Source organism: Hypanus sabinus, chromosome 6 (assembly GCF_030144855.1).
Source record: "Hypanus sabinus isolate sHypSab1 chromosome 6, sHypSab1.hap1, whole genome shotgun sequence".
NCBI lineage: Eukaryota > Metazoa > Chordata > Chondrichthyes > Myliobatiformes > Dasyatidae > Hypanus > Hypanus sabinus.
This window is the reverse complement of record NC_082711.1, coordinates 56,862,425-57,006,603: the sequence shown is the minus strand read 5'-3', so window position 1 is coordinate 57,006,603 and position 144,179 is coordinate 56,862,425. Positions and strand designations below refer to the sequence as shown.

Sequence of the window (144,179 nt, the reverse complement as noted above, 5' to 3'; positions counted from 1 at the left end):
AGTGAATACAGCCCAAGAGCTGCCAGACGTTCCTCATATGGTAACCCTTTCATTCCTGGAATCATTCTCGTGAATCTTCTCTGAACCCTCTCCAATGTTAGTATATCCTTTCTAAAATACGGAGCCCAAAACTGCACACAGTACTCCAGGTGTGGTCTCACAAGGCCCTTATAGAGCCTCAATATCACATCCCTGCTCTTATATTCTATACTTCTAGAAATGAATGCCAACATTGCAACTCAACTTCTGCACAACTGACTCAACCTGCAGGTTAACCTTTAGGGTAGCTTGCACAAGGATTCACAAGTCTCTTTGCATCTCTGCATTTTGAATTCTCTCCCCATCTAAATAATAGTCTGCCCATTTATTTCTTCCACCAAAGTGTATGACCATACACTTTCAAAATTGTATTTCTTTTGCCACTTCCTTGCCCATTCCCCTAAACAATCATTCAGTTGTGAGGAGACACTAAATAGCCTGGGTTTGTTTTCTTTGTAGCCCAGAGGGATGTGGGTACGTAATGGGGTGTACAGAATCTATGAGGGTCATAGATATTGGTAAACTTTTTCCCATTGCAGAGATACTTTTATCCAAAAGCACATATTTAAGAGTTTTAGAGGGAATATAAAGAACATTTCTCTCTCCCACAGAATGTTTGGAATTTGGAATGCATCGTTTGGTGGAGGCAGAGACTGACCATGATACCTTTACATATGTTTGCGTTGCTCCTTCATTTTCATCATAGATTTACATGTCACAGAGTCATTGCCTTCTTCAGACACACCATGCTTCCAAACTGATATTCCCATCTTCAAGCCTTCATCATCTAACTTCATGCTTTATACTAGCCACAACAGAATGATTTAATAGATATGCCTCAGAATCAGAATTAGGTTTAATATCGTTGAAATACTGTACATCATGAGATTTGTTGTTTTTCAGTAGCAGTACAGTACAATGCATAAAATGCTATAATATACAATAAGAAATATATATATAAATAAAATTAAACTAAGTAAGTAGTGTTATAAGAAGCTCTTGTTATAAGGAGAAGAAGCTGCTCCTGAAGCATTGAGAACACTGAGTGTGTGTGTATTTGAAATAACTTCTTCCACTACTCTGCTCCACTTCCACAATATACTTACAGTATATACTTACAATATACACTTCAATATATTATTAATGCAATGCTATCATTATGTATATTATTAACACCAATGCTCTAGAATGGAAAACCCTACATAGAATAGTGGATCTGACACAGTCCTTCATGGGGAAAGCCCTCCTCTCCATTGAGAACATCTACACAAAGTGGTGTTGCAGGAAAGCAGCATCCATCATCAGGGACCACACTATCCAGGTCTTGCTCTCTTCTCACTGTTGCTATCGGAAAGAATGTACAGGAGCCTCAGGATTCACACCAGCAGGTTTAGGAACAGTTATTACCTGTCAACCATCAGGCTCTTGAACTTCACTAAACTTCACTTGCCCTATCATTGAAATGTTTCTACAGCCTATGGATTCCCTTTCAAGGATGCTTCATCTCATATTTTGCATATTTATTTATTATTATTACTTATTTAGTTTTGTATTTGCACAGCTTGTTGTCCTTTGCATACTGGCTGAACACCCAAGTTGGTGCGATCTTTCATTGACTCTATTATGGTTATTATTTTATTATGGATTTATTGATTATGCCTGCAAGAAAATGAATCTCAGGGTTGTATATGGTGACATATATGTACTTTGATAATAAATTTACTTTGAACTCTGAACCTTCCTCCCCTCGCTTATAGTTTAGATTCTCTGTCCTATGTCTTTCCTCAGGACATCAGAGGCTTCATTCACCTTAAGGAGCAATATCATATGTCCCATGTGCCATATGTTCAGGTAAGCCTGTGCATATTGTCTGACATTCCTAACTGTCTGCCATGCTCAACAAATTAACACCATGTCTTCTCATGTCTTCTCATAAAAGCCATATGCTGAATAACAATCCATTGCATTTCCATTTACACCTTTGATCTTGATGCAAAACCTATTACAGTATGTGTTTATTGAGGGCAGCTTTTCTCAAACCCCTCAGCAGTGCCTGGTAAAACAATGAAACATTCATACCATAAGGTCCATTCAGTTTTTAATGATAAATTTACACTTATATAAATTATACTGTTTTCCCTTCCATTGTGCTCATTTGTCCTGGATTTAAATGTTGGGGCTTCAGCAAACATTTCAGATATTGGTCTGATGCTGCATTTAACACGATCAGTTCTGGAAACTCATTTCCACTTTTCAAGGCCATTTCCATAGATATAGTGAACCTGCATTCTCATTCAAACATTATTCTTACAAGTTTAATACCTTGGACTGGTTATGTTCATCTATTAGTCCATATATCAATCTATCATTGCATGTTGTACAACCTCTCCCTGATCTAATGTTCTCTAATCCAGGCAACATCCTGGTGAACCTCTTCTGCACTCTCCCCAAAAGTAATTGAATTTCATCTCATTGAGTGAAAAACCATGATCACATTGCAAATTCAGTGGATGAGAGATAGACAAAGAAATGAAGCATATGTAAGCCATTGTCCTTCCTTCTTCTGACTGTGCTGGAGATGCAAAGAAATTAAACTAGTTTTTTAAAGTTATTTTAGGAAAATAAATCATTGGCTGACAGCAGAGTAACAAAGTCATCTTTATTGTTTCATCTCTTAAGAGGCGTCTGATTCCTCACCTTACTTCCCCTAGCTCCTCACACACTCAGCCTCCCCACATATATCCTAAAATAGCACAAGAGCATCTTTTTAATACTTCAGTGATACATCCTATTGCCCAGCCTGCACACTTGCTCCACACTGTGTGCTACATGTACACTCAGTGGCCACTTCATTAAGTGCACCTGTACACCTGCTCATTAATGCAGACATCTTACAGCCAATCATGTAGCTGCAACTCAATGTATAAAATCATGCAGGCATGGCCAAAAGGTTCACTTGTTCAGACTAAGTATCAGAATGGGGAAGAAATATGACCAATTTGGTGCCAGACGGGGCGGATGGAGTATCCCAGAAACTGCTGATCTCCCGGGATTTTTCATGCTTAACAGTCTCTAGAGTTTACAGAGAATGGTGCCAAAAACAAAAAAAAAATCCAGCAAGCAGCAGTCATGGGTGAAAATGCCTTGTTAATGAAAGAGGTCTGAGGAGAATGGCCAGACTGGTTCAAGCTGACAGGAAAGCAACGGAACTCAAAGAACCGCATGAAAAGCATTTCTGAATGCAAAACACGCCAAACCTTGGAAAGAATGTGCTACAGCAGCAGAAGACCAGACTGGGCTCTACTCCAGCACCTAATAAAGTGGCCATGTGTGTACATACATAGATAATAGGACAGGAATTAGTTGTACGATTTATTTAAATTGACCTTACTTTATTGCATTCTATGTACATTGTACATAACATGCATGGAACTGAACTGTATTATTGATTCAATTTCCCTGTGGGTATTATAATGTAAGGGACAATGGATGTGGTCAATTTTATGCTTAATTAAGAATCATTAGTAGAGAGAATTGTGGTCCATCTCATTAGATTTCTTGGTCCTGTTTTGATTATTTAGAATTTTATTCCTCACAATATATCAAGATATTTTTGAAATGTAGTATTTCATATTAATTAATAGACTTTCTATCTTCTTATTTTAATTATGCTGTAACATAGAATGATCATCAGAAAAAATACATATCACACGAACAGAGAGACGTCTGGAATATTTTTTCACATCCTCAGGCCGTTGTTCATTGTTGTTGAAATATAACAGCAACATAAATGTCAACCTTTTCCGTGGAAACAGGATTAGCTTCAGTTAATAAAAATAGCCAGAAATTCAATATCCAACCCACGCAAGTTATGAAATTTGTCAACCGGCATTTTACAGATATAGTCTGATGCATAAGATGTGTTGACCCCCTGAATTGAGGGTAAGAACTGAGGTGGATTTTAATCTCTGCATTCCTAATATAATAATTTGAGCCAGTGCTGATCCTTTACAACTACAGAGCAGGGCTCTAATTAGTCTCTTGGGACATTATTACAAAGTGAGTTATAAATCAAGAAAGCACTGATGGTGCATAAGATTGATTGTAGACCACTGACAGGATCTATTTTGTATCAGGCTTATTATTTACTGCAGTGACCCAACCTTTGAATTCAGCTGTTCATGAAAATGATTGTAGAACTATGTATTTGATTTTTGTGCTTTTGGAAAAGTTTGCAACATTATAAGGAAATAGCTCTGAACCTTCTGGGGTATCACTTTCATGGGAGATTCCTGACCTCCAATTTCACTTTCAGCAAAAGACTGACGAAAAGACCAGTATGAACTTTTGTTTCTCTAGGGTACTGGCCAAACATAGAACTGGAGACAGAAAAAATGTCTCGGAAATTTCTCAAGTTTTAATTGACTTGGAAAAAAAAGAAATAAGTTGAATTCACACAATCCTTCCTCTTTCATAAAGGTTTTTTAATCATTTGCTGTAATACCTCCATACTTAGTTCAATATTAAAATGTATTTGATGACACTCCTGTGAAGAGCTTTGGGAAGTTTTACTGTGTTAGCATAATTATGTAAATTCACATTGTTGCTATTGTTATTGCTCACATCCCATCTCACCAAAATGGCCAACCAGGGAATAATTATATAAGGAAGCTGCAGCCATGATGAAAAGAAAATGACAGCCCGTTTCCATTCAGAGAGGTCCCAAGACAGTTAGAAACAGAACAATATTTATTAGGATGTTGGCTGAAGAACCTGTATTGCCTTGGATACCACAAAACTTCCCTGCTCTTTTTAAGGAATTGTTCTGGAATCTTTGACATTGAACTGAGAGAGCAAGTCTCTCAACTGAAAGGCAAGAACTCAGTACTCATTAAAATTTCAGTCTGCATCAAGTGATCTAGTCTCTGAAGTGAGCAATTGAAAAATAAATTGCTGGAGGCTGAAAGGTGTTTAGAGTAAGAAAGCTACAGTAAATAAGTCAATGGAGAACTATCGATACAATATTCAAAGAAAAGCTAACAATCAGCTTCCTGCGTGGCATCACGGTGCGGTACAATGTGCTACAGATTAGAAGCTCTAGGTTCAAGCTCTAAACTAAACTGCATGAGGTTAATTGTGCTGTGTGATACCAGAAGCACCCTGAGGGTCAGTGCAGAAAATTATAAACAGGCTCTTATGTTCTGGCTTTCACTCCTCATTGCCAGAAAGTGAAGGTATGGAGATTAATTGAATTATCCTACAATCAAATTGGTAGGCAACACTCAGTCCCAGTGCTGCTAAATAAAGAATGGTGAGGAACCTAGGGATAGTGGTTGAATTGACATCATGAGTTAGCAGCACATGAAGATGGATTTGTGGTTCCTTACAACAGAAGCACTTCCTCTCCCTGTATAGTTTGGCTTTTTGTCAATATCCTGACAAATGCATTAATAAATCGCAATATAAATCACAACAGTTTATAGAATGTTGAACAAGGTTACACATCATTCAATTTTCAAAGGAAGTACTGCAAGTATGAAAGGTTATGTCATACATTTAAGCTACCTAGTTAAATATCCATCAGGCTCAAGGATGGTTTCTATTCCACTGTTATCAGACTCTTTAATGGACCTCTTGTATGATAGGATGGACTCCTCGTCTCACAATATACCTCATTATGATCTCGCACTTTATCATTTACCTGCACTGCACTTTTTCAGTAGTTTTTATACTTTTTTCTGCATAGTTATTGTTTTACCTTATTTTAGCTCAATGCACTGAGTAATGATTTAAAATGTCTAAATAGTATGCAAGGCAAGCTTTTCAATGCATTTCCAACACAGTACCAATCCAGCCACTCTTATTTCATTATTCCAAGTTCATCTGTGAAAATGGAAAAGCAAAATACCATAGGTGCTGAAAATCCAAAGGAAAAATATAATTTTTCTGAAAGATCAATTATCTATATCAATTTTTGTTTCTTTCTTTACAGGTGTGGCTTATTCAGAATACAGTGTATTCTGTTTTTACATCTATAAGTGGTAATATCTGTTGCAAATCATTATCATCATCATCATTACGTGCCACGTCATATGACATGGGCGACCATGGTCTTCTTCATGAGGGTTCTTTGCAAATTTTCCCACCAAAGTGGTTTGCCTTTGTCTTCTTCTGGTGAGACCCCCAGTCATTATCAATACTCTTCAGAGATGGTCTGCCTGGCATCAGTGGTCACTAACCAGGTCTTGTGATTTGCACCAGCAGCTCGTACAGCATCCAACACCCGTTCCCATGGCTTCATAGGATCCTGATCAGGTGGCTAAGCAGGTGCTACACCCTTGCCCAAGGGTGACCTGCAAGGGAAGGAGTGCCTTACACATCCTTTGGTATTGTCACCCTGCCACCCATGCAAAGCAATATGTGACAAATTTGATGCCAAGTGCTGGCCCTAAATGAGCAAGAACTTTGCAAGTGGCTGCAGCTAATATTCTGCTGCAAAGAGAACTGATATCTCCTAGATGGCACCAATCTGTAACCTCCTTTGAGTCACAGCTGAGATTGAGTTGCTTTTTAATTGTTCTCTCAGGGTTTAAGGATGGGAAATTGGAGGTCAGACCAGAGTCCAAGTCTCGGCTCGTATTTGAAAGCCAGCGACGCAGGCATGGGACTTCCATGGTTGATGTCAGACGTTGGGCTGGCAGAAAGTAGATGGGAGCCCCAGCCCCCACCGGTCAGCGAGTTTTCAGTGGGTTCCAGACTCAGAGTCCCTGCAAGAGGAGTGAGTTCTGATTGCTGGTTTAAGATGGCACTAGTGAGACACTACAATGCCTTACTGGCAGCAAACAGAACTACTAATGACTCTATTAATCGCACTTTCTCCTGGACAACGATCACTGCCATCAATAGCCTGTAACCTTCCTTTTGGAGTTGAACTTTTGCACTACCTGTACAATCTTGGGTTTTTGCATCATGAACTAAAGTCTCAAAGGTATAGGATGGTTGTTGCGAGGACTGTATAGGCTGAATTGAGGCGGCAAAGCCTGGGCCCAAGAGTGAGGAAAGAGCCGGTGTCTGGCCATTGCTGGAGCAGACTTGGAGCCTATCTGAAGCAGTAGATTTGAGGTGAGGCAGAGTCAAAACAGCAGGGCCCTGGCGCGAGAGTGAGAAACAATCCAGTGTTTGACCAATTTAAGCACCAGATCAGATTGGAAAGGTCAGGGTGTTAGGGCTGGAGGCAAGGGACAGGCTGGTGTTCAGCTCACTGCTTGGCAAGGTTTACTCACATCTATGCTGAACTGAGCCTGAGCCGTCTGTTATTATGTGTGTACATAATATAGAACTTCAGTTCCCAGTGTGCAATGTGAGCAGTTTACCCAGAACTAGAAGTGACATTGGTGAACAGGTCAAACACACTCTTGGCGGGCTGGAGTGTCGGGTAGGGAGCGATCCCTGTGGAAAGCAGAAAGAGGTGGGGAGGGAAAGATGTGCTTGGTAGTGGGATCCCGTTGGAGGTGGCAGAAGTTACGGAGAATTATATGTTGGACCCGGAGGCCGGTGGGGTGGTAGGTGAGGGCAAGGGGAACCCTATCCTGAGTGGGGTGGCGGGCGGATGGGGTGAGAGCAGATGTGCGTGAAATGGGAGAGATGCGTTTGAGAGCAGAGTTGATGGTGGAGGAAAGGAAGCACCTTTGTTTAAAAAAGGAAGACATCTCCTTTTTCATCTCCTGGAATGAAAAGCCATCCTGAGCATTGAGTCCTGAGAAGGTGGCAGCTGCTCATCGAGATGACCCAGGCATCGGTACCATTTGGTCAGCAGTCGAAAAGGAAGACATGGTCCAAGCGGAGAAGATGAAACACACTGCGGTGCCTCAATTACTGAGAGAATGGCTCAGATTAGATTTGAAGAACCAGATCCTATACCAGGTCACCTCACCTCTGGACCAACCTCAGTGTTACCATCTGGTTTCACCTGGGAAGTATCAGAGGATTGTGCTGAGGTCACTTCATGATGCTTCTGGACATTTGGGGGTTGAAAAGGCCTATGAATTGCTCAGTGATTGGTTTTACCGGCCTTGAATGAAGCCAGAAGTCAAAGAATACTGTCCCACTTTCAGAGTATGGGGTCCCTTAACCTGGTGTGTATGGATTTCCTGTCAATAGAGCCAGATGCCAGCAACAAAGCAAATGCCATAGTCATCACAGATCACTACACCAGATACATGCAAGCTTTCCCTACCAAGCATCAAAGGGTGTCCACAGTGGCCAAAGTGTAATTGGAGAAGTATTTCATTTATTATGGCCTCCCCAGGTGGATACATAGCGATCAGGGTTGGGATATCGAAAGTAAGCTCATCCATGCGTTGCTGAGCATGCTTGGAGTTGAGAAGTCAAAGACCACTCCCTATCCTCCACAGGGTGATCCCCAGCCCGAGAGGTTTAATCAGACCTTGGGGATCAGCAAGAAGAGCAGGTGGAGTCAACATTTTGGACGTCTGGTCCACTGTTCCAACTGTACCCAAAATGAAGCTACTGGGTACTCGCCATATTATCTGATCTGGGAAGAGTTTCACTGCTAAAGTAACGGTTTCTCTGTAGCAGCAGTGTTTGGGTATGACGAGAAATAACGGGGGCTTTGGAATGTGCGCAGTCCAATGAAGGGAGTGTTTTTTCCTTGTTATGTGCCTGAGAGCGAGGTGTTCTAGGTCTTTTGCTTGGAGGAAGATGAAGTGAGAAGATGCCTGAAAGGAGTGGGGCAGGAAGTCGATGAAACCCTGGGGAAATGGAGGACCACCAGAAGGGAAACTGTGAGCTCCAAAGTGCACATTAGATTGTTTCATTAAAATGCGCCCTTTCCTTTCTGTTTTTCTTTACGAACCCTCTAGTCCAATTAAGAATTATAATGCTAAGTCATTTACTTGCATACGGTGTACTGTCTGTTATTTCATGGTACTGATTTGTAACAGGGTAACACAGCCCACAGCATCCACACAAACAATAGGTTTTACACTTCAGATTTCACACATCCTGCAGGTCCAGAGACTGTCTTCCCTAGACTAATGCAGCTGGGCGAACCTGAGGGTTACAATTATTATAAATGAAGTTAATGTACATAACTTTGTTGGAAAGCAGTATGGTCTCTTGCATGTTTATGAGAACATACTATTGTGTTTGTGTTTTTGAAGGGGAAAGATGTGTTATGTGTGTACACAATATAGAACTTCAGTTCCCAGTGTGCAGTGCGGACTGTTCACCTGGAAATGGAAGTGACGTTGGTGAACAGGTCACACACACTCTTGGTGGGCTGGAATGTCTGGTCGAGCTGAAGCCATTTACTTGAAGTAAATATGTGTTAATTTTTTTTATCCATGCAGGTTTGTCTTTTATCAAGTACAAACATAACATGGCCTGCAACTAATATGCTCCTGGATCACCTGTAGTGAGGACTGGCTTCATGGCTATGAACTCACTTTTGTGAACTTTAGTACTAAGTGTTCTTTGCTTATTCTCTATTATTTGCAAAAATTGTTCATTTTTATGCACGTTAGGTGTTTGACGCTCTTTTCTTTTAATGAGTTCTATTGGGTTTCTGTGTTTTGTGGTTGCCTGTAAGGAGATATATCTCAAGGTTGTATATAGCATACATACTTTCATAATTAAAGTACTTTGAACTTTGAAGACCCCCTGATTTCATGATTTGGTGAGTTCAGAGTTCGATGCCTAGTGTTTGGTGATCAGAGCATTCTGGGATAGATGCTGAGGATCCAGGCTGAAGAGTCCAATCAGAAGTCCAAAATCAAGGCACATTGAATGGAGCTGAGTCTGCAGATCTTTGAGAGCCTGCTGGGGAAGTCAAAATCCAACGTCTACTAGCTCCAGTTTGAGTCCAAGCCCACTGAAGGTGGAGTCTAAAGAGGATGGCTAGTAATGAGGTTAAAGGACTGTGTCTGTGCATGAGTTGGAGGGAAGAACGTGACTTGTTTTGCTGTTGTTGTTTTGTTGCTTGTTGTGTCCTGTATCATCCTGCCGATAATTGTGGGCATGCTATGTTAGCACCAGAATGTGGGACACCACATGCAGGCTCCCCCCAGCACACCCTCGGGTGCATTGGTTTTTAATACAAATGACACATTTCACTGTATGATTCGATGTACAGCTAATAAAATAATCTTGAATCTTAAATCTTATATGGTGCTTTTTGCATCTACAAGGTTTTCTGGAGCCTGTCACCTCCCATGAATTGCTATGATACTATAGGCAGAAACTGCAGCCAATTTTCACCCAACAGGGTCCTGCAAAGAGGAGTGAATGTTTGAGTGATGCAGGTGAGGACATCCTTGATGTTTAGTGATGTTACTTAAAAAATAAGTATTTAGCTAAGGACACTGGGAAAATTTTCTTGCTCCTTTTGTTGATAAAAATTACATCTATTTTGTGCATGGCAAGCACAAGCAAGTGCCTGCAATAGAATAGATGACACACTAAATCGATGGTGCTCATTAAAGGAAAGAAAAACCTGCCTAGGACACCAGCAGAATGCTCTGCCCTTTGTTGAACGGGCTGCGAATCCTCTTAACCACGCAGACGTAAGAGCTTCATACCACAAACACAATAGACTTGAAATTCATAAGAATGGGAAAATTAACGTTAAAAGACACAGCTTGGAAGTAGGATTCCAGCTTGTCAAAGTGCCAGCATTTTGTGATCACTGTGCATGCATCCCAAGCAAATCAGTTGAAGTACCAACCCAACGTTTTTCCATTCGGACAAAATGAGTCTGGAGTCCCAGGGACCAGCTAACACTAAGTAGACTAAATAGATACATGAAATGCTCCAGATGATGAAAACATAATGATCAGTTCAGAAACAATGAAAAAGATTTATACAAGACATTGAAACTAAATTCAATGCACCAAAGTGTCACCGACCCCAGTACCGAATTACCAACACAAAGGTAATGAAAATTTACAATCAAGAACAATCAAGAAGCAAGCTGGTTTAGGGAGGGAAAAGAACACACTCACACAATTGAAGAGATGCAGACACCTGAGGTTACAATGGACATGCTAAAGACCATTATAAAATGTACCCATAACTGGGAAACTACTGGCAATGATATTTGTTAATTATTAGCATTATGATAATATTATAATTATTAATGGTTGACAGCATCCTTTCCTACTCACAACAGCACTGAGATATTGAGCAGTGAAGGGATATCCTCCAGTGAAGTGCTGCTGTATTCAGATGGACGCTGTCTTCTCTGCAAGAGAAAAGATGGAGTGCTTTGAGGATGTGTTGTAAAATGTGTACTGGTGTGGTTGCCATGATTAAATGGCTGTAAGTGATTATAAGAGTGAGAATGATTGTGGAGAGTGCATACAACATTGCCCTGTGTTGCCAAATGGGATTTATCACTATTTTAGACCATAAGACAAAGGAGCAGAAGTCTGCCATTCGGCCCATCATCTACTCCACCATTTTATCAAGAGCTGATCCATTCTCCCATTTAGTTCCACTCTCCTGCTTTCTCACCATAACCTTTGATGCCATGGCTATTCAGATACCTATCAATCTCTGCCTTAAATACACTCAATAACTTGGCCTCCACTGCCACCCATGGCAACAAATTCAACAGATTCACCACCTTCTGGCTAAAAGAATTTCTTCGCATCTCTGTTCTGAATTGGTGTCCTTCAATCCTTAAGTCATGCCCTCTTGTACTAGACTCCCCCACCATGGATAACAACTTTGCCATATCCACTCTGTCCATGCCTTTCAACATTTGAAATGTTTCTATGAGGTCCCCCCTCATTCTTCTAAACTCCAAGGAGTACAGTCCAAGAGCGGTCAAACGTTCCTCATATGTTAACCCTCTCATTCCCAGAATCATTCTAGTGAATCTTCTCTGAACCCTCTCCAATGTCAGCACATCCTTTCCAAAATAAGGAACCCAAAACTGCACACAATACTTCAAATGAGGTCTTACCAGTGCCTTATAGAGCCTCAACCTCACATCCCTGCTCCTATACTCTATTCCTCTAGAAATGAATGCCAACATTGCATTCTTCACCACCGACTCAACGTGGAGGTTAACCTTATGGGTATCCTGCACAAGGACTCCCATCCTGTTGCATCTCAGAACTTTGAATTCTCTCCCCATTTAAATAATAGTCTGCCCATTTATTTCTTCTACCAAATTGCATGACCATACACTTTCCAACATTGTATTTCATTTACCACTTCTTTTCACTGACTTTGGCTCCCATGTGAGGTTTTAATCCTTTTGATAAATTGAGGCCAACTTCTAAGAGTGTACATTTACTGCTCTAACCACCCTTTTGGCCCTTGAGACCCTCCTGAATAGCCGACAGGAGGGCACCCTTTCCATCGAAATTCCAAGCTCTGCTTACATAATGTGAGATGCCCACTCCCATGCCCAAAGTGCCATAAGTACTCAAAATGGAACACCAGAGTGGAAAATCTAGTGGATCTACTGACTCACAGCTTCAGCAACAGGGTTTAATTCTGACCTTCATTCAACTGTCCATGTGACAGTGTGAATTTTTCCCTGGGTGCTCTATTTCCCTGTCGCATCACAAAGATATGTGGGTTGGCGGGCCAATTGGCAGGATACAAAACAATCGATGGATGAATATAATACATATAAGTATTTGGGATATTACCAAGTAAAGAAAATGGATCATTCTCTGATAAAGGGAAAACTTTTGACAGAATTTATTTCAAGGCTTAAGAAAATCTCTCAAACAGCTCAATAGTAAAAATATAACAAAGACAAAAAACGCTTTCACTATACCCATATTAATGTATTCTTTTGACATAACCTCTTGGTCTGAAACTGATCTGGAAATTTTACAAAGAAAAATAAGAACTGAAATAACCCCATAAAATTAGGCAATTTGGCCCATTGAGTCTGCTCCACTATTTCATCATGGCTGATCCAATTTTCCTCTCAGCCCCAATCTCCTGACTTCTGCCTGTGTGCCTACATGCCCTGACCAATCAAGAATCTAAATAACAAATTTCAGAAGCACTTAGATTAACATTATCCGGGATAGAAGGGGGAAGAAAAATAACATTCAAAGAAGTTACACAACTGTCAGATAAAACTTCTAAGGATGTATTTTCATCAACGAAAACAGGATTCAGCATTCAATGCATGCATATGCAATTCTGATAAAGTACACACTTCCAAACTTAAATGAAAGCACAACCCAGAAAAGTGAAGAGATTATTACTTTAGAAGAAGAAGATAACCAACAGAAGAGCATAACCCTCCATGGAAGACATCTCCACAATCTGACCTGACTAGATGTTGACAAAGAAACATTGAAAGCCTGGCTCTGATTAGAAGACCTCTTGCAGAAACAGAGGGGTTCCTTGTGACAATGCAGGGCCAAGTGCTTAACATAAAAAAATTATCAAAGCAGATAATAAAATGCCAACAAATTCAAGATGATAAATGCAGAAAATGCAAGAGAAACCAGAAACAATCCAACACATTACAAGATCCTGCAGCAGCTTAACTCAATCTGATTACTTATGCAGGCGCAATCAGGTGGCAAATGTCATTCACCAAAATCATGTTTTAAAATACAAACTCCTAAAAGACACTATACCTTTCTATAAGTACAAGCTTAATTCAGTTTTAGAGTCAGAGTCCAAAAATTATATTATGACTGATCTGATATTATAGACAGGGCAATCCATAATAACCATTTAGGTATTAATAATAAAGAATAAAGAAGCAAGAACAACTTACTTAATAGATATAGCCATCCCAAACACACATAACTTCCAGAAATCAATTAGTGAAAAACAAAAATATGCTGAATTAAAAGAGAAAATCGAAAGACTTTGGAACATGAACAGCAAATACAGTATATTGTCCCAATGACAATATTTACAACTGGTGTGATCCCAAAGGTACTACACAATAGCATTAACCAATTAGGGCCACACAGCAATATCTATGTAAATCTTCAGAAAGCCACAAAACTAAACAGCACTAGAATAGACTGAAAGAATAGCAATGGAGAAAAGAACATGCTTTACTATGCCTGCACCTCTATTTTACCACTTGAGCTGAGAAAAAACATTTTACATTTTTTTAAATTATCATAATAGTAACTTATTTACAAAGCATTTTTCATGCAGACAATAGAGTTCAAAATGGGATAACGTGCAAACATGAAAATAAGAGAGAAAAAGATATTAGTTAAAAGCATTGTTAAATAACTAAGTTTTGAGCTGGCTTTTAGAAGTGTCAACTGAGTCTGCATCCCTTATTGTCTGAGGTATTGCATTCCACGGTGTAAGTATGAAGTTCAAAAAAGCTGAACTGACAATTATTTTTTGAGGCAGATTGTTTAAATTTAAGAGACAAGTGGAAGAAGATCTGAGAGCTCAAGCAGGATTATAACACTAAAGTGATTCTGTGATGTACTCTGGTCATAGACCATTAAGGCCTTTAAAAACAAGTAAGAGAACTTTAAAATCAATTCTAAAAGATGCAGGAAGCCAAGGCAGAGTAGTTAGGAGAGGGTTATTTGCTCCCTCATCCTGGTTTTAGTTAAAAGTCTTGCAGTGGCATTCTGAATGAATTGAAGCTTGTTAATAGATTGCCTTGAAAGGCCAGTGAATGTCATTGTAGCAGTCTAGTCTATTCAATATAAAGGCGTGAATTAGCTTTTAGTTTCTCAGCATCATTACGTACCAGAAACAGACGTACCTTTGCAATATTTCTGAAGTGTAGAAATGTCGCTTTGGTCACTTTCATTATGTGGCATCTAAAAAATCAGCCGGAAACAAGGATAACACCCAGACTTGTTACTTCAGGTTTTACGAGGGGAGTCAGCTTCCCAAGTTGTAGCTCAGATGGAAACCACCACATTATGTGTACTGCTGCCAGTAGAGCTCACGTTTGCTTAAGCCAAACAAAATGCCGTCATGCAAAGGAATTATACTGTTGTGGTCCTCTAACACATTATATAACAGCAATTCTACAGGTCAAGTTCAAGTTCAAGTTTATTGTCATCTAACTATACATGCTGTATCTACAATCAAATGAAATAATGTTCCTCTAAACCATGGTGCACCCACACCCAGCACATGCAGCAAAATATTATGACAATGAGTTAATAAATATATTTCTAGTGCATGTTCAAAAGTTCAAAATATATTTATTATCGAAGTACATATGTACCATAGTACCATATCCAACCCTGCGATTCGTTTTCTTGTGGGCAGTAAATCCAGTAGCTATAATAGAATCAATGAAAGACCATGCCCAACAGAGTGGACAACCAGTGTGTGAAAGACATATGCAATGTGCAGCATAGGTAGACAGTAAACAGTTCACTGTCCTAATGATGAGATCTCAACAGTGGCAGAGTATTCACTAGTCTCACAGCCTGGGAGAAGAAGCTGTAACCTAATCTAATCCTAATACTCCTCTACCTCCTTCCTGACAATAGTAGGTCAAAAAGATGGTGGGATAGGTAGAAGGGGTCCTTAACAATGCTTCGAGCCCTTCGTGTACAATGTTCCTAGTAAATATCACATACAGGAAAAGGGAGAATGTGGTGGAGACCCTTTCATGCCTTAGTCTCCTCAGAAGGTGTAAACCACTGCTGTGCATTCTTGACTAATGAGGAGATTGTCTGTTATGTGCTCACCAATACATTTTACACTCTCTTCACTCTCTCCACGGTTGAGCCATTGATGTACAATGGAGAGTGATTGACCTACACCTTACTGAAGTCTAAAATCATCTATTTTGTCTTGTCCACATTGAGATGACAACCAGGCTGTCATTCTTACACCATCTGACAACCCCCTCTAGCTCCTTTCTGCATGCTGTATCATTGTTGCTGATGAGGCCAGCCACAGTAGTGACATCAGCAAACTTGATGATGCAGTTTGAACTGGATCTGGCAGTGTGGTCATGAGTCAGAAGCATGAATAGCAATGAGCTGAGCACTCAGCCTTTTGGGGGAGCCAGTGCACAGCATGATGGAGCTGGAGATGTTGCTGCCATCTCGATCTAGTTACAGAAAGGGGTGTTGAGTCCCAGAGAGGACAGTTTACCCACCAGCCTCTGAGAGATGATTGTGTTAAACATCAAGCTGAAGTCAATGAATGACATCCTGGTGTATCAGGAATCATTTTCTAGGTGGGACAGGGCAGGGTAGAGGGCTGAGTCCATGGCATCATCAGTGGACCAGTTTGGATAGTAGGTGATCTGGGAAAGGGCTGATGTAGTTGCAAAGTGGCATATTATGCAATCCATTACCAGCCACTCAAAGCATTTCATGACTGATGAGATCAGAGTCACAAGGCAGTAATCACTTAGGCCAGTTACCATTGCTCTCTTGGACACTGGAATGATAATGGCTGCCGTAAAGCCTGCAGGGACAGTGGACAGTTGCAAAGAGATATGGAAGATGTCTGTTAAGACCTCTGTTAGCTGAGCTGAACAATCCCTCTGCACCTGACCAGGTATGTTGGCCAGCCCCACTGCTTTGTGTGGGTTTACCTTGGCTAGGATCCTCCTCACCTTGTCTACTACTCGAACCAATCCCTCTCCCATGATCTTTCTACCACCTGACATCACTCTTTCCTTCATTCTCCCACAACATTCATGTCGTTTTCCTTGAATAGATGGCGGATTTTTAACCATTAATGGATCATTATAACCCAGGAAGAATCATTCAATATACAAACAATGGAATAGATAGATAGATACTTTATTGATCCCAAAGGAAATTACAGTGTCACAGTAGCATTACAAGAGCACAGATATGCAAATATTAGAAGAGAAATAAGAAAGAATAAAAAATCAGTTACTTAAAACATTCTAACATGAGGGGGTCATCACTTTTCCACCAATAGGTTATTCATTATAGAACCTAATGGCCAAGGGTAAGAATGACCTCATATTGTACTCTTTGGAGGAGTATAGTTGTCTTAGTCTGTTACAAAAAGTGCTCCTCTGTTTAGCCAAGTTTGCAATTAGAGGGTGAGTGACATTGTTCAGAATTTCCAGGATCTTCCAGAGGGTCATTTGTTCTACTACAACCTCCAGTGTGTCCAGTTTGACTCCTATAACAGAGCCAGCCTTTCTAATCAGTCTATTGAGTCTGTAGGCATCACCCATGTTGATGTCATTGTCCCTGCACACCACCGCATAGAAAAACGTACTGGTAACAACAGACACGTGAAGGAGAGGTCTGGATATTCTAAAGGACCTCAGGAAGTAGAGGTGACTCTGGCCCTTCTTGTACACAGCCTCTGTGTTGGTTCCCCACTCAAGTCTATCATTCACATGCCACCATAGATACTTGTAGGTCCTCACACCACCACGTTGTCACCATCAGTAGTAACAGAGAGCAGAGCAGGCTTTGTCTTCCTAAAGTCCATCACCATCTCCATTGTCTTACTGATGTTGAACTGCAGTTGATTCAGCTTGTATCATTTGACAAAGTCCTCCACCAGGGCCCTGTATTCATACTCCTGTCCTCCCCTCATACACCTAACTATTGCTGAGTCATCAGAGAATTTCTGCAGATGACGTGACTCAGTGTTGTATCTAAAGTCTGAGGTATACAGGGTAAACAGGAAGAGAACCAATACAATCCTCTGTTGGGCCCCAGTGCTGCTTATAGCCATATCTGACACACAACTCTGAAGCTACACAAACTGTGCTCCACCAGTCATGTAGTCCATTATCCACGATACAATGGAAGTGCCAACCTGCATTGAACAGAGATCTTCCCCTAGCAATGAGGGCTGTACGGTATTGAAGGCACTTGAGAAATCAGATACACATGATCCTCACAGTGTTCTCTGCTTATCCAGCTGGAAGGAGGTTCTGTTCAACAGGTAGATGACAACATCCTCAACTCCACTGTGCTCCTGGTAGGCAAACTGCAGGGGATCAAGGGCTGAGCTGACCGGGTTTCGAAGTGAAGCCAGGACTATCCTCCCTAGGTTCTTCATGATGTGTGCGGTCAGGGCCTTTGGATTGTAATCATTCAAGACTTTTGGTTGACCTTTCTGGATACTGGGACCACACATGATGCTGAAACTCAGATGGAAAATGTGCTGGAGAACTCCACACAGCTGCTCAGCACACTCCTTCTGGGCCCTGGGGTTCACTCCATCCAGTCCCGATGCTTTTCTGTGTCTGAGTTTCCTCAGAGCCCTTCTCACTTGCTCAGTAATGAAGACCATGATGACTGGGGAGTTGATGGAAGGTGGATGCTGCGGCGGGTGAAGGTCTGGATGACAGCAGTTGGTATGTGGAGGTGTGGATGGTAGGTGTAGGGCAAGGAGGACATGTTGTTCATCCATGTGTTGAACTGGAGGGGGGAGGAGGGAGGAGGGGAGACATTGGTGCTGAGGTGTAGATTGTGGGACCACTTTGTCGTGCACCTCCACTCCAAGTGCAAAAAGTAGGATTTTCCAGTGGCCAACCATTTTAATTCCTATTCTATTGGTAAGCTCCAGGCTGACATTTCATGACAAAATAAGAAAATAAGTAATGCACTATGGAGACTGACATTACGCAATTCATACTTCACATGTGAATGACTTTATATTGGTTACTAATGACAAAGTATAACACTAATTTAATTCAGATCATTCAAACAATTGATTTATATTTTAACAACATTAATAGGCCTTGTTTATTTGTTTTATATTTGATCAGGACCCATATTAGTGTATGTTTCCTCACCTGGAAGGACCGTTTGGGGCCCTAGATGGAGATGAGGGAGGAAATAAACTGAAAGGTGTAGAAGTTCTGTCACTTGCAAGGATAAGTGCCAGGAGGGAGATCAGTGGGGTGGGACGAATAGACAAGGAGATCGTGGTTTCTCCTATGGTCCACTCTTCTCTCCTATCATATTCCTTCTTCTCCAATACTTTACCTTTTCCGTCAATCACCTCCCAGTTACTTACTTCATCACCACTCCCCACACACCTGGCTTCACCTATCGCCTTCGGGTTTATCGTCCTTCCCCTCCCCACCCATGTTCTTATTCTGGCATCTTCCCGCTTCCTTTCCAATTCTGATGAATGATCTTGGTCCAAAACTTGGTCAACTGCCTATTCATTTCCACCGATGCCTCCTGACCTGTCGAGTTTCTCCAGTACTTTGTGTGTTTCTGCATCTTTTTGAAGTCTTGGATAACATTATACAACATATTCAAACTAAATGGAGTATAATTTTAAACCAACTGCAACATAAAATAGCTCAACACATCAAACTCTGCATCAAGTGATTTAGATGAAAACAGAAGCTAAGATGTGGGAAGGATTTTTCTATATACGAGTTCTTTTGGTGCTGGCTGCTGGCATTTAGTATATCAAATGTATGATCAGTTTGTTCCAATATATCAATAAATATTCACTTCAGAGCCTAAGCTGTCTAATCTGTCAAAGAATTGTGAGCAATTAACAGTATTCAGTGTCATTTTGAATGAAATTGAGCTGAAAATGGAAAAGAGCAAAATAAATGGCCAGGGTTCCCTATTATCACTTGCTCTACATCTCACAGACAGCTGAAGCCTTGCACTACATGGCTTCGGGAATCAGTGATTTATTAGGTAATTCAGTATTTGCCAGTATGTCTTGTGCTAATTAAATGCATCGCACTCCATTCAGAAATGTCACAATTGATTTGTCTTCTCTACACAGTGACTTTATTTCAATCTTCTGAAAAGATTTTATGAGTTAGAGATAAGTTATCTTGGCACATTCATCTCCTGGTCACAGCTGTTCTGTGTGAGGACAGCTTACAGTGAAACAATGGCTATCATTTCCCATTTCATGCATTGGACAGTCATGACTATTTGGATCAGGATGTATTTATGCAATTACACAGGCCTCCATTCTAATTCTGATTGTGAGTTAATTTACAAATCCATGTTTTGTACTTTCAGTGAAATTAAATCAAGGTTATCATTTGTCATCCCTTAACCTGTTTGATCCAAACAAACTGAATTTTTTTCACTGCAGGTTATTCTGAACTGGAATTGGGCTACTTAACTTCGCTTGTTTGCACTAGATATGGACAAGAGAATTGGCTTCCAGATCTACTCACATCTGCAGGTTTGGCTCTGGATGGATTTCTTTTGCGACAACTACTATTTATACATTTTATAAGATCATTGATGCAAAATGTTAATTCTTTCTCTCTCTCCACCATTTCAGCATTTTCTGTATTCCAGCAGTGCTGATGAGGAACAGTAAAGATACTGTAAAATAGAAACTAGATTTCAACTTTGTATGGTGCACTACACCATGTGTGGTGCTTACACCCACTGAGTCGTCCCATGAAATAGGACACAAAGACACTTGGTGCAGTGCTAAGAGTGGCTAGTGCCCAGAAATGTACAAACAACAGGACTCACTCTTCTTTGAAGGCAGCTATCATCAGGTTGGTGTCCACTTCTCTGAGAATGTCACCTGCTCTTAAAGGTATAGACCTTTAGTTAGAGACCAGTAGCGTACATTATGAGCTCTATGGCAAAGAGAGAAACTGCAGGGGAAAGACCTTCGACTTCATGAAAGAGACCTGACATCCTCAGTCAGATAAATGCTCTAAGGGTGGACTTGAGTGCCAAGTGTGGGGACAAGCTGTCTGTAAGAGCTACCAGAAGAAGAACCTGGCAGGAGATAGACAGACAGATAGATAGATAGGTAGGTAGGTAGGTAGGTAGGTAGGTAGATGGATAGATCTAAGTGCACAGATATACATATATACACTAATTTGAAGAGAAGTAAGAAAGAACAAAAAGTAAGTTATCTCAAACAGTCTAACAGGAAGGGGTCGTCACTTTCCCAACTACAGTTTGACTCATTAAAGAGCCTAATGGCCAAGGGTAAGAATAACCTCATATAGTGCTCTTTGGAGCAGCACAGTTGTTTTAGTCTATGACCAAAAGTGTTCCGTTGTTAAGCCAAGGTGGCATGCAGAGGGTGAGAAACATTGTCCAGTATTGCCAGGATTTTCCGTAGGGTTCTGTGTTCTACCACAGCCTCCAGTGTGTTCAGTCTATAACAGAACCAGCCTTTCTAATCAGTTTATTGAGCCTGTTGGCATCACCTGTGTGGATGCCATTGCCCCAGCTCACCATCCCATAAAAGATTGTACTGGTAACAACATACATTCTCCAAAGGACCTCAGTCTCCCCAGGAAGTAGAAGCGGCTCTAGCCCTTCTTGTACACAACCTCTGTGTTGGTGCTCCACTCAAGTCTGTCATCGAGGTGCACTCGCAGGTACTTGTGGGAATACCTGCTCATTTGAGTAATGCAGATGTTGGGATGCCCTGCCTACAAAGCCACTTCTCTCATTGTGTTGAGGATGTATGTACTGATGTGTTACAATCAGTACTGCTGCTTCCGACAAAGCAGGATGTGACTGATTATCGTGTGTCAAGGGGCTTTTTTCTGCTGATTACTAGTGAACTATGTTGGGCTTAAGGCTTGGAGTATGGAGAGGGTCACACAGAGGATTATGATTTAGCAGGGTCAATATGCAAAGCATATCTCTGTCAGGGTATCATTTATTGCCTATGCTGTCAATACTGGCCTCCTCCACTCAACGAGGAAATGAGGTCATGCTCTGCTGTGACCTCCCTTCTTGTCCTCTTTCTCCTGTTCCTCCCATTATTCATTAGCCTCCCTCTCATGTCCCTCAAGCGCAATCACATTTGCAGCAATTCCTCCAGAGCTGGCGGTGTCTTCAGATTACCAGGTTGTGTAGTATAAAGTTCATAATGGTAAACACAAGATGCTAGAAATCTAGAGTAATACACGCAAACTGCTAGAGGAACTGAAGTCAATCTTGGTCTCAGCCAGAAAAGTGAGCTCTTTATTCCTCTCCATAGATGCTGCCTGTCCGGCTGAGTTCCTCCAGCATTTTGTGTGAAGCTCATTCTCCTTTGCTGTATGTACTGAACTGGGAAATGAAGACAGATGCATGCTCTGGAGTCTGATTTTCAGTGACCATTTTCGCAATGTTTTTCTGGAGCTTGCATGGCTCTTGCTGGTGGTGTGTCTGGTTCTGCTTGGTGTGGTGATTCATCAACAGGAAAACATTCTAGGGGCCTGCAACCACCTGATCTTTTAGGGAGCAAAAATGTTTAAGTCATTGAAGGGAGACCTCATAGGCACAAGAGTACGGGCAATGGCTACCTGACTGAGCAGCCAACTCTCCTCACTAAAAGTGAAGCAGATGAAATCATACTTGCATGTAAGTATTGTCTGGGTAACCCAACCATTACTATAATCAGCCCCAGAGGAGGAAGGTCTGCATCTGCTTGCGAAGATCTTGTGGCAAGAAAGCTGAGAGTCAATGTAAAAATCACTACTGTGTCCTTGTAGAAAGCTACGTATCTCAGGGACGACAACCATGGAAACCCTGAGCTTGTGAATATGTTGTTCATCAGAGAGGACCAGATGGGATGTGGTATCCGTGGAAACACCATGGAAGAAGGTATTTTTACACATATTGTAGAGGTCAGCATTCAGATCGTTTCCTTTTGCTATCAATGCAAGTTAGTTAGACATTACACACAAATCAGCAATTTCATTACGGGTGTGTCATTATCTGAGGCTCGGTAGTACGGTGGCACAGCAGGTTTAGTCCTGATCTCTGTGCCTTGTGTGTGTAGTTTGCAGATTCTTCTCATTACCTGGGTTTTCACTGGGTGTTCTGGTTTCTCCCCACATTTCAAAGGTTAATTGGCTGCTGTAAATTATTTCCCAGTTAATAAGGGGTAAAAAGAATAAAAGGGATATGACGAATATGTGAGAGAGATTTCAGAGCTAAAGAAAAATAAGGATGGGGAATGTGATTGATGAGATTCTTCTATCAGGAGCTGTCATGGACTCAATGGGCAAAGGGCCTCCTTCTGTGTTCAGGTTTAAAAGCTATCTCAAAACCACATGATTAGACATTCTCATCATCAGGAATGGAATCATTTTCCTTAAAAAGGAAAATATATTTTTGAGGTATAATTCATATAGAATTGTTTAACATCTCATACATAACATGTATCATACCGATCTCAGGCAATGAGTTTATTTACATGCGTGCATGCTACAGGCTTGTTCGCTATGTAAAAATGTTTTTTTTCCATAATATCAGATTACATCAGAAAAATAAGAGGAATTATGCAAAATAGCTACAATGATTATTCAAATTATTGCAGTTCTGGTTAATTGAGTTCGATTTAGGCATGAGGTTTTATTTTCTTTGTCAGTCACTTAAACTAGCTGTGTGCCAGTTAGGAATAATGCAGACATGCTGGTAATGCCTAATTAACTTTCATTGATGCTTATAGGAAAAGACCTGAATGCTGAACTCAACAATTAAATGCTATTTCTAATAATGGACACATATGTTAGTCAAGCTGATTATCAGGAAATATATTTTTGACCAATGTATATCATGCATTCTCGGCTAGCTTACGACACCATTTATACCTGTGTATTAAGTTTATTTTTCAAAGTAGAATTAACTTTAGACAGATATGCCATTGCTCATTGGATGCATAATACTATTAGAGGTAGAAGAGAAAAGAATAAGTGATATACAGAAAGAAAGTGAACTGACTCAACATTATCTTTGGTATGAGCGTATTGTAACAACTAGAACATAGAACAGTACAACATAGGACAGGCTCTTCGGCTCATTATTTACGCTGGGTTAATAAAACCAACCATTCTAATTGATCTAATCCTCTTCAAACACATAAGCTATGCACCCCCCCCCCTTATTGTGCTACTGAAGGAGGAATCTCTGAACAGGTATAGACTAGCCTTACATTTTGTGGCCGTGCAGGAGAAGGAAGATATTGATGATTTATACCTTCAAGGGTACGGTTGTCACAGGACAAAGAGAGCAAAATAGCTTCATTGCTTTAGAAATGACAAGTGCAACTGTATGCCAGCTTATCTCAAAATTTAGGAGTCCTCCTGCCTGGGCTAATAATCCTCTTAACGGAAGACAGGCAAGAATCTTACCTGTTGAGGTGATTCTGCGCTAACCTTTTCATTTGCTGTTGATCTTTGGTTGACAATCAATGGTACAACTGTAAGTTAAATGTAGCTTGAGAAGTGCCAATTAATAACAAATGGTTTCAATGTTTCTGCCTGTTCACCGATGGCTGCAAAATTGATAGCAACCATAAATTTTCTTGCTGTTATATTATTTGAGGCACTGAAGGACCTTTGTCAAAGAATCATGACCACTCTCTCTCAATCTGTGACTGTTACTTTGTCTGGAATGCCGACAGGTTCATCAATTTTTCTGGGATCTTGGGAGAAAGCTAACTGGACACCAAAGAAAAATACAATGTTTCTGGATTTGAAGAAACCAGAATAAACTAAAATAGTTGACATGGAGTTATAGATGTTATTAGCTAATCAGCAGAATTTGTCAACTGCTAAGGGTCCAATTCCCACAATATATAGTTGATTTTAATTGTTACACAAATTATATTCATAGAAATATCAGCTTCGTAGGGTCAACAAAGAACTCAGCTACTTTCAAGTTATCTGAGCAAACTGATAAATTTGAGGTCAGAAACAGCATAGCTACATTACTCTGACAATATTTTTTCAAGACACGGGATTACGTAATTACGTTTGCTCTTTAAATTCACTACTGCGAAGCCTCTGCTTTTCCAGCATCTGCAGATTTCCTTGTGGTTCCGTAATTCAAGTTACTTTGTTATTGTGGCATTAAATTGACCTTCCTTAAGCTTGACAAGAGATCAGTAGAAATTTTGTTCTGCTTGGCTAGATTCTGCAAAAACAATATTAATGAATTCCTTCAGAAGGAATGAATTAGTCAGAAGGCCATTGCTACTGTCAAGATACTTGGGATACAGCACCATACTTTGCATGACAGGTCATTCTTCGGCAGGTGGCAGAGACTATCTCCTCACCTAGGCTGGATGCTTTCCTTGCATTCATTGTCTTGCACATCACCTTCAGTTACTGAGACCAAAGGATCATTGGGAGACATGAGGGTGCATGATGGTTCTTCCTTGTTCTGGTGGTCAAAGCGAGCTTTAGAAGGCATTGAGCTCAGCTGGAAGTGAAGCACTGCTGCCATCTATGTCACAAGATTGAACTTTGTAGAAGGTTATGGATTCAAACCCTGTCACAGCTATCAAGCATCGCTCATTGATTCCAGTCAAGTCCAGAATCTCTACTTCACCTGAGAGATCATACCTGCACCTCTTGTAGCATTCCTGATCTTCAGAGTTGAATGCTTCTGATCTGTCTCTCAGTGGGTTCCAGATTTGATTGTTCATCCAGGGCTTCTGATTGGGGAAAACTCTGAAACATTCCGTGGGAACACACTTAACTACAGCAATTTTAATAAAGCCTGTTATGACCCTGATGCAGTCGTCATGTCCTCAGATGAGTTCTTGAACGCAGCTCAATCGATGGACTCAAGGAAATCCTGTAACTGTTCCTCAGCCTCCCACCATCACCTCTTAGTTGCTTGATCTCTGGAGCCTTACGCTTTCAGTTCTGTCTGTATACAGGTAGCAGGAGTACAGCCAAATGATCCAACTTGTCAGCACATGCTCTCCGGAAGGAATGATAGGCATTCCCTATCATAGTGTAGCAGTAGTCTAGTGTGTTGGGACCTCTGGTGCAACAGCTTATGTGAAGGTGATAAAGCCCTGGTTAAAGTCACTGACTATAATTTGAAGAGCGTCGAGATGGGCTGTTTCTTGTTTAAAGACAACATCATGCAGTTTCTTCAGTGCTTGCTTGTAATCGGCCACTGGTAGTATGTAAACTGCGGTCAGGATCACAGATGAGAACTTCGAAGCAAGTAGAATGGTTTATATTTAGTCATTAATTCTAAGTCAGGAACAAGAGGTTGACATAACCTCAATATCTGTGCACTAATGAGAATTGACTAAAAAACATACACCACTACCTTTTTCCTTGCCAGAATTCAAGGTTAAATTCATCCTGAGAATTGTAAAACCTTCTGGTCGGATAGCTGCGTTTGGCATTTTTGCCGTTAACCAATCTCAATGCAACAAACAATTGAGATCTGCCTCTTATACAGCAGCCTTGCTCTGAGATCACCAATCTTATTTTCAAGTGACTGTACATTTGCTAACAAGATGGTAGAGAGAGGCTACCTCATCCCTCTGCACTTCAGCCTGGTTTGAATCCCATCTTTCCTTCTGCGTTTTCGACTTTGACCTTGACCCTTAAAGGTGCCGTGCTTAACTGCTCCAATGTGAGATCTGAAGATCGCTGATGTACTTTTGTAATCCATTGGTTAAGAGAAAATTTACATGCTGCAAGTTGCAGCCATTGTAGTTCAAAAGGAGTATACTTAAGTGGAAAATAGGTACAATTTCCTGCAACCCACAGAGAGTCGCTGATATACACTAGTGCCATCTCCCCTCCATGGAGAAGAATAAGCAGTCAATGACCCTTCATTATGATTCTTCATCAGATCTCAGCCTGAAACATCAACTGTTTATTCCTTTAATTGAATGGTGCCTGACCTTCTTCCAGCATTTTGTATATGTTACTATGGATTTCCAGCATCTGCAGAATCTTTAGTGTTTATGAAAACCAAAGGAATAATCCAGCCAATAAATAATATTTGGGGGGGGAGAAAGCACAGAAGATATCAGATCAGAATTAGGCTACTTGGCTCATTGAGTCTGCTTGGCAATTCAATCATGGTTGATTTATTAACCTTCTTAACCCCTTTCTCTTACCTTCTCCCTGAAACATCTTATGCCCTGAAAAACCAAGAACCTATCAAGCCCTGCTTCAATATACACATTCAGTTGGCCTCCGCATTCAAATGTGGCACTAAATTCCACAGATTCACCATCCACAGGCTAAAGAAATTCCTTTTTATCTATGTACCAAATGGACCTCCTTCTTTTATAAGGTGGTCTATCCTGGACCTGTTCACCTACTGCGGTAAACATCTTCGCATCCACTCTCTCCTTGCCAGTGCACATCGTTCTATGATTGTTGTTGTTGAGTATATCAAGTAGCTGTCGACTCATGGCTACTCAACGGATAGTGTAGTTGTCCACAGGATTTTTGTGGCAAGTTACAGAAGCAGATTGCCGGGTCTTTCTTCTACACAGATACTGCTGCTGCCCAGGTTGGGACCTGGTCGGATGCAAACCCAGGATCTTATGCCTTGAAGTCCAGTGCTGATGTCACTACACCACTGGCCAAAAACTGCTCAGAATACTCCAAGTGTGGTCTGACCAATGCCTTAAAAAGCCTTGGTGTCCCATCCTCACTCTTATATTCCAGTCCTTTTGAAGTAAATGTTAACATTGCATTTGCTTTCCTTATCACCAAATCAACCCACAAGTTAACCTTTAGGGAATCCTGTACAAGGTCTCCCAACTCCCTTTGCACATCTGATTTTTGAACTTACTCATTTAGAAAATAGTCTACGGCAGGGGCTCCTGAGTTAAGGTCTAAAGACCCTTTCTTAATGGTAGGGGTACATTGTATAAAAATGTTTGGGAGCCCCTCTTATACACCTTTATCCTTTCTACCAAAGAGCATGACCATACACTTCCCCATACTATATTCCATCTGCCACTTCTTTGCACATTCTACCAATCTGTCCAAGTCATTCTTCAGACTTTCTTTTTCCTCAACACTGCCAGCCTCTCCACCTACATTTGTAATATCAATAAATGTGGCTGCGAAGGCAACAATTCTGTCTTCCAAATATTTGACATATAATGTGAAAATAAGTTGTACCAATACTGACCTCTGCAGAACACCACTAGTCACTGGCAGCCAATCAGAATAGGTCCCCTTTATTCCAACACCTCATGCCAATCAACAGATCTTCTATCCATGCGATTATCTTTCCTATAATACCATGGGATCTTACCTTATTAAGCAGCCTCATGTGCAGCACCTCATCAAAGCCCTTATGAAAATCCAAAAAACAAACATCCACTTAGTCTCCATTCTACCCTGCCTGTTATTTCCTCAAAGAGTTCCAAACAGATTTATCAGACAAGACTTCCCCTTAAGGAAACCATGCTGACTTTGGCCTATTTTATCATGGGCCTCCAAGTACCAACTGTCATCCTTAATAATAGACCCCAACATTCTCTCAACCACTGAAGTTAGGCTAAATGGCTTACAATTTAGTTTTTTTTGCTTCCCTCTCTTTGTAAAGAGTGGAAGATCAATTGCAGTTTTCCATACTAATGTCTCCACAATTTCTTCAACTACTTCTTTCAGAACTCTGGGATGTAGTTCATTTGGTCCAGGTGACTTAACTATCTTCAGATCTTTCAGCTTCACAGGTATCTTCTCCTTAGTAATAGCAACTACTTTCACATCTGCCCCTGGCACTCTTGAATTTCTGGCATACTGCTAGTGTCTTCCACAGTGAAGACTGACACAAAATTGTGAAGTTCTTCTGCCATTTCTTTGTCGCCATTACTATCACTTCAACATCACTTCTCAGTGGTCCAATATACACACCTGCCTCTCTTTTACACTGTCTGTATCTGAAAAATAAATTTTGGTACAATCTTTGATATTTGATATTCTCTGTCCTTTTGTTCTTTTCAGTTGCATTCCGTTTGTTTTTAAAAGCTTCACTGTCTCCCCTAGCTTTAATGAGATTATACGCAGTCTTTTATGCTTTTATACTGTCCTTGATTTCTCTTGTCACACACAGTTAGCTCATCCTCCTTTTTGAATAGTTCTTCATCTTTGGGATGTCTTTATCTTGCACTTTCTGAATTGTCCCCTGAAACTCCAGCCATTGTTGTTCTGCTCTCATCCCTGCTAGTGTCCCCTTCCAATCAACTTTAGAGAGCTTCTTTCTCTTGCCTCTGTAATTCCCTTTACCCCACTGTAATACAGATACATCAGACTTGATCACCTCCCTCTCAAACTGCAGGGTGAATGCTATCATATTATAATCATAGCCTCTCAGGGTTCATTCTTCCTAATCAAATCTGATTCATTACACCATACCCAATCTAGAATTGCCTTTCAACTAGTTGTAGTGTATTTAATTTTTCAGTAACATTTGAGTAATATTGTAAATATATTGTTTGATTAAGCATTCTTAGGTTGCTTACATGAATCATTTTGAGTTATATGCAAAAAGTACTGTACATGAATGGCAAACATCATAATGCCACCAAGTCATATGCGAGCACTTCAATAAAGAGAAATTAAGTACACAAGTATCATCAGGCTCCTGTGCTTTTCTTTTAATTAGTTTTTTGGAGTCTCAAAACTTAACAGTGGCACAGGGGCATTTTTAAAATGATCTTGAAACGACTCTTACCTGTTGAAGTTCAACTTGTTTTTCTTTGAATATTCAAGTTAAAAAAAGCATATGTTTCTTTGGAAGGGAAGAGAGAAATTTAAATTTTAAAAAAAGCACAAAATGGATGAAATTCATGGCTGATAAACAATGAAAATTGGGTGATAATAATAATAAATTTTGTAAAGCAGAAATGGCTGACTACATCGGAAAGATGGAGCATATTTGATTGCACAACAGATAACTGAATAATATATACTGAAGGAATTGAGCAGTTATTTTGATGCAAGTGAAATAGCTAATGAAAAACAAATGCCAGTGTTGTAGAGTGCAATAGGTGGGAAAACATACTGTTTGCTTAAAAGTTTAACTACACAAGTCAAACTAGCCAAAATGAGCTTTACTGATATCGTGGTCATAATGCAAGAACATTTGGAACTGAAATCGTTGTTGATTACAGAACATTTGGAACTGAAATCGTTGTTGATTACAGAACATTTTAGGTTTCATAAGCAGAATCAAAAGGAAGGTGAGTCCATTTCAGCTTATGCAGATTAATTCAAGAAGTTGTCTGAGCTTTGACAGTTCAGTGTTAGGCATAGTGATACATTGAGAGACTGTTTGGCTTCTAGAATCTTACAAGAAGGTATGCAAAAACAGATTCTAACTGAAGCAGAACTCACATTTAAAAGAGCAGTTGAAATCGTTATATCAATGGAAACAGCAGCCAGAGACACAATTAAGTTGCAGTCAAGAATGTGAGTGTGAACAAAATTGCAATATCTAAACAGATACCTGTTTGACAAAATAAATTGTGTTACCATTGCTCACATATACCAGACCAATATGTTTAAAAGCAAAACATGCAGAAAATATAAAATAATAGGACGCATATAAGGAGAATGTCAGGCAGATGAAAATAAATGGACTGCACAGGGAAGAGAAAAAAGATAAAACTTCAAGTTGAAGTTTTAAAAGGAGCACTAGTGTGCATCCTGTAAATGACAAATCTGATAATGATGAGAATGACACAGGACTGGGTAGATTTGACACTTACTATGTGAAAACTAACAAGAGAAAAACAACACACACAAAATACTGGAGGAGGATCTATGGAAAAGAGTAAACAGTAAAATCACACATGACTGTGAGTTCCACGATGTAGATGAACTGTAATGAATTGGACCAGAGAACAACTGTCTGGCCTAAATTTCGTGGTAGCAATTTCTGGTGGAAAGGTGAGTTGGTTATTGACATCCAACAGCATTTTTCAGTCACAGGCCATGTTCATCTGTACTGTGTCTGGCTTAGATTAGTTGGCCTTTTCCTACCCTTTTGGATGAATGCTGCGGGTGTCAGTGTGTTCGTTGTTCTAGGGGGCAAGGAGTTGGTTGCTATTTTCTTGGTCTTGATTGTTGCTGCCAGACTTTTTAAGATCTTGTGAAATCAATTGTATCCACCTTGTGTGAGGCTGGCTTTACAGCTTCCCAGGATATGCTTGAGGGTTGCCAGAATCAGATTACAGGGCGCAATGTAGGTTCTCACTGAACCGCTGGTGGAGGTTTTTGTGAGGGAAGCACATCATATGTAGTTTTGATGAGAAAGCTAACTCTGTTTGCTTCCATCTCCCATATGTCTTCCAGCTGATTTTCCGCCTCTCCATGCTTTCCTACCGCTCCCATTGTCCCTGTTTAGTTAGGGAGACAGCCTTTTTTCTGACCGTTCTTGTTGCTGCACTTCATCAGCAACCATTTTCTTTCACTCTGGAATTGTGGCCTCCTGCCAGGTGGTTCCTCCTGCTGCCAGACCAAAGCCACCCCTGCCCTGTCGGACTTGCCCCACAATGGCTCTATGCCTAAGGGCTGTTGTTGCTTTCTGCGCCACATCAGCCCAGTTAATAAGGTCTATGCTGTGTTACTGATGATCTTGTCACGAGAGTCTTTGAGTGTCATCTGTAGACGCACCTTAGAACACTTGAATTCCTCTGTAAGGCCAGTGAAAGGTATTTCATGGAATCCTTTACCATACGAACTGATGTTACTGATACACCTTGCAACTCTGAGCTACTTCTTTACGTGATGGTTCACTCAAGCATCTTCACTGTTGTTAGTGGGATCTCATTGACAGTGAGCTGGGTAGGAATCCAAGCTGTAAGCACCAGAGCTTCAGGCACATGGTCTCGTTGATGCTATCCAGGCTGTTGGTGATGTGTTGCTTTAGTTACTGCACCTGCTCTTTGTTCGTGAGGCTGGCATTGTACCATCTACCCAGGCTTTTGACGGGTTGTTCAGACACTGTTGGAATTAGATCATCACTGATGAAGAAATTTAAGTCTTTCAGCATTCCCTTGACTATGGAGATGCTTCATGTTTTAGAGGGCTTGACTTTCATTCTGGCCCACTTGATGCTTTCCAAGTAGTTACTTGGTGCATGCTGCAGTCGTGGTTAGTGTTCGTATAGGAGGGAAGGAAAAGGAGTGGGAGAGCTATAGTGATAGGGGATTCGATTGTAAGGGGAATAGATAGGTGTTTCTGCGGCAGCAAACGAGACTCCAGGATGGTATGTTGCCTCCCTGGTGCAAGGGTCAAGGATGTCTCTGAGCGGCTGCAGGACTTTCTGGAATGGGAGGTTGAACAGCCAGTGGTCGTGGTGCACATAGGTACCAACAATATAGGTAAAAAATGGGATGGGGTCCTACAAGGTGAATTTAAGGAGTTAGGAGATAAACTAAAAAGTAGGACCACAAACATAATAATCTCTGGATTACTACCAGTGCCACAGGCTAGTCAGAGTAGAAATAGGAGGATATTTCAGATGAATACGTGGCTTGAAAAATGGTGCAAGGGGGAGGGATTCAAATTTCTGGGGCATTGGAACCAGTTCTGGGGGAGGTGGGACCAGTATAAACAGGATGGTCTGCACCTGGGCTGGACTGGAACCAATGTCCTAGGGGGAGCATTTGCTACTGCTGTTCAGGAGGACTTAAATTAATGTGGCAGGGGGATGGGAACAAGTGCAGAGAGACAGAGGGCTGTAAAATGAGGGTAGAAGCAAAAAGTAGTAAGGTGAAAAGTAAAAGTGGCAGGCAGGCAAATCCAGAGCAAAAAGCAAAAAAGGGCACCTTTCAACATAATTGTATGGCTAAGAGTGTTGTAAAAACAAGCCTGAAGGCATTGTGTGTCAATGCGAGGAGCATTCATAACAAGGTGGATGAATTGAATGTACAGATAGTTATTAATGAATATGATATAGTTGGGATCACAGAGACATGGCTCCAGGGTGACAAAGGATGGGACCTCAACATCCAGGGATATTCAATATTTAGGAGGGATAGACAGGAAAGAAAAGGAGGTGGGGTAGCATTGCTGGTTAGAGAGGAGATTAACACAATAGAAAGGAAGGACATTAGCCTGGAGGATGTGGAATCGATATGGGTAGAGCTGCATAACACTAAGGGGCAGAAAATGCTGGTGGAAGTTGTGTACAGGCTAGTAGTAATGAGGTTGGGGATGGCAATAAACAGGAAATTAGAAATGCGTGCAATAAAGGAACAGTACTTATGATGGGTGACTTCAATCTACATATAGATTGGGTGAACGAAATTGGTAAGAGTGCTGAGGAAGAGGATTTCTTGGAATGTATGCGGGATGGTTTTCTGAACCAACATGTTGAGGAACCAACTAGAGAGCAGGCCATCCTAGATTGGGTATTGAGCAATGAGGAAGGGTTAGTTAGCAATCTTGTTGTGCGAGGCTCCTTGGGTAAAAGTGACCATAATATGGTGGAATTCTTCATTAAAATGGAGAGTGACATAGTTAATTCAGAAACAAAGGTTCTGAACTTAAAGAAGGGTAACTTTGAAGGTATGAGACGTGAGTTAACTAAGATAGACTGGCAAATGATACTTAAAGGGTTGACAGTGGATATGCAATGGCAAGCATTTAAAAATCACATGGATGAACTACAACAACTGTTCATCCCAGTTTGGCAAAAGAATAAACCAGGGAAGGTAATGCACCCATGGCTGACAAGGGAAATTAGGGACAGTATCAAGTCCAAAGAAGAAACATATAAATTAGCCAGAAAAAGCAGCACACCTGAGGAATGGGAGAAATTCAGAGTCCAGCAGAGGAGGACAAAGGGCTTAATTAGGAAAGGGAAAAAAGATTATGAGAGAGAAAGCTGGCAGGGAACATAAAAACTGACTGTAAAAGCTTTTATAGGTATGTGAAAAGAAAAAGATTGGTCAAGGCAAATGTAGGTCCCTTACAGTCAGAAACAGGTGAATTGATCATAGGGAACAAGGACATGGCAGACCAATTGAATAACTACTTTGGCTCCTTCTTCACTAAGGAGGACGTAAATAATCTTCTAGAAATAGTAGGGGACCGAGGGTCTAGTGAGATGGAGGAACTGAGTGAAATACATGTTAGTAGGTAAGTGGTGTTAGGTAAATTGAAGGGATTAAAGGCAGATAATTCCCCAGGGCCAGATGGTCAGCATCCCAGAGGGCTTAAGGAAGTAGCCCAAGAAATAGTGGATGCATTAGTGATAATTTTTCAAAACTCCTTAGATTCTGGATTAGTTCCTAAGGATTGGAGGGTGGCTAATGTAACCCCACTTTTTAAAAAAGGAGGGAGAGAAAAACTGGGGAATTATAAACCAGTTAGTCTGACATTGGTGGTGGGGAAAATGCTAGAGTCAGTTATCAAAGATGTGATAACATTTGGAAAGTGGTGAAATCATCGGACAAAGTCAGCATGGATTTGTGAAAGGAAAATCATGTCTGACGACTCTTATAGAATTTTTTGAAGATGTAACTAGTAGAGTGGATGGGGAGAGCCAGTAGATGTGGTATATTTAGATTTTCAAAAGGCTTTTGACAAGGTCCCACACAGGAGATTAGTGTGCAAACTTAAAGCACACGGTATTGGGGGACCCCAGTTGTTTACAATATTGTTATGAGTGATGAACAGACCTGATGGACAATGGGGTGCAGAGTTAACCATTTCCCCCCTCCTGAGAACTACGAACTATTGCTGTTGCTATGCTGCTCATGAGATAAAGCCCAGGCAAGAACATCTGCTACAGATAAGAGGGGGAGAGAGACTGTTGACTTACTGTATTAAAACTCTTCTACAAGGATTATTTACTTTCTACTACAAGGACTGTACTTTACTCGTTAACATTCCTCAGGAGATAGCAGGAGTGGCCTGAGTTGATGGACACAGTCATTCAGAGTTGATGGATAGCTGAGACCCCGTGAGTGGGGATAAAAAGACAGGTCTGGAGAGACACCCTTCAGACACACCAGTGGACACTGATTGAGTGTTGGGAACCCACAGAAAGGTGGGGGCTTCGAGGACCGAACCAGGAGATCGGTCAGTAAAGCTCACAGTATTACACCAGGGCGGGTGGGGACTTGAGTGTGTGTCCACTGATGCCAGAGTGACCAGTCCACCACAGAAAAATGGTCTAGCTGAAGAACAGAGGGGTCATAACTGAATGACCACAACGATACGACGGATTAAGAAAGCAAAGGAAGGTTTGGCTGCTGTAGCTGTTACCTCTCGCTCGCTCTCTCTCTCTCTCTTTCCAACGATTTCAACACAATAACCATAACTACTTCAGCATTTATGAACTGAACTTTATACTTTTCTATGACAATTCATTTACCCCTAGACATCAGTAGAGCTTGTTTATTATTGATTATTATTATTCATACACTTTTAGATTTATTACTGCTAACTTGTTTTATATGTATATTTGCATTTTTGATATTGTATTGTGTAGTTTACTAATAAACACCTTTAGTTTGGTACCACCAGACTCCAATGGATTCTTCTTTCTCTGCTGGTCAGACACCCAGTTACGGGGTACGTAACAGTATATATTAATGATTTAGACGAGGGAATGAAATGCAGCATCTCCAAGTTTGTGGATGACACAAAGCTGGGCGGCGGTGTTAGTTGTGAGGAGGATGCTAAGAGGATGCAGGGTAACTTGGATAGGTTAGGTGATTGGGCAAATTCGTGGCAGATGCAATTTAATGTTGATAAATGTGAGGTTATCCACTTTGGTTGCAAGAACAGGAAAACAGATTATTATCTGAATGATGGCCGATTAGGAAAAGGGGAGGTGCACGAGACCTGGGTGTCATTGTACACCAGTCATTGAAGGTGGGCATGCAGTTACAGCAGGCGGTGAAAAAGGCAAATAGTATGTTGGCATTCATAGCAAAAGGATTTGAGTACAGGAGCAGGGAGGTTCTACTGCAGTTGTACAGGGCCTCGGTGAGACCACACTGAGAGTATTGTCTGCAGTTTTGGTCCCTTAATCTGAGGAAAGACATTCTTGCCATAGAGGGAGTGCAAAGAAGGTTCACCAGATTGATTCCTGGGATGGCAGGACTTTCATATGAAGAAAGGCTGGGTTGACTAGGCTTATACTCACTGGAATTTAGAAGATCGAGGGGGGATCTTATTGAAATGTATAAAATTCTAAAGGGATTGGACAGGCTAGATTCAGGAAGATTATTTCCAATGTTGGGGAAGTCCAGAATGAGGGGTCACAGTTTAAGGATAAAGGGGAAGCCTTTTAGGACCGAGATGAGGAAAAACTTCTTCATACAGAGAGTGGTGAATCTGTGGAACTCTCTGCCACAGGGAACAGTTGAGGCCGGTTCATTGGCTATATTTAAGAGGAAGTTAGATATGGCCCTTGTGGCTAAAGGGATCGGGGGTATGGAGAGAAAGCAGGTACAGGGTTCTGAGTTGGATGATCAGCCATGATCATACTGAATGGCGGTGCAGGCTCGAAGGGCCGAATGGCCTACTCCTGCACCTGCTTTCTATGTTTCTATATTTCTATCATTTGTGTATGCCACAATAGGGGGAAGACAAAGTCCAGTATTTGTTCTTTCACTGCCTACTCTCACCTTGAAGCCCTGATAATGACCTCCATGGCGATTGTGAAGGCTAGGCGTGATATAGTGCAACCAGCCATGATGCCTGCTTCCCATCTCTGCCATGTTGTAGTAAAAACCGCTTTTGTGAAGCACAACTGCAGATTTTAAAGTGCAACTTCAATAATGTTGCGATGGGCTCTGGTCTCTGGATGAAGTCAGATGCTTCCCAGAGGAGTGCATGGAGAATTGCACCAAATACGTTGGTGAGGTCCAGGTAGATCACATGGAGATTTCTTTTGGCCTTCCTAGCTACTTGGATCTGGTGCCATATCATGTTTGTATGGTCCAACTCCTGGAGAACCCCAGTGTTCCTGCTATCTGTACAGAAATATCAATGTACTTGTTTCTCTCCAAGTAACTGGACAACCTCTATGCAATTCCAGTGAAGAAGACATTTTCTCTTGACATTCAGAAGGCAGATTGGTCGAAACAGACTGATGTTCTCTGCAGCCTTTTCTTTTGTAATCAGGACACCACCAGTCCTTCCCCACACTTTGAGTATTATTTGCCTCTGCCACACTACCCTCATGAGCCTACAGAGAAACCTCAAGATCTCCTTAGCATTCTTATAGAGCCTACGTGATACTCCATTGGGCCTGGGAGAAACAAACGAAAAGCCATGTTAAGTTTGCATGTGGTAAAAGCAGGGGGGCTATCATGGATAGCCTGAGACAGCTACAATTTGTTTGGACATCCATTCACAATTAGCAAGGTATGTCCATGGCAATAGTGTAAACTGAAAGTGAATTAAGAAAGGTACTGGATGAAGTCATAGCAGTGTTCAAGGATGGCATTGGAAAACTCAAAAACATCAAGGGTAAAATATTGTTAAATGAAAATGCCAAACCAAAGTTTTACAAAGCCCGTCCAGTTCCTTATATCATCACATAAAGGCTGAAGAATTTTTTTTCCAAGATTGAGTGGAACTCATGGCAAATGCCAATGTCCCAGTAGATATGAAGCATGAGCCTGGGTGGATCCGTGGTGATTTTAAGGTCACCATCAACCCAATACTGAAAGTAGATCAATACCTTCTGCCCAGGATAAAGGATATCTTTGCAAGCTTTTCTGAAGGGAAAAACCTCAACAAAGTAGACTTACATACATTACATAACATTGACAAACCTACATACATTGACATGAAAGAAGAGTCCTAAGTGTTTCTCACCATAATCACTCACAAAAGGCTTAATCACACTATTAGGTTTATTTCTGAATGGTATCTGCACTTGCACCTGCACTCTGGCAGAAATCTATGGACCAGGTGCTGCAAGGCTGCCCAGCCATTCAGTGTTACCTGGATGACATCATAATTACCTGTGAAAATGATAAGGAACATCTCAACAATCTGAAGACAGTGTTAAAAAGATTAGAAGATTCTGGGTTCAAAGCACAAAGCAGTAAGTGTGATTTCTTTAAACCAAGCATCACTTACCGTGGTCACACCATTGATGCGCAAGCTTTCACAAGTGTGTTGACAAAATTCAAGCAGTGTTGGATGCCTCAAGGATGTATCATAGTTGTGATCTTTTTTAGGATTTGTCAATTACTATAACAGATTCCTGCCAAACCAGGCTACTAGCTCAACCTCTTGAACTCATTGCTATAGATTGGGAAGAAATAGCAATGGACAAAGCAGTGTGATGTGTCCTTCCAAAAAAATAAAGGAAGTGGTGCTGTCAGGCACTGAACACACATTATAATCCACAATATCCAGAGAAGCTTGCCTGTATTGGTGCAGTCATGTAACAAGTGATGAGTGATGGAAATGAAGACCCCTTAGCCTTTGCCTCAGGTTCCTTAACTGCTGCAGAGAAAAATTATACACAGATTGACAGAGAGGCCTTGGATCTGGTATAGAATGTAAAACTTTTCAGCCTGTACTTATATGAGACAGATCATACACACTAGTGTCTACTTTCGATCCATAGAAGGGTGTTCCACTAACAGCAGATCAAATGCAGAGTTGTGCTCTGTGTATTGGAGGACACAATTATAAGATCAAGCTCAAGAGGACAACTAATCATGGAAGGAGGAGATATGGAAGCCTGAAGACACACACTCAGCGATTCAGGAACAGCTTCTTCCCGCCTGCCTTCTGATGTCTAAATGAACTTTCAACCCATGAACACTAACTTGCTTATTTTTATATTATTTCTGTTTTTGCAGTATTTTTATTTAACTATGTAATATACATATATATATATATATATATATATATATCCTTTTTCCAAAACAGGAAAAGCAGAAAAGATCCCACAGTGTCTCGGGTCTACATGGCAGCCCAAAATGGCTCAAATGTGCAGCAGATATCCCAGTACCCCGATTTTTACCAGTACCGGGATGAACTTTCCCCTTGATGGGGGTTACCTTGTGTGGAGAATGAGGGTGTTTGTACCATCCAAGCTGTGAGCTAATGTGTTGGAGAAGCTACATACTGCTCATCTAGGCATAGTCAAAATGAAAGTGTTGTCTTGAAGCTTTGCCTGGTGGCCTGGGATAGCTATTGAGTCTCCTATCACTACGGCTCTGCCTGTCCTCCCCCTTCCCTGCTGAGCCTCAGAGCCAGCCACAATGCCACTGGCCTGTTTTCTGTTGCTGTACTTTGACAGCTCAGCCCCTCCCCACTGCAGAAATAATGCCTCACTTCTTGGAAATCAAGCAAATTCTTGATGGTTGGCAATCCCAAGAACGTTGATGGAACTGATGCACCATCAATAACTCTGAGACGTGGGTTAAGGTAGGCTTTTATTGGCTGGAAGAAAGCACAAGCAGCAAGTGACCACCACACAACATCCTGGAGACTGAGGAAGGGGCTGTGCCTCCAATTGCCTTTATACCGGGGTCAGTGGGAGGAGCCACAGGAGCAGTCAGCAGTGGGGGCGTGTCCAGACAGGTATATGTAGTTCACCACAGGAACAGTAGTGAAGTGTCAACGTCACAAATTGTGCTATTCAGTCACCCTCCTGGATTTCATAGCTGCATTTTCTGTTGAAATTGCTGTATGCTACAAATTGGTTTAAGTGACATGTTCATCTTTTACTCTTACCAGTGTCTTTGTGTTAAAACTGGAATAATTTCTGGGTTTAAAGCTGATTCAGGGTTTGTATAGAAGTTTTTAATGTCTATTAGCAGTCCAAATGATACCAGGCTACCAATAACAGTAATGCAAAATATTGTATTTACTCTACAATACAGTGCATATGTGACACAGATATAAATATTACATGCCTTAGTGGTATTGAACTGTACAAATGTATATAATTTCTCTTTTTCTCCTGTCCAGTATGTCGTCTCATTATAAATATATTTTTGCTCCATCTTAGCAGTATTAGTTTACCATGCAGATATTGCACTTACTTCTCTTCAAAGCCTTGCCCCTTTATCTCTTGGTTGTTTTACAACAATAATCATGACATATAGTATTTTTCTTTTCCTCTTTTTTCTTATAATAGGCCGCAACTCTTCAAATTACTCATTGATTTTTCCATATGAGCTTCCAATGTGCAAAGTCATGAATAGATTGGAATTCGACATAATCTGGTTCTGATTGATTCATGACAAAATATCCAACCTGATCACCAAGGTCTTATATATCTTCCCTCTGATTATAAACCAAGCATTTGTTGCTCCTGGGAATCCATGACCAAAATTTAATGTTTTATTCTTATCGTTTGTGTCCTATGATTGTTGCTTGTGAATTGTCAATCTAGCTGCCTTGTGTTATGTGAAAAGGATAGGAGCAATACTTTGTGACAGAAATAGGATGAAATTCATGTACAGAGGTGCTGCTCCTTGTCACTCATGGAATTTATCCACAGCTTATTGCAAGTATATTTTTGGACTGGTGTTCAAGCCCTAGAGAAAGGCTAATTTATGTAAGGTCCTTTTCTCACAGGAATTGTTAACATTAAATAACCTGTTTTATGGGTGATATGGGTGATTTTATTCAGAATTGCATTTTGATTTAATGTTGTTTATAATAGCAATAATGAAAGTAGAAAATAATGACTAACAACTGCTTAAAGTAATTATATAAACAATTTGAAATAGTTTCAAATTAATTTATTAATTTTATATCTGGATAGCTTTCTTTAAAATGTAAAGAGCAATTTCATAAACTACATTATATTGCTTGCTGCTTGCTAACTGGAGACAGATTTTACCTGTCAGTGAACTTTAGATTGTTTAGTTTTTAACTAACGACATGTCTGTGTTTAGCAAAGAGAGAATTCAAGCCAACCAAGATATCTACAAAAGTAATCATATTAATTTGGTGCTATTAAAGCACTGTACTATGACTTGTGGTGCTGGAGGTGTATGCTAGGCATATAGTCTGGAATTATGTACTGATTCTCTCATCCTACCACTGTGACTTCAGCAGAATGTCAATAAAGCCTACAACGAATCAGCTCTGGGGAAATTCACTCTCAGAGCTTTGAATTACATGGACATATTGGCTTCACAGTAAATGTGATATGTTCATAAGTTACACGATAATGTGCGTGTTTTATTGAAAATTCATCTATTTGCAGTCATCAAACATAAGCAACCTTTCAGTCCCATGATGATTCACTGAAATGTCCACTGGTGTTACCAGTCAGCTAAATAGAAGACACGAGCTTCCCCTGACACCCAAAACAGAATTCTGATCACAGACAAAAATTTTCCCTGGGCATCTCTAGTCATGAATTTATGTCAAACCATTCAAAAGCTCTTCCATTCCATCCAAATTCAAAATATTCAAAAGTAAATTTATTATCAAAGCAGATATATATGAGGGATAATAACTGTTCCTGAACATGTTATGCAGGTCCTGAAGCTAGTGTACCTCTTTTCTGAAGGCAGTAGTGAGGAGAGAGAGTGTGTGAGCACTCCATATAAATGTGCTCAATGGTACTCAGTGATGGGAATGGATTGGGCCGTGTCCATTACATTTATTAGGCTTTGCCATTCAAAGATATTGGTGTGATGCAACCAGTCAAAATACTTCTCCACATCTATAAAATTTTGTCAAGGTTTTTGCTAACATGCTGAACCTTCACAAACTTCTGAGAAGGTTCATGCCATTTTTTCTTTGTAATGACATGTGCTGGACCCAGAACAGATCTGAAATAATAACACTGAGGAATTTAAAACTGCTGACTCTCTCCACCTCCAATTCCTCAATGAGGATTGGCTTATGGACCTCCCGTTGCCTCCTCCTATAGTAAATAATCAACTCCTTGGTCTTGTAGTATTGATTGAGGTGATGTTGTTGTGTTACCATTTTGTGATGATGGTGATCGTGGAGGAGATGCTGTTGTCAATCCAAACTAACTTAGGGAAAAGTACCATTGACTGTGCTTAGTTTAAAATAATTTTATTACAGAATTATGCTAATTATAGACTGTAAACACTGTCAATAGTATGTTCTTTCTCTGCATGAAGTTAGGCACAATAAATTAAGACAAACAGCTATAAGGCAGGTAAATTATCTTCCACCCAACTGTAACAATTATTACTGACTTACTTATCCTTGCTGAGTGTGGATTTTAACACACAGCTGATGAATTGCAGGAAATTGCACGTAAAGTCAAATATATTGGATATATTAGCAATTTCTTCAATAATTCAGTTGTATGAAATTACATGTTCTGCTATTTTAATGACAGTGTTGAGCTTTGGGAATACTGGATTAATTCTCACATTGAATTTAGCATATGTTGATGCTTTTGACATTACCAGCGGAAGGGTGCAGGAACAGAAAACTGATCAGACAGCCATAAATGAACTGGAGAGCAAGGCTTTTAAAGCTGGGGCTCACTGGTAAATGTTTTGGTTGAATTATCTAACACTAATGCCCACCCAAATACCATTAAACCACCATCTTAAGCGTACCATTTAACTGCCACGACACTCAGTTATTATATTCTCCAGATGGTTGCCTTTGAGTTCTAGCCACCTGTGAATTATGCAGATTAAAACTCCAGGATGGAGCCATAGAGCCATAGAAAAGTGCAGCCCAGAAAGAGGCCCTTCGGCTCATCTATTCCATGCCAAGTCATTTAAACTGCCTACTCCCATCGACCTGCCCCAGGATCATAGTCCTCCCTGCCCTTACCATCCATTAACCTATGCAAACTTCTTTTAAACTTTGAAATCAAGCTTGTATGCACTCTGTGAGTCAAGAAATTTCCCCTCATGTTCCTCTTAAACTTTTCACCCTTCACCCTTAACCCATGGCCTCTAGTTGTAGTCCCACCCAGTATCTAATTGCTTGAAGATTCTAATAGCTTGGTTTCTGGTTTGTCATTAAGTCTCTAGGTCCTTGTTATTTATGGATCCATGTACTTAAAAGGGAGTGTACATCAGGCTTGCTGATAGGGCTGGGATTCAGATTGTGGACATGATACATACCTTCTGAAACTCAATCTGTTCTGTTTCTCTTCTCTCTTCAGAGTCACTGTGGCTCAGTCTCCTGCTCCCTTTAAGCTTAGCAGTTTCACTTGTTAATACCACTGTGTTATGTGCAACAAAAGAGAAGTAAAAGAGTGCTGGGGTAATGTGAGTAACATCTGGTAGTCTAGAAACTTGTTTGTCCAGTATCATCAAAGTCCCATGGTGACAGATGACCTGAGTCTCACTATAACTGTGACCAAAAGAAGCATCAATATGCTATGTAGAACACAAAACCATTTTAAAATGACTCATTTAAAAATAATAAATGAACAAAGCAAATCTAAAGGCAAATGTCTGCAATCTACCATAATCTGATGTACGGATGAAGTGTGTATCTTGCCAGCAGTAGTGTGGGAGGTGGAAAAGTGCTGATTTGACCTGTTAAAGAACCCCATCCTGAAAGGTCCCTATATGACTGTCGATAAACTTGGGCAATCTGACCCCAGACGGAGAAACTAGCCACTGGAACCTTCCTCTCTAATGGCCTTCTCACTTTCATGCAGCCACACTGATTCTGCTGCTCTGCCCAAGAACAGTGTGTACGAGAGATACTGAATTTTAGATTGTCCTACTTGCGTGCTCTGAAGCCGTGAATATGGGGTCTGCTTAGCAACTAGATTTCCAAACTGGGTATGGCTGTATTGCTAAGGAGTGGGGGGGGGGTGAAATAAATCTTTAAAAAGGTGGGCATAGAACTTCATTTTTATTCATTGCTTTTCATTTGGAGAGTGATAGTGCACCACACTGTTTAGATGCATGCAGTCTTCCCTTCCAAGTACCATGGATCATTAGACATGACGAGCTAAAAGCTGAAAGGTACACACACAGTCTCAGCACCCAACAGTTAATCGTGCATACACATTCCCATCTGGTTCATATAGTAAGGGTCTCCTGCAGTCCTGTTGGATTGGAAGTTCCAGACTTTGAACAGTGACCATTATAAAAAGTGATGCTTTCCTTTGGCAGGTTGTCATGTGATTTGGAAACATGACATGATGATATCATCATGTACCTGGTGCCTATAACCTTATAAGTGATGCAAGTTGTGGACTTGAGAGGTGCTTCCAAACATGATGCACATAGACACTATAGACCCAATACACTGGTGACATAAAGAACAGAGATTAGGCAAATTAAGTAGGTTACCTTGTTTTCATTTTGGCTTGTTTTATTTTTGTAGATTCTGCATCTGGGCAAATAGAGAGTATTCAGTCTCAGTGACATATCTTGGCGGGACACCAGGAAGGTTGAAGGCAAGCCACTCATCAAGAAATAACTGGTCTCTGACCAGCTTTAATGGCCACAGTGATTTTGTGGTTTGTTTTGGAAATTCACAAGTATTAATAGTAGTGCATTTTATGACAATAATGTCACAGAATGTTAAAATAGGCTTATTAGAGTTTCTCTCTAATTAATGCCTAGCACATGTGGGTAAGAATCTTTCACATCATTAAGTAGTTATCGCAGGGATCTTGCTGTGTCAATTGCTTTATTATTTGAAGACCTGAGCATAATCAGCACTAAGCAGTCCCACCTGGCATGATGACAGATGGAATTTCACTGCTAATATTAGTTGAATCTAGAACACTGCTTGAGGAATTCTGGAAGCGCATATAACTCAATTGCATCAACCACAACAGTTTTCTTTGGATCAAGAAATATTCCAGTTGCTGGTGAATTTCCTCACTCATAGTTACTGATTTTAATTTCAACAGGACTAGAGAATGATGTAACATTCTTTTTATGCCACACAGTATCCTGTAGTGTTCAGAGCTTATGTGCTTCCTAGTCAAGAATGTATCATGGTTCTTTAGTTGGCCCATAGCTGGAAGACTATCAGTGACTGAGGGGAGACTATACATCTGCCAGCCAGCAGTTCAAGATCTGGAGATGAGACTTTTCTTCCCAAACATATTTAGAATTCTTGAAATGCTGTGTCCTTGAGGAGTTCACATTTCTATATATAAAATGAAGAAGACACCAGGGGTCTTTAAACTGATGACTTGAAGTGGCTGGAACAAATGCTTCCATGTGTGAGTGCTTTGATTGAGCAATTTGCTCAGTAAAATACTGCCAATTAGTATCACTAAGGTCTTTAAATTTCCAATGGCCTCTACTCTGCAGGGTTATATCTTGCTTTATTAGAATGTTTTGTTTCAAAACAGTATGCTACAAGGTAACCATTGTAAGAGAAGTGAGTTTGACAGTGGGATTTTCAGTTGCTACCTGCAATAGATGCATATGTTCCTCTCTAATCCAACATAATAAACCAGAATACAATTCCTATTACACTGAGAAATGAATTGTGATTTCAGCAAAATTGAAACAGACACAAACTATTCAAAGCCTATAGCAAACTTTCCTTGAGTTAATGGGGAATTACCCTTATAGAGTTATAGGTTGGTTGTTTGGGTACATAATGTAGCATTGTTTCTGTTAGTCATTGCTTATGTTTCTGCTGGAATATATCTGAAAGGACGATTTTACCAGCCATAAAAATTAGCCTAGCCTTTCCATGTTACATAAGTATTGTTCAGTTTGGAATAAATCTCTTTCCATAAGTAATAATGTTGCCCAAGTTGGTGATTATTTTCTGTCTATGTACTGGGTTGAATTATTATTACCACAACAGCATTGCTCAACTAATACATTTACTTCCAATTGCTTAGTCCATCATTTTAATAGGTGTTAATATGCATAACTCATACTTCAATTTTACTCATTCACCTGTTTACATACTGTTACAATAAGATAAGTTTGAATTAAAATTTATTGTGTAATAAAGCTATTTGTATGGGGTTTAGAGTAATGGAGAATGTACTGTATAGCCTACAGTATAATAAGGGACTACTTTATGTTTTAGTTACACATTGTTGAATGTGCTATTAGGCGCATATTGAGCATGAGCTATTAGGCATGTGTTGATCTGTACGTGAGTGTTAAGAGTTTGGTTTTCTGCCAGTAAAGAACCATGAAACTTAGCTCCTGTCTCCAGCATTTTTATTAATAGTATTGTTGTGTAGCCAACAAATTGGCGACGATGTTAATGAACCTACATTGTGTCAGAACTCCGTGTTTTAATTGATAATGACACTCAGAGGAAGAGTGCAAGGAATGAGCCAAGGAGCAGGAGAAGGAGGCAGAGCAAGGACATGAATCTGAAAGGAAGTGGGAGCACAGCTGGGGTCGGGAATGTCGGGAGACCAAGAGACACAGTCAGAGCCACAGCACGTCCAGCCGAGATCACAGCCGGCACTGATGCCCAGGGGCTGAGGGTCTGCCTTCCCCAGAAGAGAGATAAAAAAGAGTGACACACACACATCTAGCTCATGGCGCTAGCAAAAAAGGACATGTGAATCAAAAAGAAAACAGGGGGAAAATGGGGTTAAATTAGCATAACAAAGATGACGATGATTGGAACCATTAAGCATTCGATAGTGGCATTGAAGATTGCTCAATTCACTTTGAGAGAGTGGAGTTATATTGTGAGGCTAACGGTGTTTATGATGACAAGAAAGCCAGTGTCTTACTCAATATTATGGGAGCAAAAACATTTGGGCTGCTACGGAGCTTGTTAACCCCTGAAAAGCCAGCTGACAAAATGTTCAAGCAAACAGTAGACACTCTCCAACAGCACTTAAATCCCAAACCACTGGTCATTGCTGAAAGATTTAAATTTTGCAATCGGAATCAGAGCAAAAATGAAAGCATTTCTGAATATTGTGCTGAATTGCACAAATTATCAGAACACTGTCGATTTGGAGCTGGTCTATTGGACACATTAAGGGAGGTCAGTGTGCGGCATGCACTGTGAAACCACACAGAAGAATCTCCTGGGTGAAAAAGACCTTACATTAGAGAAGGCGCTAAACATTGCAATATCAATGGAAACATCAGCATGGAGTGCTTCAGAGATACAACAAAAATCTCTGGAATATGCTACGAATAAGATGTCACTGAACAGAAATCAAGGAAAGAAATGTTACCGTTGTGGGAACATGTCACGTGGCCCTGATAACTGTTGGTTTAAAGACAAAGACTGCAGAAACTGTGGTAAACAGGGCCACACTTCAGAGTATGCAAGGCTAGTAAACAGCAGAAAAAGGACAAAATACAGAGAAACAAGAAACCCCAGAAAAGAAAACATAACATTGTACACAAAATGGAAGAAAGCAGTTCTGAAGAAAATGACTCAGATTAAAGTGAATTGTCTTGTCTGCAGCTTCACATGTGAAAGACACAGATGATCGAAGAGTAATATGGATCACTCCACATGTGGCAGGTGTGAGACTGAAAATGGAGTTGAACACAGTTCTCAGCTTTAACAGTGATCTCTGTACACTGTTATGAACCCCATAACTGGGTTACTTACCAGCAAAGATAGAGAAGTCCGTTGAAGTCTGATGATACTATTTTTAACAGTATTTATTAGTAAAAATACACAAAAGTAATATCAATGCAAATATACAGATAAGATACATTGTCAATACTAAACCTAAAAGTGCAGGTATAATAATAATCAATAAGAAACAAGCTCTATCGTTATCTAGGTGATAATGAACTGTCCGATGGAAATATACAGTTCGTTTCAGTTCACACAGACTGCCATCATTTGTTTGTCGCTGTGTTGCAATTGTTGGAGAGAGAGAAAGATAGAAGAATGGGAACAGTTACCGCTAAGTGTTTTGCCAACCTTCCTTTATGATTTCGATCCATCGGTGTCTCATTGCTGTGGCCGTTCAAGTATGACCTCTCCTTTAGCTAAACCGTTCTTCCGTGATGAGCCTGCCACCCAGGCAAGGGAGGACACACATGAGCTCTCACCGGCTTTTGCTATAAAGTGCTGTCACGGGATTTCTAGTGTTTCTCCTGGTGTGTCTAAGGGGTGTTCCCCAGACCCGTCTTTTATCCTCACTCACGGGGTCTCAGATGTCAATCAGGTTGGGATGATGCAATCCCTCAACCAGACCACTCTGGTTGTCCCCTGAGGGGTTTCAATGAACAGTACAGTACTCAATACACAATTTCTTCTCCAAGAGACAATAGCAGTAATCAGTGGTTCCGTTTCACTTATGTCTGGAGACATTCTACCTGGTTGTGTATTCCACGTCTCTCTCTCTCTCTCTCTCTCTCTCTCTCTCTCTCTCTCTCTCTCTCTCACATTTCCTGACATGCTGTGTACCTCTCTTATTTCCTGGCATGCTGTGTATCTCTCTCATCTCCTGGGTCTCATACCCGAAATACTAGCGATCTTGTGATTCTCAAAAAGGAGGGGGCGACTCAGAGTTGCTCCACATTCATAACAACACAACCACAAACAATTGTTTTCTCACATACCTCTGAAATGAACTAAACTACCGCTGATGACTTACAGAGGACAGAAGGTGCATCCCAAAGGTAAAATTAAAGTGACAGTGACCTGTGGAGACAAAACACAGCAGCTGAACCTCTATGTACTGAAAAATGGAGGACAACCGTTGCTGGGACGTGAATGGCTCAGAAATCCAGTTGGATTGGCACACCATCAACGCACTAGACTTGTCAACAAAGGAGGACAGCTCAGCAGGGAAAATGTCCATAGCTCTCCTCTCAACCATATTCGACTATTACAATGATGAGGAGGAGCTAGACAGCGATGATGATGAGGACAAATGCAATATCCGTGGCTGTGATTCAGATGAAGATACAGAGGATACAAGGGAGACAGCTATTGCCAATAAGCAGGATGATGAATACTACCTGAAAGTAAAAGAGCAGCTGTACTAGGAGAAATTGATATCTCTCAAAAGACAGCTACAACAGTTACAGGAAGGCACTTTGCAAGAGTATCAGAAGAGGATGAAGAAACTAGATCGGCGATACAAGGAAAGAATACGAAATGCAGAGCTTTTTCTGCAACTGGAGACAGAACAAGTGGAAAGGAATTATATTAAAGAGAAGAAAGCAGCAGTGAAGGAAATTGAAGATAAAAATATTGAGTTAGCAAGAAAGAAAAATGGTGATTGAGAATGAGAGGCTAAAAATGGAACTCACAGGAGATTCTATGGAGGTAAAGCCAATAATGACTAGGAAACTAAGGAGGAGACCTAATGACCCTGTTCCAATTACCAACAAAAGACGAAAACCTACACCTGCACAACTAAATTACTTGTTAACAAATGAACAGATAATGGAAGATCTGTGAACTCTCAATAAGCTTAAATCTCCGAAAAGACTAGCATCTCGGTCTTTCCCAGCACTCCTGCTGAATCACCAGCACAAAGATATGAAGCACGAATAGAAGATGGAAAGTTTTATTAGGATTAGAGATGGTGTCATAAAAGTTGGGCTATTTATTTGGAATCTAAGGAGAATACGAAGATTGGCTGTGTAATTAGCTCAGTTGGAACAAATGAGAAGAATTGGAATTGGAAGACAAGTGATAGCACAAAGATGCATATCTAGGACAGCTGCACAGAGGAGTCTTCATTATACAGAGGCGATGGGCTGCCTAGAACTCTTAGCAAGTTAGAAGAGCACATCTTTTTAACTCTCTATGCTCAGAGGTCAATTTTTCATGGCTTCTATATGGAAATCTATATTAAAACAAACAAGATGTTGACAGATGTTACCCAGAGAGGCAGAGAAGACCTCCCCAGAGACATGAGTTACAAATGGGTCTTAGACCAAAAGTAAAAGAAAAGGCTTGTTAAAATTTGATATTATCAAGTTACTAAGTAAACAAATGGTAGGTGTTTGTATGTTAAGGGTAAGCATATTGGATTAGCATAGTGCCCCAGTATAAAAAATAGTTGACACACTATTAAAATAAAAGGAGAGGAGTGTACCGTATAGCCTACAGTATAATAAGGGACTACTTTATGTTTTAGTTACATGTCGTTGAATGCACTATCAGGCGTGTATTGATCTGTACGTGTGTGTTAAGAGTTTGGTTTTCTGCCAGTAAAGAACCATGAAACTTAGCTCCTGTCTCCAGCATTTTTATTAATTGTATTGTTGTGTATCCAGGCCACATACAACAGAGAATAAAACTTCAATTTCATCAGCTTTAAGTTCATGATACACACTGAGAGTGGGCTTTCACATTTTCATAATCATGATTGTGACAGTGCAGTGAGAATTAAACTCTGCAAGTGGAACAGTGATTCATTTAACATTAATCCAAAAATACAACTTGTTAGCTTTAGATTTCAGTCTGCATACAGTGAGAAAATTTATCTATCTATCACAGCATAGGCCCTTTCAGCCCTTCGAGCCATGCCGCGTCAACAACCACCCCCACCCCCGACAAACCCGTTTAACCCTACCTAGTCACAGAACAACTTACAATGACCAATTAACCTAACCAGTACATCTTTGGACCATGGGAGGAAACTGGAGGACCCCATAAAAACCCACACATCCCACAAGCAGCATATAGGGAGACTCCTTACAAGACAGCACTGGAACTGAACTCCAAATTTCAGAACGTCCCGAGGTGTAATAGTGTACCACTAACTGCTACCCTACCATGGTGTGGCATGGGTAAATTCTTCAATTTGCTGTCTTTCATTTAAAATAAATCTTAGTTCATTAGTTTTCACTGTTTTTTGCATAATGTGATGCTAATGTTATAAAGAAACAGTTCTTTAATGGAACCCAGAATTCACCAATCAGCATTGTACAAAACTGTCATAAGAAACATGAATTAGAAATAGAGTATTTTGTTGATTCTACAATTAAAGTAGATTATCAAAATGTTGTGATAGTGATTATTTAAAAATATGATAATATTTATGAAATGGACATCCACAGCTTTCCCTAATGCTTGCAATTGTCCAGTATCATCAGAAGCCAGAAAATAAGTCACATTAGTTTATTTAGAAAATTCTAACCTATTAATTATCCAGCTTTCAACAGATCTACATTTATATATCTATGAGGAAGCTTCGTCAATGTTAACCATTATCTACAATGGATAAACTAACTTATCCAAGTAATAAAGTTTCTTTTGGCCTTCAAAGATCCTGACATGCCAGAACTGGCTATAGAGCCAATAAAAATGGATTGTGAAAAATTGCCAGCTGGTGACTAGCATAGAAAAGTAATCTTATCGTCCTGTGTGGAATACTCATACTAAACCGCATCTTTCTCCTTTCATTACTTTAACCAAAAAATGACTATAATACATTGTAACAACACTAGAAACTCTAACATATAATTGATGAGTTTTTATTACCACACTTAAATATTACTCACACTTCAAAAAAGAGAATGAAAGCACCACAATATTGAAGGAAAATAAAAGATGCCTTGGGCCTATCAAGGTCCCAAATGATGAGGTTTTATCACATTCTACAGCTGCAGTCAAATTGAAAAATGATCATTTTACTTCAGGTACCTCCGCAGTAATGAAAGAATGATTCTTCCAGTGATACTTCCTGCTTGAGAGCATGAACTTGTAATCGTCAATGGTGTTAGGGATTGTTAGGCATGGGTCTTCTTTCAGGAATTATGGCACGCAAGTAGCAATAAGTTAATACAAATGAGAACGAGCCTTCAGTCTAAGACAGGGTGAGCTGCATGAGTACACAGTATGATCTGAAGAGAGCGATTTAGGTTGGCTTGATTTCCCAGAAAGGCGAATATTCAGAAAAGTTTCTTTCAGTTGAGTTGTGCTCCCATTTTAAGTACGTAATTCTGCAGAGCAATACTTAGCATACTTCTATTCCAAGGATGTAATGTTGAAACTTCATGAAGCTCTGGTGACAAGGATGTAACGCTGAGACTTTATAAAGCACTGGTGAGGCCTCACTTGGAGTATTGTCAGCAGGTTTGGGCCCTTTATCTTATAAAGGGTGTGCTGGAACTGGAGAGGGTTTAAAGGAGCCTCACAAAAATGATTCCAGGCTTGAATGGCTCATCATATGAAGAGTATTTGATGGCTCTGGGCCTGAATTCACTAGAATTCAGAAGAATGAGGGGTAACCTCACTGAAAGCAATCAAATGGTGAAAGGCGTTCATAGTTTGGATATGGGGAGGATGTTTCCTGTGGTGGGAGAGTCTAAGACCTGAGGACACAGCCTCAGAATAGAGGGGCATCCTTTTTAAATGGAGATGAGGAGGAATTTCTTTAGCAAGAGAGTGGTGAATCTGTGGAATTCTTTGCCACAGGCAGCTGTGGAGGCCAAGTCTTTATGTATTTTAAAGCAGAGATTGATAGATTCTTGATTGGTCAGGATATAAAGGGATACAGGAGACTGGGGCTGAGAGGAAAACTGGGAAAAAGGGCCTAATTCTGCTCCTATATCTTATGATCTATGTTATAGTCTTTAAGAGAGTGACTCTGAAAGAATGCTATGCTGAATAATGACCTTTTTATAGCAAAAGCTCAAATTTTTGTATAATTCATTCACAGTCACAGCCAGTGGCTATATCCCGATGCAACAGGAGGAGGTGGTAAGGTATATGCCTCACCAGGTACTGCTACATCCTAATTGACTGTATGGGCAGTGGAGGACAAAAGCAAAAGAAAGGTTTTGATCAGCAAAGGTTGGGGAACTTAGTGTGCTCTGTGACCCACAGGGATTCAATGAGACAATTGATTAGGCAATATCAATGGTCAAGAATATCACCTACCTACACGCTCAATCTTCTTCTTAAAATGGCTCATCAGGAAATCGGAAGCAACATCTCAGGAAATGACCAATTGGTATATTTGCCTGTTGCACATCAGCCAGCCCTTTTCATGCACAGAGACATATAAAACTGAGATAATTTTGTGCAAGTGCTTTTTTGGTTTGTGCTGTGCATCTCTAAACTTTGCAAACTGAGGTCTGCCCAAAGTCGAGTCTGGTTCAAAATGATTCTGGTTTCTGGTGTGATTAGCTGAGATCTCCAGCCAGGCATGTTACTTTAAGTCGTGAAGTCCTGTATCTAGGCATTCCGCTACAAAATGGACTTGAGGAAGAATCTCCTTCTCTATAGGAGATCAAAGGATGTGAATTAGAAAGTGGAAAATACAATTTAACTCGGGTCGGATAAGCTTTCAAAAAATTAGCTGCTCTGAAGCACAGATTTTAGAATTTGTAAGTGTGCAACAATATCCCACTTTTACTGTGTATCTGAAAAATTAGGATAAAATTTAAGAGGGATCAGGCAAAATGCTTTAGATAATCCAGAATAGAGTTAATCTTCAGTGGCTCAAAAGAATTTTGAGAAGATAAAGGAATAAGTGAGAAGTGGAATTCACGTTCATCTGAAGTGAAATGTAAATGAGGAGATTGGAAATTCAGGAAGTTACACATTTTTCATTAAAAAATGTATCTTAAATGGAAATAGGCTTTGGACGAGCAAAGGAATTGTGGTTCAAGGTTAGAGATTATTAAAATATATCAAAACAATATCTCAGATTGATAAGGTACTTTTTAATTGAATTTAAGTTTGTATTGGGCATATGAATATTAAAAATCAATGCTCTGATAAAAACACAATGATTCCTATTAGTGTGCTATGTGCAGTATTATACCCTAAACAATAAGGGTTATATTGAAGCATTGGAAAGAGTACAATGTAAATTTATTAGAATCCTGCTTGACAAGAAGAAGCACAAATAAAAAAAAATTGACATAAGTTTTTTTAAGTAAAACTGAAATGTTTAAAATTATGAAAAGATAACATAATAGGATCAGATAAAGATAAAGAACAGCACCAGAAATTGATTATTTTTTACAGCTGGGAGATGACAGATTATGAAGGGAAGAACTTAAGCCCTGGTTACTTACAACACAACTTATTTGCATATTGAACCCTGTCTCCAAGATTGAAGTCCACTGAAAAAAATTCTGCTTTGAGTTTAAAGTCAACACCAAGAAATAAGAATTTATATCAAAAGGTGTGACATTCATTTTTAAATATAGCACTTGAAGCAGAAGTTAGTCAATATTTAAGAACATAAAAATTGGAGCAGTTGTGGTCACATGGGAATGCCCTGTTATTCATTTTGAATATGTCTGATCTGAACTCAGCTTTATTTTCCTACAAGTGCCTTATAACCCCTGCCCCTCTACAGACTATAATTCTATCTTCCTTTCTCAACATATTCAGTGTCTCAGCCACCACAACTTTCTGGGATAGAGAATTCTGTCAGGAAATGTAGAGGAGGCTTGAGCCAAAAACAGAACACTGCAGACGATTCAGCAGTGACCAATAACTTTAATAACAGACCACAAGATAAGAAGCCATGAGGGGGACACTAAACCAGAACAGAACAGAACAGAACCTAAGTACAACGGGCAATGAGGTAACCTTCAGGTAGGGAGAGTGAAAGCTAGAAGCAACTGGTTCAATGAGTGAACAAGGACTGTGGATGAGTAATGATGTTAATAGGGTGCAGGCAATGGGTCTGGAATGGGGTCAGGTGACTCCTGTTAGCTGGGTGGAGAAAGGGAGGTGTCTGTATGTGCAGGCTGGGAAGTGTCATTGGGTGCAGGCCTGACAGGACCCACCCCACCCCAAAGGCTAATCCCTTACAGCCCAGGATGATCCAGATGAGTCCAGTGGAACTCATCAATGAGTGAAGGATCCAAGGTGTAACTGGATGACACCCAAAGCCTCTCTTTCAGACCATACCCTTCCCGCTGACCAGGTACGGCACATATCATTCAGAGTGACGTGAATCCATCAACCAGCAAACCACGTACTCTGGACCACCTTCCACCATCCCGGTTTCCAGAGTTGCAGGCTCAGGAAAGGTGAGTAGTCCATAGACGAAGGGCTTGAGACAGGGCATGTGGAAGAGAGGAGTGAGCCTGAGGAATAGTGGCAACTGGAGATGGCAAGTAACTGGATTGATGTGAATGGGTATCCTGAAGGAAGCAACTAACTGGTGAGTAGAGGCAGATCCTGGATGGACAGCCAGACACATTCCCCAAGCCATAGTAGTCTTGCTGGTCACTATCAGCGGTTGTCCTGGTGACTGTAGATGCAGTTGGTAGCTCTGTGTCTTTCTCCAAGCATTCTGGTGGTGGAAAACCAGAGCTCTGGTGGACAGGACCTCCTTGGGGAACAAAGAGGGTTGGTAGCCATGAAACACTTCAAACAGTGACAGACCCATGGCAGAGGAGGTGTGTAGATTGTGGGCCCACTCGGTCCAGAGCAAATACTTCTTCCATGTGGTAGAGTTAGGGGTGGTGAAGCATCATAGATATTTAACCACTTGCTTATTGCATCTTTCTGACCTTCAGATGATAGGCAGAAGATAAACTCACTGAGGTGCAGAGATGGGAGCAGAAAGTTTGCCAAAAGAGGAAGACATATTGTGAGCCCCAATCCAACATAATGTCCTGAGGGAAGCCGTGGAGGCAAACTACATGCTGGAGAATCAGATGTGTCTTCACAGCAGCTGATGGAAGCTCGGTGGGGGGTGGGGGTGGGTGGAGCACCCTCGGGGAATTAGTCCTCCACTGTCAGGATCACTATGGCCCAATTGCAAGGTGGCAAACCTATGATAAAATCCATGGTGATGTGGGGCCACAGTCATCGAGGAAATGGTCAGGGATTTACGAGCCCAGAGGGCCACTATTTAGTGGAAATGGTCCAGGCACACTGAGATCAGTGCTTCTGTGATATGTTGGGCCATCAGAACCAGTGTTGCAGAAAACCCAGAGTCTGTCGTGTGCTCGGATGGCAAAAGAGGGGTGAGCAGTGGGTCCAGTGGAGAGAGTGCATAGCCACTGGCACATACATGCCATTGTCAGGGGTGTTGGCCAGAGCAATCTTGTGCTATAGGGCCTGTCAGATCTGGTTTTCAAGATCACGGATGAGGATCTGAAGGGATGGAATGATGTGTTAAGGGTTGGTCTCTGTTTTACCTGGGTCGAACTGTCGTGACAAGACATCCGCCTTTGCATTTTTAGAACTGGGTTGGTAGGAGATGGAGAAGTTGAATTGCTCAAAGAAGAGGGTCCAGTGAGCCTAATGTCAGTTGAGTTGCTGTGTCTGTTGTATAGTGTTGTCTGTCATCGGTCCAGATCAGGAAGGGTTTGATGTTTCCCATCAGCCAGTATCTCCATTCCTCCAAGACCCATTTGATAGCAGGTAGTTCTCTTTCCTCTGATCCATAATGCCACTGGGTAGGATAGAACTTGTGTGAAAAGGCGGCACAGGGGTATGCCTTCCCATCCAACCTCGCTGAGAGAGGATGGCCCTGTTGCCTACAACAAATGCATCCACCTCAACCACAAGAGGTCCGGTGCAGTTCGGATGATGGAGAATGGGAGCGGTGGTGATGTGTCTCTTGGGATCCTCGAAAGTGTGGTCCACTGCATTGGACCAGGCTGTGCCTGAGGTAGGTGACTTAGTGAGGGAGGTGAAAGGAGCAGCAATTTGGCTATAGTTTCTGATGAAAAGGTGGTAGAAGTTGGTGGAGCCCAAGAAGATTTGTAATTGTATGAGGAGGCATGGTCGGGGACACTCAATGATGGTACATATTATCTCTTGGTTCTTGGTTATGCCTTGGGGAGAAAGGATGTAACCCAAGAAGGAAATGACTGTGGTGTGGAACTTGAACTTTTCTAACTTGAAGTATTGCTGGCTTTTAAGGAGATGTCGAAGGACTGAATGGATTTGACAGCCATCTTCCACTTATTCCCTTGCTGGATTCAGATCAGTGTGTCACTGCTCCATAGATCCAGTTTGGTGAAATCTGGGCCTTGTGGCGTGTTTCAAGTGCACCGTCTATCAAGGGTTGAGGGCATCAGTTCTTTGTGGTTATTCTGTTGAGTCCGTCGAACTCAATGCAGGAATGAAGACCTCCATTTTTCTTTTTGACAAAGAAAAATCCTGCACTAGCTGGGGACTGGACAGGTCAATGAAGCTGTGCTGTAGTGCTTCAGCAATGTAGTCTTTCATGGCTTGGACCTGAGGAGGAGAGAGGGAGAACAGACTTTTGGAGGGGGGGGGTGCCGAGGAGAAGGTCAATCACATGATCACGTGGTCTGGCAAGTGGTAGACTGCTGGCTTCCCTTTTACTGAAGTTGATGACTAATGCTGCGACTAACTCCTGTAGGAGTTTGATGAGGTTGAGGGTTTCCTCAGTCTCCACAGATTCACAGCATGAAGTTAACTGAGGTTGCAAGTGGGCAGTCTGACAGGTCGGTCCCAACTCAGCAGTGTACTTAATGACCAGGCAAAATGGAAGTTGTGAGTGGAGAACCAGGGGTAACCCATGATGAGAGGAGTTATGATGTGAAGGAATTGAATGGACTTGCGGTGCTCTCCACTGCTCATGTGCATCGGCCACGTGCATGTTCCAACTAAGGGACCCCATGGGACATCTGTAAATAACCATGATGCTGTAAGGGTGAGAGATGGATTCAGCAGGGAGTCCAAGCTCCATACATAGAACCCAATCCAGAAAGTTGTCAGAATCCCCTACAGCGTCCTGTGAAGCCCAGCGAAGTCTAGAGGAGGACAGAGAGAGTGAGGCAACCTATGGTGCTGGAACTAGGGGCTGGGAGAGTTTACCAGATAGAAGGCCCTCGTTTCTTCCTGGAGGTGTCATTTTCCAGGATGATGTGGGCATTTGATGCGTTGCTGGTTGGCTGTTCCACAATAGGCACACGAGTTGTTTCTTCACTAATGCCTGCGTTCCTGGGGGATGAAGGGAGCTGTCCCTAATGGCATTGGTTATGGGGGTTTTGCAACCTGATCTGGTTCTGGGAGCAGAACTAGGGATCCAGATGATGACTGGGAGGTTTGTTTCATAAGCCACTTGTCAATATGGAGAGCCAGACTGATGTGACATTCAAGGCTGACATATGTCTCCTGGATGGACAACTCATCCTTCCAGTACTCCGAGAGGCCATGATGGTAATGAACCAACAGCTGCTCCTGCATTCTGGCTGCACTCAGCCACAGGGTCCTGAATTCCACAGTGTAATTAACACAGAGCATGAATCATAGAAATCAACAATACATTACAGGCCTTTCGGCCCACAATGTTGTGCCGACCTTGTAACCTACTCTAGAAACTGCCTAGAATTACCCTACTGCATAGCCCTCTATGAAACAGGTGAAGTATCAGATCTGCTGCCTCCCCTTCACTTCTCAAATGATCAAAAACCTGGTGCATCTCAGCAGTGGAATCCCCATATCTATTGCAAACTGTGGATTTGCTGTCCTGTTTAGCGACAGCCCAAATCAAGGCTTCCCCAGTCAAAAGAGATAAGGAAGGTAATCTTGGCCCGGTCCATAGAAGACAGAGATGACTGGAGCTCAAAGTGTAAGAAGCACTGGGACAGGAAGTCATGGCATTGAGTTGGAGATCCACTGGAGCCTTGGGCACAGGAATCTGGGTCTCAGAGACAGGAAGTGAACTGGTGATGAGGTGCTGTGCTGAAGCTGAAGGTTGAGACTGGCAAGCCGATGGTCGATTGTTTCCTCCTGCTTCTGAATAGTGAGTTCACGTCAGCAGCTGATTTCCTTAAGATGAGCATACCCTGCTGGGTCAATCAGTGTGTCACTCATCCTGTCAGGAAATGTTGAAAAGCAGGGCAGCAGAGATGATGCAGCAGTGAGCGACAACTTTAAGGAGAGACTGCTAAATAACAACCCATGTAGGGACACTAAAAGAGAGAAGAACCTAAACACAACTGACAATGAGGTCAACTTTAGGGAGGGAGAGTGAAAGCTAGGAGCAAGTGATTGAAACCAGCTGGTTCCATGAGTGAACATGAACTGTGGATGAGAAATGGCTTTCAACAGGCTGCAGGTGATGAGTCTGGAATGAGTGCCAAGTGAATCCTATTAGCTTGGTGGAGTCTGGGAGGTGTCAGTGGGCACAGACCTGACAAATTTCAAAGATTCATGATTTTCTGAGGAAGAAATTTCTCATACTATGTTAAACGTATGATTCCTTGTCTCCTTGGATTGAGATGACACCTTGAGGGAAACTGACGATATCCTTCCAAGTCAGTGTGTTGCTTCAAGGGAAACTTCCATGCTCTGTCTTTCCAGCTAGTAGAGGTCAAGGGTTTCTATGATTGTATACATTTTAACCGCTCAATGGGGTCACTATGGAAGGGGTTGTTGAGGGAGGGACCTGATAATGCAATGTTTAAATCGAAACATCAACAATTCCAATATCTTCTCAAATGCTGCTCAATATGCTGAGTTGGACCATGAGACATAGGAGCAGAATTAGACCATTCAGCCCATCGAGCTAGCTCCACAAATGAGTTCTTCAGCAGATTGTTTGCTGCTCCAGCAGCTGCAGTCTCTTATGAAACCAGGGTGAATGAGCTACATCTCTAATTCCATGGGGAAATTGTCAAGACAAAGCAAGTGGTTAATTCAAGGTAAATTTTATTATCAGGGTACATGTATGTCATCACCTAGAACCCTAAAGCACATTATCCTGCAGGCTAACTCAGAGAATGATTCTAACAGATGCTGTCTGAACTGTTGAGTATTTTCCAGTGAGTGGCCATCACAAATCTATTAACCAAGGAGATCTGTGACCACTTAAATTATTAGCCATCCTTCAGGGATACTCCCTTTGCCCTATTTCTGCAAGTACAACTATCCCACTTTCCCAATTCTACTGAGGTGTCTTTGACCTGGACATTGTTTCTCTTTCCTCTGCTATTTTTTGAGAATTTTCTGCCTTCGTTTCCAGCATACGCAAAGCTTCCATTTGTAGGAAAATTACTTTGTTTGAACGGTAATTCGCAAAATACAAAGCTGAAGGTCAGAGAAGGAAAATCCCAAAGGCGGAATACCCCAGGTGCTGCAAATCTCAAATACAGATAACAAAGTAAGGGTATACACGGGACTTCAAGCAGCATCTGCGAAGCGGGAAACAGAATAACGTTTGAAATGAAAGACTTTCCATCACAACTCCGCCATTGGCGGTCAGTTCCGGGCATTGCGGGAGGATTCCGTCGCGTGCAGGGGAAAACTCGCGAGAGCAGACGTGGCGCCGATCGGCGAAGTGCGGAGAAGGCGCTGTTTGACAGGCGGTCTGCGCCGCGATACCCGGAACTGGAGATTGACAGGCAAGCTCGGCGGTGCCCCGGGGCATCGAGCTGCCGAGTGGCAGGTAAATCCGGATCTGAACAGTGCAACCGTCTTTCGTTACTTAGCGGTTTAAAGTGCAAGTTAAATAAGAGTGAACGTGTTCTGCCGGACTAAAAGAAATAAATTGCTGATTTTTGCCCTCCCTCTCTAGAAAGTTGATGCTTATATGGAACAGCTACAAACAGTTATAATAAGTTTTATGACGTATCTTTAGTCGGTTGCGTTCAAAGAGTGCGAAACTAGCTACACTGGTTCGACATTGCATTCCATTCTAGCCTTACAATGCTTTCAGACTATCCTTTGACGGTGCGAACTCATTTTAACTACTCCCTTTTTAAAATTCAACTCTAGTTAAATCACAGAGGAATAGCTCACGGGGTGGCAAACAAACAACGCCTAATCGATTGTTGTTGCTAGTTTTCAGGTACATTACAAGAAGATGACAGGGTTAAGTGGGAAAGTTCAGACCGTGCTGGGTCTGATCGATCCTAGCCAGTTGGGTCGCACCCTGACTCATGAGCACTTGGCCTTGTCTTTTGCGGTTTGCTACTTTCCACCACCCCCTGGTCAAGAAGACTACTCGGAAATGCCGATATCCATGAACAACTTGTATTGGCTCAAACAGAACCCGTACAGTCACAAAAGTAATCTGATGCTGAACGAGGAGACTGAAGTGGTGAAAGAGGAGCTGCTGCATTTTAAGAGGGTGGGTGGTGGAACCATTGTGGAAAACACAACGACGGGGATTTGCAGAGATGTGAAAACTCTCCGGCGCCTTTCTCAGGAAACTGGTGTCCATGTCATTTCGGGGGCAGGATTCTACGTGGGTGAAACTCATTCTCCTGAAACGCGGAGCATGACCGTGGAAAAAGTAAGTGAACAGAACTGGTGTACAGTCGGGTCTTTAAACAGAAATGACAATATTGAGGTGGATAGCTTTGCTCTTTCAATTAATGTGATTGTTGTAGCCCTGTCAAGGGGAAGCTTGGGAGATATTCGGAAGACTACCATAACAATTCCAAATAAAGTGATCTCATGGCGTTGGGGCACAGAAAAGGAAAACGGCCCTTCGCTCTCCAAGTAACTAAAATCCAAAGTTCAAAGTAAATTTGTTATCAGAGTACATGTCACCCTATACTGCCGATATTCGATTTATTGCAGACGTTCACGGTAGATACAAATAAGCACAATAGAATCAATTAAAAACTACACAAGACACTGTCAAATAAAAAAAAAATGGGCAAAAGAAGACAAACCATGCAAGCATAAAAAGCTAAAAATATTGAGAACACGAGTTGTAGAGTCCCTAGCAGTTCAGTGCTGAGGTGAGCGGACTTCTCCATGCTGGTTCTGGGGTCTGATGGCTGAAGGGTAATACCTGCTCCAGAACCGATGGTGTGGGACCCAAGGCTCCTGTACCACCTTCCTGGTGGCAGCAAGGCCTGGATAGCAGGTGTCCGCGATGATGGATGCTGACCTATTTGCCTCTATTCTCGTCCCGTTTGATCAGCGGTGTGTTGTACTCAACTGATTTGTTTGCTAACAATTAAGTTTTGCTTCAAATCTACAATAGATATTTAGAAATAGAATCTTAGTGTTCCTGGGAAATGGGGTTATGTATACCAGTTCCATCCTCCTGTATCCTTCACCCAGTCATGCAGAGTTTACCTTGTGCAATATATGGGTCAGTAACAGTGAGATGCTGATCTTGCAGGCCTACCCAAACCAACTGTGAAAAGCATTCTAACCTAAACTAAATGGATGACACATTTCCCAGAAATAGATGACATATTCTCAGACAAGTAAACCTGTGCCAATTTTCGCTTATCCTTAACACGAGCCAGCAATTTCTGCAGTACAGACTAAAAATGTTTTGATTGCAGAAATCTACAACCAGTTAGCATTTAACAAATGAAAACTAATTTAACAAAACTCCAAGCATTGGAAACAACATGAGATCAAATGCAAAATGGTGGAGACACCCAAAACATCCTGCAGCGTCTGTGGCAGGTGAAACAAGTTAATAGTAGTTCAGCCCTTCCTTTCCATTTGTGCTCTCTGATCTGAGCCTTTCCAACATTTTCTATATATTGGTTTAGTATTTAGTAAAACACCAAATAATAAGTTAGGAAATAGAAGTGATTGAGATTAAGGGAATGATCATAATTTGCAGTTCAGGTATAGATATCAGTTGTGTTTTCCAACGGAAGAGAAAGGATCCTCCAGTGATTTAAAGTTGAAGCCATTTCTTTTCTGGATATATAAAAACACACTGGGCTTGGGTATTGGAATATGTGTGTGGGAGTGGAAAGGACAAACAGATGGCAGATGTAATTAATTGTAGATAACCAAAAAATCAGGGACAAACAAGATTAAAAAAGCAGCATAATGTTATTACTCTGATAGAACTGCTAGAGTGAAATAGTTTCACTGTATTTGAAAGCTTCGAAACAAGTTGATAGCACAGTTAAGAAAATGTATGGGAAACTTTGCTTGAATACAAAATCAAGAAAGCCATGTTAAATGGAACATTACAGGTCGAGTTTCAGTTGAAGTTTTGTTACAGTTTTGGGATTCCTTTTCCCAAAACAATATCAACCCCAGGGATGATATTCTCCAGCTATGCCAAGAGACTGAAGAAGGATTTTACAGAAATTTGGTGAGAAATCCAAATGGACAATTCTTTTGAAGCACCACCACATTTAAGATGGGCGAAAATTGCTTCATTCTCTGCTGTAAGGTTCTATAACTTAATTTCCATTGGTTCGGGGTAGAATAACAGAAGTAGTGATATTAAGTGACAAATCATAGCACTAAAATAATGAAGTTCTCTTTCTGTGGTATAACGCCCTTGTCCCTTTTAAAAAAAAATTCGTATTATCCCAATTTCCTTTCAGATAGAAGGCAGCCTTACAGCCCACTCAGTTAATGCCAGAATACAGAGGAATCACATTTCCCCCATTAATTTTCCCTATAAACTATTTTCCATGCAGTTTTAGCAGTACTACCACCCGCCTACACTAGGAAGATTTGTTGGATTTGGAAGGAAAGCCACACAGTCATTGGGAAAGTATGCAAATTCTACACCAAGGGTGTCGGGATTGAAACTGAGTTGCTGCGGTTGGCCACTGGCTGTCACCATGTGGCTCCTCCACTTTCCTGGCTGCACTGGGGCAATAGCTGCTACACCTTGCCATGAGCAATATTGCCCTGTGTGTGTGTGTTTATATATAATCGGATTTATGCATTTCATCACACTTATATTTCCTTGCCACTTTCTGAAAAGAAGCAAAGGAATCCAACAACATCAAAATGAATTTAATTTCTCTGAGATAAACAGTCTCAAATGACAAGTAAACTCTCTCAGACATCAAGCACGGTATAGGTGTCGACCATCATCAGGAAACATCAGTTATAATTGATACCTGTACCCTGCTTGAAGCCCAATAGGAGTTTATTTGTCATATATGCCGGAAAAGCACTACATCCTTTTTTAGCCTCAAATGAATTTACCAACATGAAACTATGGCATAGTAGCATAGTGGTTAGCATAACATTGTTACAGCAGCAGGGACCTGGGTTCAATTCTGCCACTGCCTGTAAGGAGTCGGTACATTCTGACTGTGACCAAGTGGGTTTTCTCTGGGTGCTCTGGTTTCCTTCCACAATCCATAGACACGTGTGTCAGTAGGTTAATTGGTCACAAGTATAAAGGGGCTGGAAGGGCCTCTTACCATGCTGTATCTCTAAATATATATATTTTTAAAAGCAGTACAAGTGTAGGGGAGCACTTGACACATAAGCTAGAATACCTGTAACTGCTTATTGAAATTACTTGTTAAAAAATGTAAATAAAGACAGAAGTATGGCATCTATTCTCAAGGGAAAATAAACTGTGGCAGCTTATAGTGCTTACTTAAAACTGAGTTTTTTGCCTTCAAGAGATTGACAGCAGCTTACATCATTGTGGAGTTCATGGAGTTATGCAACATCTAGCTTTCCATGTTCATCTGTGTAAGATCACTTGGCTAGTATTATTTGACCAGTACACATCAAGGTTGCACAAAAATTTCTCTCATGCAGTGTTTTTTGTTTATTTAAATGTGAGTTTGAATGCAGAAAATTTAAGTCATGTTGATAGAAAATATGACAGAAGCTAGAATATTTGATTTTATGTCACAAAATGAACTCGGAAGTTTGATTTCCAACTTTAAAACAGTCAAGTTCTAACTCTATTCATTTCATAAATGTCACAAAGTATTGAAAGCACCGTTTCTGTGAAGCTTTGAGATATTCTGAGGAGGTGAGGTACAATACAAAGTTATTTTGTCCATTTCCTCCCATTGGTTCCAGACCTCCCATTTCTAAAGCATCTTTCAGTTATATAACCCTCCAAAGCATCAGTGCCCTTCTTGGTGATCTCAGAATGTACTTCATTAGCTGTCACACATGAGAAGGCACAAACCTTTCTACTTTTCCTCTTGTAAAATGCTGTTTAAAACCCAACACTGTGACCAATATTGTAGCCACTTCCCCGAGGATCTTTAAGCGCTCTGGTGTTTTATGACCACTTATGGTATTTAGTTATATTTAACTGTGCAAAGAGGTGATTTGTTCAGAAGTGTATACCAGGCCAGTTGTTACACAATTGCAGTTGCACTGTAGACTTTCCACAGGTGATGTTATGGGAGAGCTGCTTGTAAATGTAAATATTTAACTCTCAATTTGTATCTAGTTGCTTGTTGTTTGCATAGGTGGGTATTTTATAGGCAGTTCAACCATGAAGCAACGAAATTAAGGTTGAAAATTGACAGGAAGAGGTACAAGTAACTATCTTGCACAAAGTCCTCTGTATGTATCATGATCTTTTCTATTCATCCTGGGGGGAAATGTTACTGAGTTTTGTTACTCTAGACTGGCTTTTCAGTTTCATGCATGCATCACTGTGTGTCGGCACAAATCACTTTTAATGACAGTATTGAACTTTCAGAATCAGGTTTAATATCACTGGCATATGTTGTGAAATTTGTTAACTTAGCGGCAGCTGTACAATGCAGTCCATGATAAATATAGAAAAAGAACTGAATTACAGTAAGTATATAAGTGTATTAAGTAATTTAAATTAAAATAATTAGTCCAAAAACAGAAATTTAAAAAAAGTAGAGGTCATGTTCATGGATTCAGTGCCCATTTAAAAATTGGATGCAGAGGGGAAGAAGCTGTTCCTGAATCACTGAGTGTGTGCCTTCAGGCTTCTGCACCTCCTTCCTGATGGTAACAACTAGAAAAGGCCATGTCCTGGGTGGTGGTGTCCATGCATTTATAGTCAAATGTAGTTGTCCCGAACATAAATGGCACCGGTTGGCACCAAGTGTTTCAATAGCAGCCTCCATAGCATGAGGTACAGCAGTGGAGTGACACCCTGTTGAGACCCCTCTAAGGAGTTATTTTTCAGATCATTAACCAGGTTAGATCTGCAATCCAATTGATTCCTCCTTCTTCCTCTATCTCTTAGGCAGTTCCTCCAGGTTAGAGCTGACTTGACTCCATTCTAGTTTTTGTGCTCTGTGGTGGCTGATGAGCCTCATGTGGGACATTTAGACTCTTCCACAACTGGGTTAGGAGGGGGTGTATTGGCCAGGCAGGCGTGTACTTTGTGACGTGGTGCTCTAATTCCACCACCGATGCAGGGCCTCCGTGCTCCTGGTTCAAGGACTTAATGCTCTCAATATCGTCTTGAACCCTCCTTTTCCACTTTGAACAGACTGAGAAAATGTTCCCAGTGTCTGTAGAGTGCAATGTTGTTCAAGGACATTTTGAGCAGATCCTTGAATCTTTGAGTTGTGGTAAACTCTTCCCAGAAACACAGGCAGCATATCTCCAAAGAGTCTAGTATTGGACATGTAAAGAACTTGGCCTTTCCAATATAGCTGCCTTGGTGTAACCAGGGCCCTAATGTTGGGAATACTGTCGTGGGAGAAGACATTGATAATTGTTCATTTATTCTTCCAGGGAACTTGGAAGATTTTCCAGGTACACGATTGTTAATAGTTTTTCAGTGTTTTGAGATTTGCTGTCCAATCCACAGATCATTTAGGGATGGCAGGGATCACTGCTGCCAATAGACCATAAATTTTGTACCAGACCTGAGACCTTCATGCTCAAATGCTCTTTCCCTTGATAGACCATTGGCTATGTCACCATGCTGAAGCGGTGCTGAATTTCATCATTAGTGTCTGCCTTTGCTGCCCTATTCTAAGAAATGAGATGTGTTTCATGATTTGCAGAGTCTTGCTTGAACATGCATAGTCAGGGGCAGTTTGGTAGAATGGAATTGGACAATCCACACCAGGTGTGTGTGAGAAGAGCTACTTTTTAATCAGCGCAGTGATTGAGATTTCAAAAGCAGTTTCATGGCAGTTTTTCTTATTTGAGGAACAACCAGTCAGCGAGAGGGATTCATTAGAAATGGTCAAAAGAATAACTCCAGTTCCTGAGTGGCCACTCTTCAGAGTGTGTCAGAATAACTTTGGCTCATCGGGTTTGGATGAGGCAAATTGACCTGTAAGTTACTTTCTCTGTATTCTTACTTGTTGTTCATTCCTTTTGTATTAGTGCATAGTATGATGAGAATGGTCACGTACAAACACGCTGGAGGAACTCAGCAGGCTGGGCAGCATCCATGGAAATGAGCAGTCAACGTCTCAGCCCGAAGTGTTGACTGCTCTTTTTCTATGGATGCTGCCCGACCTGCTGAGTTCCTCCTGTGTGTTTGTACGTGTTGATTTAACCACAGCATCTGCAGTGTACTTTGTGTTTATTATAGTGAGAATGGTTCCAGGGCGTTAATTTATGCATGTGGGAAGACCAAGAGTTTTCCTATCTCCCAGGTGAACACATCTGCACCAAGTGTACTGAGCTACAGGTCCTGAGAGAACGTATTAAGAAGCTGGAGCTGCAGCTCAATGACCTTCAGGTGATACGGGAGAATGAGGAGATGATAAACAGGAGCTATAGGCGGGTAGTCACCCCTAGGGGATGGAAGATGAGTAACTAGGTGACTGTCAGGAGAAGGAGGGGAAATGCATAGCAAGTGCAGAGTACACGTGTGGCCGTTCCCCTCAATAATAAGTATATTACTTTAGATACTATTGAGGGGGATGACCTACCTGTGGGTGGGGAGCCACAGTGACCGGCTCCCTGGCACTGAGTCTGGTGCTGTGGCTCAGAAGAGCAGAGAGGTAAAGAGGACTGGAGTAGTGATAGTTTCTTTAGTCAGAGTAACAGAGACAAAGTTCTATGGGCACGATAGAGATGCCTGGATGCTGCCTCCCTGGAACCAGGTTCAGGGATACCTTGTATGTCTTTGAAATTCTCAAGTGCGAGGGTGAACAATCAGAAGTCTGGGTATATATTGGCACCAATAACATAGGTAGGCAAGGTGAGGAGGTCCTGAACAGGGATTCTAGGGAACTATGTAGAAAGCTAAAAAAACAGGACCTCTGGGATAATAATCTCTGGATTCCTGCCTGTGCCATGTGCCAGTGAAGGTAAGAATAGGATGATTTGGCAGGTGAATGTGTGGCTGAGGAATTGGTGCAGGGGTCAGGGGTTCAGATTTATGGATCATTGGGATCTATTTTGGGGAAGGTATGACCTGTACAAATGGGACGGGATTCACCTGAAGCAGAGGAGAACCAATATCCTTTAGGCCAGGTTTGCTAGAGCTGTTCAGATGGGTTTAAACTAATTTGATGGGGTGATAGGAACCAGAGTGATAGTGTTGAAGATAAGGTAGTTGGGTTACGAACAGATGCAATGGGTAGTGAGACTCTAGCAAGGAGAGGCTGATGTTAGGCCAAAATTACAGTCAAAAGGATGAGTTGCAATGTTAAATGTGGACAAAATCAAAAAGGGTAAATACAGGACTATAGGTGTTATATCTGAATGTGCACAGTATCTGGTTGATGAACTTGTAGCATATTTACAGATTGGCAAGAATGATGTTGGAGGCATCACTGAATCATGGCTGAAAGAAGATTGTAGCTGAGAGCTTAATGTTCAAGGATACACCTTGTATCAAAAGGACAGGTAGGAAGGCAAAGGGGTGGTGTGGTTCTGTTGGTAAAAAATAATGAAATCATTAGAAAGAGGTGACATAGAGTTGGAAGGTGTTGAATCATTGTGAATAGAACAAAGGAACCACCAGGGTAACAAGAACCCGATAGGAATTGTAGACAAACTCTGAAGCAGTAGCAAGAATGTGGTCTACAAGTTACAATGGGAGATATAAAATGCATACCTAAAGGATACTGTTACAACAGTCATGGGGATTTCAATATGCAGATAGATTGGCAATATCAGGTTGATGTGGGATTCCAAGGGGAGAATTTCTAGAATGCCTATGAAATGGCTTTTTAGAGCAGCTCATGGTTGAGCCCACTAGGGGATCAGCTATTTTGGATTGGCTGCTGTCTAAGGAACCAGACTTGATTAGAGAGCTTAAGGTAAAAGAACCCTTAGGGGAGGGATCGGAATACGATCAAATTCACCCAGAAACTGGAGGAAGAGAAGCTGAAGTCAGATGGATGAGTATTACAGTGGAGTCAGATGGAATTACAGAGGTATGAGAGGGGAGTTGGCCAGAATTGATTGGAAAGGAACACTGGCAGAAATGATGGCAGAAGACCAATGGCTGGAATTTCTGGAAGCAATTCAAAAAGCACTTGATATGTGCATCCCAAAGAGGAAGAAGTATTTTAAAGGCAAGATGACATAGCCATGGCTAACAAGAGAAGTCAAAGCCAACATAAAAGCTAGAGAGAAGGCATATGACAGAGCAAAGATTAATGGGAAGTTAGAGGATTGGGAAGCCTTTAAGAACCAACAGATGGCAACTAAAAAAAATTATTAAGAAGGTAAAGATGAAATATCAAAGTAAGTTAGAAAATCATAAAGAGGACACCAAAAATTTCTTAAGATACGTGAACTGTAAAAGAGAGGCAAGAGTGGATATCAGATCACTGGAAAACAAAGCTGGAGAGGTAGTAATGGGGGACAAATTGAGTAAGTTTTTTACATCAGGACTCACTGTGGAAAACACTAGTAGTATGGAGAAAGTTTCAGGTGTTAAGCGTCATAAAGCATGTGAAGTTACTAGCGAGAAGGTTCTTGGGAAAGTGAAAGGTCTGAAAGTAGATAAGTTACCTGAACCAGATGGTGTAAACCCCAGAGTTCTGAAAGAGGTGGCTGAAGAGATCATGGAGATATTAATAATGATCGTTCAAGAATTACTTGATTCTGGAATGGTTCTGAAAGACTCGCAAATTGCAAATGTCATTCCACTCATTAAGAAGGGAGAGAGGCAGAAGAAAATAAATGATAGGTTGGTTAGTCTGACTTCAGATGTTGGGAAGATGTTGGAGTCGATTGTTTTGGGGTACTTGGAGGCACATGATAAAATGGGCCGTTGTCAGCACGGTTTCCTCAAGAGAAGATCTTGCCCGACAGATCTGTTTGAAACTGCAAGCAGGATAGACAAAGGAGATATAGTTGATATTTTGTACTTGGATTTTCAGAAGGCCTTTAACAAGGTGCCACAAATGAAGCTGCTTAGCAAGCTACTAGCCCATGGTATTACAGGAATAGAGTCTAGCATGGATAAAGCAATGGCTGATTGGATGGAGGGAAAGTGGGAATAAAGGGAGCCTTTTCAGATTGACTGCCTGTGACTAGTTGCATTCCACAGGCATCTGTGTGGGACCAATTCTTTTTACGTTATATGTCATTGACTTGGATGATGGAATTGATGGTTTTGTGGTGAAGCTTGCAGATGATAAGAAGATAGGTGGAGGGACAGGTGGTTTTGAGAAAATAGAGAGGCACAGAGGACTTAGACAGATTAGGAGAATGGACAAAGAAGTGGCAGATAGAATACCATGTTGAGAAGTGTATGGTCATGCACTTTGGTAGAAGAAGTGAAAGGATTGACTGTTTTCTAAATGGAGAGAAAATACAAAAATGTGAGGCGCAAAGGGATTTGGGAGTTCTTGTGCAGGATTCCCTAAAGGTTAATCTGCAAGTTGAGTCTGTGGTGAGGAAGGCAAATGCAATGCTGAAACCAGAGAAGGTTCAAATGAGGTTCATGATAAAGATTCCAGGATTAAATGGCTTGTCATGTGAAGACCGTTTGATGGCTCTGGGCCTATATTCACCGGAATTCAGAAGAATGAGGGGTGACCTCATAGAAACCTATCGAATGGTGAATTTCCTATGATGGGAGTGTCTAAGACCAGAGGACGCAGCCTCAGTATAGAGGAGTGAGCTTTTAGAACGGAGATGAGGAGGAATTTTTTTAGCCAAAGTGTAGTGAATCTGTGGAAATTCATTGCTATAGGCAGCTGTGGGGGCCAAGTCTTTACTTATACTTGAGGCAGAGGTTGATAGATTCTTGATTGGTCAGGGCATGAAGGGATACAGAGGAGGAAGGCAAGAGAAGACAGATTGATCAGCCGTGATGAAATGGCAGAGCAGACCCAATGAGCCATAAGGTCTACTTTGGCTCCTATATCATGTTTTTATGGTCTTACAGAATACATTTGTCTTGTGGATGTTGAACATCAAGCCCAGATCTGTATGTGAACAAATTGACCATGGCTTGGAACAAGACTTAAAAAAAATACATAACCTTCAGCATCATCTCTATACTGTAGCCAACTACTAGTAAAGGTGAATATGGTTCAGCAGTGCACTCATGGGAGGCAGAAGAGATTACCATTAGAAAGATTGACACCATTTTTGTCAGATGCATGTTGGAGGTGAGTGAGGTATAACATTGTAACAGGAAAGATTGAGAAAAAATGTTAGTGCAACAATGCAGACTTGTTTGATTGGTTCTGTTACAGATCCATTGGCTACTGTCAGGACTGTCATTCCACAATGAGGCAAACATAACATGGAGACAAAACTTTGATGGCAGCTAAATTTGAGAAAGATTTTGCACAGTTCCTCCTAAAGGATAGGCAAAAGTGTTTTTGGTAAGTGTGAGGACTTCTAAAGTGAAATTCTGTGTATTCAAAGCTTGTATATCCCTGTCAGAAGAAATTGCAAGGTTAACTAGTTTAGGGAACCTTAGTTTTTGAGAGATATTGAGGCCTGGTTAAGAAAGAAATTGCGTAGCAGGTATAGGCAAGTCGGAACAAATGCGGTACTTGAGGAGTATAAGAAATGCAAGGTACTGGAAATGTGAGTATTTGGATAGACAGGGACTGATTCAGAATATGCGGCAAGGCTTTGCTCATAGTAGGTTGTGTCCAACCAAACCTATAGAGTTTTTGAGGAATTTACCAGAAAAGTTAATGAAGGCAAGCCAGCGAATGTTGTCAACATGAACTTCAGCAAGGCACTTGACAAGGTCCCGCATGGGAAGTTGGTCAAGAAGGTTCAGTTGCTCAGCATTCAAGATGAGGCAGTACATTGAGTTAGACATTGGCTTAGTGGGAGAAGCCAGAGAGTGGTAGTAGAGGGTTACCTGTCTCACTGGAGGCCTGTGACTAGTGGAGTGCCACAAGGATCGGTACTAGGTCCATTGTGGTCCAATGATCTGGATGACAGTGTGGTTAAGTGGATCAGCAAATTTGCAGATGACATCTAGATTGGAGATGAAGTGGACAGCAGGGTAGGCTATCAGGGCTTGCATGTTCACGAAAGGAGAGAGAGAAAGCACGAGTCGGGTAACCGACCATCATTAATTGAAAAACTATGGCGATCATTATCAAAAGAAATTATATCAGGACATTTTGAAATCGTAACGCAATTAAGCACAACCAATGTGATTTAATTATTGGGAACTGTGCTGGCCAAATTTATTTATTCTGTAAGAATAGCGGAATTCAGTGTGTATTTAAGAGGCAGTATAGATTTCCAAAAGGCATTCAGTATGGTAGGTCACTGCACAGGATAGGCTTCACAGAGTTGGATGTAACCTACCTTCATGATAAAAGGGCCCTGGTGTATTGTATCCAGATAAATGAGAGTTGGTCTTAATGGAGCACCTGTGATTCTGAAGGAGATTGGTGGGGTATTTCCTCATATGCAGATCTAAAGCGAGAGGTAAGCTGCCTGGAACTAGTGGAAGAAAGTACTTAATTAGGCATTCACATTGGTAATCAAGGAAGGAGAACAGCGAGATCAGGCAGGGATAAGCTGATACTTTAGGCTAGTGGTCACCAACTTTTGTAAGTCCAAGATCCCCTACCTTGGCCTTACTGAAAGGCAAGATCTACCTACTAAATCATTTAGAGAAAAAGCAGCTCAGATTGTACTTCCAATTTGATGCCTTTTATTTGGGCTAATTGTATTTTAATTACATAAAATGCTTTTGTCAGACTTTCAAATTAATTCAGCCAAGAAAACACTGTAACTAGCATGTCAAACAGGCCATAGTGGCATCGAGCTCCTCCTATAACACCTTGAATAAGTGCTGAAGCGCTTTTGCTCGAATCAAGTTTATCAGTTTGACTACCAGTGTCATTACATGAGAAAAGTCCACAACCTTCCCAGCTAAGGGCTGCTGATGAATCACACAGTGATAATCCAGGAAGTTGGGGAAAATCAGGGTCATTATGGCACACACCACGCATTGCTGGGGCCCCATGAGTAGAAATTGCCACCAGTTTATGAATGGGGATGTCATTTTCACGGACATTTTTTTAAAAACTCCTCACCCCTCGTTCTCTCCTTTAAGTGCAAAAGAGTGAGGAAGTCCTTCTTTGTTGTAAAATCCTGGAAGGCCATTCTGACAAATACAACAAACTGAGCTGTTTGCATTACATCCAGGGAGTCATTGAACTGTCGTGAAAAATATTCACAGAGTGACAAGTCCTTTAACACTTGTTGATCCACGTCCTCTGAGCCTTCAACCCCAATTTCAGCTCCTCAACTTTCCTGGTATTGGTAAACTGTTACTGAGACACTAGTATAAGTTTCAGGGGTACCCAAGCTAATGACACCACTGTTTTTGTTTCCCATTTCTTTACATTTGGGGAATGTTGGAATTTAAAGGGGGAGAAGTGTTGTAATGTGAGTATTATAAAGATAAGTTAATACCAATTAGGATCATGGTAAAGCTGCTTGGAAAGAGAGATTGTTTCTGGGGTTGTGGGGTTTTCCTTCCGGTCTTTTCTGCATTAGTGAAAACCTCTGTATGCAAATATCGTTTACCGTCCTAGATAAAGTTGTCCCTTTTGGGCATGAAGTTGTCGAGTGGTCCTTTTTCAAAGTAGAAGTTACTACATATTTGCATCAAAAGGTTTATCAGGCATAATGTATTTGTGTATTTATTTCTAATTTTTTTTTGGGGTGTACTGGGAAAGTCTCAAAGATCGATCGGTCAATCGTGATCGACTGGTTGGCGACCACTACTCTCGGGTGTGTGGACATCAAGTGGAGGAGGTGTTGGGGTCTTGAAAGAAAAATGGCCAATGAATCCCGAAAGCCTGATGGGATCTACCCTGGGTTACTGAGAGAGGCAAAAGAAGAAATTTGTGGAACTTTGACAGATCTTTTTAGGTTCTTTTATCACAGGCGGTGTCCCAGGCCAGTACTGTTTTCTTATTTAATGAAGACACTAAGGGCAAACCAGAAAATTGTAGGCCTTTAAGCTTTACAACAGTGATAGGGAAATTATTGGAGAATATTTGAGGGATAAGATCCACGAATATTTTGAAAAAGTTGACTTATTTGGGCAGTCAGCATGGTTTTGCATGGGGGAAGTCATATCTTACAAACTTGATTGAGTATTTTGAGGAGGTAATAAAGGAAATTGTTGAAGGCAGGACAATAGTGAAGTTTTTTTGTGAAGGTCTCTCATGGTTGGTTGATCCAGAATATTAAGGTACATAGGATCCTGGAAGACTTGGTAGGTTGGATTCAAAATAGCAGGGTTTGCAGGACATTATTTCTTACACAGCAAAATTTGTTGGCATGAATGGCAGCAATACTTCATGCCAGATGAACTCAATGCATTTTATGCCCGCTTTGAATGGGAGAATATAACTACAGCTGTGAAGATCCTTGTTGCGCCTGGTGACCTGCAATCTCTGTCTCGGAGTCTGATGCCAGGCTGTTTTACGAGGGCACACCCTTGCAAGTTGGTAGGCCTAGATGGCGTACCTGGTAAAGCTCTGAAAACTTGTGCTAACCAATTGGTGGGTGTATTCAAGTATATTTTCAGCTTCTCATTGCTATTGTCGGATATTCCCACCTGCTTCAAAAGGGCATCAAGTATACCAGTGCCCAAGAAGAGTAGTGTGAGCTGCCTTAATGACTATCGTCCAGTAGCACTCTTATCTACAGTGATGAAATGCTTTGAGAATTTTTTATGGCCAGAATCAACTCCTACCTCAGCAAGGACCTGGACTCGCTGCAATTTACCAATTACCACAATAGGTCCACAGCAGACGCAATCTCAGTGGCTCTTCACATGGCTTTATATCACTTGGACAATACAAACACCTATGGCAGGATGCTGTTCATTGACTATATCTCAGTTTAACACCACCATTCCTACAGTCCTGATCGATAAGCTACCAAACCTGGGTCTCTGTACCTCTCTCTGCAACTGGATCCTAGACTTCCTAACCAGAAGACCACAATCTGTACGGATTGGAAATAACATATCCACCTCACTGACAATTGACACTGGTGCTCCACAGGGATGTGTGCTTAGCCCACTACCCTACTTTCTCCGCACCCATGACTGTGTGACTAGGCATAGCTCAAACTTCATCTATAAATTTGCTGATAATACATCCATTGTTGGCAGAATTTCAGATGGTGATGCAAGGGCACACAGGAATGAAGTATACCAGTTAGTTGAGTTGGTGTCATAGCAAAAACCGTGGCACTCAACGTCTGCAAGGCCAAAGAGGTAATTGCGGGCTTCAGAAGGGATAAGAGGAGGGATTACGAACCAATCTTCATACAGGAATCCGAAGTGGAGAGGGTGAGCAATTTCAATTTCCTGGGTATCAAGAGGATCTAACCTGGTCCTCACATTTTGAGGTAGCTAGAAAAAAGGCAAGACAGCAACTATATTTGGAGTTTGAGGAGATTTAGTTTGTCACCTAAGACACTCAAAAACTTCTACAGGTGTACTTTGGAGAGTATTCTAAAAGGCTGCATCACTGTCTGGTATGGGGCGGGGGGGGGTGGGGGGCTATTGCTAGAAGCTGCAGAAAGTTGTAAAATTATTCAGCTCCATCTTGGGTACTAGCCTCTGTAATCCAAGACATCTTCAAGGAGTGGTGTCTCAGAAAGAAAGTGTCCATCATTAAGGACCCCCTTCACCCAGGGCATGCACTCTTCTCATTGTTACCATCAGGAAGGAGGTACAGAAGCCTGAAGGCACACACATAGTGATTCACAACCAGCTTCTCCTCTACCATCCGATTCCTAGATGAACATTGAACCCATGAATACTGCCTCACTTCCATTATTTTTGTTTTTGCACTATTTTTAATTTAATTATTTACTGTATGTACTTACTGTAATTTATTTATTCCTATATTATCAATTATTGCATTGTACTGCTGTCACTGACAAATATCACGGCATATGCCGAGATATTAAACCTGATTCTGATTGAGTTTCTTGAGAAGGTATTGAAGGTAATTGTTGAAGGCAGGACATTCATAAAGTGTTTTGTCCAAGTCTCTCATGGTTGGTTGATCCAGATTAAGGCACATAGGATCCTGGGAGACTTGATGGGTTCAAAATGGGCTTGGTCATAGAAGACAGGATAATGGTGGAGGACTGGTGTTCTGACCAGAGGTCTGGACCAGTGGTGTTCCACAGAGATCAGTGTTTGGACCTCTGTTGTTTGTGATATACTGTATAGTATATTAATAAATTTGAATGAAAATATAGGTGTGCTAATTAGTAAATTTGCAGATAACATGATAATTGATGGAATTGTGGATATTGAGGAAGGTTGTTAGCAGGAATGTAGACTGGTTGGAAAATGAAGCAGAAAAATGGAAAATGAAATTCAATCCAAATAATTGTTTAGTTTTGCAGTTTTGAAGATCAAACATAAGAGGAAAGTATAGAGTAAGTAGCAGGATTTTTAGAGGCATTAATGTACAGAGGGATCTTAGTCCAGCACACTGAATGATAAAGTCAGGAAGTTTTGTTGCAGTTGTATATACTTTAATGAGCAGCATATTTTGTGCAGTTCAGGGTGCTGCTGCATTACAAGAAGGATGTGGAGGTTTTGGAGAGTGCGCAGAAACTACTTACCAGTGTATTGCCTGGATTAGAGAGTACTAGCTATAAAGAGAGTATGCACAAAGGAGTTTGTACGTTCCCCCTGTGACCACGTGGGTTACCTTTGGGTGCTCTGGTTTCCTCTCACTGTCCAGAGATGTATTGGTTGGTCAAATAATTAGTCACTGTAAATTGTCCCATGATTAGGCTACGGTTAAATTATTATCATTGAAATAGTTAAAAAGGCATAGAAAAGACAAACTTCCATACAACTGAGTAACAAATTATGTATTTAAATGGATTAGAATGCTACCAAACTACTACAGTAGAATAAAGCTGTATTAGCTCTTAATAGTTCTTACTGTTGTGTACATTGTCATATACTTGGGATTGACTGCAAATGAACAAGATCAGCACAAACACCCAGTGCAGATAATGGACTGCCTTCATACAATGCCTTTGATGATTGCATCCTCCAAATCTTCATTTTCATGACAGCGTTCAAGATGATTGTCAATACCTTCAAATTCTTCATAGTTCCTAACTTGTTGAAGTAGTGAAATCATTTCATTTTTACTCTCAACTGTTTCTGGCATCTCCAAGCTCAAATGCTTGAAACCGCAGTGAGCAAATCAGTTCCAAGTTGTCTTACTGCTTATTAGTCCCTAACTGTCAGTGACAAAAATCACTGCTTTTGAACACAAACAAGTGACATTATTTAAAAACTGTTCGCTGTAAGCACAGTGTGATGTCTAATGGCCACACAATATAACACGCAGCTGACGTTAGTTAGAAACTGGTCGGCATCAGTCACCGGTCCCAATTAAGCAGTGTACCCAGATAAATGAAGGGAATCCCGGCTGTTTTCTTGATTTGTTTTTGTTCTTTAAGAGTTGACCCAACTTGGCATCTGCCCCAATTAACCAGAGTTCACTTTATACAAAATTATAAAAAACATAGGTTAAAGAACCAGAGTTTTTTTCCCCCACCTGGGTGGAAATGTCAAATACTAGCTTTAAGATGAGAGGGAGCAAGTTTGAAAGAGATTTATGAAACAAGTGTTTTACACAGCCAGTGGTAGGTATCCAATGGCACTGTCAGGAGAAGGAGCTGAAGCAGATATGATACCAACTTTTAAAAGGGTTTACACAAACACATGCACAGGCAAAGAATAGAGGGATATAGACCACATACAGCTAGATGGGATTGGCCTGAATTTACATCTTGGTCAGCACAGGCGTCATGAGCCAAAGGGCATAATCCTGTGGTACCCTGTTCTTTTATCTATGAATCGTTGAATATATTCAGTGCTGAAATGGATTAATTTTAGGGAAGTATCTACTTACATATATTTCTCAGTCCTTAAGTCCTTAATTCACTTTAAATAAAAATGAAATCAGTGAAAATTTGTTAGCATCATGTGAAAGGGTTGTTGCTTGAATCTTTGAAAGCTTTTTTTTGTTTCAATATAAAACTAGAAATTATTTAATAGGATATAAATATTTAAACTATTCTAAGTGTTTCTATTAAGATTATTCTGTGTTTTCTGCTTTTGAAGATTTTTGGTCTGTCTTCTTACAGTATTTTCAATGCAGTCATTTAGGTGCCCGAGTGATAACTGATTGCCCTATCACTGGCTAAGGATTTATTGGTTAATGCATCATTCAGCTGTTACTTTCACAAATAAGTTAGAAGAGAATTATTTATACCTTGAACTGTCATACAGCTGATGGTAATATTCACTTCCAGCAGGAGAGCAAAGTTAGCATCAGTGAGATAGCCACCTTTACACAGCTAACCAGGTCTTTATTTCTTCTGTGGCCTCATTTCATTTTTGGTGAGGGCTGCAATTGAGCATGAACCTGAATGGGAAAGTGGTTGAATGGTTTCCCACTCCTCGTGAAATGAAAATATATATGCATGTAATACTTATAACATATGTATCGATCAGTTTAAGTCCAAATTTTATCAGTTCCACTGATCTAGTTAAGAGAATTTTGCAATTATTGTTGAACACTTTTGAAGGGTACTCATTAACATTGTGACTTCCAGAATATGACATTGATTGCATAAACAAAATGGTTTTAAATAGTTGTGAAAATACATTTTAACATTGATTAGAATAAATAATTCATCGCATTACAACTAGACAAAGTAGCTGCTGTCATAAAGGGAAATTTTCAGGATATATGCATCTGAAATTAAACTAAAACATGGAAATGCAGAAAAAAAAGAACAAAAGTACACTGTTCATTAGGAAATTAATTCATTTTCTTTGCCTTTCTAACTTAAGAGACTTAAGTGGATGCGTTCCTCCGATTAACTAAGCCAAGCTCAAAGAAAAAGAGCATTTAAATATCAGTGACAGAATGTGTCTGTAGTGGAGTAATGGCATTACGTGGCTGCAGAAGTTCCTATTGTAGAAGATCTAATGGTCTTAATGACCTTGTGACTACAAAATTCATCAAGGTGATATCTTTAGGCTGGATTTGCATATTGTATTTTGTTCTCAGTTAGCCTGTTATGAATTGTAATGAAAATTTTTGGTATTTATTCTTAAAGAAGTTCTAATAGGGCACTTGGAAAATAATCATAGGATTGGGCAGAGTTGACATGGATTCATGAATATAAAATTATGTTTAAAAAATGTTATTGGAGTTATTTTGAGGTTGATGTTAGCAATATAGTTGAGGGATAAATAATGGGTATGATATACTTGGACTTTTGGAGGGGCTTTGAGCATTTGTTGCTACTGAGCATTTGTTAATAAATGAAAGACAGAGTAGGTATAATCAGACCAATCATGGATTGCTGTGGTAAGCAGGGACCACTGACATTAGTGCTGGTGCCCTAAATATACTTAGCTCTATCAATGATTCGACTAAGGAAACCAGGTGTAATATAATAAGGCCTGGTGACTGCACTAATCTACATGGCATTTTTGCCTATGAAGAAGATGCAGAGTGGCTTCAGGGATTATAGACAGGTCAAGGAAATGGGCAAGGATATAGCAGATGGAATAAAATCAGGAAAAATATGAGACCTATTTTTGCCAGAAAAAAAAGTTAAGTGTTGAGGGATCTAAATATACTTGTGCGTGAATCACTTGAACTTAAAGTGTATACTCAGCTGGCAATTAGAAGGAAAATAATGCATTTGTATTTATACAAGAGGATTTCAACACGAGTTCAAATACCTTGTTCCAGTCATATTTGGAGTTTTATGCATAGGTCAGGTTTCTTTCTACGAATCTTAACAGCAGGAATAAAGTGAGGGGTCCAGATGGTGCTTTGCTATCTGAGAAGGTATTAAGCAAACTAGGCAGGTACTCTATGGATTTTTGGAAAATGGAAGTTTATCTCGTGAGATCACATTCCTGGGTTTGATAGGAATGGTGCAGGGTTGACATTTCCCCTATACAGCAAAGGGACAAAAATCTCATATTAAGGGGCAGGACATTTAAGATATAGACGAGAGGACATTTTTTCAGAGAGAAGGGTATTTAAAAACCCTCTACCAAAGAGACTGTGGCGGCCTAGTTTTCCAGCATATTCACAGTGAAGATTGATAGCTTTTGGATATGAAGGAAATTAAGAGTAATGGTGTTACTACACAAAGTGGAGATGAGGTAAAACATTTGCCTTGTTCTTATTAAAAGGACAAGGCATGAGCAGCAGAATAGCCTAGTCCTGTTTCTCTTGTTGCCACATTCTTTCCAATCTGCTTACATTACTTCCAGAAAATCATTCACCTCACAGAGTAATGCATGCACAGTTCCAATTGATAAACTGGTAATTTGATTTATTATTGTCTCATGTATGGAGGTACTGTGAAGAACTTTATTTGCAAGCCAGCCATACAGATCATTTCATCACACCACTGTAGGACAAGGAAGAATTGTTATGTTTGTAAGGCCGGTAATAAGTCAAAAGAAAAACATTGGAACCCATGAAAGCATGTCAATTTTGTTTTACTTTTAGTGAGATGCTTACTTATCATGTGGTGACATAATTACATATGCCATTCACATACTTCTTACATATAATCATAATTAATTAAGTAAACTACAAAAATGCTTAATCAAACAATATGTTTAAAATATTACTCACATATTACTGAAATATTAAATACACCTGCCTGCTTAGCTATAAAGTCCAATTCAATATAAAATGCATCCCCACTCAAATATGTAACAAAATGCTCTCTGGTTGTAAGGCCATTTAGCCCATCGAGCCTGCTTCATCATTTCATAATGGCTGATCCATTTTTCCTCTCAGCCCCAATCTCCTGCCTTCTCCTTGTATCCCTTCATATCCTATAATAAAAAATCTGTCAATCTCTGCCTTAAATATACCCAATGACTTGGACTCTGCACCCTGCCATAGCAACGAATTCCAGATTCACCACTCTCTGGCTAAAGATTCCTCCTCGTCTCTGTTCTAAATGGATGTCCCTCCACTCTGAGGCTGTGTCCTCTGGTCTCAGACTCACCCATCATAGGAAATATCCTCTCCACATCCACTATCAAGGCCTTTCAACATTCAATAGGTTTGAATGAAGTTTGAATTGGTTTCTTCTGTGAGCAGAGGCCTGGAGCCATCAAATGACAAGCTTTTTAATCCTGGAATCATTTTTGTGAAAGCCCTTTGAACTCTCTCCAATGTCAGGAAATCCTTTTTTAGATAAGGGGCCAAATCTGCTCACAATACTCCGTGAGGCCTCGCCAGTGCTTTATAAAGTCTCATATTAATTCCTTGTTTTTATATTCTAGTCTTCTTGAAATGAAAACTAATATTATATTTGCCTTCTTCACCTCTGATTCAATCTGCAAAATAGCCTTTAGTGAATCTGCATGAGGACTCCCAATTCCCTTTGCACCTCATTTTTTTTTAAATTTTCTCTTCATTTACAAAATAGGCTACTCTTTTGTTTCATCCACCAAAGCACATGACTGTACACTTGCTGACATTATATTCCATTTGCCAGTTCTTTGCCCATTTTCCTAATCTGTCTAACCTCTGTAGCCTTTCTGCTTCCTCAAAACTACTTCATGGTGTTTGCAAACTTGGCCACAAACCCATCAATTCCATCATCCAGATCATTGACATAAAACGTAAAAAGCAGTCCCAGCAGAGACCCCTGTGGAACACTGCTAATCGCCAGCACCCAAATAGACAAGGCTTCATTTGTTTCCACTTTATATCCCCTGCCATTCAACAAATCCTCCATCCATGCTAGAATCTTACCTGTAATATCATGTGCTCTTGCAGCCTCACGTGCAGTACCTTGTCAAAGGCCTTCTAAAAATCCAACTACACAACATGCATCAATTTTCCTTTGACTGTCCTGCTTGTTATTTCTTCAAAGAATTCCAACAAATTTATCAGGCAAGATTTTCCCTTGGGGGAAACCATGTTGTCTTTGGCTTACTTTATCATGGGCCTCCGAGTACCCTGAAACCACATCCTTAACAATCAACTCCAACATCTTCCCAGCTACTAAGGTCAGATTAATAGACCTATAGTTTCCTTTCCTCTGCCTCCCTCTTCTTAAAAAGTGGAGTACATTTGCATTTTTTTCAGTCCTCCGGAACCATGCCAGAAGTAATTGATCCTTGAAAGATCCTTACTATGCCACCACAATGTCTTCAGCCACCTTTCAGAACGCTGGAGTGTAGACCATCTGGTCCACGTAACTTACCGACTTTCAGACCTTTCAGTTTCCCAAAAGCCTTCTCACACTTCTACCCCTTGATACTCTCAAACTTCTGGCATGCTACTAGTGTCTTCCAGTATGAAGGCTGATGCAAAATATTTATCTGGTTCATCCATCATTTCGTTGTGCCTGTTGCTACCTCTTCAGTATCAATTTCCGGCAGACCGATATCTACTCTCACCTCTCTTTTACACTATATAACTGAAGAAACTTTTTGGTATCCTGTTCAATATTATTCATTAGCTTTCCTTCATATTCCTAGGTGGATGAGCTTAGGGCATGGATTGATACCTGGTAATATGATGTTGTAGCTATTGGTGAAACATGGTTGCAGGAGGGGTGTGATTGGCAACTAAATATTCCTGGATTTCGTTGCTTCAGGTGTGATAGAATCAGAGGGGCAAGAGGAGGAGGTGTTGCATTGCTTAACTGAGAAAATATTACAGCGGTGCTTTGGCAGGATAGATTTGAGGGCTCATCTAGGGAGGCTATTTGGGTGGAATTGAGGAATGGGAAAGGTGTAGTAACACTTATAGGGGTGTATTATAGACCACCTGATGGGGAGCGAGAATTGGAGGAGCAAATTTTTAAGGAGATAGCAGATATTTGTCGTAAGCACAAGGTTGTGATTGTGGGAGATTTTAATTTTACACACATGGACTGGGAAGCTCATTCTGTAAAAGGGCTGGATGGTTTGGAGTTTGTAAAATGTGTTCAGGATAGTTTTTTGCAGCAATACATAAAGGTACCAACTAGAGAAGGGGCAGTGTTGAATCTCCTGTTAGGGAATGAGATAGGTCAGGTGACAGAGGTATGTGTTGGGGAGCACTTCGGGTCCAGTGATCACAATACCATTAGTTTCAATATAATTATGGAGAAGGATAGGACTGGACTCAGGGTTGAGATTTTTGATTGGAGAAAGGCTAACTTTGAGGAGATGCGAAAGGATTTAGAAGGAGTGGACTGGGAAAATTTGTTTTATGGGAAGGATGTAATAGAGAAATGGAGGTCATTTAAAGGTGAAATTTTGAGGGTACAGAACCTTTATGTTCCTGTTAGGTTGAAAGGAAAGGTTAAAAGTTTGAGACAGCCATGGTTTTCAAGGGATATTGGAAACTTGGTTCAGAAAAAGAGGGAGATCTATAATAAATATAGGCAGCATGGAGTAAATGAGGTGCTCGAGGAATATAAAGAATGTAAAAAGAATCTTAAGAAAGAAATTATAAAATCTAAAAGAAGATACAAGGTTGCTTTGGCAAGTAAGGTGAAAATAAATCCAAAGGGTTTCTATAGTTACAATAGCAAAATAGCAATAGCAAAAGGATAGTGAGGGATAAAATTGGTCCCTTAGAGAATCAGAGTGGACAGCTATGTGTGGAGCCGAAAGAGATGGGGGAGATTTTGAACAATTTCTTTTCTTCGGTATTCACTAAGGAGAAGGATATTGGATTGTGTAAGGTAAGGGAAACAAGTAGGGAAGTTATGGAAACTATGACAATTAAAGACGAGGAAGTACTAGCACTTTTAAGGAATATAAAAATGGGTAAATCTCCAGGTCCTGACAGGATATTCCCTAGGACCTTGAGGGAAGTTGGTGTAGGAATACAGGGGCTCTGACAGAAATATTTCAAATGTCATTAGAAACAGGGATGGTGCCGGAAGATTGGCATGTTGCTCATGTGGTTCTCATTGTTTAAAAAAGGTTCTAAGAGTAAACCTAGCAATTATCGGCCTGTAAGTTTGACGTCAGTGGTGGGTAAATTAATGGAAAGTATTCTTAGAAATGGTATATATATTTATCTGGATAGACAGGATTTGATTAGGAATAGTCAACATGGATTTCTGCGTGGAAGGTCATGTTTGACAAATCTTATTGAATTTTTTGAAGAGGTTACTAGGAAAGTTGACGAGGATAAAGCAGTGGATGTAGTCTATACGAACTTCAGTAAGCCTTTGACAAGGTTCCGCACGGAAGGTTAGTTAGGAAGGTTCAATCGTTAGGTATTAATATTCAAGTAGTAAAATGGATTCAACAGTGGCTAGATGGGAGATGCCAGAGAGTAGTGCTGGATAACTGTTTGTCAGGTTGGAGGCCGGTGACTAGTGGTGTGCCTCAGGGATCTGTACTGGGTCCAATGTTGTTTGTCATATACATTAATGATCTGGATGATGGGTTGGTAAATTGGATTAGTAAGTATGCAGATGATACTAAGGTAGGTGGTGTTGTGGATAATGAAGTAGGTTTTCAAAGCTTGCAGAGAGATTTAGGCCAGTTTGAAGAGTAGGCTGAACGATGGCAGATGGAGTTTAATGCTGATAAGTGTGAGGTGCTATATTTTTGTAGGAATAATCCAAATAGGACATACATGGTAAATGGTAGGGCACTGAAGAATGCAGTAGAACAGAGTAATCTAGGAATAATGGTGCATAGTTCCCTGAAGGTGGAATCTCATGTAGATAGGGTGGTGAAGAAAGCTTTTGGTATGCTGGCCTTTATAAATCAGAGCATTGAGTATAGCAGTTGGGATGTAATGATAAAATTGTACAAGGCATTGGTAAGGCCGAATTTAGAGTATTGTGTACAGTTTTGGTCACCGAGTTATAGGAAAGATATCAACAAAATAGAGAGAGTACAGGAAAAATTTACTAGAACGTAACCTGGGTTTCAGCACCTAAGTTACAGGGAAAGGTTGAACAAGTTGGGTCTTTATTCTTTGGAGTGTAGAAGTTTGAGGGGGGACTTGATAGAGGTATTTAAAATTATGAGGGGGATAGATCGAGTTGACGTGGATAGGCTTTTTCCATTGAGAGTAGGGGAGATTCAAACAAGAGGACATGATCTGAGAGTTAGGGGGCAAAAGTTTAAGGGTAACACGAGGCGGAATTTCTTTACTCAGAGTGGTAGCTGTGTGGAATGAGCTTCCAGTAGAAGTGGTAGAGGCAGGTTTGGTATTGTCATTTAAAGTAAAATTGGATAGGTATATGGACAGGAAAGGAATGGAGGGTTATGGGCTGAGTGTGGGCCAGTGGGACTAGGTGAGTGTAAGTGTCGGCACAGACTAGAAGGGCCGAGATGGCCTGTTTCCGTGCTGTAATTGTTATATGGTTATATTCCATCTTTTCCTTCTTCATGACCTTTTTAGTTGTCTACTTTTGGTTTGTCAAAGCTTTCCAATCCCCTAACTCTAGTTTTTGCTCTATTATATGTCCTCACTTTAGCTTTTACATTGGCTATGATTTCTCTTGTCAACCAAGGCTGTGTCATCCTGCCTGAAGAATACTACTTCTTCTTTGGGAGGTATATATCTTGCACCTTTCAATTTGCTCCTAGAACTTCCAGCCATTGCTGCTCTGGCGTCATACCTGCTGGTGTGGCCTTCCGGTCAGCTTTGGCCAGCTCCCCTCTCATGCCTCTGTCATTTCCTTTACTCCACTGTAATACTGATAAGTTTGACTTTAGCTTCTCCTTCTCAAATTGCAGGGTGAATTTTATCATATTATGATCACCTTTCCCTTAAGGGTTCTTTTACCTTAAGCTCTCTAATCAATTCCTGTTCATTACACAGCACCCAATCCAAAATAGCTGAACAGAATAGTGGGTTCAACCACGAGCTGCTCTGAAAGGCACTCAGGAAATTTCCCTCCTGGAATCCAGCATCAACCTGATTTTCCTAATCTACCAGCATATTGAAATCCCCCATGACTATTGTAACATTGCCCTTTTGACATGCGTTTTCTATCTCGCATTATAATTTGTAGACTGCATCTTTACTATTATTTACATACACATATACACACAGTGTACTATATAATACAACTAGTGTATAAACAGCATAGTAAATTTTAAATTGTCCCATTTAGGCCTAAAGATTTAATTGCTGCAGTGATTTCTTCCTCTTGTAGGCTCTGCGACTGCAGTAAATGGTTCTGACAGTTCTAAATATCTTTTTTCTCTAACAATTGGCTCTGCTCCCCTCAAATGTTAGGCACAACTTTGTGGGCTGAAGGGCCTGTATTGTGCTTTACGTTTTCTGTGTTTCTCAATCAATGTGTCCGGATGACATCAGACGCATCCTCGACTGTGTAGGAGAGTGGTCCAGTTCTGTCCTTAATCCTTCCAGGTAGCCACTGTAGTCCCTCACCAAGACTGCTTGTCCAGGAGTGAAACATTGAACCTTGAGGAGCCCTTAATTTGTCGCAGCTGCTTGTCCAGCATACTCCTTCTGAGGTTAGGTTTGAGAGATCAAAGCATTTTCTGATTTTTTTTTTAATTTGACCATATCTGTCCCCTTCCAAAGAAACACTTGCTGTGTTTTTTTTTAGCTTGAATGTCTCCCCCTTCCTAAGAGAAAAAAAACATGCTGCACTTTTTTTCAAACTCGAACAGCTTATTTCAACAGGTAGATAATTACCTCGGGTTCGTTTTAAAACTTCCTCATCACCACTATTATGTTTGTAACTCCAGAAATTATTCAAAATAAAACCATGGGAGACTGAGGAAAAAGTGTCTGCTTCGTTTAGTTTTAGTGAGGTGCTAATAAATGAGGTGGTGGCATAATGACACATGCCATTCACCTACTTCATACATATAAGCATAATGAATTATATAAACAACAAAGAATGCTCAATCAAACAATATGTTTACAATATTACTCAATTGTTACTGAAATATTAAATGCACTACAAAAACCAATAGCGGAATGCGTAATAAAGAGTTACAGCTACAGGGAAAGTGCAGGCAGACAGTAAGATAGAGATTGTGAGATCAAGAGTTAATCTAGGACACCATTCCATAGCCTTATAAAGGAAGAATAGAAGCTGCTCTTAAGCCTGGCGTTATGTGTCTTCAGACTTTTGCCTCTTCTGCCCTTTGGTGTTGAGGTGGAGAAGAGAGAATTACTATGTGAGTGGGGTCTTTGATTATGTTTTTTAAACTTTTTAAAACAATTGGCTTTAATTGTCACACGTATGTAAAAATGTGTGTCATATCAAATCCGTGAGAAGAGAGTTGGCTGGCAAATGTCGCCATGCTTCTGGCACCAACATCTCGTGCCCACAATTCTCTGACCTTAACTATGCATCTTTGGAATGTGGGAGGAAACCGGAGCACTCGGAGGAAACCCACCTAGTCACGGGGAGAACATACAAATTCTTACAGGTAGTGCCGGGAGTTGAACCCCAGTCGGTGAAAGCTGTAATCCGAGTCCATGCAGGGGAGGCCACGATGAGCAGAGCTGCGTCCATAACTCTGTAGTTTCTTGTGGTCGTCAGCGGAGCACCGAGCTGTGATGCATGCAGGTTAGATGCTTTCTATTGATAAGGGTTAAATTTTAGTCACCATCTGTAAAAAAAAAAAAATTCTGTTTACTGCAGAATAGTAAACGTGGATATTTACAAATCATTCCCAAGTGATATGTGTTAATGGTGACCTTTCGTTGTTTTAAATAAGATAGCTGTGATGAGAACACAGGCAACACAAGAACAAAAGTTGAAGATGATGTAGATGCTGGAATCTGGAATGGAAAAGCACAAACTGCTGAAGGAACTCATTGTGTCAAGCAAAGCAATTGTTGACCATTTTTAAAAAAATGTTACCTTGCATCAGGACACAAAACAGAATAATTGAGCAAGGTGAAGGGAAAATTGTTGTAACATTTCACATGTTTATGAATGATTAAGAAGAAAAAAGGCATGATCATCCTACTCCGGGGTTATCTTTTGTCTTCCAAACGATGAGAAAGGAGAATCTAATTTTTTATTTTATCTTGAGATACAGCACGGAATAGGCCCCTCCAGTCCTTCAAGGGGTGCTGCATGCAACCCTGATTTAACCCTAGCCAAATCACAGGACAATTTGCCGACCAATTAAATTATTAACCAGTACATCTTTGGACAGTGGAAGGAAACAGGAGCACCCAGAGAAAACCCAGGCATACCTCAAGGAGGACGTACAAACTCCTTACAGAGGATGCCAGGTTTGAACTCCTCTGAGCTGTGATAGCACTGCGCTAACTGCTGCAACACTGCGGTTCCCCTCATACAATATATTACAGTAAGTCTTACAGAATGGTGATAGAGGGATTTCAGTTACAGAAATATCAAATGGATTATTCCTAAATTGAGGGGGATTATGATCAGGCATTTCTTAAAACTGTTCAGGGAAATTTCCTTGATTGTTATGTTGTTAACCTAACTAGTATTGAGTCACAGCTGAACCTGGTTCTGGGGAATGAGTTGAGGCAAATAAAACAGATGCAGGTGAGAAGACATTCAAGTAAGTCTGCTCAACATTTAAAGGGTGTAGATCAGTAATGGAGGAGATCCATGAATTATCTAAACTGAAATTTGCTCACTTAGCAATATGAGAAGGGGGCTAGGTAACATAAAATTGAATAAAAGATCGATGGAAAACTGAACAAGGATGGGATGTTTAATTGAATGCAATAGACAATTCCACAAGATGGAAGGGTGGGGAAGCCAAAATCAGAGCTGTAGAATTCAGAAAGTTCCCAACACAGCTGGTGGAAGTTATACAAGATGATGTACTAGATGCAGAGGCTAGTAGGTGAAGGGTGAAGTCTGGCATATCTATATCTCTGTTCTTCTCTATGAAAGAGGTAAGTGCAGAAGACTTGGAAACCACAGACATTGGAATTTGGTGCAAAAATAAATATCTGGAGAAACTCAGCTGATCAATACATTTGAGACCTCGGATATTGCTACCTAAAGCAAATGCAAATAGCTAGTGGAACTCAACAGGCAGGGATACAAGGAACTGCAAAAGTGAAACAAATAGTTGCAGGAACCAGATTTCCTCGAGATATTTGCTCTTCACTCCAGATTCCAGCATCCACAGCCTCTTGTGTTTCTTGGCAATGAAAAAGATGTGATAATGGAATGGCACTTAATATTGGCACTTAACTGTGCTCACAATTCTTTTTACTTGCATTTAAATAGTAAACATGTAATTAGAGGTGGGGTGGAACCTCTTGGAGACATTAAAGAAAAAGGTATTTATCAGATTAAAGACCCTAGTTTAAGGTTGAATAAAATAGTTTTCAGTTTTTATATACAACTCGGTTGCAATGTAATAACAGTTCAATAAAGGCCTCTTTAACTGCCTGAAATTCACCCATTCTCATTAGACAATGTAATATCTAAAATAGCCTAATTGGTTCCCTTATTGGTTATACCTTGTTGGTTCCCCAACATTTGACCTGGAAAACCATTCTCTCTGAATTCATCCTCAAACAAAGTGCTATTACTTTGTTTGCCCATCCTTTATGAAAAATCCTGCATTATTGCTGCATTTCTTCAGTACACTTAAATTTTCTTATCAATATGTAAGTATTGCTGTGTGGAAAGATGGAACCATTCTCCAACAGTTTTCTTCTCTCTCTCTGATTTTACTACTTTATCCCATTGTTTACAATGAGGGCTCTCTGATCCCACAGATTTTTATTTAGAGTTACAGTGCAGAATAGGTATTTCTGGCCATTTGATCTGCACTGCTCAGCAACATCCAGCATCCAATTATTTATCTATCTCTTTGAAAAGTTGAAACCTCTGGAATAGTTCACTCCCATTTTGAATACTTTTCAATCATTTTGCTCCATTGACTACTGGATTTTGGCTATTTATTTCTACCTGTACTATGAATTCACCTATCCTCTTACCATTCTGTACACATTCAGATAGAGTTTGTTTTGCTTGTTCTGATTCTAATGGGAGTGCCCCTTTTCTACAGAATCTGGTTATTATTACCCATTTAAACCTGATTCTCATCCTGATCACTTACTTCTACTTATCTATCTAAATTTCCTCTCACCAAAATTCTCCCTCCAGCTATTTAGTCTAAAGGCTCATCCACAGCTTCAGGTATGTGATTTATTAGGACCTGATACCAGCCAAGTTCAAGTGAAGCCCAGTCCAACTGACCTCCTTCCACAGTGCTTGTGCTAGGGCCCTATGGGTTGTCCCCATACCGACCTCTGAACCACATATCCAACAAAACTCTGATTTACTGCCTGCTAATTTGCTCTTGGTACGGTCATGCAGAGATGATTACCTTTGTGGTTCTACTTTCAATTTAGACCCTAAATTCTTGAATCCTTTCAGCCAAACCTCTGTTTTTATTCATGTCTTTGTTTCCCACGAAATGTACAAAACCTGAGTTTTCTTGACATGAATCTTGGCTTATGTTGGAGAAGTTGTAACTGCTTCAGAAAAGGCTAAGAGCACTTTTGAGAGAGGTGTTCAATATTACGAAAGATTTAGATAAGATAGTTAAAGAAGACTTTTAGCCCACGAGTTTAAGGTTTTGGAAAGGAACCAGATAAGGATGTGAGGGAGAATTACTTTTACGCAACATATAGTAATGAGCCAGAAGAAGCTGCTTATGAGTATAGGAGAAATGGAGGTGATTGATAATTTCAAAGGGAAATCGAATGAGGACATAAGGGAAATAAATTTACAGCATAATGGGGAAAGAACAGAATGTATTTGAATAAAGTTCTGAATAGAGTGATAACATAGTTACAGAGCCAAATGATCTTCAGTGACAATTTGTTTCTACGACCCTTTGCTTTATATACCATTCTCACACTCAATTCATTCCAAAGCACTTCACAGCTAATTGTGCTCACGTTTAATGTAAGAAAGATGGCAGCCAACTCAAATGTGGCAAGTTCCCACAAACAGATGGTAAACTCCACAAACAAAACTTGATAATGACCATATAATCTGTTTTTAGGTATTAAAGAATAAATATTGGCCAAGGCACCGGAATAACTCCCCCGCTATTTCTTCAAAATAGTGCTGTGAGATCTTTTACATATACATCTGAGAGACCAGATGGGGCCTCAGTTTAATGCTTTGTTTTAGAAAAAAGGCACTTCTAATATCACAGCACTCCTTCAACACTTTTGGTACACTTTGCAGTAAGCTCTGGAGCTAGATTTAATTGCACAACTATCTACATTAAAGCTGAGGGGGTCAACAAATGAAACACGACAAAATTTCAGCTATACAAGCATGAAGGAATATAGAGGGATTGGAATTAAAGGGAATGTGCTGAGCAGAAAGGTTTTAAGAAAAATGCATATTATAGAAGTGTTAAGAGGAAAAACATTTTCTGAGGAATTAGAATCAGATTTAATATCACTGGCATGTCATGAAAAATGTTAACTTTGCAGCAGCAGTACATGATAAATATGGAAAAAAAGAATTACAGTAAATATGTGTGTATGTATATGTGTGTGTGTGCAATTAAGTTAAAATAGGTGGTGCAAATACAAATAAAAAAGGTAGTGAGGTAACGTCTGTTTAGAAATCAGATGACAGAGGAGCTGTTCCTGAATCACTGTGCCTTCAGGCTTCTTTACCACCTTCCTGATGGTAACAATGAAAAGAGGGCATGTCCTAGTTGATAGGGATCCTTAATGATGGACGCTGCCTTTTTGAATTGAATTGACTTTATTTCTTACACCCTTCACACATGAGGAGTAAAAATCTTTACGTTACGTCTCTGTCTGAAAATGCAATAAGTAAAGATGAGCGGGAAACCGGAGGACTGGGAAGCTTTTAAAGAGCAACAGAAGATAACAAAAAAGGCAATATGCCAAGAAAAAATGAGGTAGGAAGGTAAACTAGTCAAGAATATAAAGGAGGATAGTAAAAGCTTCTTTAGGTATGTGAATAGCAAAAAAATAGTTAAGACCAAAATTGGGCCATTGAAGACAGAAACGGGTGAATTGATTATGGGGAACAAGGAAATGGCAGATGAGTTGAACAGGTAGTTTGGATCTGTCTTCACTAGGGAAAACTCAAACAATCTCCCAGATGTAATTGCGGCCAAAGGAACTAGGGTAAAGGATGAACTGAAGGAAATTTATATTAGGCAAGAAACAGTGTTGGATAGACTGTTGAGTCTGAAGGCTGATAAGTCCCTGGGACCTGATGGTCTGCATCCCAAGGTACTTAAAGAGGTGGCTCTAGAAATCGTGGATGCATTGGTAATTATTTTCCAATGTTCTACAGACTCAGGAACAGTTCCTGCTGATTGGAGTGTGGCTAATGTTGTCCTACTTTTCAAGAAAGGAGGGAGAGAGAAAACAGGGAATTATAGACCGGTTAGCCTGACGTCAGTGGTGGGAAAGGTGCTGAAATCAATTATAAAAGAGGAAATTATGACACATTTGGATAGCAGTAGAAGGATCAGTCTGAGTCAGCTTGGATTTATGAAGGGAAAATCATGCTTGACTAATCTTCTGGAGTTTTTTGAGGATGTAACTATGAAAATGGACAAGGGAGAGCCAGTGGATGTAGTGTACCTGGACTTCCAGAAAACTTTTGATAAAGTCCCACATAGGAGATTAGTGGGCAAAATTAGGGCACATGGTATTGGGGGCAGAGTACTGACATGGATTGAAAATCGGCTGGCTGACAGGGAACAAAGAGTAGTGATTAAGGGTCCCTTTCGGAATGGCAGGCTGTGACCAGTGGGGTACCACAAGGTTTGGTGCTGGGACCGCAGCTGTTTACAATATACATTAATGATTTAGATGAAGGGATTAAAAGTAACATTAGCAAATTTGCTAATGACACAAAGCTGGGTGGCAGTGTGAAATGTGAGGAGGATGTTATGAGAATGCAGGGTGACTTGGACAGGTTGGGTGAGTGGGCAAATGTATAGCAGATGCAGTTTAATGTGGATAAATGTGAGGTTATCCACTTTGGTGGCAAGAACAGGAAGGCAGATTACTATCTAAATAGAATCAAGTTAGGAAAAGGGAAGTACAACGAGATCTAGGTGTTCTTGTACATCAGTCAATGAAAGCAAGCATGCAGGTACAGCAGGCAGTGAAGAAAGCTAATGGCATGCTGGCTTTTATAACGAGAGGAATTGAGTATAGGAGTAAAGAGGTCCTTCTGCAGTTGTACAGGGCCCAGGTGAGACCCCACCTGGAGTATTGTGTGCAGTTTTGGTCTCCAGATTTGAGGAAGGACATTCTTGCTATTGAGGGAGTGCAGCGTAGGTTCACAAGGTTAATTCCCGGAATGGCGGGACTGTCATATGTTGAAAGATTGGAGCAACTGGGCTTGTATACACTGGAATTTAGAAGGATGAGAGGGGATCTGATTGAAACATAAGATTATTAAGGGATCGGACACGCTGGAGGCAGGAAGCATGTTCCCGCTGATGGGTGAGTCCAGAACTAGAGGCCACAGTTTAAGAATAAGGGGTAGGCTATTTAGAACAGATGTGCGGAAAAACTTTTTCACCCAGAGAGAGGTGGATATGTGGAATGCTCTGCCCCAGAAGGCAGTGGAGGCCAAGTCTCTAGATGCATTCAAGAGAGAGTTAGATAGAGCTCCTATAGATAGCAGGGTCAAGGGATATGGGGAGAGGGCAGGAACGGGGTACTGATTGTGTATGATCAGCCATGATCACAGTGAATGGTGGTGCTGGCTAGAAGGGCCGTATGGCCTACTCCTGCACCTACTGTCTATTGTCTATTGCAATGTGCAAATTATAGTAATTTGTAATAAACAGTATGTATAGTCAATTTAGTTTAGAAATACAGTTATGCACTGCTCCTTGAAGATGTCTTGGTTATGACAGAGGCTGGTACCCATGATGGAGTTGATTAGTTTTACAACTCTGCTTCTTTTGATCCTGTGCAGTAGCCACCACCAACCCCCCCTCCCCCCTCCCCATACCAGACAGTTTTGCAGCCCGCCAGAATGCTCTCCGGGCATCATCTGTAAAACTGTTCGAGTGTTTTAGGTGACAAACCAAATCTCCTCAAAATCCTAATTAAATATAATCTCTGTCTTGCCTTCTTTGTAGCTGCATCAATAGGTCGGGACCAGGTTAGTTTCTCAGAAATGTCGACACCCAGGAACATGAAATTGTCACTCTCTCCACTTCTGATCCCTCTTTGAGAATCGGTGTGTGGTCACCCGTCTTAACCTTTCTAAAGCCCACAATCAGTTCTTTGGTCTTATTGACACTGAGTGCAAAGGTCATTGCTGCAACACCACTCAACCAGCTGGTATGTCTTGCTCCTGTACACCCTTTTGTTTCCATCTGGGATTCTGTGAGCAAGGTTATATCATCAGCAAATTTATAGGTGGCATTTGAGCTATGACTAGCGACGCAGTCGTGGATATAGAGGGAATAGAGCAGTAGGCTAAGCACACACCCCTGTGGTATGCCAGTGTTGACAATGTAACCTTTGGGTTGAGGAGGGTTAGTTAATGGCAGATGGATGATGGAAAATGGAGGGCTATGTAGGAGGGAAGGGTTAGATTGATCTTAGTGTAGGTTAAAAGGTCGGCACAACATTGTGGGCTGAAGGGCCAGTACTGTGCTGTGTTCTATGTTCTACTTAGTTACATTTGATCAGGATCAAGAAAAGTCTGGGTGGACCTTAAGAAGGAGCTAAGTAGAGATGGGAAGGCAAGGTATAATTTGCTACATTTTAAGTTAGTGTGGGTTCAAGTGGAGGACAGAATGATATACCTGAACAGGAATTTCTTTGTAAGTATATAATAACTATGAGCTCTAATTTTGTTTAATAACATCTTCTCTGTGACACTTCATTGAAGCCTAGATACACTGAAACCCCAGGCAATGCTCTTATTTACTGGATTCATCACATCTTCATAACACATTAATAAATCTGTGTTTGACACAACTAAATTTGTCAAACATGATGTCTCTTTGATAAATCTATATTGATACTGACCAATCCAATTGTTAATATTGTTTCTCTTACCACATTTTCCATACTACTGATGTCAGACCAGATGTCTGGCAAGTTGGTCTATGATTTCCGATTATACAAAAGATAAACTGTAGTCTTGTGGAACCATTGTGGAATCAATGAGTTTTTTAAAGTTGACAACTAGTTCAAGAGTTATTTACATAATCAAGTGATTTTGAAACCTTGGAAGGTAGGTCATCAGGCTCCAGGGATTTATGGACTTTCAGCCCTATTAACTTCTCTGATACTTTTTTTTTGCCTTTTAGTTCCCCATTCGCTCTTGACATGTTAATCTCCATTATTTCCAGTAGATTTTTGTATCTTCTTCCATAAAGACTTAAATTAGTTGTTGAAGTTATTGTCACTTATTCCCCAATACAAATTTTCCTTTCTCAATCTGTGTGGGATCTATAGTAATCTTTTCCTTTTTACACAGCCAGAGAAACTTATACAATTTGATGTTTTTTAAGTATTTCTCACTAGAGTGTTAACAATACCTTGGTTCTCTTTTAACTCAGTTCTGTAATAGATCCAATCATTTTGTTTTCTGCTCTTTTTGATAATATTAGATGATTTTACCTTTAACTTCATAGCATTATTAACTTTTACTATTTATCAGGTTTGGAACTGTTTCTTGTCTGAATTTCGTCCCTTTACAAGGATATAGTTAATTGTAATTTACCAATTACTTCATTAAATGTTAACCATCGTTTACCTACCCAACATTTTAATATAGTTTCCCAATCAGCATAGTCTATTCAAATATAGTTTCCTTGCTTAAGCCCCAGATTCATAAATTACTTTGAATATTTTTACAAAATTCTGTCATACTAAGATCACACTTTCTAAAGTAAAAAGGGCACAGATATAAATGAGATTGGTTAATAATTTGAGAATGATGAAAGTCACTGAAGAATTTATAAGGGTTATATCCAGCATGAGCACTATTCTTAACAACATAATTTTCTGTACAATAATACAGCAGATTTGGTTTGTATCAGTTAACAGATGTTCTAGTGAATGAAATTCTACATGGAGCAGATGAAACTGATATCAAATGTGGAGTGATTGGAGAAATCGGCTGTTCTTGGCCAATTACTGAGGGTGAAAAGAAAGTTCTTCAAGCCACTGCTGAGGCACAGACGCAGCTTGGCTGTCCTGTTATCATTCACCCTGGCAGAAATGTTGAATCACCTTTCCAGATTATTCGAATACTTCAGGAGGCTGGGGCTGACATCTCCAAAACAGTCATGTCCCATCTAGACCGGTAAGTTAAGAAAGTTGTACAGTTTATTAGCTCATCTGCAAAATATTTTTCAAGTCTCATTTATTATATGAGGAGTGGCTATGAAAGAAACAAAATATTTGACTGGGTTGAAATTATCTTGTTTGGAACAGACTGGTTTGGATATATAGGATCACAGTTGAGGAATGATATGTTTAGTAACGTATTTAGTTCTTCAATTTTTACAATATAGAATACATTCTTTATCATTAATGCTGTTTGTTTGGGAACTGAATTTGTTGACAGGGCATTTTGGAAATGTAATATGGCATACTGTCCATTTAACATTCCTGACCAGGGACACATTTCTGCTCAGTGTACATGGCCAACATAATTCCTGAGGTTCAGATTGATACTGTGGTCTTTGATTGATTCTTCAGCTACTTCTAAAGTGATCCACTATGTTTCACATACTTTCCAAAAACAGGAGTTCCCTTTTGGATCCTTGATAGATGCAATTGGATAATATTGAAGAAAGCAAACCGACATGAGGCAAGGCATTAAGTACAAGAACAGGGACATCATATTATAGCTATACTAGACACTGATGAGACAACACCTGGAGTATTGTGTGCATTTCTGTTTTCCTTACTGTTGAAAGGAAATGATCAAGCTAGAGAAGGAGCAGAAAGAGGGATTGAGTTATGACTAGCACTGTTTTCCCAGGAGAGAAGGAGGTGGAGTGGTTCCCTTACAGAGGCTCACAGAGATCTGACCAGCATACATAGGTTGATAGTCACCATCGTTTTTCCAGTTTTAAGGGAATCTAAAACGAGAGGGCAAAGTGATGAGGTAAGAAAGAGTTAACAGGAACCTGAGGGACAAGTTGTTCATATAGAGGGTGGGTACATAGAACGAACTTCTATGTTGGGTACATAGAACGAACTTCCACAGAAAGTGGGAGAAGCAGTACAATTATATCCTTTAAAAGACACGTCATGGATTTGAAAAATTTAGAGGGATATGGGCCAAATGCAAGCAAATGGGAATAGCTTATGGAAGTAGTTTAGTTGGCATAGATGACTGGGTTTAAGGGCCCATTTCTATGCTTCATAACTCTATATGGCTCCAATGTTGCTCAATCAAAACAATGTAAATTAGTGTCCATAGTTTCTTCCAAATTTAAGTACCTCTTATGCAGACTTATTCTATTAAAGTCTTTAAAACTAATTCCCTTGATTTATTATTTACTCTTGTCAGCTTCTGTTTAGTATCTAATTGTCTTAAAAGCACAGTGGGATTTTTTTTTATATTATAAACCATTTTGTGCATGCTGACATTTGCCCAGTTGTACTTGATAATTTTAAGTTAACTGTTCTTGAGTTAATGATGAAGTACAAGTGTTTTATTTATTCATTCTGCACACTTGGCCCTTGTTAGCATTGCCAGTATTTACTACCCAGTCTTAGTTGTCCTTGAGAAGAATGTAGCATGGCATCTTCTTTACCTGCTGCTGTCCTTGTATGCGTACTCCCACAGCATTGGTGAGTAGGGAGTTTCAAGGCTTAGGCCTCGCTGTGATGAAGGAACACCTATATGTTTTCAAATCAGAATGATAAGTAACCTGCAGGGATTGTTCGCATGTTTTTGTATGGGGACAATTGATGGTTTGGGAAATGTTGTTAAACCGGTGTACTGGGCATTGTTTTGTAAAACTTCCTTGATTAGCAGATCCACAGAAAGTTATTTCAAAAGTGCCAAAATAGAAGTCTGGCCCGGCTTATAATACAGAACTAGCACCTGAATATTAAAATGTCTTAGTATAGTTTGAACTGTAAGCTATTAGGATTTTATTCCATATTTAATAAGTTTCCTGTACAATAAAAGTAGAAGGACTGTGGGCAATAATTACCTTGTAGAAAAAATCAATCACAGCTTTCAGAGTTTCCAAAACAACTGTATAAGGTACTTCTGTAAATGAGGTACCACTGTGTTTCATCTGCATACATCACCGTCCAGCTTTGTGACAAATGACAAGCGTATCTCAATTATCCATCCCATGTGTTCTTTGAAACAATAAATTGCAAGGTAACTTGTTTTTTCTCTGCAAACCGGTTATTTTCAGATTCTACAATATACTGTCAATCCCCTACAATCTAACATCCAGTGCAGAGGTATATAGCTGAATGGATTCTGGGCAGTTGATAACATCCAGTCCTGAAGAGAAAATTCTACCTATTATTTGAAGGCCATTACCTCTATACAATATAAACCAGAAACAATCTAGTGATGCAGACAATTCAGGAAGGAGAGGAACAATGCAGAAAACAGAAGTTAGAACCAGTGTAAGCAAAATAAATAGAAAACAGAAAATAGAGGCAAGAAGCAAATGAACTCAAACAAAAATCGCAGAATTGAAAGTGTGTTTTCTGCAGGATAGAAAAATTAATGTAACATTGGGAATTAAATAGGTGTGATCCGATTGTCACTGAGATAACATGTTAGCACCAAAGGTGGGTGCTCAAGGCTATTCTCAATTTATGAAGGGCAGGTAAATGGATTTGGGGTGGCTTGACACTATTGAGAAAGAATCACTATATATCACTATTGAGAATCTGTAGCAGTGAGAATTAAATATGGCTTGGCAGATCATGATCTTAGAATTAGAATCAGTTTGAGCAATGCTAACAAGCAGCAAATAATGAAAACAACGTCAGAATTAATACTGAATGCCAAAAAGTTATTTTAACATAGGGCATGTTTCAGGAATAATACAGCAATCATGGAAGGACATTAATCTAAATATAGGCTGCTGGTAATAAGGTGGAGGGTGAATTCATGCAATGTAAACATGTTTTTTAGATTAATACGTTACTGAAGCCTATAGTAATATGCTATTTTATATCTCATATTGCAGAGGGATTTTAGGAAAGAGTGATGTGATATGATATATTGAGTTTTAAAGTCACACGGTTCAATCTGAAACTGGTGTTGTGAATCAAAACAAAAGAGGATCTGAGGGACGAGTTTGCACTGACACAGGAGATTCTGCAGAGCAATACACACACACAATGCTGGAGGAGCTCAACAGGTCAAGCAGCATCTATGGAAAGGAGTAAAGTGCTGGCAATTCAGGCTGAGGCCATTCATCAGGACTATTTCAGGTTTTTATTTCTCTCCACAGGTGTTGCCTAACCTGCTGAGTTCCTCGGCCATTTTTTGTATGTTACTCTGGATTTACAGCATCTGCAAATTCTCTTATGTAGAGAAACCATGAGCTCTCTGTGGAGTGTCAGAGGCTGAGGGTGACCTGATAGAACTTGGTAAAATTATGAAAAGGGATAGAAAGTCAGAATATTTTTCCCATGGTGTAAGTTTCAAATACTAGCAGGAGAAAGTTTAAGAAAATGTGTGAGGGAAACAGAGGATAGTAGGTGCCTGGAATATACTGCCTAGGGAGGTGCTGGAATTGGATATGATAATAATGTTTAAGACACAGTTACATGAACAAGCAGGGAATGGATGAATGTAGAGCATGTGTAGGCATATGGGATTAATTTAAATTGGCATCACAGACAGCAGACATCATGGGCTAAAGGACCTATTCTTTTGCTATATTGTTATATGTTCTATGAAGAGCGTATCTTTTTAAAGGCAAATGGGAAGTTCAACTAACTAAACCTGAATTTTTTTAAACTAGCGTTTGCAATGATAAACATGGAACTGTTGGATTTTCTTAGAAGTGATTTAGTTGGGAAGGAAATCTGTATCATGCTTACCAAGTTTGGCTACATGTGACACCAGACCATCAATATAATTCACTCTTAACCATATATAACCATATAACAATTACAGCATGGAAACAGGCCATCTGGGCCCTTCTAGTCCATGCTGAATGCTTACTCCCACTGACCAGCCCTCAGCCCATAACCCTCCATTCCTTTCCTGTCCATATACCTATCTAATTTTACTTTAAATGACAATACCGAACCTGCCTCTACCACTTCTACTGGAAGCTCGTTCCACACAGCTACCACTCTCTGAGTAAAGAAGTTCCCCCTCGTGTTACCCCTAAACTTTTGCCCCTTAACTCTCAACTCATGTCCTCTTGTTTGAATCTCCCCTACTCTCAATGAAAAAAGCCTATCCACATCAACTCTATCTATCCCCCTCATAATTTTAAATACCTCTATCAAGTCCCCCCTCAAACTTCTATACTCCAAAGAATAAAGACCTAACTTGTTCAACCTTTCTCTGTAACTTAGGTGCTGAAACCCAGGTAACATTCTAGTAAATCTTCTCTGTATTCTCTCTATTTTGTTGACATCTTTCCTATCATTCGGTGACCAAACTGTACACAATACTCCAAATTCGGCCTTACCAATGCCTTGAACAATTTTAACATTACATCCCAACTCCTATACTCAATGCTCTGATTTATAAAGGCTAGCATACCAAAAGCTTTCTTCATCACCCTATCCACATGAGATTCCACCTTCAAGGAACAATGCACCATTATTCCTAGATCACTCTGTTCTACTGCATTCTTCAATGTCCTACCATTTACCATGTATGTCCTATTTTGGATTATTCCTACCAAAATGTAGCACCTCACACTTATCAGCATTAAACTCCATCTGCCATCGTTCAGTCCACTCTTTTAACTGGTCTAAATCTCTCTGCAAGCTTTGAAAATCTACTTCATTATCCACAATGCCACCTATCTTAGTATCATCTGCATACTTACTAATCCAATTTACCACCCCATCATCCAAATCATTAATATATATGACAAACAACATTGGACCCAGTACAGATCCCTGAGGCACACCACTAGTCACTGGCCTCCAACATGACAAACAGTTATCCACCACTACTCTCTGGCATCCCCCATCCAGCCACTGTTGAATCCATTTTATTACTTAAATATTAATATCTAACGATTGAACCCTCCTAACTAACCTTCCATACGGAACTTTGTCAAAGGCCTAACTGAAGTCCATATAGAGAATATTCACTGCTTTACTTTCGTTAACTTTCCTAGTAACCTCTTCAAAAAATTCAATAAGATTTGTCAAACATGACATTCCACGCACAAATGCATGATGACTGTTCCTAATCAGACCCTGTCTATCCAGATAATTATATATACCATCTCTAAGAATATTTTCCATTAATTTACCCACCACTGACATCAAACTGTCAGGCCTTTAATTGCTAGATTTACTCTTAGAACCCTTTTTAAACAATGGAACCACATGAGCAATATGCCAATCTTCCGGCACCATCCCTGTTTCTAATGACATTTGAAATATTTCTGTCAGCATCCTTGCTATATCTATACTAACTTCCCTCAAGGTCCTAGGGAATATCTGTCAGGACCTGGAGATTTATCCACTTTTATATTCCTTAAAGTGCCAGTACTTCCTCGTCTTTAATTGTCATAGTTTCCATAACTTCCCTACTTGTTTCCCTTACCTTACACAATCCAATATCCTTCTCCTTAGTTAATACCAAAGAAAAGAAATTGTTCAAAATCTCCCTCATCTCTTTCGGCTCCACACATAGCTGTCCACTCTGATTCTCTAAGGGACCAATTTTATTCCTCACTATCCTTTTGCTATTAATATAACCGTAGAAACCCTTTGGATTTATTTTCACCTTACTTGACAAAGCAACCTCATATCTTCTTTTAGCTTTACTAATTTCTTTCTTAAGATTCTTTTTACATTTTTTATATTCCTCGAGTACCTTATTTACTCCATTCTGCCTATATTTATTGTAGATATATATCTTTTTCTGAACCAAGTTTGCAATATCCCTTGAAAACCATGGCTGTCTCAAACTTTTAACCTTTCCTTTCAACCTAACAGGAACATAAAGGTTCTGTACCCTCAAAATTTCACCTTTAAATGACCTCCATTTCTCTATTACATCCTTCCCATAAAACAAATTGTCCCAATCCACTCCTTCTAAATCCTTTCACATCTCCTCAAAGTTAGCCTTTCTCCAATCAAAAATCTCAACCCTGAGTCCAGTCCTATCCTTCTCCATAATTATATTGAAACTAATGGCATTGTGATCACTGGACCCGAAGTGCTCCCCAACACGTACCTCTGTCACCTGAACTATCTCATTCCCTAACAGGAGATCCAACACTGCCCCTTATCTAGTTGGTCCCTCTATGTATTGCTGCAAAAAAGCTATCCTGCACACATTTTACAAACTCCCAATCATTCAGCCCTTTTACAGTATGGGCTTCCCAGTCTATGTGTGGAAAATTAAAATCTCCCACAATTACAACCCTGTGCTTTTGACAAATATCTGCTATCTTCTTACAAATTTGCTCCTCCAATTCTCGCTCCCCATTAGGTGGTTTATAATACACCCCTATAAGTGTTACTACACCTTTCCCATTCCTCAGTTCCACCCAAATAGTCTCCCTAGATGAGCCCTCTAATCTATTTATCTAATCCTTTTAAGCATTGGGGCTGGACCATATATCTACATATGGTAAACGATTAAATAATAAATGAAGCAAAAGAGTTCTGTCCATTGATTCCCAACATTTTCTTTGCATAAGTCAGTCAATTTGGTCCTTGTCATAAAAATCTCTCCCTAAACACCTGGTCCATCCATCACCCTTATAAATATCTAAGGTAGAACGAGATTCTTTGCATCTATCTTGATGTTACATTGAACTGAATTGAAAAGACTTTATTACATCCTTCACATGCATCAAGAGTAAAAATCTTTATGTTACGTCTCTGTCTAAATTATAGTAATTTGTAAAAAGGCTTTGGGAAAAGACTTTAAACCTATTGATCTCTTCCATCACCAATTCTCTCCCTGCTGTAACTTATCTATTGTTGAAACGTTTATCTGCATCTTTGGCTTCTCTACATCTGACGATTTTAATACTTTTACCCAAACACATTCATTCAACAACCTGTGAATTGAGATAATTCAAAATTCGGCTGCAGATGTCCCAAATAGCATCATGCTCTATTCACTATATGTACCCTCTGACCAATATTGGCTTAAAGATCAGGTAGTGTTTATTGGTCATGATCTGTACTAATCCAGCCTGTTGTTCTGAACTTTCAAGAGCTTTGCACTCTCTTGATATTGTACTAGAGTGTTATTCTTAACTCACACCATTGGAGCCCACAACAGGAGTTTCACAAAGAATGGAAACAACCAGGGATTTAAAATACCTAAATAAATTGTATATTAATTTTGTAGTGTATATTTGAGTAATGTAAATATGTTGGTTCATTATTCATTCATTGTTTACATAATGCTTTATGGGTTATATGGAAGACATAAATGAATGGCACAGGTAATTACACCATCATGTCCTATGTGAGCGCCTCACTAAGAGAAAAGCAAGGAAAAGCTAAGAATGCAAATACCCTGGCTCCTGTGTTTGGATTCATTTCTGAAGTTACAAAACATAACCATGGTAATGAGGATGATTTAAAACAAAATCAAGGCAACTGCCTAGCAAGTGCAGCACATTTTTCTACAAAAGGAGAGAGAGAGCCATTAGAGTTAACAAAAAGCACAACACGTTTTTCTTCAGAAGGGAGAAAGACATTTGAGTTTTGAAAAGAAAGGCAGGAAACAGGCAAAATTAACAAGCAGCAAATATGGTCAAGGGTTCATAAGCAGTGTGTAGTGGTTAAAAATAACAATAAATAAATAAAACAAAAATAGCTGGGTGGACTACAAAGGAAAAAAATAGATGTGCTTGATAGCAGAACAGAACAATTTAGCCAGTATTTGAAGGAACTGAAATATAGGATGAAAAATGAATGCCAATATTGCTGAGTGCAATGGGTGGAAAAGCATACAGTTTGCTTAGAAGTTTAACTACTCCAACCAAACCAGCTGCTATGAGTTATGCTGATATCATGAGCATGATGCAGAAACAGTTAGAACCAAAACCATTGTTGATTGCAGAACACATTAAGACACAAACACAGAATCAAAAGAAAGGGGAGACAATTTCATCTTATGTGGCTGAATTAAAGAAATTAGCTGAGCATTGTCAATTCAGAGAGGGGTTTAATGATGCACTAAAGGATCATTTAGTTTGTGGATTCTTACAAGAAAGCATCCGAATACAGCTCCTAACTAAAGCACTAATCACCTTTAAAAGAGCAGTTGAAATCACTCTATCAATGGTTACAGCAGCCAGAGATGCAAGTGGGTTGTACTGGAAAATAAAAATGAGCATGAATGAAATTGCAATGTCTAAACGGAACTCTAACTGTACAAAAAATGTTTTACTGTTGGGCATCAGACAACAGACCAATGCAGGTTCAATGGCAAAGCCTGCAGAAAATGCAACAAAGTAGGACACATGGAAAGAGCATGTGAGGGAGACAAAATAAATGGACTGCACATGGATAGAGAAAAGCACAAAAAATCAAGTTGCAGTTTCAAAAAGAGCATTAATCTGCATGCTGTTGATGAAACATTTGATAATGATGAGAATGACATAGGACTGACTAGCCTTGAGGTTTACAATGTGAAAACTAACAAGAGATATGCAATATATATTATACCAAAAATGCATGGCAAATTAATTAAAATGAATTTGGACATCTGCTCAACTGTTTTAGTCATTACACAAAATTAATTTGAATGACATTTCAAAAGTAATGATCTAAAGCCTGCAGGTGTCCAACAAAGAACCTATACAAAGAAAAGTTAATTACTGTGGGAATGACATTCATTGCAGTGAAATACAACAAACAATAAGCCACATTGGGCTTGTATATGGTATATGAGAGGGCAGCATTGTGGGGCTGTAATTGGCTGAGATAACTACAACTTGATAGGAGATATATTCAGCATTTGCATACCACATCTCCTACAATAGAGGCAACTGAAAGCAAACTAAGAAAATTACTTTCTTTCCTGAATTAGGGTTTTTGCCCAAAACATCAACTGTTTACTCTTTTCCATAGATGCAGCCTGGCCTGCTGAATTCCTCTGGCATTTTGTGTATATTAAGGTAGTGGGTGATGCCAGAACCATGTTCAAGAATGGCATTGAAAATTTTAAATATATCAAGGGTAAAATAGTGTTAAATGAGAATTCCACACCCACGTTTTACAAAACCCATCTGGTACTATCCATGATGAAGTGGCCAGTGAGCTATATCAGATGGAAACTGAAGGAATTCTTTCCAAGGTTGTGTTGAGCCCATGGTCAATACTAGTGATCCCAGTAGACAAGAGGGATGGTTCTGTCCAAATCTGTGGTGACTTTAAATGGCATCATCAACCCAGTACTGAAAGTAGATCAATACTCTCTTCCCAGGATAAAGGAGATCTTTGCAAACCTTTCTAGAGAGAAAAACTTCAGCAAGTGGAATTAGCTGAGGCCTACCTACATATGGAGATTGAAAGATGAGTCCTAAGTGTTTCTTACCATAAACACTCACAAAGGGCTTTATTGCTATAATAGGCGTATTGTTAGAGTAACATCTGCACCTGCACTCTGGCAAAAAGCTGTGGACCAGGCACTGCAAGGCTCCCCAGGCACTCCCTGTTACCTGGATGATATTGTTGTTACCAATGAGAATGACAAAGAACATCTCCAAAATCTCAAGGCAGTGTTAAGATTAGAGGATTATTGGCTCAGAGCACAATGCAACAAGTATGAATTCTTTATATCACTTCTTTGATGCACAAGGATTACATAAGTGTGCTGAGAAAAATCAAGCAGTGGTGGGTGGATGGTCCAAGGCCAAAGGACGTGTCACAGTTGTGGGCCTTTTTAGGATTTGTCAATTACTATAACAGGTTCCAGCCAAACCTGGCTACTGTGCTCCACCCCTTGAACTCATTTCTGCAGATTGGGAAGAAATGATAATAGACAAATTGGTGCGAGGAGGCTTTCAAAAAGGTAAAGGAAATGGTGACATCAAACATGGTACTCACACATTATGATCCACATCACCCAGTGAAGCTTGCCTGTAACAACTCGCCTAATGGTATAATCATGTAACATGCTATAAGTGATGGAACTGAATGCCCCATAGCCTTTACATCTCATTCCCTTACTGCTGCAGAGAAAAAATTACACACAGAATGACAGAGAGGTCTTGAGTCTGCTTTGGGGTGTAAAATGTTTCAACTAGTACCTGTATGGGAGAGAGTTTACTCTCATTACTGATCATCAAGCAAAAGTGACCATTTTCAGTCCACAGCAGCAGCACAAATGTAGACATGGGCTCTGTCCTGTTTACCCTTGGGAAAGGAAATACTTGACGAACTTACAAAAGAGGACACTCTTCTTGACATATTTTCTCAAATGCAAATCAAAACTCTCCACATTACAGCAGAGATGATCCAAGAGGAAATCAGAAAAGACTCGTGCTATCTCAAGTACAGATAGCAACCAAAAATTGTCAGGAATGTGCAGCAGAAATTCCAGCTCCCCCATCTTTAACTAGTGCCACGATGAAATTGCCGCTGACAGGGGTTGCCCTATGTGGTGCTTGGAAGTTGTTGTATCACCCAAGCTGAGAGCTAAAGTGTTGGAGGAGCTATGTGCCAGTCATCAGGTCATAGTCAAAATGAAAGCATTAGCTCGAAGCTTTGTCGGGTGGCCTAGGATAGATCAACAGTTTGAGCAGCTTGCCGTGCACTGTTAAGGATGCCAGCACATCTAGAAGATGCCAAGAGCAGTGCCTCTCCATCCCAGGGAAAAGCCTGCATTGCCCTGGCAGAGGATTCATGTGGATTTTGCCAGATCATTCATGGGCACAAATTTCATAGTAGTAGTAGTAACCTCCACTACAGTCTTGAGCTCCGTTGATGTGTTGAGAAGCCTTTTCTCAAGGACTGCTGTTCCAGAACACATAGTCAGTGACAATGGACCACAGTTTGTTGTGGAACAGTTTTAGTTATTCCAGAAAGTGAATAGAATAAGGCATGTTACATCTGCACCACCCAGCTACAAACGGCTTGGCGGAACGGCTTCTTTAGAGTTTAAGAATGCACAACAATCAATGTCAGCAGAACATATTACACTGACACGGAATGAGGAGTTTACCCATTTCCTCCTTGGCTGTCACAATGCAGCACACTCTGCAACAGCAACTCTCCTGCTAGGCTGTTCCTGGGCCATTTCCTGTGCTTACACTTGCATCTCCTCAAACCTAATCTCAGAAGGAGTGTGTAGCACAACAACAGACACAAATTGAGAGCTCTTCAAACAAGGAGATTCGATGTTTCCCTCCTGGACAAGCAGTCCTAGCAAGGGACTACCAAACTGACTCAAAGTGGGTGCTTGGAAAGACTAAGGACCACTCACCTACACAGGGGAGATTGAGTCACATTGTCATCTGAAGACAAGACATCAATCAATTGAGGAGAGTGTAGTCAGATTTTAGAGAAGAAAGTTGTCCAGAGTTGAAAGAGTCGCTTCATTCAGTCCCTGAGTCAACTCCTACAGCCATGAGGCCCCAGACCTGAGATAGTTTCACAGCCACATCTCACCTGCCAAGCAGAGTGAGCCAACCTTGTCAAGAAATACGTTACAGAAACATAGAAAACCTACAGCACAATACAGGCCCGGCGGCCCACAAAGTTGTGCCGAGCATGCCCCTACCTTAGAAATTACTAGGCTTACCTATAGCCCTCTATTTTACTAAGCTCCATGTACCTATCCAAACATCTCTTAAAAGACCCTATCGTATCCACTTCTACCACCGTTGCTGGCAGCCCATTCCACACACTCACCACTCTCTGAGTAAAAAACTTAAACCTGTGTCCTCTTGTGGCAACCATTTAAGCCATAGGAAAAAAGCCTCTGACTATCCACGCAATCAGTGCCTCTCATCATCGTATACACCTTTATCAGGTCGCCTCTCATCCTCCGTTGCTCCAAGGAGGAAAGGCCGAGTTCACTCAACCTGTTTTCATAAGACATGCTCCCCAATCCAGGCAACATCCTTGTAAATCTCCTCTGCACCCCTTCTATGGTTTCCACATCCTTCGTGTAGTGAGGTGACCTGAACTGAGCACAGTACTCCAAGTGGGGTCTGACCAGGGTCCTATATAGCTGCAACATTACCTCTCAGCTCCTAAATTCAATTCCACAATTCATGAAGGCCAATACACCATATGCCTTCTTAACCACAGAGTCAACCTGCGCAGCTGCTTTGAGCATCCTATGGACTCAGACCCCAAGATCCCTCTGATCCTCCACACTGCCAAGAGCCTTGCCATTAATACTATATTCTGCCATCATATTTGAACCTACCAAAATGAACCATTTCACACTTAACTGGGTTGAACTCCATCTGCCACTTCTTAGCCCAGTTTGCATCCTATCGACCCGCTCTGACAGCCCTGCACACTATCCACAACACCTCAAACCTTTGTGTCATCAGCAAACTTACTAACCCATCCCTCCACTTCCTCATCCAGGTCATTTATAAAAATCATGAAGAGTAGGGGTCCCAGAACAGATCCCAGAGGCATACCACTGGTCACCAACCTCCATGCAGAATATGACCCGTCTACAACCACTCTTTGCCTTCTATGAGCAAGCCAGTTCTGGATCCACAAAGCAATGTCCCCTTAGATCCTATGCCTCCTTTATCCACATTATCCTGTGAGAGAAAGAAATTCTCCACAGCACTTAAATCTTTAGATCTGAATGGGACAATTTATAATTTGCCATGCTGTGGATGTCTGTATAGTAGTTGTATTATATAGTATACTGTGTATATAGTTGAGATGCATTCTATATTGCCTTTATAGCTAATCAGGGAGGACACAGAGTATTTAATATTTAAGTAATATTATAAAAATATTGTTTGATTAAGTATTCTTTGTTTACATAATTCATTATGGGTTATATGTAAGAAGTACGTGAATGGCATGCATCATTACATCACTAGTGCCTCACTAAAAGAAAGGTAAAGAGTAAATATCTATGCAAATCCCACCTCCTATGTTTTGATTTCAATTTGTTTCTGGAGTTAGAAGCCATAACAATTTTTCTGTACTGAAAGTCACATAGGCACAGCCTTGTCAATGAGGCTGGGAGAAACTTGAAAGTGGCATCAATAAATCCTATGGAGAGAGACGCCCAGGGCTGTTGTGGCCAACTGAACTGTTTCATCCCCCCCTGTAGCTCTTGTCCTTTTACTGCCTAACAGAGAAAATCTGATGGATAATTTATTGCACTTTATTTTATTTCAGCTTCTTTAAATAAACCTTTGCAGGTTGTTCCTATGATGGGTGTTAGCACATTCCCCTGTAGACTTTGTGCATTTCCTTACAGTAGTTCATTTAACCTTCCAGTTCCAATGAAGAACTTGTACCTTAAGTTAAACTGTTCTGCATCTGTAGCTGCAGGACCTAGTAGTTATTTTCCTTGTTTTTGCTTTATTTCTTTTTAAAACCAGATGTAGTGTTGTTGTTGATCCTTCGCTTCCCTTGCTACCTTTCATTTTGTTTGACTCTGAGTATAGGAGTATTGTTGTCAAGTGATATAGCTTTTCTTTAATTTCCCAATGCATCCTAACTTAGTTTCTAAATTTTCCTGATGCAAAGAATAAAAAGTAGCTTCATCCTATGATAGTATAAAGAGCAACCATGAGGGGCAAAGGGAATTGAAGTTAGAGATCTCATAACTAATCCCAAACTCCTGCTGACAATGGTAAAAGACCTCACCCTGCTCTTTCGCTGGTTTCTCACTACTTAAGTTGCTTCTCCCAGTGTATTGCACTAGCAGAAATGTCATACCTATTGCTATTCACTTTAAATTGGAAAATCTGTTTTGAAATGGCCTTCAGTGGTAAATCTTGAATTGGTGTGTTGTTTAAAACCATTCTTTTTAAATATTAGACCATAGGATATAAAAGCAGAAGTAGGCAATTTGGCCCATCGAGTCTGCTCCACCATTCAATCATGGTTGATCCAATTCCTCCATTCCTCTGCCTTCTCCCCATACCCTTTGATGCCCTGGCTAATCAAGAACCTGTCTATCTCTGCCTTAAATGCACCCAATGACTTGGCTTCCACAGCCGCCTGTGGCAACAAATTCCACAGATTTACCGCGCTCTGACTAAAGTAATTTCTCTGTATCACTGTTTCAAGTGGATATCCTTCAATCCTGAAGTCATGCCCTCTTGTCTTAGCCTCCCCTACCATGGAAAATAACTTTGCCATATCTAATGTGTTCAGGCTTTTTAACATTTGGAATGTTTCGATGAGATCCCCCCTCATTCTCTTGAACTCCTGGGAATATGACCCTAGAGCTACCAGATGTTCCTCATACAATAACCCTTTCTTTCCTAGAATCATTCTTGTGAATCTTCTCTGAACCCCCTCCAATGTCAATATATCCTTTCTAAACTAAGGAGCCCAAAACTGCACAGAATACTCCAAGTGTGCTCTCGTGAGTGCCTTATAGAAATTCAACATCACATCCCTGCTCATATATTCTATACCTCTAGAAATGAATGCTAACATTGCATTTGCCTTCTTCACCACTGACTCAACCTGGAGGTTAACCTTTAGTGTATCCTGCACAAGGACTCCCAAGTCCCTTTGCATCTCTGCATTTTGAATTCTCTCCCCATCTAAATATTAATCTGCCCGTTTATTTTTTTCCACCAAAGGGCATGACCGTACACTTTCCAACATTAGATTTCATGTGGCACTTCTTTGCCAATTCCTCTAAACTATCTCTCTGCAGTCTCTCTGTTTCCTCAACACTACCTGCTGCTCCACATATCTTTGTATCATCAGCAAATTTAGCCATAAATCCATTAATACTATAGACCAAATCATTGACATTCTATGGTAAAAAACAGCGGTCCCAACACCAACCCCTTTGGATCTCCACTGGTAACCAGCATCCATCCAGTAAGAATCCCATTATTCCCTTTTTCTGTTTTCTGTTGATCAGCCAATTCTCCACCCATGCTAGTAACTTACCTGTTTTTCCATGGGCTCTTACCTTGCTAAGCAGCCTCATGTGCAGCACCTTGTCAGAAGCCTTCTGAAAATCCATTTACACCACATCCACTGCATCTCCTTTGTCCACCCTACTTGTAAATTCCTCAAAAAATTGCAGTTTTTCAAAAAAATATTGAAGGAGACAGGCCCTGTCAGGACTGTACAGCAGCAGATTGTGTGCACTGTGACCCTTTTCCCCTATTGCCAAAGGCAGAGTCATCTATGTGCAAAGAGCCATTTTCTCAACAATTGAGCAGCTATACTGAAAGATGTAACACAAATTAGTGTTGGTCCTTCTGGCCCTTTGAGCAATGTCACCTAGCAACCCCCGATTTACCCCTATGTTTAATTTCAGTCTGAATTGTCTTTTTTAAATGGCTGTTTTGATTTCTGTCTTTGTTTAAGATGAAGATGTCTTGTTGCACCTTAGAATTATAAGAGGACCTCTAGTCTCCCTGATTGTAGCATCTGTGAGAAGTGCACCTGCGTGCAGCTCCTTACAGATCATGTTGGGATCTGGAGCTGGAGATGGAGATGGAACTGGAGCTGGAGCTGGAGCTGGAGCTGGAGCTCATTCGGGAGAATGAAGAGTTGATAGGTAGGAGCAACAGGGAAACAGTCACACCTAAGTTACAGGAGGCAGGTAGCTGGGTGACTGTAGGGAGAAGGCAAGGGAATAGGCAGACAGTGCAGAGTTTCCCTGTAGCCATCCATCTCAATAACATGAATATCCCATTGGACGCTGTTGTGGGATGGGGGAGGGAGGTGGGTGCTGATGAACCTACCAGGGGAAAGCCACGGTGACCTGGTCTTTGGCACTAAGTCTGGACAGAATGGAAGGAAGGAAAAGAGAAGGGTGAGGGAGATAGGGATTCAATAGTTATGGAAACAGACAAGAGGTTCTGTGGACATGAAAGTAACTCCCGGAAGTATGTTGCCTACCAGACTCCAGGGTCAGAGACATCTCAAATCTGGTCTATAGAATTCTTAAGAGGGAGGATGATCAGCCAGAAGTCATGGTACATATTGGTACCAATGACACAGGTAGGAAAGGGAATGAGGTCCTGAAGACTGAATATATGTATCTAGGTAGGAATATGAAAAGCAGGACCTCAAGGGTAATAATCTTTTGATTGCTATCTGTGCCTTGCAACAGTGAGTGTAAGAGTATAATAAATTGACAGATGAATATGTGGCTGAAGAATTGACATTGGCAACTGGATTTCAGTTTTCTGGTTCATTAGGATCACTTCTGGAAAAATATGACCTGTACAAAAGGAATAAATGGCATCTGAATCCAAGGGGGACAATTGTCCTTGTGGATAGGTTTATTAGAGCTTTTGGGCAGGGTCCTAACTAGGTTGGCAGGGAGATGGGATCAGTGTAATAGGTCAACGTATGGAGACATTGGTGTAAAGGTGGTTTCAACTTGTAGAGAGACTGCGAGGAAGGATAGGCAATGGATGGGGCATAAATGCACTCAGTTGAAAAGGTTGAAGTATGTCTAATGCAAGAAATGTCAGGAACACGGGTGATGAACTTTGAGCATGGATCTACAAGCAATGTTGTGGTCATTACAGAGACTTGGCTGTCACAGGGCAGGAATGGCTGGTGAATGTTCCAGGCTTTTAGATGTTTCAAAATGGACGGGGAAGGTGATAAAAGAGGTGGGGGAGTGGTATTGCTAACCAGAGAAAGTATCACAGCTGCAGAAAAGGGGGACATGACACTGAGTCACTGAGGGTGGAAGTCAGAAACAGGAATGGAGTAACCACACTGTTGGGACTATTCTGTAGATTTCCCAATAGTGACAGAGGGGCAGATTTTGGGAAGGTGCAAAAATAATAGGATTGTTGTCACGGGGGATTTCAACTTCACTAATATTGATTGGCATGTCCTTAATGCAAGAGGCTTAGATGGAACAGAATTTGTTATGTGTCCGCAGGAAAGATTTCTGACACAATCTGTGGACAGGCTGACCAGAAGGGAGACCATATTGGATCAAGTATTAGGCAATAAACCTGATCAGGTGACAGATCATTTGGTGGATGAGCATTTCAGAGACAGGTACCAGAACTCCTGACCTTTGCTATAGCCTTGGATAGGGATAGGAGGAGACGATATGGAGAAGTATTGTAGGAGGATGAATTAAGTTGTGAGCAGGCAGGAACTTAGGATCATAAATTGGGAATAGATGTATTTGGAAAATGCAGATGGAAATGTGGAAGTTGTTCCTGGGACACTTGCTTAAAGTTCTGACTTCCATTTTTGCCATTGAGGCAGGGAAAGGATGGCATAGCTGAGAAGAGATATGGATCATCTAGAAAGGGAAAGAAAGAAGCGTTCTTAAGGTTTAGGAATCAAGGATCAAACAAGGCTCCAGAGAGTTACAATGTAGCCAGGATGGAACTTCAGAATGAACTTGGAGCTAAAAGGGGACATGAGAAAGCCTTGGTGAGTAGGATGAAGAAGAACATGCACATATGTGAACAACAGCAGGATGACTAGAGTGAGGGTAGGACTGATCAGGGATGGAAGAGGAAGCATGTGCCTAGAGCTGAAAGAGGTAGTAAAGGTCCTTATTAAATACATTGCTTCAGTATTCACCTGTGAGAGGGATCTTGATGAATGTGAAGAGTGTAAAATAGGCTGATTAGTCAGCATTTATAAAGAAGATGTGTTAGAATTTCTGAAAACATTACGATAGATAACTCCCCAGAGCCAGACAGTATATAATCCAAACTGCTACAGGAAGTGAAAGAGATTGCTGTGCCTTTGGCAATGATCTTTGAATCCTCACTGTCCACAGGAGTAGTACCAGAAGACAGCATATGTTATTCTATTTTTAAAAGAAATGTAAAAGGGATAATCCTGGCTATTATAGACTATTATGCCAATGATGGGCAAACTATTGAATTATTAGAGACTGGATTTACAAGCATTTGGAGAAACATAGTTTGATTAGGGATAGTCAGCATGGATTTGTGAGGAGCAGCTCATGCCTCATGAGCCTGATTGAATTCTTTGAATGTGACAAGTGACAAAGCACATTGATGAAGGTAGAGCTGTGGATGTGGTGTATATGGATTTTACTAAGGCAGTTAATAAGATTCCCCACAGTAGGCTCATACAGAAAGTCAGGAGACGTAGGATCTAGGGAAACTTGGTTGTGTGGATTTAGTAATGGCTTGCCCCTGGAAGGCAGAGGATGATAGCGGATGGACTGGTTTACTGCCTGATGTTCGATGACCAGTGGTGTTCTGCAGTGATCTGGGAACGTTTGTCTTTGTGATTTTTGTAAATGACTTGGATGAGTTGTGGAAGGGTGGGTTAATAAGTTTGCAGATGGCACAGAAGTTAGTGTTGTGGATTGTGTCGAGGTTGTTGTAGGTTATAATGGGACATTGATAGGTTGCAGAGCTAGGCTGAGAAGTGGCAGATGGAGTTCAACACAGAAAAATATGAAGAGCTGAACATTGAGGCAGAGTACAAACTTATTGACAGGATTCTTAACAGTGTGGATGAACAGATAGATCTTAGGTTTCACATTCATAGATCCCTCAAAGTTGTTGAGCTATATGATAGGTGGTAGGAAGCCATATGTTGCATTGGTCTTCACTAGTCAAGGAATTGAATTCAAGAGCTGCAAGGTAACGTTGCAGGTCTGAAAAACTCTGGTTAGACCATATTTGTAGTATTGTGTTCAGTCCTTGTAGGAAGGATGTAAAAGTTTTGGAGATGGTGCAGAGGAGATTTACCAGGCTGCTTCCTGAATTAGAGGGATGCATGTCTGATGAGGAAAGTTTGGGTGAGCTAGGGCTATTCACTTTGGAGTGAAGAAGGTTGAGAGGTTCCTTGATGGAGGGATATAAGAGGATAAGAAGCATACATAGAGTGAAGAGCCAGCGACTTTTTCTCAGGGCAGAATTTGCTAATACAAGAAGGTATAATTTTATGATGATTGGAGTAAAGTACAGGAGGATGTCAGAGGTGTTTTTTTTTTAAACAGAGAGTGGTGAGTGCGTGGAACACCCTGCCAGGGGTCGTGTAGAGGCAAATACATTAGGGATGTTTAAGAAACTGTTAGACAGAGAGATAGATGAATGTGAGAGGGCAGCGTTAGACTGATCTTGAAGAGCGTTAAAAGGTCGGCACAACATCGTGGACTGAAGGGCCTGTACTGTGCTTCTACTATGCGCAGGAAATACAAAAGTAAGAAAGCACATGCCACCAGGCTCAAGAACAGCTACTACCTTCCTGATATAAGACAATTAAATGGCTCTCTAGTGCGATAAGATGGGCTCTTGCCCTCTTAATTTATCTCATGATCGTACAGCCTATGGTGTACCTACTTTACATTTTTCGTTAGCGTTTATACTTTACTCTGCATTGTTATTGTTTTGCCTCAATGAGTGATGTGATAACTTGACCTGTATGAACAATATGCAAGACAAGCGTCGCACTGTAAGTCGGTAAATGTGGTAATAAGAAACCAATGCCAATTATCAGTTTCAGGAAGGATTTTTTCCAAGCCATGAAATCTACAAATACTGTAAATTGGAAAGAAAAGGGAGAATATCACAAATCGGAGGCAGGTCAGCTAACCTCATCTTCTTTCCCAAATGGTTTCTGGCCTGTTGAGTGTTTCCATCGTTTCCTGCTTATAATGTTGGTAATTTATATGTAATTCCAAATGATTTCACCTGTCCAACAAAATTGATATAATCCGCGAATTTCATAAGAAGACATTCCAATTTTGCGTCGATGTCCTTGAAACAAGCTCAAAAACTATTTCCCACCGCATTCAGTCGCAGCTCCTGCAGGTGAGTAGTCGGCCAGAATTCTGCTGGCTTCTGAATGAAATTCAACTTTGTGTCGGGGTCTGCGAACACATCGGGAATGATTCCTCCCGGAAAGGCTCTGTGCAACTCTCAAGAGGTCTGGGAGCAGTATGGATGAAAGTGAAGAGGCAGGGGAAGGAGGTATGGAGGGTTGTGTGGAGTCAAGTTAGAGAGTTTTTGGTAACATCTAAATTTCGCCTCTTAATAGGTCAGAACTGTCAAAAGCAGTTTCTCAAAAACAATCCGGATCTAAAATAACTTTAAATCACTAAAACTCCAAAATTTAAATATCAGAACTATAACATACTGCAACGTTTTAATATCCAATTAAAAAGTGAGCCCCCCCCCCCCCGAAAGAAACAAGGAGACACTGTTCGCGGGATGTTATGTTGTAGCTGCTAACCCTGTTCTCAAGGGGTAGCTGAAACTTCAGGCACCCACTCTTAACTCCGTGAGTAGTAGTATCCGAGTCCAAGCTAAGAAGCAGCTATGAACAGCTGATTGCGGTTGCTGAGATGTTGAAGCAGTTGGATGGGTTACACAGGGAAGTGCCGTCGTTTCGCCGACTGTTTCCATGCGGGAAAAAGTCCTGCGTTATTATGTGTTACTCATCGTGCTTATGCCAGCATTTACCGAGTTAAGCATGAGCTAGAGAAAATGTGAATTGCAATAAGAATTGAGGATGAATTTCGATGCAATTTAATGCAAAATACTATATATTTCATAGAAGCATCGAGCTTATACAGTGCTGAAACGGCAGGAATTGGTGCGCACATAAATGCAGAAACGCAATTGAAGTAGAAATCAAGTCAGAAGTCATGATTTCACCGGAGAATGGATTGGCTGGCGTGCACCCTTTCTTCAGTTCCGATCACTGAAATGCTCTTCATTGAAGATGCAATCCAGAGAAGGCTCGTTAAGTTCCTGGTGTCATGGTCAAGCAGGAGAGTCACCAACTATTTTCATCCTGAATAGGAGGCAACGCGATGGTTGCACACATGCTGATATACACAATGGAAAATGCTAGTCCAGAAGCAATAAAATACGTTTGAAAACAGACCCAAAGAAGTTTGGTCCAAAGAGGTAAATTATCGCTAAATGGGCGATATTTTAAGGTAGAAGGCGACCGGGGCTTAGAATGGAAGACCAAAAAAAAACAACGAGGGCATTGGTAAGCAATATACGGAGTGATATTGCGGCACTGGTTCATCAATACCTTCCGCAACCTCAATTATCATCCGATCTACCTGCAGTTTACGGGATAATCAATAGACTACACATCCTCAGCTGTCTAAACGGCCTGTTAATAATACCTTGTTGGGTAAATACAGATTTTAGACAGGAAACGGCCAGCTCTAATAGTGCCAAATATTTTATATTGTAAGGAGCCGTATGATTGAGCTCGTTGGTCATTTCAGTTCCCTTGTTAAGTTTGCACGTTGACTGAAGTCCGAAAGCAGTACATGCCGCTGTTAAATCTGCGCCTCGTAGGTCTGGTTGTAAGGCTATTGCGATTTAATTATAATTACTCTAAAGAAAACCCGGCCATATCATACTGAGTGTTACTTGAAATAAATGGCACATTTTATTTTTTTTTAAACGTCTTAATTGGGTTGTGGGAAAAATTAAAATTGCTGACTCGCGCAGTGATTTTTTTTTAAGTGTTTCTCATTCTTCTGAACAGGAGTTCAGGGGAATTTTACCCGTTCTTACATCATCACATCAGAACGTTAGCCGCTGAAAATTAATCTATTTATGATAAACGGTGGCCTATCGACTTATAAATCGTCGTACGCGAATTCTGACACTGGGCTTTCAGTTGCGCTTTCAAAAACAATGGGAAATCCTTTTTAAGGTGTTGCAGTCAAGCACGTTAAACATTCAAGATCTTTAATGCTTTTGTTAAAAGTTCCAAGAGTATTTAACCGTGTAACCAATAATCTTTCCATGTATATAGGGTTTAAACGAGGAGAAATGGCTTTGATTTGTGGGCTTCGTCCGGGACAGCAATATTGACCTGAGTGAAACTTTGTCCAAAGTTTGAAGTGGGTTATTCTGTATTCATTATTGAGAGGAAAGATTGGATACCGCTTGACCTTTTGGACTGGTGATAGCTTAATCCTTTCGGAGCTCCGTTTGTGTTGAAATATGAATTATGAATTATGCGCTTGAATAAGATTGGCGTGTAAATGTGAACAATGAGCAGAAAGGTCAGCGACATGTGACTGGTGTATCACTGTGGGAGCTAGATGCAACATTTCATTTGTGATGTCTTTCCTTCAATAGGACCATACTTGACCCGGATAAACTACTAGAGTTCGCGAGACTGGGAAGTTACTTGGAATATGATTTATTCGGCACTGAATTCTTGAACTATGCGTTTAATCCCGCGGTGGATATGCCCTGTGATAATGAAAGGATCCATCGGTAGGTACAATAGATACCGTATGAGCACTGCCTGGATATGCCTGTGATTGTCTTATGAAAGATCAGGTTTTTTTTAGTGAGTACGAACATATATATACACTTTTGGAACTCGTCTATTTGCTATTTTTAATGTTTCAAAGATGTCTTTTCGACTTTTATTAGGCTTCCAAATGAGGCAGTTTAGGTGTTCCCCTTGCAAATATTTCAAGTGTTCCTGCATTATCAAATGCCATTTCAGAGCACATTTTATTCAGCGAGATAGATTACAATCATTGTGTTTTTGGAGCACCGTTCTTCATCTGCCTACTGATTCTGCGCTGTGTTTTGTTAACGATGAAAAGCAGAGTACTGTAACCACGTTAGGAGTCAGTTAGCATTGCGTATACGGGCTGTTTACAGTAAAGGATGGTAGGTTAGTGGTTCTCGCTCATTTGTTCAGCCTGCTGCATTCAGTTCGATACACGCCAGACAAGAGCATGTAAAATAAGATAAAAACGGGTCAGGTTACCAGACAAATCCACTGCTCATTTACAGTTAAAGACTAATATCTGAACCAAAAGAGGATTGTGTGCTTGTACATCCTTTAGAAATGTTATGCCTTCTTCATGGAACAAATGTGATACTGTGAACTGAATTAAAATATCCTTAATCCTAAATTTAATCATTGACAGTGGCACACACAATATGCTAGAGTAGCTCTGGAAATGAATAAACATTTGACGTTTTGGGCCAAGACCCTTCTTCATTTCCAGCAACTGCAGAATCTCGTCTGTTTATCATTGACAGGAGTCATTTGTTCTTTTTGATACATTACTAGATGATTGAAAATACTCTGTAAAATATATGTATTGAGCATATTAAACGAGCTTCTAAAACATATAATGCATGATTAAATTAACAGTTTCATTCTTTTAGAGCAGTTTATATTCCTAGATCTTATTGTGCTACTGGTGGTTATTTTAATTTAGCATTACAGCAAGTATTTTTGTAATGGGATGAAGGATCTAGTACTATCATGTTTGTGATTTTGTTGCAAAGAACTAGGGGGCGAAGTAAAGATATTTTAGAGACCTAAAAATACTTGAGGTGTAAGAATCAGTGGGACGCTCGTCCTGTCTCTGCTCATTTGCTGGCAACATTCTGACTTCAGCATTCCCATGGACACTTTTTGCACTCATTGTCTTGTCCAGTATCTGTTAGACTTTCCAAGTTGCCCAGGCATTGGTTGTTTTGGCCGTTTCAAAGAGCAATTAACTACAGTATTATCCATCTGAAGTTCACTATGTTCCAAGTTAGGCGAAGTTTTCTTTCTTGGAGAATATTATTGAATTTGATGGATTTCTTGATAATCTAGTCATCATTGTTGGCATTAATTATTTATTCATTTCAAATATGTTTAATATTTGGATCTTAAGACTCCCAGATGCTATGGTGTGATGTAAACTCATGCCTCCAAATCAGTAATTGACACTAATAGTTCAGTAATTATTGCATACCAATTAATAGTCATCGACAATGTGTATTTATGCAACCATATTGGGATTTCAACATAAATTACAGAAGGATCATTGAGCATAATTTGACACTGGGGTATTTACAGTGTAAGTGGCCAAAACTTGATTAATGAAGTAGATTTTAAGTAGTGGCTTAATTATGAAGTTAAACCTCTGTCTGATCATCCATCTTGCATTCTAACAGGCTGAAGAGAAGACTCAGCTTTATGATCAGGGGATCTAGTTTGGAGATGAGCTGAGGAAGATTTTTTTAAATCATTAGATAGTAATGTAGGTGACCAAAACGTGATTAATGACATGAGTTACATTGAATATCCTAACTATGGGTAAGACGTTTGTCTTTCCTTTCATCTTAATAGGTATCAAAAATGATTAGGTCTTTTCATAAGAGGAGATAGGGTTCAGAGGAGACGGGGGGGGGGGGGGGGGGGGAGAGACTATTTTTTGGTAATTACCAGAGGGTATTTGGAATACTCAGGATCAAGTGCTGGTACATGGTATTAGTGTCGGTGGATAATTGATAGTTGACATGGAAGTGATTGACGGACAGGCTCTGTGCTCTGAGTTCATCCAAAGTTTTGTTGTTCATATAGTAGCAGGCACTAAGCATAGTTCACCCATCATTTTGCCAATCTGCACTATCTCCAAACTGAACACATAATTGTAAATTCTCTTATTTTTAAAATCATCTTCAGCTGCACTCCTACATAATCTTTGGAATCTCTCCAGCCAATAATACAACTGTACCCTTTCAGTTCTAGCCTAGTTCACATTCATACTCTTAATTCCTCTTAATAGCTCGTGGCTCGGTATCAAATTTAGTTTGATAATGATCACGTGAACTAAGTAAGAAAGTTGCATAACAAAACTTCAGTCACGAGGTTCCTGCAATGTATGTATTTTACTAGTAAGAAAGAGCTCTGAAAATGGTTAAAATAGTCAAATGCCGAACGTTTGTCTTTTCAGAATCTGTTTTCTGGTTGAAGAGGGTTATGCAGATAAACTGTTGATATCCCACGATATTCACACTAAGAACCGTTTGACCAAGTATGGAGGACATGGCTATTCGCACATTCTGACCAACATCGTTCCGAAAATGAATCAGAGAGGTCTGTCGCAATGTGTCATAGACAAGATTTTAGTAGAAAATCCAAAACGGTGGTTAACGTTCAAATAATTAGACATCAGACTCGCCCAAAATAATCTACAAGATCTGAAGAACTAAGTTTCCAAGTAAACCGATTTATAGTTGATTTCAGCGCAATGCTTTAGTTATAAATCCTTAATTCCTAGTACATTTAAAAGATGGTGTATTCTTTAATGGATGACGGATGAAAAATGAACTGACGATTATTTGAAGGGCGCTTGTTTTGCTGTGATGTCTTACTGTTTACTTGTGCGACAATAAAGAAACGTTTAACAAACCTAATGAGGCAGATCGTATAATTTGGCGCAGCGTTTACTGTAATAGGATGGGATTTATAGCAATTAAATTCCACTTGGGGCTATTCTCAATCCAACAATAATTTCTTGATTTGTTGTTTGCCTCCGTTGACACGTGATCGCAGTACAGTTGTTAGACAAACGTCAATCATGTGTAAATTGGAGTAAATATAGTGGAATATTTCTGAAAAGTCGTCCATTACTTTACATTAAAACTAGTGACTACACTTAAAGCATGTTTACTCATTGCACAGCGCGCCTCATGGATGTGCTAAAGACCCTCTTCCTTCCATGAATTATTATTTGCATTTGATTCTAATCGGTAACTCTTATAGATATTAACAACATACAGTATTCACAAAGCAGCTACTAACTGAATACCAAGAAAGATGAATAATTCGTCAAAAGATGAATGAAGGTTTAAATCAGAGCCTATTTGTTTTCAAAAACGTTATTTTAAAACATCTTGAAAAAATATTTACTTGAAGAAAATGTTTTCTACAAAGTTTTAACCCTAAATTTAAGGCACTATTTTAATGTACAGATCATAACTTGAATGATATTTCTGCATTGAAACAACACATTGTTTACGTTAAATTTAACATAGAGTAGACGAGACATTTGAAGGTATTGCATCTTTTAATTGACAGCAATATTTTATAACATTAGTCTGGGTCCAAAGCAATAACGGAGGAATTGGAATGAGATGAATAAAAATTAACGTGTAAATAGAGAAAAGAAATGTCTGCCTTATACCAGAGGTCAAAATGAGTCTAATTCCTAGATTAAACCAAAACAATTAAAACTGTGGAAGAAATTAAATGCCAAACGCCTTATGTTAACCAAATTTAGTATTGAGGGTAAATGTTGGAGGCACGTTTTAACTGTATCCTAACTTCACACGATTGTTTTTCGGCTGTAATCCCATCGCAAGCGGCTGTCGGTTTTACGTGCAGTGGAATTATTCATCAGGGAAGTGGGACGTACCTGCTGAAATCTAAGGGTATCACTTGCAAGCTTGGATGGCCAAATCTGTACAATTTAGTCAAGTGGTCTAATGATGTATGAAAAATTAACTGCTATCAAAGTGTTGACGAGATTTATTGTTATAAAATCAATGTCCTGATGATATTTATGTGTGACGTGAAAACATTGAATACCTTAATCTTATATGATTAAAAGATTTATTTTAAAAATCTATTGCATCTTATTGCATATACATATATATCGAATTTGAAATTCATGCCACAGCAATCAGAAAGCTGCACATTATCTATTGCGCACACATTATCCTTTATATTAAAGTGTAATTGTTAAATGAAAGATCAACTCCGATAGATGGCAAACACTGACCTTATTAAAGACAGCAGCATACTCATTTAACATTGCAATTATAATCGTTGTCAGAAAATCGTTGCTCACCACGGCGAGTAATGTGGAATTCCAAGCAGAGAAATGGTTAGTCGCTACAACCAAAGAGATGCTGAATGGATAAAGCTGTAAATTCAATACATCAAAGCATCAGAGGATGAGAACACCTGCTTCCCCCCACATGATCTTGAGGCTTTATAGAGAAATTGACCCCTCTGCTCAGAACTGGGCTGACTTCCTCTCACAAATACAATGCTAACATTGAGAAATTGCTTTGGGCAGAAAAGTCAGAATAACCCAAAACTGAGCTTATTTATATGGACATCGTCTTTTGTGCAAGTATGTTTCAAATAGCTTTTCTTTCAACAAATAAAAATGGCTGACTGTATCCAGAAGTACCGTGCACATTTGGAGACCGTCCATTTGGTGTTTGCAGTGATCTTTCTTGGCGTGGGGATCTCGCCCTCAGACATCCCCGCAGGAAGTGATTCGATTTGCTTCTTTATCCGTTCCTTCATTCCTCAATCGGCGTAGACTATAAATCCAGAGAAGGTGCTGTACTTATTGTTGTTACCGCCGTGGGCCTTGCCACCATCCAGTTTAATATAAACTTCATCCCCCGCATCCAAGTGCAGCACGACGCTGTTACTGGCATAGTCGTAGTTCTGGTCGGCGTCCTGGGCGATGGCGCTGGCTCGAACCTACAGAAGGTTGAGGAAAGTTACGGAAAGTGCAAGACTAATTTGAACACTAAATTCCATCAGCAGCAATGGACAATGAGCTATTCGCATCAGTTTTCAATATTCATATCGTCATATATTTTGTCATATCTGTCTTGCTTAGCCTGTCCTACTTGAGTTTATATCTATTCATTTCATTACAGCTATCATTGTTTCGAGCTATTATTCGGGTCCAAGCTTCGTAGTTCTCATGTTAATCCTAAATTTCAACAATCCCTATTCCGCCCCCACCCCCGGTCGGTCTCTCTCTCTCTTTCTCTCTCTCTCTCTCTCTTTCTCTCTTTCTCTCTCTCTCTCTCTCTCTCACTCACACACACACACACACACACACACACCATGATTACACTCCTTTGTTTTTTAAACCCTTTACTCGAAGCCTAAGACAAAAGATGCGGAGCTTAAACATAACGCGGGGATCACTAGCTAACTACTTAAACAAACCCCGGAAAACTCTCCTTTGCCCAGTATGCCAACACTCCTCCCATTGAGTAAAAAGGCACAAATGCAATGCTAACTTTCCCCTCAGCTGCTGAAACTTGTTCGAAGGATCGCTCACCTGGCCATTTTTACACAGATCTGCCCACATGCTGGTGCCGTCGCCACCTCTCATCAAAACGTGGTAAGTGAAGAAGTAAATCCCCGGGATGGAACAGGTAAACTTGCCGGTGGTCGGGTCATAGTGGTTCCCGAGATTAGTGACCACATCGTCGAACTTGAGCATCTCATAACCCTCGTGTGGTCGCTTGAGGCCGGCGTAAAAAGCGATCTTCGGCACTGTGCTGTAGGTCGCAGCGCTGATGGCTCCGGCGTTTGGCCCCGGAGGTCCCGGTAAGCCGGGGAGTCCCGGTCTGCCTGGCTCGCCCTTTCCTCCCGGTGGCCCGATAGAGCCCGGCGGTCCTGGTTCGCCGGGCGGACCCCTGGGCCCGGCCTTCCCCGATCTCCCCGGCTCCCCTTTGGGTCCTTGGATGAAAGTGGGTAAGGGCATCACGCTGTGATCCCGCACCGTCTCTGCCGCCGCCGCCGTGGTGGCTTTCGTGTCATAGGGGTCGCAGACCATCCTGCAGGTGCCCAGCATCTCGTAGTGGGCGGACGTTCCGGCCGAGTTCACCAGCACCGGGATCAAGATCACCAGCAGAAGGACCATGACGACTCCCACCGCCGCAGCGATCAGTCTCTTCTTGCGGACGACCCGCGTGAGAGGGGGACGATCGTCCTGCCTGCCTTTGGAAGAAATCGTGATGGTTGTGTGAGGACCACGACCAGGGAGAAAATAAGGGATACTTGCCCGAACAGTTTCAGCCTCGGCTCGACTTGACCCTGACTTGGCCAGTTCTTGGCAGTCTGGATGTGCTCGAGCTCGCTCTGGGGCTGTTGAGTGAGACGGCTATTGGACGATGCCTGGAATTTAAGTACGGGCAGGGACGGCAAGAATCTTCTTCTCACGCCTCCAGCCAGATGCCACCTGTCCCGATCCTGTATTCACGTGTGAGCAGAGGAGCAAATCATCTCAAAGCACACAGAGATACACACACGCACGCACACACACACACACACACACACACACACACACAAACACTCCTCACTCCTCATCGAATTAGTTGCGATTGACTCCTCGTTCAGATATGCCGCTCCAACTCAGCAGCAAAACAAACGCAAGATGAGCGGACGGTCTGGACAACCTGTTGGCCCAGGCGGATTCCCGTTATTTATTAAGACCCACGAAAAGTTGTTTCCAGCAGCTTCGATATTCAGAATGATTGTGAGGGAGGGGGGAGCCACAGAAATGAGCTCCCAAACTGTTACATTGAGAAATTTCCTCTCGATCTGCATGGAAGGAAGGCAAACCGCAGGCTCTCGCTGGGGAAGGAGTAATTTGAAAGTCTAATGTCAAGAGAAGCAGCCCTGCCATTCGTGGCGGAGTCTGTTTTAAAATAAAATGCCTGCCAAATCAGTGATGAATCCGTGTTACCGTAGTGTAGAGGATGCTAGGTTCAGAAATATTTAACACTCTCCAAGCTACTTCACCTGCGCTACCTTTACACTTTTATGTGCTCGGTTAAGGTCATGTACCTTGGCAATGGAAAACAAAAAGGAATCGATCGTTCATCCTTAAGAATAAATGTCAGATCCTCTGTTTACTAGCGCCGGGGTGAGCTGTAAAGCTGCTCAGACCGGCAGGCTGAACAGAAGAATCGTACAGCTCGCCAGAGCGAAGCCCGTCGAAACTGATAATGCTAGACAGATTTTTAGAGACACCAATGCGTCCTTGTACTGTAGATGTACCATTTATAACATATTTAAGTGTAAGAGCTTACAACTACTTGCTGATCATTTCGTGCAAAACACAATCAGAAAATGCCTCGTTTAAGTTAAGCTCTACAAGACTCACAGTTTTGTTGAAATGGAGATAATTGGGTGTAACGAGCAGATTCTGATAAATCTCCTGAAAACTAAACAAAACCGGGAAATGGCAATGCAATCTTAAAGATGTTGAAGCATGTAGTGCAATATTTGTCAGAAATGGCACATTAACGTTACCGTTGTGCTCCATCAGTGGATGATTACTGTTTGCAGATTAGAATGTAGTTTGAGTTTCAAGCTTCACCGATGTCACTGTGAACCAAGATGACAATTAAGCCACAGCATATAACAAAGTTCAAAGTAAAATCTATTATCAAAGTACATACAGGTCACCAAACAATTTAGTGAAGAACACCTCATTGAAGAATTCCCGGACCTAAATGACTACTTTTCTTGAAACTGACAACCTAATTTTGATTTTAGTCAACTAACATTCCGTATATTACACTAATTGATCACTCTATTAGGTACCTCCTTCTCCTAATAAAGTGGCCATTGAGTGTATGTTCATAGCCTTCTGCTGCTATACACATCTACTTCAAGGTTCGATATGTTAGGCAATCAGATATGTTCTTCCACACAGCAGTATTGAAACGTACAGTCATTTGAGTTACTGTCACCTTCCTGTCAATTTGAACCAGTCTGGCCATTCTCCTCTGACCTCCCATTAACAAGGCTCACAGAAATGCCATTCACTGGCTATGTTTCTTTTTGTTTCGTGCACCTTTCTCAGTAGACTGTTGCATGTGAGAATCCCAGGAGATCAGCAGTTTCCGAGATACTCAAACCACTAACAGTCTATGTCACTTAGATAATATTTCTGAACAAATAAACATCTTGCCCATACCTGCATGCATTGACTTTCTGTCATCTGATTGGCTGATTACACATTTGCATTAACGAGCAGGTATACAGGTGTACCTAATAAAGATATCACTGAGTACACACTTGCAGCATAGACACTAGTTAACGGCCAGAACCCAAAACCTTGAAGGATCCCTTCTCCTTCTCTTGTCCAACATACTAAGGGAAGTTGTAACTCTACAGTCAGCTAATTCAGCTGGAAACCTTCTGCGCAAACATTTGTAAAAACAAAGCTCCTCAAGGCTTTTCACATATTGACATAATGTGCTTGGTAGCAATTTTGAATGACAACTCTTTTATTCTTTTCCTCAATGTTGCATATTTTGGCATGAAAATCAAAAGTCCCAATAAAATTATCCTCTAAAAATTTCAAACTCTAGAAATAATTAGCCTATTCTTCAAACTGAGATAGGTCAGCTTACATATAGTTCAAGAGATATGAACATCAGAGGAAAAGTAGGTGTATATTGTATTTCCCCAATTTCCCTGAACTGATTGCACAGTTAAGAGTGTCTCCAGAATCATAAATAAGCCAGAGAGTCTGAAGATGGCAGATAAATGTGAGGTGCTACATTTTGGTAGGACTAATCAAAATAGGACATACATGGTAAATGGTAGGGCATTGAGGAATGCGGTAGAACAGAATGATAATAGTGCATAGTTCCCTGAAGGTGGAATCACATGTGGATAGGGTGGTGAAGAAAGCTTTCGTATGCTGACCTTTATAAATCAGAGCATTGAGTACAGGAGTTGGGATGTAATGTTAAAATTGTACAAGGCATTGGTGAGACCAAATTTGGAATATTGTGTATAGTTCTGTTCACCAAATTATAGGAAAGATGTCAACAAAAACTCTCTCAAAAGAGAGTACAGAGGAGATTTACTAGAATGTTACCTAGGTTTCAATACCTAAGTTACAGAGAAAGGTTGAACAAGTTAGGTCTTTATTCTTTGGAGCATAGAAGGTTGAGGGGGGATTTGATAGAAGTAGTATTTAACATTATGAGGGGGATAGATAGAGTTGATGTGGATAGGCTTTTTCCATTGAGAGTAGGAGAGTTTCAAACAAGAGGACATGAGTTGAGAGTTATGGGGCAAAAGTTTAGGGGTAACATGAGGGGGAATTTCTTTACTCAGAGAGTGGTAGCTGTGTGGAATGAGCTTCCAGTAGAAGTGGTAGAGGCATGTTCGATATTGTCATTAAAAAAAGAAAATTGGATAGGTATATGGACAGGAAAGGAATGGAGGGTTATGGGCTGAGTGCGGGTCAGTGGGACTAGGTGAGAGTAAGTGTTCAGCACAGACTAGAAGAGCTGAGATGGCCGGTTTCCATGATGTAATTGTTATATGGTTATACATTGTTATATCCTTCCCTGAAGAACACAGGGAATCAGATAAGTCTCATGTACAATCCAATTGTTTCTTGGTTATGACTATTGAGAGAAGATATTTTTAAATAAAACTTAGATTTGTTTAAGTACTCATATTTGAATCCCACAGTTGTGGTAGTAAGTTCATATATTTGAACCTCATAGTGAGATTCAAGCATCAATGAAACAGATCAATATTCCAGTTATGCATCTGTACCTTGTGTTGTCATTATTACTGAGGGTTAATGGGTTGGTCTGAAATAGGACTTTTATGAGTTTGTTTTGATTTCTATCAACTGAGTTTTCCTAACTTAGTGGTCAAAATTCAAGGCAAAGGCTGAGCAAAGCAAGGAGGAAAGTGGAGACAAGCAAAGTGTGGAAGCTGGATTCTGAATCTTAAACAAACTGCTGGAAGAAACCTATGAGCCAAGCAGCACCTGTGGAGGCAAAGGGATGGTGAATATGTTAGATCAAAACTGATACAGGATCTCACCATGCAGGGACTAGCATTAGAGGTCATGGAATAAGGATGAAAGGTGAAAAGTTTAAAGAGAACATGGGGGGAAACTTTTTCACTCAGAAGGTTGTGAGAGTGTGGAATTATCTGCTAGTGCAAGTGGTGTATACAAGCTCAATTTCAGCATTTGAAGTTTGGATGTGTACATGGACGGTAGGGGTATGGAGGGCTATGGTCCCAGTGCAGGTTAATGGGAGTAGGTAGTTTAAATGGTTTGCCATGGACTAAATGAGCCAAATGACTTGTTTCTGTGCTATACTTTTGTATTAATCTATGACTCAATGTGAAATGTTAACTATCCCTTTGCCTCCAAAAAGGCAGCTTGGTCCATTCTTTAGTAGGAGGTATGTAAATTTATCTAGTTTAGAAGCTGAGCTAGGAACCATACAGATTTGCAGACCAAACCTGAAGTCAAAGAGGTGATGCAAGAAATAACTAACAACCACATCTAGGGCATTCTTCAAAAATGTTGTTTGTTGGCATCTGAATGATTTAGGACCCAAAAAACATTTCATTCTCCCACTTGCTGAGATTATTTCAGAATATTTCAAATATGGATTATCTCTGCTTAGCATAACTCTGCCAGATCATGTGCATTGAATCCTTATTTATTTCCTTAAATCTTTCTTAAATTTCCATTTTCAACAAATGTTCAATTATCATTGGACATCAGATTCAGAATTACAATCAGGCTTAATATCGCTGACATATATCGTGAAATTTGTTCACGATACAGCACCAGTACATCACAATACATAATACTAAAAATAATAAATTACAATAAATAAATAATATATACAATTAAATTAAATATGTAGTGAAAACTGAGAGAAAAAAGAAAGAAATTAGTGAGGTAGTACACACGTGTTCATTGTTCAGAAATTTGATGGCTGAGGCGAAGAAGCTGTTCCTGAAATGTTAAGTGTGTGTCTTCAGGCTCATGTACCTCCTCCTTGATGGTAGCAATGGAAAGAGGGCATGTTCTGGATGACAGGGTTCTTAATGATGGAAGCTGTCATTTTGAGTCATTGCCTTTGATGACGTATTAGATGCTAGGATGGCTAGTGCCCATACTGGATTTGTCTGAATTTACAACCTTTTAAAGATTTTTCCAATCCTATCAGAGATGGTGATGCAAACAGTAGGATGTTCTCCATGGTACATCGGCAGAAGTTTTCAATAGTCTTTGGTGGCATACCAAGTCACCTCAAACTCCTAATGAAATACTTCCCACTTGTGTGCCTTCTTTGTAATTGAATCAATATATTGGGCCCAGGATAGATCCTGTCTTCCAGGAACTTGAAACTACTCACCTATTCCATTTCCGATCCCTTGATGAGAATTAGTGTCTGTTCCCTTAACTTCCTCTGCCGAAAGTCTACAATCAATTCTTTGGTCTTACTGATGTTGGGTGCAAGATTGTTGCTGTGATACCACTCAGCCAGTTGATCTATCTTGCTTCTGTATGCCTCCACATCATTATCTGAAATTCTGCCAGCAATAGTTATGTCATGGGCCAGTTTATAGATGGCATCTGAGCTGTGCCTAGCCACACAGTCATGGGTGTAGAGAGAGTAGAACAACAGGCTGAGTACACATCCTTGACGTGCACCAGTGTTGATTGTTAGTGAGAAGGAGATGTTATTTCCAATCCACACTGACAGTGGTCTCTTAACGAGGAAATCAAGCATCCACTTGCAGAGAGAGATACAGAGGCCCGGGTTTTGGAGCCTGGTAATTAGAAATGAGGGTATGACTGTGATGAATGCTGAGCTGTAATTAATAAACAGATACCTCATGTGGGTAACACACAAAAAACGGTGAAGGAACTCAGCAGGCCAGGCAATATCTATGGAAAAGAGTAAACAGTTAAAGTTTTGGGTGGAGACCTTCAGCCTGAAATGTTGGCTGTTTGCTCTTTTCCATAGATGCTACCTGGCCTGCTGAGTTCCTCCAGCATTTTGTGTGCATTGCTTGGATTTCCAACATCTGCAGATTTTCTCTTGTTTGTGAACCTGATGTAGGTATTGCTATTGTTCAGGGCCAAGTGCAGAGCCAGTGAGATTGCATCCACTGTAGACCTTTTATAGTGATAAGCAAGTTGCTGAGGCTGGAGTTGATCTTGGCCATGACCAACCTCTCAAAGCACTTCTTCACAGTAGATATGAATGCAACTGGGTACTAGTTGCTGAGGCAGTTCGCCCTGCTCCTCTTGGACACTCGTATGATAATCGCCCTTTTCAAGCAGGTGGGAACCTTTGGCTGCAGCAGTCAGAGATTGAAGGTGTCCTTGAACATACCCATCAGTTGGTTGGCACAGTTTGTCAGTGCTCTACCAAGTACATTGTCAGGGTCTGATGCCTTGCAAGGGTTCTCCCCCATTGATGCACCATCAACAACTCTCGGAGATGGGAGGCAAAAGATTGGCTTTTATTATCTGCAAACGTGACCACGACATCTTGGAGACTGAGGGAGGAGCAGTGCCTCCAATTGCCTTTATACCACAGGAGCAGTCAGCAGAGGGGCATGTCCAGACAGGTATACACATAGTTTACCACACTCATAAAAGATGTTCTGACATTGGCCTCTAAGACAGGGATCACAGCACAGGGATGCTGCAGGGATTTGCACAGGTGTAGTTTTATTCTCCCTTTCAAAGCATACGTAGAAGACATTAAACACATGTGTGAGTGAAGCATCCCAGACACTCATAAAGTTAGGGTTTGCCTTGTAGGAAGTAATGATCTGTTGCCCCTACCAGAGCCGAAGTACATCTGATTTCATCTGTAACCCTGAATCAGAAACAGTTATTATGCTCTTAAAATAGCCTTCCGTAGGCCATACATGGACTTCCTTTTGGATCACTGGTCTTGAATGCCACAGATCAATAGACTTGGTTCAGCCACTACTTTTCATTTGGGTATGTTTGGGATGTAAAGATTTTCTTGATTAGGTTTGTATTTGCATTTGGACCAGTAACAGATGATCCCACAACCAAGGTATAAAGTAAAAAAAAAACAAGTATGCACTCACAAAGAATTTTGAGTATACATTTAACTATTCCTCATTCTGAATGACTTTCCTTGTCCTTCAATAATAAGACTTTGCCTCATCAACTAATGAATCAAATACATGAACTTCCTGCAACTGTTTTGAATATAAAATAAAAACAACAGAAAAATTGTCAGCAACAGACAGGATTAAAGTGCTTTACTGTGTTTTCTTTCCCTTCCAAAAGAATTTTTTACTGAAGCTTATATGGTATCAGTATAAGTCAGGTTGGATCATGAAAGCTTCCACAATTTTGAGTTCCTAAGCCTTCCCTAAGTGCATAATTGATAGATGACTGAATTTTAATTTTCAAGTGTAAAGATGGAACATATGGTGTGAACTGAATGTTTTATAAAGGTCCATATTGTTTACTCAGTTTTGATTTGATTATTTCAATCTTACATTTTGAGATTTGTTATTCTGATTGATTGCTAATTTGGATCTAAATGACTATTGGCACAATGGATGCATAAATAGGCATAATCTCTTGTAATTTTCCAAATACTTCAGCAAAGCAAATTACATCTTCTAGGTTTTCATGAAGTGGCATAAGCAATATTTCCTTCCAATGTATAGATATTCAATCAAGGTTAAATACTATTCATACAGATTTGATACTAGTTCCAAAAAAAAGCTAAATGCTCAAATGCAATTAATTGCCAGGACTTTTTTTAATCGCAGATCGCTAAAAAATGCTGTGAAAGAGATCTATGAGGCAATAATATTTATTATAATAGAGCCATTGGATAATGAAGATACACATGGAATATGGATTATGAGGGCTGCTCAAAGGTTCATTGGGGTCTCCCTTCAAGTCATTCAAGATATTTATCAGGAGTGCTACCTATGTCAGGCCCAGAGCATTGTCAGTGATACCTCTCATCTGTCCCACAATCTCTTTGATCCCCTACTATCAGAAAGGAGGTACCGTAGCATTAGGACCAGGACTGTTATGATGGGAAACAGCTTCTTTCCCGCTAGACCAAGAGTCTACCAAACTTCCTGCCACCACTCTGCCATCACTTATGAAGCAGCAGTAGTATTATGCTGCTTACTTTTTAACTTGTGTCTTAAATGCGCTTTATGCTAAATGTCAATCTTCTCCAATATATTTTATTATTTGTTAATTTCTTCATGTTAATCTTACTTTATGTGTTGTGTGAGTTATATGTACTGTGTTGCATATCTTAGTCCAGGGGAAATTTGTTTCATTTGACAGTATAAATGTATACAGTTGACAAACTGTATACAGAATGACAAACTGTGTGAACGTGATTTTGAATTTGGGATTGAACATGAACAGAAACAACAAAAAGCTTCAGGCAGTGACATATATCCGATTGTCGTTTGCAATTTCATGGCATTGAGTATCAGATGCAAATCTGAAAGTTGAGATTTTTAAATTGCAGATTATAACTGCTGATATCTTTCATGTCTTTGAGGTGGTTAGGCACTTGTGAGCTGAGGCATTTGATAATATACTGCAAAGAACCCTTAAGCATTCAGTCTAAATTTTGGATGTGCTTAATAGATTGAAGTAATAAGAGAGGACTCTTCATATTGGGAAAAATAACAGGTGGAGTCAAATAGTTTTCTTTGTGCTCTAGATTTCACTAACTTTATGCTTTAATGTCAAGGTTTAATTATTGGATGGATTATTTCTGGGAATGGCCAAAGTACTTAATAGGATGCTTTACTGAACGGCCTCAGAACTCTGTTCACTGAAGTTCAATCTTGACTTCTGATAGTCTTTGTAGAGTTTTCACATTCATTCTCTAAATCCACAGTGCTCTGATTTCCTCCCACATTCCAATCACAAAATGGGTAGGTTAATTAACTTTAGTAAATTATCTCTGGTGCAGTTCAATATTGGTAGATTCAGGGTCGAGCTGATGGGAATGTGATAGTGTTTAGGTTACAAGGAAATTAATGGAATCGATGGAATTACACTGAGGGTTGGCACAGACTCATTGGGCTGTTTGCCGTCTAATATTGCAAGATAAAATATTAAATAAAGATTAATGCAAGGAACTTCACTATTATGACTTATACCAATGACAACAATTGGAAATCTATTGAGTTACTGGGAAGGTTTCAGATGACACCTATCTAGGAGGTAAGAGGGAACTCAAAATGGGAAAGTAATTTGAATAACATATAAGGAAGAAAACTAATGAGAGATGAATATTTCATGAAAAAATGAAAGTACTAAAGGAAAAAAGTGGGAAATATATCTGCTCCATAACTGGAGATGAAATTGCTAATAATATTGTCGATGATCATCAACATGCCCAACCAGTCCTGAGAAATAATAAACAAAGCCAATGTAAAATTGAGTCAATGAGGTTCAGACTCAATGGGCCATGAGACTTAAATCTACTCCAATGTCCTATGGTTTTATGGTCAATTTATCCAAGAGAACTGAGAGGAAGACAAAATCAAGCTGAATTTTGCTCTAGTTAGATTATATGATAATTCTGTATTTATATCTGGTTACTGAGTCATGGAAGCAATACAAAACTCAATTCTATATTTGATGTGCCACCCATGAAGCTAAAACACTGAATTTTCAAGGTGATTGTTAACCTATGAGTTTCCAAAGTCAGGTGTGAAATCTTGTATGTCCTAGAAAAGAGGGACACAATGGAATAGATGTAACTTGCTATATTAGCATAATCAGATATTAAGAAGATCAATAATGCTTTTAATGAGTTGTCTTTATCAAATAGATTGAATTTTGGATACCAATCATTACACTATGAATATGGAAAAGTGTAATATCAATACTTTTTGAAGGAAGGCCCATAACCCACCACTAATCATTTATTAATCTTCATTGCTCAAATCCAGTTTAGACAGGAGCAGTGCAATTCTGGTTTTTTTTTGGGTATCTAATAATTTAGGAAAAAGCAGAAGCAATCCCAATCCAACACCAACTCCGTTGGGTTTATGCTGTATAGTAGTGTTAATTAATGTAGTTTCATAAAGTTGAATTGCAGAGGATCGTTTTGCACTCAATGTAGCAATAAAGCTTTTCAATTCCAGATGGATTTTACTTTCCCCAAACTATCAGGATCAGGAGCAATGAGCCAGAAATTCCAATGTCAGAAAGGCATATCAATTGCCTAAGCTCTAAGAAGGTACAAATAAGTATATATTGTTGATCACATTGCAAAGTAATTGTAGAGGGAAAAGGCTTTCCAACTCATCAAAATATTATGAAGGAAATATAATGTGCCTTTCATTGCAGCATTTAATTATTTTGTAATTAATTCTGGGGTTATGCCTGCACTACCCAGCAGTTGCCTATTTATCCATTCCTTTAATCATGACTTGTGTATAAATTAACTTATTCATGCTGATCCTATATTTTTCATTTTTCTAATTTGTAATTTTGCCCCTCTCCCACTCCAAATAGGAGACTGGTTTTGGTTCAGGGTTTTAGCATTTGGCAAATTTGTGCATATTAAAAATAGGGTAAATAAATGAAGGTTGTTGTTATCAGTAATATGGACTGGTTGCAGATTTATTTTAATTATTTTTGACAAAGCTTTCATTTTATTTCATGCAACTGCCATCACCTTCTATTTTGTATCTCACTTCTACTGGCCCTTTTAATATTTTGGCCTGTCCCATTAGGTCACAATTATTATGCCATTACCCAATGCATCCTTCATACAAGTAGCTTTCTCAGTATTTTCTGTGAGCATTTTAAAAGGCAAATGTAACATTTTTATGGCAAAATGAATAAAAATTACATGGTTGACACCCATTCCCTGCACGGATTTTTCTCAGTAAAATAACTACTTTGTTGCAAAGGTTTTCTTTTCTATTTAATTTTTAATTAGTTAACACAAAAATTCAAGCCCTTCCTATAGCTTAGGTGAAAAGAGTTTTCTGTATTTACATTACTGGATCCTGTATAATCTGATGAATCTTTGAGAAATCACCTCTCAGACACTTCCTTTCAAGTGTAAAAAGTCCAACATTGGTAAAAGCTTTATTTTTCTGGTGAATCATATCTTTGGTGCTTGAAAGTATTATGTTGCTTTATTTAACACTGCCTCCAGTAACAATGTGTTTTTTGTATCACAGTCATTAAAAAATGCACAACTGGGTCAAATTATCATCCGGTTGTACATTTCAGCATGCACTCATTTGTCTTGACACCTGGGTTTTATGCTGAGGGTCAACTTCATTGAAACCCCTAGATCTTTGTCAAATCAATGTGTCCAATTGATAAACTCCAGCGAAGAACTGAGAGTGTACAATTCTGCCACAGATTTAATCTTTCTTTTCTTTCTGTTGCTTGTTGTTTGACTTAACTTAGAGTACCACAGAATAATGAGCAAACGAGTTCAAAAATGTACTTACAGATTGGATCCACATGTAAATATTTCTCATGTTCAGATCTTTTAAAAAGGCAATTAATTCAATATAGATCACAGTGGTATCAGAAAATTGGCTCAGGCAACTTGTGAGATTTAGCTCAGCATAGATAATTTTTGCTTGCATTTTATACTCTGAAGATATTACAATATATTGCGTCCTCACTCTTAACAGAAATTTGATTCTGTGTGCATCCACGTTTGTATGGTTTGGCCTTTAATTTTGACTACAATAGCCTTAAGTGTGGCATTATTTTCTTCCATGGAACATCCACTAAGCTTAGTTTTCAATTCTCATGGTGTAGGATGGTGCCTTTACTTTTCAGAGCAATTTTTCACAAATTGGATGCTAGCTGCATGCTGTAATGTTTAACTTCCCTTGATCATCTTGAACCTCAGAGAAGCAGGGTTCACTTGCAGCACAAGATTTGATTATGGCATAGGATTGACCAAATACACAGAATATTGCATTCTGCCCTTTCCCTTTCGATTCATTTCCCATCAATAACATCTTTATCTGTCATTATACTGTGGCTGCCATGGGAAGAGTACATAATAATCCCCAGCTACTTTCAGTCGGATTCATGTTGTATGCATCTTTGACACCAGATCTGTTCCGAGCTGTTTCATGGAAGGGAATTACCAGGCAGACAGAGGAAAATGATGCAAGGACATGCTCACAGTTTCTTTGAAGATGTGTAAGATTCCCATTTATTCCTGGAAACCTGTGGTCCATGACCGCTCAAGGTGAAGAAGAGGTGTTTGGGATGGTCTAAAGAACTTCACAATCATCCACCAGGAGCACCCTGAAGCCCTTGGTAAGTAGTGACGGGAGTAGACCACCTCACAAACCAACCATATACTCACCCCATCAGCTACTACAGCTTCATCAGTGGAAGAGTCTGCATTTCCTACATTAGCTACTTCGGAACACACAAAACCAGAGGAAGCAAATCCCTCCAACCTGAGGAACTGCTTAAGAAGAAAGAAGAGGCTTTCAGTGTTTGACTTTCTTCTCAATAGTCAGCTATTCCTGCAGCTTCTGAGGAGAACTGCGAAAGCTATTGTAAAACCTGTTTCCATGTACAAACTGCCAAAGATTTAGCTTTCACTGTATTTATGTGAGTTATCCAAAAGGTTAGCATGACTATATGCACAATATATTGTTATGATTATTTTGTCATGGATGATTTATGTTAATTTAAGTTTATGTTAACCTATGTTAGTCATGTTTGCAATGCACTCTGCTGCTGTAAAAAGATATTTTTTATAGATTTTATACCCTATTAATTATGGCTATGACAATAAATTTGAACTTGAACCTGAGAACATCTAATGAAGGGAAAATGCATTTACCAGGCACTACAATGGATTTCTAATAACTAGCAAGGAAAAATTACTGTGTGCAATTTACGAGAGGAATATTATAATTTGGCTTTTGTTGAGTGATTAGTATTCAGTGTTATTCACAGTGAATCTGTGAACCTTGGGATTTTTAAGCAAGTAAACTTTACATGCATTGTAAGGCATAACCTGCAAATCTTGAGATTGCTGCAGGTGATTTAGCACAACGTCACAGGCTACACATTTTGTTACCTTCTCCACCATCATTAAGGGAAATCAATAAATTGCTGAAAAATTCAGATTATGAACTATTCTCACTACAAAATACTTTGAAACCACAAAGCTCTATTGCTTGAGATGTATGCCAATTTCAACATAAACTGAATGATCATTGTGCACTGAAATACTGCGGCCTTAAAATATAACTTATTTTATGCATGTGGATTGTCAATTCTTCAGATTAATATTTCAAAATATAATAGTTACTTTTAATTTTTTTTTAATTGATAATTGATTTATTTACTTGGTTACTCATTCAGCTGAACATCACTGAGAAGGGTAGATTTTTTGCCCATTACTAAGTGCCCTAAATGAGCTTCTTGCCTGAACTTCTACAGTCTTTCTGGTTAAGGCACTGCCACAGTACTGTATAGTAGGACATTCCATGACGTAGACACAGTGATGATAAAGGAACAGCGACATATTTCCAGGCAAGAATTCTGTGTGACTTGGATGCAAACCTGCTAGTGGTGGTGTAACCATATGCCTGCTACACTTGACCTTAGTGATGGGTTTAAGAAGTGCTTTTGGAGTAGATTAGCTAAGTAACTGTAGCATTTTATGAATGGTAAACTGTACATTACTGTCACTCTGTGCCAAAGAGGAAGGGAATGATGTTTGAAATCTTGGATGGAGGACAGGTTGCTTTGTTCTGGATAGTGCCAATCTTCTTGAGGGCTTTGAAGCCACACTCATGAAGGCATTATGCTCCATACATACAATATGCCTTGTATCTAGTGGAATATCTTTCCCTAGAGAATATGCAGCTTGTGATATGCTCTTAAAATCACAGTACTTACCTGGCTGGTACAAATGAGCTTCTTGTCAGGATATTAATTATATGGATTCAGCAGATGTAACGCTATTAACTCTCAATGGTAGGTGGATGTGCACTCAGTGCCTGACATATTTGTGGTACAAATGCTATTTGTCACTCATGTCTGAATGTTGTCTAAGTCTTGGCTGGACGGGGGAGTTTTCTGAGTAGCTGAGAGTGGAATTGAGCATTGTGCAATTTTCGGCGAATAAGTATCCCTATCCCCTCCATTATGCTGAAAAAGCAACTTAAAATGTTTGGGCTGAGGAAACTGCTTGGAGGAGATCCTGCAGTGATACTCTAGGGCTAGGATGGTGGATTTTCCTTAGTACATGGTAGGATTATAATCATTGGAATACTTTTCTCTTTATGTTTATGAACTTCAGTTTTAGTTCATTGATACCACACATGGCCAAACGATGCTTTGAAATCAAGAGTTGTCACTCTTATCTTACCATAGTGGAGTGCTCCTCCTGAAATTCATAATAGTGAAAAGCATATTGATGAGTATTAACAACTTGTCAATGACAACTTTAGTTGAAAGTAGACTGACTAAGAGGTGATTAGTAAATTGGCTATGTCCAACAGGACCCACCTGGACATTTTTATATATTGGAGATACAAGAGACTGCATATGCTGTAATATGGAACAGAAAACAAACTGCTGGAGGAACCCAGCAGGCCAGGAAACATCTGTGGAGGGAAATGTGGAGTCTCTGTATTGTGTTGATCTGGATGGTGGAGCCTTCATGGAATGGTTACCTTGAAGAGAGAGCAGAGGTGACTCAGCAGGATGTTGCCTGGATTGGAGGACTGTGGTTATGGATAGAGATAGGCTAGGTTTGGATTTTTTTTTGAAGCAAAGACTTGGAATAAACTGAGGAAAGTATTTATGATTATGAGAGCACAGGTAGAAGAGACTTACAAAATATTTTCTTCCATGGGAGAGGGTATCAAATGCAAGAGGGCATGGGTGAAAGGTGAAAGAAAGCAATTTTAAGGTGAACTTAGAAGAATTTTGTTTTACACAGAGTGGTTATGTATGGAATACACTTCCAGGGGTGCAGTCAGATATAATGACATAGTGTGGTGACCTGAAGTTCACTCTGTAACCCAGCTGATGAAGGCAAGAATCCTAAACACGCTATCATTGTCAGGAATCTTTGGGCATGTATACCAAAAGCCATTTTTGTCCTCAAGACTCCATAGGGATGGCCAGTCATTGTATTTGCCCTATCCTTATTAGATCCCCAAAAAAGGGGAGATGCCCGTATTGTGTCTGTACTGGATGCTTGGCTAGAGAATCAACTAATTCTGGAGAGCTGATCTTACTGTCTCAATTGCTCCCACTTATTTCATGATATCACATGAAGTGAACTGAATTGTCTGAAGACTGGCTTAGTAGGAATCACAGGAAGAATCTCAGAGATTTTGCTTTTGAAATTTTTATTTTTCATTATTTCAACTTTTACCTTAACCTTATACATATTCTAGTCTCTACAAAAATGTTATCAGCTGACTAAATGCCTTCTTCTTTCTTGTTGCAAAATATACACAATATTTAATGTTACTGTCTGCACACCTATCTTAATGAATGCATTGTTGCTGGATTCTGTGTAACAAATGGCTCTTTGCAAAAGTGCTAGTAAAGGGTAAGTTCATATCATTGAGATCACAGTGGTTTTCAACTTAAGGGTTGAGTTCAAATCAGCTTCTTAAAACCTACATATACCTACTTTTGCTTTTTGACTGAATGTGCAACGTCTCTCATCATCCAAGATTTCCTTCCTTGTATCTCTTCCTCACATGTTTTTCCTAAATTCTAACCCCACATGTCAGATGTGAACCAATCCAATAACAGTGGCTTCCAATATATTCTCCCTAGCTCCTGCCACTGTTGTAATTAGCCTTTCCGCAATTGTAGCTCTCTGCTCCAATGTCCAGTCTTATCCTTATGCATGATGATCAGAAAATCTTTGATGTTATGATCACTGTTCCACAGAAACTAAATCACCTGGCCAGGCTTAATTCCCAAAATAAATTCTAGTAATACCCCTTCCCCACTTGGATTATCCATATGCTTTGTCAAGAATCTCTCCTGGACACAGGTAACATATTCTGTCCCATATAAGCTTGTCTTTCTACTAGTTCAAAAGCTAATACTTCAAGCTGCACTTTACAACATATCTCTCTTCCATCCAGTTGCCTGCATTTGGCTTGCATCCCTCTAAAATTTTTCTATCTGTGTACTTGTTCAAATATCTTTTAAACTTGGCAATTGTACTATCTCTACTTCCTCAGGCAGGTCATCCATGTATCCACCACTGTCCAAGGGGAAAAATTCATCCCTCAGGTCTCCTTTAAATCTTTCCCTCTCACCTCAATCCAGTGCACTCTTGTTTTAGATTCCTCTATCCCTGGAAAAAGATTGTGACTACCCAAATTGTCTATGTTCCTCATGATTTTATAAATCTCTATAAGGTCACCCCTTAGACTCCTTTTCTCTAGCGGAAATAGCCCAGTTATTGATTCTCCTTCATAATTTAAGCACTTCAGCCTGGGCCATATCTTTGTGAATCTTATGTACACTCTCCAGCATAATCACATCCTTCCTAATCGTGTGGTGAGGAGAACTGCACATGATAATCCAGGTACAATTTCATCACTGTCTTGTACAGCTGTAACATGACATCCCAAGACTTATACTTAACACTCTATCTAATAAAGGCAAGCATACCATTTACTTCCTCTCTGCCTAGTCTGCTGCATCGCCACTTTCAGCGAACTACTATGTACATGCATGCTTCTCTTTTCTAGAACACATTCCAGGGCTCTGCCATTTACTCTGAACTAACATCCCAAAATGCATCACTTCACATTAGTTTGAGTTAAGTTCCATTCCTTTGACTAAGACAACTGCACTGCTCCACAGAGTGCTACATAACGTCATTCTTATGCTCAACTACACTGCAATGAGTCAACCTATAGCCAGGGAAGTGATCTTGCAATCTTTGACGTGTAAATCTTCTACATCTTACTTTTAAGGTAAATTACTTTTATTCTTTCTTATTTCTCTTCTAATATTTGTATATCTGTGCAATTGTAACACTACTGTGACACTGTAATTTCCTTTGGGATCAATAAAGTATTTATTTCTCTTTGCCTAGATCCTATTGAAACCTTAGACAACCTTCGTTATTCACCACACCACCTATTTTGATATCATTTGCAAAACTACTAATCATGCTACCTATATTCGCATCCAAATGACCCAGTGTTTATATCTATAAAAGGTGCAACAAGGTAATGTGAATGCTTAACAGGAAAATGCTGCCCAGTTATCTTCACAGCTACACAAAAGACCTTCAGCTCTCTTGCTACATGCCAATAACGTATGGAAGACCCTAAAGGGAGAATTGAGATGATAATAGCATTCTGCCAAGGGCATACAATGACATTCAGACTGATCTTCAAAGCTACCAACAGAAGTAAATAATGAAAAGACATACAAGCTGCTGACTGGCCTGATCAAAGGAGAAGTTTAAACAAATTTGTAAGGAGGTGAACACTGTTATGTTGGTTTCACGAAAGTAGTGAGGTGTAATAAAGCATCAATATTAGTGTGGACAATTTATGATTTTATATTTATAGCTTCTTTCTCAATTTTAGATTCTTCACAGCTATATGAAGCAGGATTAAAATAAAACAAGAAATGCACAGCAAATCAGGCAGCAACCTTTGGAGTGAGAACAAGAACTAAACTTTCATGTCAATAGCTTTCATCTGAGCCTTTCCAGCTTCAGCAGTATTTTGTATAAATGCTCTGGAACCGTTTTCATAATTAGAATAATATATAACATAAATACTGAGTCACCCAAAACATGTTTGGACCTAGACTGCTTCTTTGTGAACCATCTTGTTGCAATATAAATTACAAAACTCAGGAGGAAAGCCTGGGTCACAGGTGTAAGTGGCTTCGTCCTAGGTAAGTCAATTTGGATGCTGTTAGACACCCTTGAAGAATGCAGCATTGTCTCAGCTTTTTTGTCAGACATCTCCATCATGTCCCTGACATGCAGCGATCTTGAGTATTTATAGAGGGATCCAATCCATGCTCGATTCAAAAACCATAAATCATTGAATGAAAATCAATGCATCTTGGTCAGAATGGATTTCTGCACACTTGCGATGTAAACCGAGTAAATGAAAATGACAACTTCCCAAAAAGACTTCAGCAATTGAATAGATGCAGTGTTGACTCTTGATTGAAACTGAACCACATTTGAACACATTGAACATTTTCCATTGACTGGGCATGAATTATGTTAAGTGCGGCATTTAACTTGATGTTAACTGTTATGCTTGTGGTACTGGGAAGCTGGGCGGCTGTGAATAACACAGATGAGAGACAGAGAGGTGAGGAACAAACTTGTTGCTGTTTATTTTATTTATAAGTCATCTACCCAAAATGTCCTCTCACATTATGTTCAGCTCGTAAAGCACAGGGAAAATCAACAGCAACTAATAAGGGTCAAAATATACAAGAATACATAACAAATCCCTCCCCGCTTACCATAGAACCATAGAACACTACAGCACAGTACAGGCCCTTCAGCCCTTCATGTTGTGCTGACCCATATAATCCTTTAAAAAAGTACTAAACACACACTATCTCATAATCCTCCATTTTTCTTTCATCCATGTGCCTGTCCAAGAGGCTCTTAAATACCGCTAATGTTTTAGTGTCCACCACCATCCCTGGCAAGTCATTCCTGGCACTCACAACCCTCTGTGCCAAAAAATTACCCCTGATATCTCCCCTAAACTTCCCTCCCTTAATTTTGTACAGATGCCCTCTGGTGTTTTCTATTGGTGCCCTGGGAAACAGGTACTGACAATCCACTCTAAAGATTATTAGAAGATTATTATTATTACGTTACAAGTTTCTCCCTTTCCCATACATAGACCAGCTGCCGAACTATTGGCAGTCAATGGAGTAGTCATCAAATTCAACCAACAATAAAGAACTTTTTTTTAAACTAGGGGAAGAGGGTAGTCTGCCTCTATTCTGAGGCAACACCTTGTGGATTATTCTGCCCCATGTGCTGAGGGTTATTCACTACACTAGAGATTCAGTCTGTCTGGAGGCTGCCTGTTCCTGTGAGGGTACCAATGACCTGTGGATGATGCCACAGTAATTTTATCTCTTGGTGGTGTATGCATAGATCTTGGCTTGGGTACTGTATTGTCAGTTGGGGGCTCCTCAGAAAGCAAAGGTGATGGGGGACAAATGGCCCTGCTGATTCAGGACTGGTATCTGATGATTCTAGCTGTCCAGCAGATCACCTAGAATATGTGACGATGGAGGCCACATTAGAGGGGCAGTCAAATTTCAGATGGGTTTTGATTGCAAAGGCAAACTTCCACTCGCCTTCTACTGTTAACTAGCTTATTGAAAGCGGACATATCAGTGTCTATGTATCTGTGTTTGTTTAGGACCAGCTGATGGAATTAGAGTTTGTTCCAGATGTTCCACCATGAATGGGGTGTCAAGTGTCTTCTCAGATTCCATTTTGAGACCTTTCAGTTCTACTTCCAGCTTTTCTGCAGACCAAACCAGTCCAGTCTGAATGTTCCTTTAGGTTCTGCTTGTTGGCAGTGAGACTGGACAGCAATGGTTTCACATCCCAATTTGCTTTTCACAGTAGTCCTAAAATATCAACCTTTTTATTAATCTCCTTATTATTTTCCTGTGATAGAATGGGAGCAAAGTAGTTTCCAAGCTGTGAAGCAGGAGCTGGAATCCTCTGCTCCAGAGCAGCAACTTTCTCAAGATTTCATGTGTGGGGTAGACCGCAGGCTACTGGAGCAACTAACTGGTCAATGTGAGTAACTTGCAAACCATTGACTGAACAGGCTGGATGACACTGAGCATCTCTTCAATCATCAATAGTAGCCCAAGTACACTTCTCTCCATGTTGAAGAACTCAGTGAAGTCAAAGTCCCCAAATGAG

At 40.2% G+C, this 144,179-nt stretch overlaps 2 protein-coding genes and 2 pseudogenes across 3 annotated transcripts; 2 read left to right on the top strand and 2 right to left on the bottom strand.

Moving 5' to 3' along the window:
• Positions 1 to 48,270: 48,270 nt before the first annotated feature.
• LOC132395155 (sin3 histone deacetylase corepressor complex component SDS3-like) lies at positions 48,271 to 49,301 on the top strand (annotated as a pseudogene).
• Positions 49,302 to 59,749: 10,448 nt separating this feature from the next.
• Positions 59,750 to 121,483, top strand: pter (phosphotriesterase related). 2 transcript variants are annotated; one of them, XM_059972188.1, is made up of 5 exons: positions 59,750 to 59,888; positions 60,284 to 60,737; positions 95,619 to 95,884; positions 117,966 to 118,106; positions 120,587 to 121,483. In XM_059972188.1, exons 2-5 carry the CDS (start codon positions 60,306 to 60,308, stop codon positions 120,795 to 120,797), a joined length of 1,050 nt encoding a protein of 349 aa, XP_059828171.1. In that variant the 5' UTR covers positions 59,750 to 59,888; positions 60,284 to 60,305; the 3' UTR covers positions 120,798 to 121,483. The 2 variants fall into 2 exon arrangements, with proteins under 2 accessions (XP_059828171.1, XP_059828172.1); XM_059972189.1 differs by having other exon boundaries at positions 59,768 to 59,888; positions 60,291 to 60,737.
• Positions 121,484 to 121,678: 195 nt separating this feature from the next.
• On the bottom strand, positions 121,679 to 124,733 carry c1ql3a (complement component 1, q subcomponent-like 3a). The gene is made up of 2 exons (XM_059972190.1): positions 123,731 to 124,733; positions 121,679 to 123,135 (listed from the first exon to the last, which is right to left on the bottom strand). The coding sequence occupies exons 1-2, from the start codon at positions 124,316 to 124,318 to the stop codon at positions 122,956 to 122,958; spliced, it is 768 nt and encodes a 255-aa protein (XP_059828173.1). The 5' UTR covers positions 124,319 to 124,733; the 3' UTR covers positions 121,679 to 122,955.
• An 18,695-nt stretch (positions 124,734 to 143,428) lies between these two features.
• LOC132395154 (eukaryotic translation initiation factor 4E transporter-like) overlaps positions 143,429 to 144,179 on the bottom strand; it is a 1,120-nt pseudogene continuing 369 nt past the window's right edge.

Excerpts from the sequence above, each read along its gene's own strand:
- c1ql3a (XM_059972190.1), bottom strand. The coding sequence starts at position 124,318 with ATGGTCCTTCTGCTGGTGATCTTGATCCCGGTGCTGGTGAACTCGGCC. Across the intron at positions 123,136-123,730 it reads ATCTGTGTAAAAATGGCCAG|GTTCGAGCCAGCGCCATCGC; the intron begins GTGAGCGATCCT and ends AACCTTCTGTAG.
- pter (XM_059972188.1), top strand. The coding sequence starts at position 60,306 with ATGACAGGGTTAAGTGGGAAAGTTCAGACCGTGCTGGGTCTGATCGAT. Across the intron at positions 60,738-95,618 it reads GGAGCATGACCGTGGAAAAA|TTAACAGATGTTCTAGTGAA; the intron begins GTAAGTGAACAG and ends GGTTTGTATCAG. Across the intron at positions 118,107-120,586 it reads GATAATGAAAGGATCCATCG|AATCTGTTTTCTGGTTGAAG; the intron begins GTAGGTACAATA and ends TTGTCTTTTCAG.